The 121,896-nt window shown below is 49.6% G+C and overlaps 1 protein-coding gene across 1 annotated transcript; it reads right to left on the reverse strand.

Annotated features, from left to right (window-relative positions):
- Nucleotides 1–23,550: 23,550 nt before the first annotated feature.
- Nucleotides 23,551–117,979, reverse strand: GALNT16 (polypeptide N-acetylgalactosaminyltransferase 16). Its single transcript, XM_066342561.1, has 15 exons — nucleotides 117,224–117,979; nucleotides 57,613–57,770; nucleotides 55,159–55,257; nucleotides 54,164–54,231; nucleotides 53,544–53,609; nucleotides 50,115–50,236; nucleotides 47,388–47,475; nucleotides 45,637–45,721; nucleotides 45,254–45,357; nucleotides 39,049–39,175; nucleotides 38,066–38,158; nucleotides 35,990–36,073; nucleotides 30,219–30,360; nucleotides 29,507–29,629; nucleotides 23,551–25,750 (listed from the first exon to the last, which is right to left on the reverse strand). The coding sequence occupies exons 1-15, from the start codon at nucleotides 117,398–117,400 to the stop codon at nucleotides 25,613–25,615; spliced, it is 1,674 nt and encodes a 557-aa protein (XP_066198658.1). The 5' UTR covers nucleotides 117,401–117,979; the 3' UTR covers nucleotides 23,551–25,612.
- Nucleotides 117,980–121,896: the final 3,917 nt, after the last annotated feature.

Raw genomic sequence — 121,896 nt, forward strand, 5'->3', positions numbered from 1 at the left:
CTCTGTGCTTCAGGACAGTGCTCTGTCCAACTGAGCTGTCCAGCCAGGGCAGCAAACATTTTCTACAAAAGGTCAATAGTAAATATTTTAGTGTATTTTAATTTTTTTTTTTTTTTTGAGACAGATTGAGAGAGAAGGACAGACAGGAAGAGAGAGAGATGAGAAACATCAATTCTTTGTTGCAGCACCGTAATTCATTGCTTTCTCCTATGTGCCTTGACCAGGGAGTTACAGCAGAATGAGTGACCCCTTGCTCAAGCCAGCGACCTTAGGTTCAAGCTAGTGAGCTGTGCTGAAACCAGATGAGCTTACGCTCAAGCCAGCAAGCAACCTTGTGGTCTCGAGCCCGGGTCCTCTGCATCTCAGTCCGACGCTCTACCCACTGTGCTACCGCCTGGTCAGGCTATTAAAATTTTTTTTTAAGATTTTTTTTTTTTTTTTTTTTTCTGAAGCTGGAAATGGGGAGAGACAGTCAGACTCCCGCATGCACCCGACTGGGATCCACCCGGCACGCCCACCAGGGGCGATGCTCTGCCCCTCCGGGGCATCGCTCTGTTGCGACCAGAGCCACTCTAGTGCCTGGGGCAGAGGCCAAGGAGCCATCCCCAGCGCCCGGGCCATCTTTGCTCCAATGGAGCCTCGGCTGCGGGAGGGGAAGAGAGAGACAGAGAGGAAGGAGAGGGGGAGGGGTGGAGAAGCAGATGGGCGCTTTTCCTGTGTGCCCTGGCCGGGAATCGAACCCGGGACTTCTGCACGCCAGGCCGACGCTCTACCACTGAGCCAACCGGCCAGGGCCTTTTTTTTAAGATTTTACTTACTCATTTTAGAGGGGGGAGAGAGAGAAGAGGGGGAGGATCAGGAAGCATTAGCTCCCATATATGCCTTGACCAGGAAAGCCCAGGGTTTTGAACAGCAACCTCAGTGTTCCCAGTTGACGCTTTATCCATTGTGCCGCCACAGGTCAGGCCAATAGTAAATGTTTTAGATTACAGACCACACTCCATTTTGGTCACAAATTCTTTGCATTTTTTACAACCCTTCAAAGATTTAAAAACCATTCGTAGCCTGCCATCCATTAACACTGGGGAACAAAAATTTTGTTGCATCCACAAAAACACTTATTCTTACCTAATTCGAGTATGCTCATCTCAAATCTGACAGTTTTTCTCTGTAAGCTACAGTTTTTTGGCAATTCAAGATTTTAGGTTTTCATCTTATTGTAAAATTTTCAACATTTGGTTTAACATAATGAAGTAGAATGTCTTCTTGGACATCATCTTTGTGAATGCAGTAAATACACTAAAACATATGATTGTATCAGAATTTGTCCACAATTTCGAAATAGAACATATTAAAACACTTATTTTAATCATAAAATCATAAACTATTAGGCAAAAATTTGTGTTTATAGCTCTTGCGTTAGTGTACTTGTTGAGGACAATCTCGTTTGATGCTCCAGCAGAAGTCTGCTCATCACTAACAGCTCCAAGATTTTCGGGAAACTTATCAAGGTGACTGTTCAGGAAGTGAATCTTAACGCTTATGTTACATCCAATGTCACGGAAAGCCAACAGCATCCTTTAAACCAGAAGTTCATAGTTTTCTGCTTTTTTGTTGCCAAGGAAGTTAACTACCACAAAAGACTGCCATGCTGCTTTCTCCTCCTCATTCATCATCTTGGCAAATTCTTCATCACGTATGAGGGTTCAAATTTGAGGTCCATCAAATACACCTGCTTTTATCTTCTTGAAAGACAAGGCAGGAAAAGCAGAATATGTTGAAAGCATTCACTTTCTATATTCAAAGCCTGAACAAACTGCTTCATTAAGCCAAGTTTGATGTGAAGTGGGGGGAAAATGATGTTGTCTCGATTAACTACAGGTTCGTTCACAATATTTTGCATTCCTACTTCCAGAGCTTCACGTTTCTGTGTCCAGTGTTTGTCCCGAGCTCGGCTGTCCCATAAACACAGAAAGCAAGGATACTTCGTGAAACCTCTCTGTTGTCCTAGCAGGAAATTTACCATTTTAAGATCCACACAAATGATCCAGTTATGCTCCTCATACTTCAGAAAGTCGAGGACAATTTTTATGTCATTCTTACTAAGTCATTCAGTTCGGGTTGGCTAAACTGTTGAGGGCTTAATGACTGCTTGGCATCAGAAGAAGACCCTTCAGATTCTACAACCATTTCCTCCAGCACCTTATCAAAATACACTTAATTACCATGTTCACTTTCTTTGTCCTTAGAAGAAATAAAACCATTGAAAACTGGAACCGGGAGTGTCTCAGAGTGTGGGATAGGTCGTATTGCTGAAGGAATATTAGGATATGCGATCATATGCCGTTTTTTCTTGCTGATGCCCTTTGTATGGATCAGACAGAAATAACAGTCACTGCTGTGGTCCTTAGGTTCATGCCAAACCATGGGAATACCAAAGGCATTCCTTTGCGTTTTCCTCTTGTCCAGTCACTAAGCATTTCCTCACAATTATGACACTCAATATGAGGAGCCCAATTCTTGTCTTGATCACTAAGGGGAACTTGAAAATGGGCAATATATGCATGTGTCACAATGATGAAATATTGCGCCTTTGATGTTGAAGTGTGTAACAACCACGTAAATAACAGAAGGTGTCAGGACTATTCTTACATTTACGCCTACTCGAAGAAGCCATGATTCAATCTTAAAATAAGCAAGTGCTTTTATCAGATAATAATTTTTTACATTTAAAAACTACAATTATGTAAAAGTGATGTTTGTAAAACATTAATTTTTATGTTCAATCCAAGAGTCGTTGCCCTTTAACTCCAATTTAAAAACCAATGCATGCCATTAACTGTAACAAAAAGAAATTAAAATTGCATAAAAACTAGAGCATGCACCAAAAAACGAATTTCAGATTTGGAATCAGTGATGCAGATATATATATAGAAATAGTTCTAAGACCTCATGCAACAGAAAATGAAAAAAAAAATTGTTTCCCAGTGTAGACTAGGCTGGATTTGGTCTGGTGGCTGTAGTTTGCCAAACCCTGCTCTAGAGAATCTGACTCAGCCCATCTGGATTAAGACCTGGGAAAATGAGAATTTTTTTCAAGCTCCCCAGGACTTCCACTTCTATCCATAAGAGTAAGGGACTAGACTTGACTCGAAAATGACAAACCGAGTGAAGGGACTTTGTCAGACATTGGACAACAGGTAGCTGGAGGGGCTGAGAGACTGAAATCATGAGGCCATTTGAGAGATGGACATGTTGGAAGAAGTCACTAGTGATGGTGTAAGGGGCATTTCAGCAATAGAAACGGAAATAATTTCTTAGTGGTTCACTTTCTGTCTCCTTCATTACATTGTTTGATTTATAAGCCTGATGATCTAAGAAAGCTATTTTACCTTCAAAGGTATTAGCAATCCCTTCAGCTACATTTAGAGATCCTATGTCAACTTATCTAGCATACTCCTTTCTATTTGGTAATTATGTGTTTCAACTGGATGTTCAATTTGCAACATACTGCAAAGAGCTTTGTTTAAAAGCTTCTTCTGTGCCAAAGGTAATTTTCTTTCTGCTTTTTAAGAGAGTAGAGAGAAGGCTAATGAGGACAGATTACATCACTTAACTGAGACAGGCCCTGTATCCTTGTCAGCAGATGTTTGAATGTAAGGCCTGTGGACTGTAATTTAAGAGAAATGGGACAAACAGATTATGGTTTCTTCCTTGGAAGCCTGAGGTTGCCATGGTAATGCTAACTCTTAACTTCACCTACAGTCATTTGTTGGGGAGTATCTACTGTTCCAGGACCCCCCAGGCTTGGCCAACTACAGTGTGTCCATAAAGTCATAGTGCACTTTTGACCAGTCACAGGAAAGCAACAAAAGACAATAGAAATGTGAAATTAGGCCCTGGCCGGTTGGCTCAGTGGTAGAGCGTCGGCCTGGCGTGCAGAAGTCCCGGGTTCGATTCCCGGCCAGGGCACACAGGAGAAGTGCCCATCTGCTTCTCCACCCCTCCCCCTCTCCTTCCTCTCTGTCTCTCTCTTCCTCTCCCGCAGCCAGCCGAGGCTCTATTGGAGCAAAGATGGCCCGGGCGCTGGGGATGGCTCCTTGGCCTCTGCCCCAGGAGCTGGAGTGGCTCTGGTCACGACAGAGCAACGCCCCGGAGGGGCAGAGCATCACCCCTGGTGGGCGTGCCTGGTGGATCCCGGTGGGGTGCAAGCGGGAGTCTGTCTGACTGCCTCTCACGTTTCCAGCCTCAGGAAAATACAAAAAAAAAAAAAAAAAGAAAGAAAGAAATGTGAAATCTGCACCAAATAAAAGGAAAACTCTCCCAGTTTCATACCTATTCAGTGCAGTTCCATGTGGGCTCACGCACAGATTTTTTAGGGCTCCTTAGGTAGCTATCCTGTGTAGCCTCTATAGACTCGTCACTGACTGACAGCCTTTTAGTGAGTGTTATGAAAGGATTTGAAGGTATAGGTACTAAAAGGCTATTGAGTGCAAGTGCTCATGTAAACAGAAAAGTGCACAAAATCACTGACTGACGGCCTACCAGAACGGGGTTTCTCCACCAAACTGCCGGTTTCCTTCAACTGCTTATCCCACTGAGTAATGTTATTCCTATGTGGTGGCATTTCGTTATAAACGCGCCGATATTTACGTTGCACTTTGGTCACGGATTCGAATGTAGCGAGCCACAGAACACACTGAACTTTCCTCTGTACCATCCATATCTTGACTAGCATGGCCATGGGCTGCTCCACTGTATACACGGTGTTACGTCATCATCTGCGCATGCGCACATGCTGCCACATCATCCTACAAAAACTGGGTTTTCCTTTTATGTGGTGCAGATTTCACATTTCTATCGTCTTTTGTTGCTTTCCTGTGACCGGTCAAAAGTGCACCATGACCTTACGGGGACACTGTATTTGCCCCTCTAGTCTTTGGGTAGAAGAGTATGGTTGAATCTTTTAGTTCCTGCTCCCGGGTAAACAGTTTGAGGAGCACCAAACAATGCCAGGCCTCTTCTTCCAATGCCACTGCCCTTCCACAGATAACTTTGTCCTTGACGCTATCAGCCCTGATGCCTGTTGTTGGCATAGTTACCCCACTTCCTTCCACCTGTGAAGCAATTCCAGGAAAGATGACCATAATGCTTTTTCCAATTTTTAAGCAAATCCCAACAAGAGGTTGCCATTATGAGAGAGTGCGGGGTTGCTTCATCCCCTCCGCAGTGAGTGTTATGAAAGGATTTGAAGGTATAGGTACTAAAAGGCTATTGAGGGCAAATGCTCATGTAAACAGAAAAGTGCACAAAATCCTGAAGTTCATTTATTAGCATGAAGTCCTGATGCAGCTCTAGGGATTTAAGGGGAGAAGGCCTTGATACCCCACCTGATGGCTTCTCTGAGCCCTGCTCTCAGGATCTATTCAAATGATTAGATTGAGAAATTAATGTCTTGCCTGACCAGGCGGTGGTGCAGTGGATACAGCATCGGCCTGGGATGCTGAGGACCCAGGTTCGAAACCCCGAGGTCACCAGCTCGAGTGTTGGGCCTCTTGCTTGAGCCAGGAGTCACTGGCTTGGCTGGAGCACCCCAGTCAGAAAGCCATCAATGAACAACCAAGGTGCCACAACAAAGAATTGATGCCTCTCATCTCTCTCCCTTCCTGATATGTATATGTTATATCAAGCATCTGTCTGTCCTTCTCTGTCTCTGTCTGTCTCTCTCTCTCTCTTGCTAAAAAAAGGGAAAAAAAAAGATTGTGTCTTTGTGTAAAAGGCTAATCACTACTTAACAACAGTATTTGAGACCGTTGCGACCTGTATGTGAACAGTAACCATTTCTGTAATATTGACAAGTAATTTTGCAGCTGACCAGTGTACATATTTGGATTATACAGTTTTTATAAAAGATTCTGTATCGCTACTTTAACACATCACCCAACATGGAGAATGCTGTCCTGAGCCCATGGATAGTAGGGTCATGAAGGGTCCCCCACATGGACAGCCGCCTCAGCCCACCTGGGCTCTGATCCCTCCACCCGGCCACCCTCTGCATAGACATCTCCCCACACTTGGTCCTCTGACTCACCACTCCAGGCCACTCCTTGCTGCTCCTCATGGGGACACCCTTCCATTCCAGCTCATCCATGAAGATGATTTCACACTGTAAACACCCACATGACTGGCTGCCCTAATAGCAGTTCCGTTCACACCTCACCTTCGGTGTTTAACTTAATCCTCGGGACAAACAGGGCTCAGTCAGTGATAATTATTATTATAAAACAAATGAACTTTAGAGTTTTGTGCACTTTTCTGCATATGTTATACTTTAATAAAATTTACTTCCCAGAAATATCTAATACTGTTATTAAAACAACACTACCAGAAGTCTAAAAAACAATTTCATGTTACCGTGAAGTTACCCTTGCACTTTGGTAGAAGCCTAGGACCCCACGGCAGTCTGTCCATCAGCTGCTCAGAGAAGGACCACTTGTTCACATCCCAACACTTCTCTGTTCTCTAATGGGTTGTCCTTGCAGCACAGGGAAATGCCGGAAGGTTATTAAAAATGGGAAGGTTGCAGTTTTTTTCTTTTAATTTCTCTACTAGGCAACCTCAAGAAATATTTTAAACATACACATATCAGTGTGATCCGAGCACAGTATGGGCACACTCTTGCCTTGCCTTGGTCCCTTGCCTTTTTCATGGCTTCCGTTTGACACCATTTCATCCCTGGCAGAGATGGAGGGTAAAGAAGCTCGTGCAGGGACCACCTCTGCTCTCCAGTGTAAGGTTCCGTCAGGATTAAGGAGTTCTTGTGAGGTGTTTCAGGTTTGATAATGGTATTGTTATTTTTAAAGAGTATGTGCTGAAATGTTTACAGATAAAATGACATATCTGTGATTTGTTTCAAAGTAATCAAGTGGAAGTATGTAGATGAAACAAGATAAATTGATAGTTGTTGAAACTGGGTAATGGGTATTAATCTCTGTACTTTTTTATATGCTTGAAATTTTCCATAATGAAAGTTTGTTATTTTTAAAAGGGGGGAAGGTTGATAATGCAGTATAATCCTTGACTGCTGCATAGCTGTAGTGCTGAAGCCAATGTGATCATTTCAGGAGCGGGCTATGGGCATTTGTCTCTTACCCCTCTGAGTGCTTTGCCATTCATTTACAGCATCTCACGTTCACTACTGCATTTGATCTGAATACTCTGCCCAGCTCCCTCCCCATAACCTGAGCTCAGAAGAGGGAGTGAGGCATTCTCAAAGCAGGACATGTTTTGAGTCACAAAAGAAACCTTTGCTCATACTACTTGGCTACTCAGGCAAGAGGGACTTGGAGGAATTGAAGGACGCTGTGCTGGCTGTAGTGAGGCTGGTGTTAATGCGCCTGGAGCAGCGGGGGACAGTGCAGCTTAGCTGCTGAGGCTGCATTTCTGACACATGCTAATGAGCTCCGCCAGGGGATGTAAACACAGCGCTTCAAACCAAATCCTGGGGGACTCAAACAACCTTTGCTTAACCATCTCCCTACATTGCTTCTGACCGGACACAGCATGCCAAGATAAAAGAGGGCTTTTCCCACCTCTGACAGCTTTATAATGCCAGTTTTTAAAAAGCTGCCATCTATGCCCAGACTCCGTGTGGGCATCCCCAAAGGAGAAAAGCAAATGTGTTTTCTGAATACTCAATTTCAAGCTTCTCAACTCATCTCCATAATCTTCCCCAGTCTGGTTGGGAAGTAAGCTGTCATAGAGGACCCTAGAGAACTGTGCTGGGAGTCAGGAGGACTCATTAGGCTGACACTTGACAGCTGATTTTGTCAGGCTAACTTTAGACTGTTCCTAATCAAGGACCACCAGTCCCTGAGGCAGTTGTGATCATTGCCTATTTGTGGAATTAGGTCTTCCTCTAGCGAGTAAATAGGATTTGAGTGCATGCAGTGGAGTAACTCGGTTAACTGGTTAGGGCTAAGGAGGACAAGGGTAGGGATGGTCCTCGTGTAGATGGGTTAACTCCTCTATTCCCTAAGACCAGCCACTAATCTTGCAAACACATGCCAGTAGTTCAAAACTGAATTCACTACCCAAAGTGATGGACTCTCACCAGTCACCCCATCCAAAGCAGCTCTTCCTGTCCTGAAGAGGGCTGCTAGCCAGCAGGTTGTATTTCTCCCTCTTTCTCCTCTTCCATTTAATGTTGGTCAGCAAGTCTTGCTTTTACTTTTGTTTTCCTGCCTTTATTCATTCACTTATTCATTGCCACAAATATTTATTGAGTACTTTACTATGTGTTAGACATGACATTAACCTCTAGGGATACTAAGTGAGTAAGACAGTCCTACATGATCCCTGCCTTCAGTTTTTTGTTTTTGTTTTTTGTTTTTTTTTTGCATTTTTTTTTCTGAAGCTGGAAACAGGGAGAGACAGTCAGACAGACTCCTGCATGCGCCCGACCGGGATCCACCCGGCACGCCCACCATGGGGCGATGCTCTGCCCACCAGGGGGCCATGCTCTGCCCATCCTGGGCGTCGCCATGTTGCGACCAGAGCCACTCCAGCGCCTGATGCAGAGGCCACAGAGCCATCCCCAGCGCCCGGGCCATCTTTGCTCCAATGGAGCCTTGGCTGCGGGAGGGGAAGAGAGAGACAGAGAGGAAGTCGCGGCGGAGGGGTGGAGAAGCAAATGGGCGCTTCTCCTATGTGCCCTGGCCGGGAATCGAACCCGGGTCCTCCGCACGCTAGGCCGACGCTCTACCGCTGAGCCAACCGGCCTTGCCTTCAGTTTTTTGTTTTTGTTTTTTTTTAAGCAGAGACAGAGAGGGACAGACAGACAGGAAGGGAGAGAGATGAGAAGCATCAATTTTTTGTTGCAGCACCTAGTTGTTCATTGATTGCTTTCTCATATGTGCCTTAATGGGCTGGGGGCAGGGAGGGGGTGCTACAGCAGTGCAAGTGACCCCTTGCTCAAGCCAGCAACCTTGGCCTTCATGCCAGTGACCATGGGGTCATGTCTATGATCCCACCCTCAAGCCCTCGGGGTTTCGAACCTGGGTTCATCTGCGCCCCAGGCCAATGCTTTATCCACCTTACCACCGCCTGGTCAGGCTGCCTTCAGTTCTTACATATTCTCCTGTTTGGGTCCTAATCATCATTCACGGTACTTAGTTCAAGTCCTCATTAGCTACTTCTCACCTGAATTACTGCACTAGTTTCCTGACTGGCCTGCCTCAGGGTAAGACTCTAGATCAGTTAGCCAGTTATCATTCTCTTGTTGCAAGGGACAGAAACCTACCTTGAATTAGCTACGCAACAATAGAGGTGGTGTAGTTTATTGACTATAGGAATGGCCAGAGCACGGGTGAATCTCAAGGTCAAATGGAAGCAGAAACATGGGCAGTCAGGAACGCCTACCATTTCTGGTCTCTGCCTCCCTTCATGTGTCAGTTTCAGGCTTCCCATGGATCAGTGCTTCCACTCAGTGGGGAACATGGCTGTTCACGGAATCTCCAAGCTTCACCATTTTAGAAAGATTACTTATTTTTAGCTGAAGTTCACAAATTCTAAAGAAATGTTCTAGTTGGAAATGTTTCTTTGAGTCACCTGACCTAAGGAAGAGGTGGGGTCTGAATGGTAGGAAGCCTCTAAGATGACTCCCAATGATGCCCACCACCTAGTAGTAGTGCCTGTGTGTTTTCCCATCTCTCCAGAATACATGCTTCGTGGGGTCATGACCTTGTATGGATTGCTTACTGCTATATCCCTGTGCCTAGAACACTGTATAGTAGTAGATGAATACTTATTGCACTGGTTCATTCAGTTAGCCAATAGTTTTTTTTTTCTCTCTAAAGATTTTATTTATTTGAGAGAGAGAGAGAGCAGGGAGGAGGAGGAATCATCAATTCCCATATGTGCCTTGACAAGGCAAGCCCAGGGTTTCGAAACTGGTGACCTCAGCATTCTAGATTGATGCTTTATCCACTGCACCACCACGGGTCAGACTAGCCAATCGTTTTGTAATGTCTGTCGTGTTCCAGACCCAATGCCAGGTGCCCAGACAAAATGGACATGTTTCCAGAGGGTCCTGACTCAGGCAACTTTATCGGCCTGCAGTCTGGCGTTGTACAGCGTCCTGTGCTTAGAAGGGTCCCTCACAGCGATCATCATTTTTGAAATTCTTAGTAGTTTATGAATTAATTTTATTTTGCACTAAACCCCACAAAGTATGTAGTCAACCTTATCCTGACAATAACTCTAGAAACCTCCTCTGCACATTCAGCTTTGAAAACAGTTTAGGAACAAGTCAGTAGCCCCTACACTACTGTTAATAATTTAACAGGCTACCTTATATGTTTAAAGCTATGTAAAGAATAAGTGGTTTACAGAGATAGTATAGTTTAAAAATATAATTCTGGGACAGGACCCTCCGTAGTTCCCCAGATCTGTCTCTTGCTTCAACAGTGTTTGGACAGAACAGACCCAGGGACGCCCCTTCTTCCGGCCACCAGCCACCCTCCAAACTCTTTTCCAGCCAGCACCTTCAGAACCACCTCGGCCACCCTCAGCCTTGGAGACCGGCCAACGCTGTTTTTTTGAACCCAACTCCTTATTGCCAAGCAACTGTGAGCTCCCAAATTCATCAGAATTATTCTACCAAGGTGGAGGCTGCTGTCAACCAGTCAGCCTGCATCTGGGGGCCTCCTACACCTACCTCTCTCTGGCCTTCTATTTGGGCCGCAGCAATGCAGTTTGGAGGGCGTGGCTGCTCCTCTGCGTGTTGGCTGAGTTGTCTGGGGAGAAGCACGAGGGAACCCAGTGGCTCTTAGAGATGCAGGATGAGCACAGCGCTGGCTTGTGCGGAGCCTTCCCGAGAGAGTGCTGAGAAACGCAGGGCGCCATGGAAGCGCTGGTGGAGAAGAACCTGAGCCAGGCCCTTGTGGGTCTGCGTGCCCTGGGTCCTACCCGCACAGACTCCCAGCTCTGTGACTTCTGGGAGAAGCGCTTCCTGGGTGAGCAGGTGGAACTCATCCAGAAGGTGGGCAACACCTGGCTAGCCTCTGCAGGCTGGCAGCCCCCAGGCTGGGCTGGGCGACTGTCTTATTGTGAAGGGCTCACCCTCAAGCACAGCCGGAGCCGTTGGCGCCCAGAGGCCTTTGAGGGGCCCCTCTGCCTCCCCTGGCGTCTGGCTTCTGCCTGAGCCTCTCCCTGCAACCCCTAGGCAGCCTTTTAACCACCCTGGAGCCTTCTGCCATGCATTGGACCAAATGGAAACGATAAAGCTTTTTGCAGGAAAAAACAACAACAAAAGAATATAATTCCGGGAACCAGACACCGTTGGAGTTCAGGCCCTGCCTGATGTGACCTTGAACAAGTCACATAACATCTCCTAACTTTGATTTCCTCTTACAGATGGAGATAGTGATAGTGCCAACCCCACAGTTAGCTTCAGAATTAAATAAAATAATACTTAAAACATCTAGGTCAGGTTCTGGGTGTCCTGAAGAGCAGGTGCGATCACCCAGCTACTGACTCCCTCCTTTGCTCTCCCTTCTTTGGCACCTCCCACTGTCCCATAGACACTCCCCTCCCCGGGTGAATCTGGGTCAGCCTTAGTGGTGGCTAGAGAAAAAACAAGGAATTACAGCTTTCAGGGAATAACATTTTACTTAAAAACTGCTTGAGCTGAAGACTTTGTAGATGTTTGCAATTTGTATGCAAATAAACTAAAGACTTCTATCCTGAGCAGAGACAGGGCCCTAGGCAAAAACTTCAAGGTCAGGGCTTGGAGCACAGAGAAGCCTTCATCAGTTTCTCTTTGTGGTCAGTTTCAACTAAAACCCGTAGATAATCCCAATGCTGCGGTTTTCACTGCCGCCTAAATTTAACAACTTCATTAGTATGGAAGCAGTTTTCTCTCTAGGTAGGTGCATCCCCATCTGTAGTGGCTGCATCATCTCCGCTGAGTGATTTTTGTTTTCGCATTCATTGTCTGTTTAATCAGGCACTGATTGGACATTAGCCTGCAAATACTGGGCCTCCTGTGCCTAAGGAAAAGGAATTCCCACTGGTCAAACCTCACCTGATTCCTGGAAAACCCAAGTCAGTAACCAGATTAGAAGAGAAACTGAGAACAAATTGACATGATTTCCAAACCCTGCGTCCCGTAACCAGACTCGGAACTGGGGGAGAAGAGTGGTTTCACTTCTCTCATCCATTCACTCACCACACTTACTGAGACCGTGCACGAGGCCCTGTAGTGGTTGATGTGGACAAGTCCTTTTCTCATGCAGTATGCAGTCTAATGGGCCCTTGATTCCAAGTAAAGGAGGGGAAGTATGGACACCCGCGGAGCCCGTGAGAAGGCCCCTGACCCAGTGGCTAGAGATGGAGGCAGGGCACCTCAGGGAAGCTTGAGATTGTAATTCTTTTTTTTTTTTTTTTTTAATATTTTTATTTGCCTGACCAGGCGGTGGCGCAGTGGATAGAGTGTCGGACTGGGATGCAGAGGGCCCGGGTTTGAGACTCCAAGGTCGCCAGCTTGAGTGCGGGCTCATCTGGTTTGAGGAAAAGCCCACCAGCTTGAACCCAAGGTCGCTGGCTCCAGCAAGGGGTTACTCGGTCTGCTGAAGGCCCACGGTCAAGGCACATATGAGAAAGCAATCAATGAACAACTAAGGTGTTGCAACGCGCAATGAAAAACTAATGATTGATGCTTCTCATCTCTCTCCGTTCTTGTCTGACTGTCCCTGTCTATCCCTCTCTCTGACTCACTCACTGTCTCTGTAAAAAAATAAATAAATAAAAATTTAAAAAATATATATTTTTATTTTTAAAGATTTTTTATTTATTCATTATAGAGAGGGGGGAGAGAGAGAGAGAGTGAAAGAAGGGGGGAGGAGCAGGAAGCATCAACTCCCATATGTGCCTTGACCAGGCAAGCCCAGGGTTTTGAACCGGCAACCTCAGCGTTTCCAGGTTGACACTTTACCCACTGCGCCACCACAGGTCAGGCCAAGATTGTAATTCTTGCCCGTGGATTATATCCATTTGTCCAGCTCTCAGCCCCATGCCTGACAGGGCTTCTCTGTAAAGTTAATGAGGCTGGTATGCACCTGTGTTGGGCAAACAAGCATATTAGGCTTGCTAACTTGTACTTTGCCTGATTGGTGCATGAGCTGGGGCAGCACCATGTGTGTCTAGTCTGTGTGGGGCTGCAGGTGCTTGCCCTCAGGGCAGCAGGTTGTAGATTGCAGGTTGCCTGCTGCCATTGGGAGGGGCATTGTTTGCCATTGTTTGCCTGAGAGGGGGTTTTCCCCAGCCTGTTTTGCTTGTGAGTGCTGAGAGAGATGGAGAAGCAGCAGTGTGCCCTGCCTGCTTGCTCGTCCTTTGTTGCCAGACTCTAATAAATGGAATGGCCCTCCATTTTCCAGCCCCACAGTTCTTTCCTTTACTGTCGGCCTGAATCCATTGTGAACCTGCATGGCTACAACCACCGGCCTTACGACCTGTCTGGAACACATGCCCACTTTTGGAGTCCTGGGGACCCTGGGCTGGGGTTGGAGCCTCTTCCCAGAGAGGCTGTTTTGCCTCACACCAGATGCATTCATTCATTCACGAGTAGTTGTTGCCCACAGCCTCTGTGTCAAGCTCTAGCGCTCTAGCTGCGAACAAGACAAATACCTCCTCAAAGATTTGGGCATTCCTTTGAGTACCATGTCTCCTTTTCTTTTTCTTTTTCTTTCTTTCTTTTTTTTTTTTTTTTTTTTTGTATTTTTCTGAAGCTGGAAACGGGGAGAGGCAGTCAGACAGACTCCCGCATGCGCCCGACCGGGATCCACCCAGCACGCCCACCAGGGGCGACGCTCTGCCCCTCCGGGGCGTCACTCTGCCCCTCCAGGGCGTCGCTCTGCTGTGACCAGAGCCACTCTAGCGCCTGGGGCAGAGGCCAAGGAGCCATCCCCAGCACCCGGGCCATCTTTGCTCCGATGGAGCCTTTGCTGCGGGAGGGGAAGAGAGAGACAGAGAGGAAGGGGGGGGGGTGGAGAAGCAAATGGGCGCTTCTCCTATGTGCCCTGGCGGGGAATCGAACCCGGGTCCCCCCGCATGCCAGGCCGACGCTCTACCGCTGAGCCAACCGGCCAGGGCCTTGTCTCCTTTTCTTTATTCCAACCCCTTCGCAAATGTCACCTCATTCAAACCTCACAACATCCCTAAGGAGTAGGGAGTATTATCCCGTTTCACCAGGGAGGGGACCAAGGCTCAGAAAGGTCAAGTGACCGACGCACGTTGCCAGCTACTTAGAGGAAGAGCCAGGCTTCTTCTCTGGGTTTGGCTGCACAGCCCCTGCTTTTTCCCCCTGGCCCGGCCGAGTGGGCTCTGGGCTGGGAAGCAGCCTCCCAACCACCGCTTCTGTGTCATTGGTAAATATCTGCGGGCCTTTCAACAACGTGGCTTTGTCCTCCTCCCTCAGAGGATGCTCTCCTGAGCAGCAAGGCCACGCCCTGTGTGGCCTCCACAGACAGGCCACCTGCATAGGGCACCAGCACAGCCCCCATCTCCTCGGTTCTGTGGGGCCGGCCCAGAGAGCCCTAATCCATGTCAGACAAGGGGTGCGGATGAGACCCCAGAAGTCTGCTCCAAAGACCCCAGAAGAAACCATTCTTCCTGCCTCATAACTGCCTCCTCCTGGCCCTCATCCTAGCCCTCCCTGCTAGCCTGAATATTTCCAAAGCCTTATCGGAACATCAAGACCCCAGCTGTGCCTCGGCTGGATAGCTTGGTTGGTTAGAGTGTCGTCCCAATGCACAAAGGTTGTGGGTTCAATCCCCAGTCAGGGTACATACAGGAACACAAGAACAGATCATTGTTTCTCTCTCTCTCTCTCCCTCTCTCCTTTCCTCTCTCTCTAAAACCAATAAATTAAAAACTAAGTAAATAGAAAGGCCCCAGCTGAATCTATTTTCCTTATTTCTCAAAGGTAAAGCAAGTGCCACCAAAAAAGTTTTCATAGTCTGATCAGCCATCTCCAACTCAGGACCAAGTGGATGCCGGGACTCCCCACCTCCTCTTTTTCTGGTTGGCTTCCTTCACGTCCCATGTCTGAGCTGTAAGGCCTTGTCCTGGTGACTGGAGAATGTCCTTAGCAGCTGGAAAACCCCCGGCCTTGGGTCTACCTCTCTGGCCTGCCCCGGGGTCAAAGAAATATTCTCTAACGTCCCCAGACCCCTGCATAAGCTTTCCAGTTCATATGTCTGACCACAGCACTTTCTCATTTGATCTCCCCCCACATCACCCCCATTTTACAGTTGTGGACACAGACTCAAAGCCTAAGTGACTTGCTGAAGGTCACCCTGCTCATAAAGGGCTGGCTGGGAGCAACTTTCCCTCACTGTAAGACCAGAGCTCTCCTTCCCTGTTGTCACACAGTAAAGCAGCCAAGAAATAACGGATGGCACATTTGATTATAATAAATTTAAAATAAGCTCAGCTGCTTGATGAGCCTGCGAAGTCCCCGGTGCCCGGTGAAAACGGGGTGCACCCATCAGGCTCCACGAAGCACCCGCAAGTCCCCGTCTCAGGCTGACAGAGCCACAGTGGCAGGTCTGCAAAAGGAGGTTCCACCTGACCCGGCACAAAGCTAGCATCTGAGGAAAAACAACGCAAAACAGAGGAACAGTGCCAGGAAGACCTTTGGAAACAAGATTCCTGGCTAGGACGTGTGAGAAAACAGACATTGGAGCAAAGCGGCCTCAGCCTGTTAGGCGAGATCATTCAGGGGGGCTCACGTTCCTGAGCTCCGAAGAAAACACCTGGTACCAGGCAGAGTCATCAGCAACTGATCTGTCGCCCACGGTGTCATGTTTTGGGTTCTGCCAAGTCCTGGTACTACCGAGTTCGTGCTCTGTGACTTGGGACCTATTGGCCTCTCAGTCTATTTCTATAACAATAGGGTCAATCCTGGTCCGCCCAACCTCTAAGCCTTCTAAGAATCACTCATGAGCCTGACCTGTGGTGGCGCAGTGGATAAAGCATTGATCTGGAATGCTGAGGTCCCCGGTTCAAAACCCTAGGCTTGCCTCGTCAAGGTACATATGGGAGTTGATGCTTCCTGCTCCTCCCTTCTCTCTCTCTCTCTCTCTCTCTCTCTCCTCTCTAAAATAAATAAAGTCTTTAAAAAGAAATCACTCATGAAAGGATGTGGGGTATTAAGAAGACAAGCCTGGGGCTCCAAAGTGAGACAGTTCTGCGTGGGGCCCATTTCCTTAAGTGCAAGGTGGGGAAATAATACAACAGTGTCAGGGTTGGAGTGAGGAGACAAACCAACGTGCCCAAGGCAGAGAAGGGCAGGAAGGGGCACGGACCCTGTGTCGGACTTCATGATTTGAAATCCTGGCTCTCCCCCAGACTAGTCTGGTAATGTTGGGCATGAGTGTTAACCAACCTGGGTTCAGTTTCCTAGTTTGTGAATGGGGTGACCATGAAAACACCTGATAGAGTTGTAAGGATTAAAGAAGCTAACACGTGTGATCCCCAGTGACTGGTGAACCAGTGATAGTGCTGGCTATGAATGTCATCAGCGGGATGATCCACAGAAAGGAGTGAGCGACATAACGCACCGTAGCGCATGCCCATTCTGAGTGCTGGAGGGGAGCGTGATTCCTTGATTAATGAATCTTCTGGGGTGGAAGCTTTTCTATAATGAAGTCAGCCATACGTGGCCGGTGTTGGGAAAAAACTCATAAATCACACAAAGCAAGGCTGACATGTGGCATCTGGCTCAGCCGCAAACCTCGGCCCAGCCTCGTACCTACTCTCCCCGCCCCGGAGAGATCCAGCGCAGCCCAGAGCATGAAGGCAGCCTGCTCAGTGGAGGCATGGCCTCAGCACACTGCCTCTGCTCTGAGCCTTCTGTGCCGGGAGTAACCCATGTCCTCCAGGCAGGGGATCCGGACCCATCTCAGTCACCAAACTAGTGGCTCTCAAACTGAGAGTGCATCAGAATCCCCTGGGGGCGTTTTAACTCAGATGGCTAAGCCACACCCCCAGAGCCTCCAAGTCAGTTGATCTGGGTGGGGCCCAAGAGTTTGCAATTTTACTAAGTTCCCAAGAAATAGTGATGCTGCCACTCCTGGGACTGCAATTTGAGACCTACATTTCTGGGGGACTGAGTAGAAATCTTGCTATTTGTCCTTGGGCAATTTTCTTCTTCCCACTCCCTCTTCCATAAAGTGCGTATGCCAGAACCTTCCTCATGGGAGGTGTTGAAGGCAATGAGAGAATGCACACGGCATCAAGTTCTGGGTACCCAGGAAATAAATGCTCAATCTACGTCAGCCCTTAGCATCACCAACGCATGGTTTCTGAGGGCTTAGAGACAACAGACAAGCAGGAAGGGTGGGCTTGTGAAGACACTAAACTTTTAAGGAGAAGTGAGTGGGAAAATGAACAAACGTGAATTGAGTGTTTTCTGAATGCAATGCACTAATTACTAAATGCTTTACCATACACACACACACACACACACACTCTCTCTCTCTCTCTCTCTCTCTCTCTCACTCACTCACCCCCAGCTAGAATCTTATTTCATTCAGCAAGCCCACAATTACTGGCAGTCTTGAGAACCAGGTGTGCTGTGGCTGTGGGAAGTGCAAAGCTGGAGCAAACAGGTCACGTTAGCAAGGAGCCACAGTCCAACAGGAAAGAGAAGGAGAATAAGGACTGGAGAAGGCAAGTCCACATCACTGCATAAGAAGGACGGTGTTGACCACGGCTGGAGAGGAACGTTAATGATGTTGAAGAAATAATCTGGAGAGATGCCTTCAAACAGGAGGGAGATCTAGGAAGGTGCCCTATGGAAGCAGCATTTGTTGGAAAAACTGGGTAGCATTCAGCCCATGGAGATGACAAAATAGAGGGCAGAAGGAACAGCAAAAGCACAAACAAGAGAAGGCAGGACACAACTACCAGAAACAGGACACAGGGCAGCCCGGCTGGCCCAGCTGCCTGGTGTCAAGATGTGTGGCCCTGACCACTGGTGGTTAACAGGGCTCCTCTGAGCCCATTCCATGTCCCCTGTGTGGAAGATGCTCAGCACATCATTATGGGTTTGATGTGTTCATGGTGATGCGTGTAAGATGCATGATGCATCCTGGCGAACCTCCAACCACTGCCCAGAGCCTACTAACCTTCCCAACATCCATCAGAACGATAGGGAAGGTCTGCAGGGTGTGAGCACAGGGTGGCAGTAACACACACACACACAGAAGAAAGCCCCCATGCCAGTCTACTGCCCCCAGCCACTTACTGTGACCTGAATTAACTTTTAACAACCCCTACTCTCCCACCGCCATGGAGAACAGGGCTCTGGAGATCAGCATCATCCCGGAGCAAAGGCAGCCCCCTCTTTTTCCACCATGAACAGAGAAACTGCAGCTGCCCAAGAGTCTATGGGGCCTGCGGGTCTCCATACTTCAGTGAGCCACTCGCCAGGCGGGGAGCTGCCTCGAACCCAGACGCCCTGTTAGGGAGGCTCTCAGCAACCACCTCTAGAGATTCTTCCCTCCTGGTTCTGGACCCAAAGCTCCAGACTCCACTGCCAGCCCTGGAAAAGCTGGGGAAATTTCCCCTAACTGGGGGAGTATCTCTGTCACTGCTCTCTTCAGGTGCTGGTTCTGGGTCAGACCTCTGGCCCCCAGGGTACGTGTAATGATCTGGTTTCCACATTCATCTGGCTCCCAGGGTACGTGTAATGAGGAGCACGGGCTGGCCTTCCTTCCCCCTTGGCTTCTTGCAGTGGAGTCGAGTGCCCCCATACTCAGTCCAGGGCCGGGGCCCATCCTCACTCCCCTGCATGGCTTCCCGTCCCTCCTGCTTCAGAGGGATGAAGACTCAGTGTACCCGAATCACCCAGGCCGCTCAGCACACATACGGAAACTCAGCAGGTCTGGGGCTGAGCCCAGGAGCCTAGCAGGTTGTCTGGCTGTATCTTTAGGGACACTTCTTTACTTTGAAAGACAAGTTGTTGAAAGGCAAGCCTAGTTTTCAATAATTGGAGGGGGTCAGAGATAACTTGAGCCGGGAGGAAGGAGAGAACTAGTCTTTCTGGAACACTGCCTGGTCCTTTGTATTCATTCTCCCTACATCAGAATCACTGAATTTTCCAGGCCATGTAGCCCCACCCTTTCTTTTGTCCTCTCCAAACAAAGCAAACTGGGCCCTGGAGGAAATGGTCTCTGGCTCCAGAAGCAGAAAGCACTGTCTGTTTGGGTTTAAATGGCTCCCATAGCTAACTTTGAGAATTCGTCTATGGTTACAGACTTGTCCACATCCTCACGGTGCTGCATGTGCTGGGGTGGCAGCTCAGCACTTCCCAGCCAGTGCTGAGCTGCCAGCTGGGCTAGTACAGCCCTTTGACCTCAGCTGTCCTCACCTGGCCCACCTTTTACCCAGCCAGACCATCATGTAGCCCCCAGAGGCCCCACCTTGCTGCTTCCACAGCTCCTGCCTTCCTGCAGCTTCTATCATGTGGTATTATGGTTGCCTGCTCATTTGTTCATCTCCCCTGCTAGAACATTAGTTCTGAGGGCAAGGACAGAATCTGTTTATGTTTGTGTCACTGCCTCTAGCAAAGTGCCTAGGATGGAACAGGCACTCAGAAAATGGTCATTAACAATAGCAATGACAGGCCCTGGCCAGTGGCTCGGTGGATAGAGTGTCAGCCCGGTGTATGGACTTCCCAGGTTCAATACCTGGTGCACACAGGAGAAGTATCCATCTGTTTCTCTCCCCTTCCTTCTCTCCCTCTTCCCTTCCCGCAGCCAGTAGTTCAGTTGGTTTGAGTGTGGCCTCAGGCACTGAGGATAGCTCGGTGGTTCAAGCATCAGCCTCAGGCACTAATAATAGCTTGATACTTGAGCATTGGCCATGACAGGGTTGTGGGGTGGATCCTGGTGGGGTGCATGTGGGAGTCTGCCTATCTCCCATCTCACCTAAAACAAAGCAAAAACAATAGTAATGACAGTTGTTTTAGACACTGAAAAAGGGTTGGGTACTTTCCAGTCATTAACAAATTAGTCCTCACAAAAACCCTCTAATGTGTTTCAGATGTGAAACAAGTGAGTTAGGTTTGCTCACTTATATTTTGCATTGGCACAGGGCAGCACCATGTGTACGGTCTGTAGCAGGCTGCAGGTGCTTGCCTTCAGGGCCGCAGACCGCACATTGTGAATTGCCTGCCTCCATGGGCAGGGGCGGCTGTTTGCTACTGCTTGCAGGAGAAGGGGTATTTTGGGCTCAGCCTATTTGGCTGGGGAGTGCAGAGGCTGATGGGAGCCTGTGAGTCTGGTGAGTCTGGAGAATGAGTCCGGGGAGTCTGAAATGCTGAGGGGCTTGGGAGCCCTGAGAGAAAGGGAAATGGTCTTCCCTGCCTATTTTTGCTCGTCTGTCTTTACGAGACTTTAATAAATGGGATGGCCCACTGTTTTCTGGCTCCACAGTTCTTTTACCATCTGCCCAAATCCATTGCGAATCTGCATGGCCATGGCAGCGGCCACTGGCCTTACATATCCCCATCTTACAGGTGAGGAAACCAAGGCTGAGAAATGAAATAACTTATTCAAGGGCACACAGCTAGAAAGTGGCAGAGTGGGATGAACCCCGCTGATCAGGCCTCTGGAGTCTCTCTTCCTGGACTCCATGGAGTTGAATTCCACAGCCGAGGGCTGTCCTCAGGTGGCTCTGGGCCTCAATCCATCTGGGATACCCAAGGAGGGGTCCTCTCCCCTCCAAGGCCAGGGGAGAGGACCCCTTCCTGTTCTGCCTTGAGGTTTTTGCAACGTGCCTAGCAGCAAAGACCTCAAGATGGGAGAAGTTGCCTGGATCCCCCTCCTTTCTTCTGGAGGAAACTGACTCAGAGCATCACAGGGGACACACAGAAATACCACAGACGTTGAGAACATTGTCAGGAAGGATCAAGTCCAGCCTTTCCCTTCCAGGTTTCCTTTCCTGTATGCCTGGGGGGAGAGGCCACACCCGTCAGTGCTGGAAGGCACTCCGCAGGCCTAGGAGTGCCAGACCTCTCCAAGGACAGTAATGTTGCCAGGGTTATTTCTCCCAATCGCACACGGGGAGGCTGAGGGGCACAGGGAAGTGCCTTTGTGGAAACCAAAGCCAAGTCACAGAGACCCAGGGACGGAGGAAGCCCCTGCTGCTGGACGAATGGGAGGTTGGCCCCATACAAGTTGGCCTCACCTTCCTGACCCCAGGGAGCTCTGGGAAGCCCACTTTTCTGTTGGGTTATGTAAGGCCCATTGTTACTGGCCAGTCCAAGGGCGTTTGCTGATTCCTCCAGGACTTGGCTTAAGGCTAACAGCTTAAATTTCCAGGGAGGGAGAAAAGGTTGGGGGTGGGAGAGAAAATGGGCCTAGAGAAGTAGCTTTTTTTTCTTTAAGAGAGACAGACAGGAAGGGAGAGAGATGAGAAGCATCAACTCATAGTTGTGGCACTTTAGTTGTTCATTGATTGCTTTCTCATAGGTGCCTTGACGGGGGCGGGGGGGGGGGACTGAGGGGGGATGCTCCAGCTGAGTCAGTGACCCATTGCTCAAGCCAGCAACTTTGGACTCAAGCCAGCTGTTACAGTAATATAATGTTATAGTAATTAAATATATAGAAATATAGAAAAATATGGGAGATATATAGAAATAAGGATATAATATTAAAAGCTATTAAGGCAAGTGAATAAGGCTATGATGTCTGGACAGGAATTAATCTAGTGTGTACAGATATGATAGGCAGTCTGCCTTTTGTGCAGGGCCCAGTTAGAGTGCGTGTGAAGTTATATATAGATAAAAAGTGGCTTGATGTAACAACTCTGTAGGCTAACATAAACAAGAAGCTTTCCTAGGAACACCTTAAAAATGGCTTGATTGACTTTTTGGTAGATTAACATAAAAAGGGCTCCCTGCTAGGAATTCCCAAAAAGGTGGTTTGATGTGATAATCCCATAGGTTAACACCTGTTAGAAGGCTAGGCCAGAAAGGGTACTTAAGCTGAGGGGGCCCCAGCTGCAGTCAGTCATCCAGACTCCAACGTTGAACGTGGACGCCACTCTGTCCAAGGACAACTGAGAGGAACACGCCAACAAGACTCCATTGAGCTGTAACCAGGCACATCATAGGATATGTGAGTAATAAACTGCCTGTGTGATTCTTGCAACTAACTTGTGTGTTGGTCATGTCTTTCCTCCGGTGGCAGTTAGTGTTGGCACTGGTAAGTAGAATCCTCATAGCCACCTCAAGTAGTCTCAAAGAGGCTGCCAGCCCTGCTGTTAAGCAGGAGTGTCCCGCTGTGCAGGGAAGTCGAATTGGGGATGCCTGAACAATATAGAGCTCAGGCTCTACTGGGATACTAGTGACCTCTGGGCTCAAGCCAGCGACCACGGGGTCATGTCTATGATCCCACGCTCAAGCTGATAATCTTGGGGTTTCAAACCTGGTACCTCAGTGTCCCATGTCCACACTCTATCCACTGCGCCCCCGCCTGGTCGGGTGAGAGGTAGCTTTGGGGGAGGGCAAGCGTGTGCACCAGAGCCCTTTAAGGAGGTAGTGAAAATAGACGGAAAGTGGAAAGCTGGCCCGACCTGGCCAGAGGAGAGGCCCAAGGAGGCAGTGGGCAGTGGGCTGTGCTCCTCGGGGGGATGGACAATGGACAGTGACTGCAGCCAGAGTGACCTGGAGTAGATTGTCCCCTCTGCCAAGCTAAGCCCAAGCTGGGCTTGCAGCTATGACGTGAGCTTGGAACTGTCACCAGCCAGCAGCCTGCTCCAGGCCCCTCAGGCCTGGTGCTCACTAGTTCTGGGGAGTCCAGATGAGCCCTGAGATGAGGTGGGGACAGGGACTAAAACGGCTACATTCAGGAGAGGTTTAGTCTCTCACTGGCTTGCTCACTACAGTGCATACGTGCACCAAAGCATCTGTTCCTACCTGGATCAGTTCAGCTTCTGATCACAATGGCAGGGCTTTGCAGTGGTTTCCACGGAAACATGAGGCAGCGCATCTGTTACCGGTCAGACAAGGCTAGGTTGCTGGGGTACTTCTTGGAATTATTTTACTGTTTCTACCCAGGAAGATGGCCCGCCTGCATTTTTACCACGGCCTTCTTGTGTGGTGGAGGTGAAGGGCAATTCAGAGGGGCCGTGGCTGGCACTCAGGGAGAGAGGCTTGGCAAAAGGCGAGCATTTGGAGAAGCACCTTGGTTTCCGTTTCGAAGCCCCAAGTAGTGTCCTTCAATGAGGTCACAGGAGCCTGGCCCAGCAGCAGGGCCACCTGCCGGCTCCCCCCAGAGCAGCCAGCCCATCACCCAGGAGCCCTTAGGGCACCACAGGGCACACAGGCCAAGGAGCAAGCTCTGAGGTGCAGGAGGGGGTTAGACTCGAGCACATTCAGTTTCACTTTTACAGAACAGAGGCCCCAACTTCCCTCAGAGGCAGAGGGGCTGGAGCTGAAGGGTTGGTCTGGATTCAGAAAGGAAGGCGCTGGTGCACGTGTACGTGTGAGAAGTGGTTTTATTCCAGGTGTGTGTTCATAAAGACGAGATCCTCACGGACAGCTACTGGCACATGCTTTGGTCAAGAAGAGGAAAAGCAAAAACAGAATAGGGCTGAGTCCCTCAAATGGTGGCTGACAAGTGGTAAGCCTGGTCTGACTACGGGGAAGAAGGGACCTCCCTAAGGCCCTCTGAGCAGCAGTCCTCATATTCAGGAGAAGCCTTGTTCCCCATCCCTCCCCCAAAGGTACTCACTGCCCACCAGGGTGGACACACACCACAGAACTAGCGGCGTATGAAACATCACAACAGAGGATGGGAGAAGTGTGGCCCCGTGCTGTGAGCACACAGGGCGCATGCTGGGCACATAGCACTGCTGTGGGGACACCAGTGAGAGCAGGAGGTGAGGAAGCCACTGAGACCCCTCCAGGGCGGTGCTGCAGACCAGGGACCCTTGGCTTCTGGCCCCACGGGCTGCACGGAGGGAGCAAGTGACAGCAGTTTAGGCACACCAGGGAGGGAGATGGGGCAGGGCAACTCAGTGGGTAGTAGCTCCAATCCAGAGCAGAGGCTCAGACCCTTTGGGGACCAAGGACCTCTGTAAGAATCTGGGGGAGTCCATGGGCCTTCTCCCCAGGAAAACGCATATATGCACCCACATGCGCTATTTGCGGGACAGTTTCAGGAGATTCCTAGGCCCTATGGAATCCGTGAACTCCCCAGAGGTCTCAGGCTGGTTTGCTTTGGGAGGGGTTCCCCCTAGGGGTCCTGGTACCACCAGTCTTTTGCCCAAGATCACACTGCCTGAGCTAGTGGGGCAGGAGAAGAGGGACAGGGGGGATAACAGAAGTGGTTCCAAGAGCAGGCCATGGGGTCGGGGGAGGCCCGGTGGCTGTGAGAGTAACTGGTACCTCTCTGCACAATCAGGAGCCACCAGCCAGCCTCCTGCCCACTGCAGTGCCTGACCCTCAAGGGCCTCCCTCCGGAGGTGGGGAGAGGATAAGGCTGAGCCTGGCTGATTCACTCCCTGGCGACGTAGAAAATGCCCATGCTCCGGAAAAGAGTTCCCGTGCTGACGGGCCACCCCATTCCATAATGCTGTATTTACAGAGGCAGAAGCTTTTGAGAAGGCAGGTGTCAAAAACTATGAATGAGGATGGGATTGCTTAGTGGTGCATGTGGCTGCCTGTCCTTACAGGCCCTCGTGGTGGGCCCAGGCAAGGGCACAAGGCACCAGCAGGTCATTAAGGCCCAAGGGAGAGGTCTTGTCCTGACACCTGGCCAAACGGAAGTGGGGTCTGTTTAGTAATCTGTGTCCCAGGGCTGCCCCTGAAGATCACCCTGCAGCCTCTTGCTAAGAACGTCGGGGCCAGGGCCCAGTGTCCTGGGGCTGTGTAGCACGGGAGGACTGGGTCCCGGGAGGAGACCCGCTCTTTGGGTGCCACACTGCTTTTCCATCCACTCCTTCTGCCAGTCACCCAGGCTTTGCCCCGGACCCCATCTCTCCCACGCCCAACCCAGCACATCCTGGGACAGGCCACCACGCTTCTCACTTCCTTCTGGCTCTCCACCTTCCCTGCAGACTGCCCCTCTCCTCCTAGCCTCAGTCTCCCCATCCACGCCACCTACGTTCTCTTCTTACGCCCGATCCCACAAGCAGACCCTGTGACACAGTGGGGATCCTGTGTGGGCTCCTGTCCTCGCTCTCCCCAGCCAGCAAGGGAGGGCACCCAGACCACTGTCCAGGCCCCTAGGAAGAAGAGGGGGGGGGGAAAGGGCGAGGGCACCTGCCCAGACTCTGCCCAGCGGCGGTCCCGCAGCCTGACCTTCTTCTCTCCCGGGGCGAGAGCAGGTCAGCAGCCGGGGCATCGGGCACGCTCCCTACCCTGCCCCGTGCCCTCCCTGTACAAGCTTTGGGGAATGGCGTCTCATGGCAGGGGTGTTTGCTGATGATTCTGGCAGAAATGTGAGGAGATGGAAACGGCCCGCTTTACACGCCCCCACCCTAACCCCTCCAGTCCCAAAGTCTCATGCAAAAGGTGCAGGAGGTCCTGGGGCTACCGTCATGTGTGCGGCAACAGCTGCCACTGCTGGGCTGGGGCGTCAGCCTGGCACTTGCTGGCCACCAGCTGCTCGGGCATGGCCTCCAGGCAGAGGCCACTGACAGAATGCTGGATGAAAGAGGCTTTTTTCCTCCACCTCTGGGGGAGAAACAGGGAAGGAGGGAAATGAGAAAACAGTGATTAAGAATAATAAAAATGCTCACATCCTCATTGCACATGTATATAAATGGCCCTGCATATATACCTAGGACACCCCCCCCCCATTTAAACAGTCTGTGTGTCCCTTACATAAGTGGCCCCCCACCGCACACGGGCTTTAAGCCCATGCCTCCCGATGCACTCTTGTTCTGCAGTCTGGCATGAAGTTACTGTCTAGATCAGAGGAGCACAGGCTGAACTGAACCCAGAAATGTATTTTGTTTGGCCTGCACAGTGTTAATTTAAAATTTGGCTTAGTCTCCACATAAAAATCTGCCTTTCTAGCTTCTCTTCAGACATGACTCAGTTTCTTTCATGACATCAGCTAGTTGGGGCTGAGGAGCTAATCTCTGCTGTGAATGGACCCTCATCTCAGGTCGCCTGAGTCCCGTCCAGGCTTCCCCACCTGCTCTCTGCAGGCACTTGAATTTGAGTTCCTGGACCAGGTGACTCTTTTACTTCTTCAGACAAGATTTCGTCTTTCTGCTGCTCTAAGCGTCTGCCCTGGCCTGTGGAACTGTGCGGCTGGTTGCCTACACTTTTAGCGGGAGCTGCCTGCCTTCTCCGTAGAAAGTGAGGCCAGCGGGATGGTGGGGCACTTGAATCCCCTATAAGAGTCATTGGAGGGGCTCCCAGGTCAGTGCTTTCACTTGCTGGTGCCTCCCCTCCCCAGGCTTGCCCAGGGGAAGGAGAGTTGTTCCCATAGAATGTTTTGGAAGTGCTTGGATGATGAGCTATGGTCTGGAAGCTTGGTCTATTTTTGGTTTCTTTCCTGTCTCCCTCCCATGCATCCATCTCCCCTCTCCCTATATCCACACTGTCCTCCCTAAAAAATAGAGAGTGCTCCTGATCATGTGGATGGAGCCTAGAGGGGGAGGGGCCATGTTCTTTTTGGAGCAGCTAGGAGAAGGGAGAGGAGCGGCCGGCAGCTTTGGGCCAAGGGATGCAGGGGGAGGTGGGGTGAGCGGAAAAGGACTCAACTTGGGACATGCACACAGGGTGGAAGGTGGGGACTTTGGAGCCCGAGTTCCCCTTGGGAATGCAGGACTATGAGACGTGGGGCTGAGAACCAGCTTCTCTGGCCCATGTGGCCTCAGCACAGAAGGGTCCCTGGCCTAAGGTCTGGGCGGTAGGTGAGACAGGGCTTTCTGAAACTCATAGCATCCTATCGTCTGTGCTCTTTTAGTCTCTAACTTCCTGAAAGGGCTGGCCATACTTCCCACCTGGGCATTGTTGGACCACGCCCTTCTTTCATCTCTGTGGCCAACATGACTTGCATATTCTTTGGCATGAGTAGGTACTCAATGCAGTTTTGTTTTATGAAGAATAAATGCATGGAAGACCCTGGTCGGTTGGCTTAGTGGTAGAGCGTTGGCCTGGTGTGTGCAAGTGCTGGGTTTGATTCCTGGTCAGGGCACACAGGAGAAGCATCCATCTGCTTCTCCACCCTTCCCCCTCTTGCTTCTCTCTCTCTCTTTCTTCTCCTCCCCTCCTGCAGCCATGGCTCAATTAGAGTAAGTTGGTGCCCGGCACTGAGGATGGCTCCATGGCCTCCACCTCAGGCGCTAAAAAATGGCTTCAGTTGCGACAAAGCAAGGGACACAGATGGGTAGAGCACTGCCCCCTAGTGGGCTTTCTGGGTGGATCTAGGTTGGGGCGCATGCAGGAGATTGTCTCTGCCTCCCCTCCTCTCCCTAAGAAAAAAAAAAAAAAATAATAATAATAATAATAATAATAATAATAAATGCATGGATAATGAATGAATGACCCAATCACTAAGTGTTCCCCAAATCACAAGATTCCCACTTCCTACCAATGCCATCAGGCATAGTCTCCGGGCCTCCTCAACTCCCCTGGCTACTCAGCCCTGGAGGTGGCCAGACAGTCTCGGTTCTTACAGACCCCTTGCAAGGCAGGCAGGGGAGGGAGCTCTTCATTTTGTAATGATACTGAGGTTCACAGGTGAGGGGTATGACCAAGCTGGGACTTGCTGACTCGGTCACACGGGCTCAAGCGCACAGGGGACCTGTCAGATACCTGACACCCAAGTGACCTTGGACATGGGAACAAAGGAGGACCAGGAAGGAAGGCCAAGATTGGAGAAGGTGCTGTTAGTGGGAGAGTTGCTCATCTGCCCTCCTGGAGCAGGGGCTCAGCTCCCTAGAGTGCTGTTCGGGGCCTGGCAGGACTTGCAGGAGCAGAATGAGTGAGGATAAGGGAGATCCTATGAGCCCTATAGGCTGGGTCAGCCTGAAGGGGAAACGGATGCTTCAGCTCCAGAGAAGCGTGTGCACAGTAGCTGTCCTGGGCACCACCTCCGGCTCTAGCCTTAACCAGGGGGCATGGGAGTGGGCCAACGGCTTGGCTCTCCGAGCTCTATGCTCCAGGTGAAGGGGAGCCTCAGGACCCCTCACTGCAGGGCAGGGGCAGGGCCAGGGGGCAGGGAGAAGGGGCTGGGGAGGACCAGCTGTACTCCTCCAATCCGAAAGCGCTTCAGAAATGTCTGGTCGGCCCAGCAAGCAGCCATGGCACATGAGCCTCTGAGACAAGGCAAGGAGGGGACTGAGCTGCTTTTCCAGGACGGAATGACAAACTGCCAGTCATCCCTAAGGAGCTGCTCAGGGCCAAGGGAACAGTGGGAGGAGGACCCTTTTCCAGGACGGAATGACAAACTGCCAGTCATCCCTAAGGAGCTGCTCAGGGCCAAGGGAACAGTGGGAGGAGGACCCTGCAGACCAACTCAGGGAGCCAGGCAGCCCCCTCACCCTCATCCTGCCCCACAGGCTGGCCAGAGTCAGGCACAGGGCGGGCAGCCCAGAAGGGGCAGGCAGAGCCAGAGCTGGAGCAGACCTCTGGCCTTCGTGTCCCAGTCTCTGGACGGAGCTGTGGCCCCCCAGCCAGGCAGGGAGTGACACAGGAGGGAGCCAGGCTGACTCTGTCCCTGGCTGCTGTGCACCCTAAGCAGGTCACTTCATCTCTCTGATCATCAGTTTCTTTCTCAACAGGTGGGCCTGTCCCGTCTCCCAGGATTAACGCAGACAGGGTGAAAGAGTGTTTGACAAACGGTGCCCGTGTAAGGCTGCCGCGACGGCTTGGAAGTCGGTGGATCTGTTTCCCCAGTCAGCCGGCAGGCAGGAAACACTGAGCGTCACTGTGAGCTGCGTTAAGGCAGGGGGCTTGGGGAGTCACACACCGGGGTTTTAATCCCAGCTCCACCGCATCCCAGCAGTGTGGTCTAACACATATCTCTTAAATTTAGGGAGCCTCAGTCTTGTCCCCCGTCATGGGGATAGTACTAGAGCCTACGTCGCCAGGTTGCTGGGGGGCTTAGATGAGACAATCCACAGAAGAGCCCTAGTCCAGGCCCCGTGAAAGCTGACACCAATTGTGGCTGTGGCGGTGTCAGGTGTCAGAGGCCAGGAACACTGTTGACAAAACAAACAGTCCCTGACCTGCCTCAGCTCACAAACCAGCAGGACAGACAGGGAACAAATATTTACCTCAAGAACTTCCTCCTGAATAAAATAGATTTGACTTAGATCATAACTTAAGCCTGACTGATGACAGGTCCTCATTCTGGAGGGTCTACCTGAGTCTGTATGTCTCAGCCTGGGGCCCCCCTGTCGGGCTGCCACCCCCACTGTGTGTGCCCCTGGGGCGCTTGGCCAGCCTACGCCCAGGGGTGAGGAGGCTTACCTGCCGGCCTTCTCTGGGGTTGCACGCCTGTAGGACGACCGGGGACCCAGGGGAGGCGGAGGTGGAGGTGGCAGTCAGGCACTTCCCCTGCTGCTGGATAAGATGGTCACTGAACAGCCATGCCTGCAAGACAGGGGCCAGACAGGCTGAGTCCAGAAACACAGCGACGGATGGACAGATGGGTGGGTGGATAGGTGATAAAGCAAACACACTGTGTATTTTGGTAGAATTTTCTACTAATATGGGTGGGTATACAATTCTTTCAACTTATTCTATATGTTTGAAATTTTTCATAATAAAATACTGTGGGAGCTTGGGCAATGGAAAATATTAAGGGATGTTGGGGGTGTGAAGAAAGATAGGACATGGGACCAGGTCAGCCAGGAAGCTTGTCCGTGACGGGGGCTCCTTGACTTGCTCTAGTTCTGCACACGTGTGCACATACAGGAGTCCTGGATCCCCTGCTGCCCGTCACATAAGCTGCATCCCAGGAGAAACCGGGCGCTGTTCGGGCAGCATTTGTCCCTCTGTAAGGAGAAAGTGGGTGGCGCACAGAGGGCAACAGAGCCTGGAGCAGACCCAAGGAGCAGAGTGGGAGGGGACGGCGGGCAGGGTCCCCGGGAGGAGGGGTTTGTGGAGGGTGTAGACAGAGAGAGGATGAGCATGAGCAGAGGAAAGCCCCTCACCCCACTCTGGGTTCTAAGTGGCTTACCTGGGGTGCTGGGGGGCTCTTGATAGACCCTCTGCAGACCCCCACTCCGAGCAGGAAGTTACCAGCAGTGTCCTGGCCCTGAGACTCTAAGCAATTAGCCCCCTGCTTAATGATGCCGGGGAGCACTTCTTTCTCGGGGATCCTGAGAGAAAAGGCAGGGTCAGGCTTGTTCTCTGCCCTCCTTGGGCTTGCCCATGCTTACGCAGGGGGCAGCCCCGGGCAGCTCCCGGGGCGCCAGGGTCTCCGTGGGAAGGAACAGTGGGGGCAGACCTAGCTAACAAGGGGTGGGGGCGCAGGGATTCCTCTGGGAAGGCAGGCCTGGGCCCCCCTAGGTTCTGAGCAGCACCAGGAGCCACAGGGACAGCCCTGGGTGGAGGTGTGAGAGGACCCTGGGGAGGAGCGCTCAGGCCAGAAACCCGAACTCCCCTGGCCAGAGAGAGGAAAGCCAGGGAGAGGCTGGAGCCCGCATGGGGGCTCAGCAAACAATCTCAAAATGACAGGGAAGGGGTCCCTTTAAAGAGGCAAATTTAAAATACACATATATAAAAATATTCAGTCTCACTAATGATTAAAGAAATGTGTATTAGCCTGACCAGACGGTGGTGCAGTGAATAGAGTGTCAGCCTGGGATGCGGAGGACCCAGGTTTGAAACCCCAAGGTCACTGGTTTGAGTGCGGGCTCGTCCAGCTTGAGTACAGGATCACAGACATGACCCCATGGTGGTGGGCTTGTGTCCAAAGGTCACTGGCTTGAAGCCTAAGGTTGCCTGCTTGAGCAAGGGGTCACTGGCTCAGCTGGAGCCCCCAGGTCAAGGGACATATAAAAAAGCAATTAGCGGCCCTGGCCAGTTGGCTCAGTGGTAGAGCGTCAGCCTGGCGTGCGGGAGTCCCGGGTTCAATTCCCGGCCAGGGCACACAGGAGAAGCGCCCATCTGCTTCTCCACCCCTCCCCCTCTCCTTCCTCTCTGTCTCTCTCTTCCCCTCCCACAGACAAGGCTCCATTGGAGCAAAGTTGGCCCGGGCGCTGAGGATGGCTCCATGGCCTCTGCCTCAGGCGCTGGAATGGCTCTGGTTGCAGCAGAGCGACACCCCAAGATGGGCAGAGCATCGCCCCTTGGTGGGCGTGCCGGGTGGATCCCGGTCGGGTGCATGCGGGAGTCTGTCTGACTGCCTCCCCGTTTCCAACTTCAGAGAAATACAAAACAAAAAAAAGCAATCAATGAACAGCTAAAGTGCCACAGCTTCTAACCTCTCTCCCTTCCTGTCTGTCTGTCTCTCTCTGGCTTAAAAAAAAGAAAAAGGAAAAAAAAATAAGCCTGACCAGGAGGTGGTGCAGTAGATAGAGCCTCGGCTGGGACCCAGAGGACCCAGGTTAAAAACCTCGAGGTTGCCAGGTTGAGCGCGAGCTCATCCAGCTGGAGCACAGGCTCATCAGCTTGAGCCCAAGGTCACTGGCTTTAGCATGGGATCATAGACATGACCCCTTGGTTGCTGGCTTGAGCCCAAAGGTTGCTGACCTGAAGCCGAAGGTCGCTGGCTTAAGCAAGGGGTCACTGGCTCAGCTGGAGCCCCCTCCCATCAAGCCACATATGAGAAAGAAATCAATGAACTAAGGTGCCGTAACAAAGAATTGATGCTTCTCATCTCTCTTTTTTCCTGTCTGTCTGTTCCTCTCTGTCCCTCTGTCTCTAACTAAAAAAAAAAAAATGTATTGGAAAGTACTTGTTTACCATACCTGTACATATTATACATTTATATATGCATTTATATATAAAATATATATTATATATAAAATAACATATTTATACATGTAAATATATATATATAAAGTATATTTATATATATTAATATCCAGTGTTGGCACTAGCTGTGGGATTGGGTTTTCTCATAGCCCACCAGTGAAAGCATATAATTAACCTAACTTTTCTGGAAGGTAATGTGTTATTATTATTATTATTATTATATATCAAAGGCCTTAAAAAAGTGTACACTTTTTGTCTGACCAGGAGGTGGCACAGTGGATAGAGCGCCGGACTGGGATGTGGAGGACCCAGGTTCGAGACCCCAAGGTCACCAGCTTGAGCATGGGCTCATCTGGTTTGAGCAAAAAGCTCACCAGCTTGAGCCCAAGGTCGCTGGCTCAAGCAAGGGGTCACTTGGTCTGCTGAAGGCCCACGGTCAAGGCACATATGAGAAAGCAATCAATGAACAATTAAGGTGTTGCAACGAAAAACTAATGATTGATGCTTCTCATCTCTCCGTTCCTCTCAGTCTGTCCCTGTCTATCCCTCTCTCTGACTCTCTCTGTCTCTGTAAAAAAAAAAAAAAAAAAGTGTACACTTTTGACCTCACCATCCCACGTCAGGGAACTTAATATCTTATGACAATAATCATAGCTGTGTGCAGAGATTTAGTTTAAAAGCTATTCATCTCAGAGTGGTTGCTTATATGAAAACATTGGAAATTCCTGGATATCCAAGAATAGGGGATGGGCAACGTAAATTGTGATTCATCTGCAGGATGGAAAAGCCTTTAACCCTTAAAAGTGACCGTGAAAGATTATCTGGCAATGTGGGAAAATGTTCAGAACATGCTAAGTAAAACAGGTATTTCAAAATACTATATTATGAAAACACTTTATATGTACAGCAGAAATTTGCGAGAACACACACACACACACACACACACACACACACACATTGACAATAAGACACAGCATCATACCCTGTGGGCAAATGATATACTCGGGTTTAGGAGGTTATACGTGCTCTTGGACTGTGGACCCATGAGAGTGATGGGGAACCAGGAGGACTTAGAGTCTGGCCATGTGCCTAACTGGCCTCCTGTTAACTCAGTTGGGAAGAGAACTTGGGCAGGGGTGGGGGCATCAGAACATTCGGACGTTCTCCGAAGTAGACATCCTGCAGGATCTTGGCCAAACCAGGTCTTCTTCCTCAGAGTTGCTGGAAACCCCCAGAACCTCAGAACTGACCCGTTCTCACAGAGCCTCGGGAGCCTCCTTCGTGTCCTCTCCTACACCCCTGGCGGTAGTGCAGGCCAACTATTAGAATCCCATTTGGAAGAAAGTTGGTATCATTTGGTCCAACTGATCTCCTTTCTGACCCTGGTGCCTTGACCTGAGAACTGGGGCAGATCATGAATGCGTAGACTGGGAAAGAGTAATCTGGACATGAATGGGGTGTGTGCTTTCTTTATTAACAGCAATAAATTATTTTTTAAACTTTCACACGAATGATGGCTTACGCTCTTCATTTAACATAGCTGATTTCATCCACTCTCCTGCCTTAGGATCGACTGATCCAAGTTTCTGATGGCTATAAAACACTTCTTCCTCTTGGTCCTCGGGGGATGACTTGGGACACTCTGTATGGGGACTGGGGTGAGCGGAGGAAGAGCAATTCTAGGTCTCACCTCCACTAACACCTCCCCCAGGCTTCCCAGTGCCTGCCCAAGGCCTCGCGTCTATGGCGCCATCCAGATGTTGTATGCACTCTGACAGAATGTAAAGAAATGGCTTTTTCTGGCCCTGGCCGGTTGGCTCAGTGGTAGAGCGTCGGCCTGGCGTGCAGAAGTCCCGCGTTCGATTCCTGGCCCGGGCACACAGGAGAAGCGCCCATCTGCTTCTCCACCCCTCCCCCTCTCCTTCCTCTCTGTCTCTCTCTTCCCCTCCCGCAGCCAAGGCTCCATTGGAGCAAAGATGGCCCGGGCGCTGGGGATGGCTCCTTGGCCTCTGCCCCAGGCGCTAGAGTGGCTCTGGTCGTGACAGAGCGACGCCCCGGAGGGGCAGAGCATCGCCCCCTGGTGGGCAGAGCATCGCCCCTGGTGGGCGTGCCAGGTGGATCCCGGTCAGGCGCATGCGGGAGTCTGTCTGACTGTCTCTCCCCGTTTCCAACTTCAGAAAAATACAAAAAAAAAAAAAAAAAAAGGAATGGCTTTTTCTTCAGAAATGACACGTCTGAATGAAACCATCCCCTTAGAAGTGGTCACCTGAGGAAGTTATTATAGTTTTATAAATTAATGTTCCTCCCTTCACGGCTATCGTCCAGGGAGCTGGGGATTATCTGGGCTGCCAGCTTTCTTCTGAGGGAGCTGCCATTGCTCAGATCGTTGTGGAATTCCTCAGAGATCACACCCAGTGCCAGTTTATTTTGGTGACTTGTTTCAGTCTTGTTCCACTGTATTTGGGACGCAGGATTATATTATCTGGGTTAATCTAGTGTATTCACTGGTCTTGGCTATAATGTAACTATAGCTGTTTTCCAACAGTCAAATCTGCCCTGAAAGACAAAGTCTTGCCTCCCAAGAACATGTGAGCTCTGAGGGGCGGAGTGTTCTGGAAAGCCATGGCAGCATCTTGGGGAGAAAGCAGGCAGCAGCAGGAAAAGCCACTCCCCAAGGGGACAGCGATAGAAGGAAGAATGCCAACTTTAAAGCTATTACTGAGGCTAATTGACTCTGATTCATCTAGAAATATTTATTGAGAGGCCATTTTGGGACAGGCAATAAACACAACAGATAAACACTTCTACCCTCATGGAGTTGACTGTCAAGTGCGGAGAGATGAGCACACATTAACTGGCCAGATGTATGCTAGGTGATGGTAAGGGTGACAGAGGATAAGGAAGCAGGAATTCTAGGGATGAGGGAGGTGGGGGTCTGCACATTCTGAGTGTTCAGATGAGGTCTCTCTGAGAAGGGGACATTTGGGCAAGACCTGAAGGAGGTGAGGAAATGAGCCATGTGGATGTAGCCAAGACACTCAGAAGGATTTGAAATAAGAAAGGGAGACTCCTCTCCACCTGTCCCTGGCCATTATCACTGGTCACCCATGGGCTGTTTAGTGCACACACATGTGCACTGCAGCTCTAGTGCACACGCCATTTGCAGGTTGCTTCTGCATTCGCTAGAGCAAACATTTCCCCACGCTTTTCCACAGTCTTTACCAACACTTTACTAATAGGCGCATAGTATTTGTTTTAGATCGATGCATCATGATTCACGAAACCCAGCCCCCATTGTTGGTTGGTTCTCGATTTTCCCCCCAGCAGCAGAGAAGCCTGCTGTGAACGTGTACTTGTCCACAGACTTTTGCTGCAGTTGCTTCATTTCCTTAGAATAAACTCCCAGGAGGGAGAAAACAGAGTCAAAGGGGCTGACAATTTTGGGGGCCTTTGCTGCATGAAGCAGCGCTGTTTTCCCAAGGGGACAATGTCCGTTTCCAGCTCTGAAGACCTAGTCTTATTAGGAGAAATGATGAAGCAAAGAGACAGACCGGGATGGGCCCAACCAGGATCCACCCAGCATGCCCACCAGGGGGCGATGCTCTGCCCATCTGGGGTGTTGCTCTACTGCAATCAGAGCCATTCTAGCACCTGAGGCGGAGGCCATGAAGCCATCCTCAGCACCAACATTGGCCATCCTGAGGCCAACTTTGCTCCAATGGAGCCTTGGCTGAGGGAGGGGAAGAGAGAGACAAAGAGGAAGGAGAGGGGGAAGAGTGTCTTGGCTGGGAATCAAACCCGGGACTTCCACACACCGGGCTGATGCTCTACCACTGAACCAACCAGCCAGGGCCTTTTTAAGTCCTGGTAATGTCCTCCCAGTTTCCCCAGAGCCTTCACATGGAGATAAACACTGACAGCTAGAAAGATCTGGACAGCTTGGGATGGGGAGATCCCAGGATGAGGGGTCGCTCAAGCGGCTGGCCCACCCAGCCCAGCCCAGGTGCACAGGCAGAGGACTGTACTCACGTGAGCTCAGGGTAGACGTTATCCAAGTACCAGCGGAAGGACTTGCAGTTCATCTTCTTCCGCTGCTCGATCCTTGAGGCCACACTGAAAGAGGAGGCCAGGTTCAGGCTTTGGCCAGTGGCCGTGGGAGGACGTCGCAGGGAGGACAGGCAAAGGCCCCTTCCCAGTGGACCAGGACCAAGGGGCTGGGTCTGAGCCTGCCCTCCAGCATCAGCCGCCGGCCTGAAGTCATTCTCTGCCATGCAAGTGTTCCCCAGGTCTCCTGGCCATTCCTGTCTTCTTCAGGAACAGCGCAGCCTGCCGGGGGCCATGCCTCACCCCCCTCTCACTCCGGGAGCCCTGGGAGAGCACCCCCCCCAGTTAGCACAAGCCCTTATTTCCAGAGAGGGCAGGGCCTTGACGAACTTAGAGTTCTCCTGTGCACTGCAGTGTGGCAGAAAGGGTCTAACAACGAGAGGAGCAGGCTTTAGAGGTCTTTCAGGAATGCTGGCATATCAGACCATCTGATGCATTGGTGGACACCGCAGTTTGTTCTTCTCACCCTCCTTAGCTACACTGACCACACTGGCCACTGACAGAAGCCTCTCACCACCTGAGCCTCAGTTTCTTCTCCAGTAAACTGAAGACATAACTGCCCACCTCAGGAGGTTTTTGCAAGAATCAAATAAATGAAAGGACTTAAGTGCTGAGCACAGGGTGGGTCCTCAGTAAATGTCTGCTCCCTACTAAAAGAAACAGTGACGAAACTCTTTTCTTTTTAGGGGGAAGATGTAAGTAAATAGGAGGAAGATTCATTGATGATCACCAGTAATGTGTTCAAACTTTTCTGACCACAACATTAAGAAATAAATACAGTCTGACCAGGTGATAGTGCAGTGGATAGAGCATTGGACTGGGATGTGGAGGACCCAGGTTCAAACCACGGGGTTGCCAGCTTGAGTGCAGGCTCACCAGCTTGAGCGTGGGGTTGCTGGGTTGGGAGTAGAATCATAGACATGACCCCATGGTCACTGGCTTGAGCCCAAAGGTCGCTGGCTTGAAGCCCAAGGTCACTGACTTGAAGCTCAAAGTCACTGGCTTGAGCCCAAGGTCACTGGCTTGAACAAGGGGTCACTCGCTCTGCTGTAGCCCCCTGGTCAAGGCACATATGAGAAAGCAATCAATGCAGAGGACCCAGGTTTGAGACCCTGAGGTCGCCAGCTTGAGCATGGGCTCATCTGGTTTGAGCAAAAGCCCACCAGCTTGAACCCAAGGTCGCTGGCTCCAGCAAGGGGCTACTCGGTCTGCTGAAGGCTCGCGGTCAAGGCACATATGAGAAAGCAATCAATGAACAACTAAGGTGTTGCAACGTGCAATGAAAAACTAATGATTGATGCTTCTCATCTCTCTCCGTTCCTGTCTGTACTTGTCTATCCCTCTCTCTGACTCACTCTCTGTCTCTGTAAAAAATAAAAATAAATAAATAGAAAAAAAAAAGAAAAAAGAAATAAATAAATAAATACATCTCACACTGCAATCAGGTGTACCCATGCACACATGCAGGTGGACACACATACACCTGAAATAAGAGTTTCACAAAACAATACTACCCTTCACAGCAGTCCACTGTTATTTTTCATTCTGTTCTGTACTAATTTACAGTGTTCTTGTTCCCTATCATTTTTTTAAAATGGTCACAACCAACCTGCACTATGAAAATGCTTAACTAGACTCTAGTCATAACAGTCAGGGACAGGAAAATAGGCCAATAGTGCACAGTCAGATTTGGAACAACAGAGGGTGGAGGCAAAACCCTAAGTGTTTTCTGCAGACGGTTCATCGCTAAGGACTCCCACAGACGTTCCTTTTCCTGCAGGCAGCTTGTGAACGGAAAGTCTTTTTCATAAACAGCCCTCTCTGGTTATTTCTCCCGACAGGGTTGCATCTTCTTCAAGGACCAGTGTCGTGGGTCTGCACTGCATACCTGAGCCGGGGCTCAGTTACTAAGGAGACGGTGAGTACTTACAAGCCCCACTCTGGCTGAACTTGTGCTAAAATCGGTGGCGGGGGGCACACAGGGCTTGTGGAGGGGCCCACCTGCCGAAGGCCTTCCCGATGGCCGAGGGCCGGGCCTCGTAGTAATACTGCTTGTATTCGTCCATCCATACTTCTGCAGTGCGCTTGGTATTCCTAAAAGTAAAGGAAGGGGTAAATGAAAGTCACTAAGGCGGCAACAGAGTTAGGGTCAGGATCAAGCTCTGTGCATTGACGAGAACGTGGGGTGCGAAAAATCCCAGGAGTGTTTGCAAAACAAGACTGATTGGGGTGGTATGAATGAGCATAATCTTTTTGGGTACCAATTTGTCAACCTCCATCAACTTTGTGGGTATGTACACTTTTGGACGCCCCACTTCCGGGAATCTACTCTACTGATAGACTTGCATGTGGGCAATAAACACATGTACAATATTTGTTTAATAAAACGTTGGCAACAACTTAAATGCCCATCAGCAGAGGATAATGAACTCCTTCCACGTGAGGGAGTCCTAGGCAAACTGGAGGGACAATGCCATGGTTGGTCTGCACCAGCAGGGAAGGGTGTCTGTGGTTAGTGTTGAGTGGCAGGAAAAACATAGAGCATGAGCCCATTTATATAAAAACACAAATGCAGGGGGTGTGTGCGTCTCTTATTCGCTACCTAAACTGCATACATGAAACTGTGTTAAAAGGTCAGTGGCTGGGGACATGGATGGGCAGACACTGTCCAAGTCAGAGTCAGGACATGGCATCCAGGCCATGTCCTGTGAGTGGAGCGCAGCTCCCAGTCGGTCATTTGCCTGGTTTTCCAAGACCCTCAAGGACAAAAATAGTCAAGGCAAGAATGCCCCGGTGGCAACACTATCAGCTTCATCCTCCCACCCCTGAAAGTACCTGGAATTCAGAATGGAAGAGCTAGGAGGGGGTAAATGGGAGACCTGAGGTCTAGAGAGGAAGGTGGCTGCCCAGAGTCAGCTGACAAGACTGGGCCTAGAACCTGGTGTCCTGGCTCTGGGCTCAGTGCTCTTGGTTCTGTGACTTACCTGATATAGGTGAGGGCGTTGCCCTCGGGGAAGTTGTAGGGATGCCGTTTCCGGAAGACGTGGCCCACCCGGCTGCAGGGCACTATCTCCAAGCTCCCGCCGCACATCCACACCCTGAAGGAGAGCTCTGCAGGGGACGGCAGTGTCGGGAGGGGGAACAACCCCCTGGCAAGTCCCACCGAGTGAAGGTGGGAAGCGGCTAGCTTTCTTCTCTTTGGTATCTCATTGGGGGAACATGCTGGGGTCAGAGTTCCTGGGCCTGTTTACCCACTAACGCTGACCTCCTGGCCAGCCTGTGTGCACCAGGACACTTCCAGGTGTGGTCCAGGGCCAGGACTGGACACTCGGCATAGCCGGACCCACACACAGGGTTGCCTATGTCACTGGGCTTCCCCAGGTCTGACTGCGAACTGGGGCCTCTGTCCCTTCTCCCAGCCAGAGCTCTGGAACTGGCACAGCAATGGAGCTTTGAAACTAGGGACAGACGTGGGCACATAGTGGAGTCAGAGCTCCACACCCATCCCGTGCCTGTGCACATACCCCCTCCACACACATCACACACACATACCCTCCACACACATCACACACACCTCTCACACACACACCCCCTCCACACACATCACACACACACCTCTCACACACACACCCCTCCACACACATCACACACACCTCTCTCACACACACCCCCTCCACACACATCACACACACACCTCTCACACACACACCCCTTTCACACACATCACACACAAACACACATACCTTCCACACACATCACACACACACCTCTCACACACACACCCCTTTCACACACATCACACACAAACACCCTCTGCACACATCAAACACACATATCTTCCACACACATCACACACACACCTCTCACACACACACCCCTTTCACACACATCACACACACACCTCTCACACACACACCCTCCACACACATCACACACAAACACACATACCTTCCACACACATCACACACAAACACCCTCTGCACACATCAAACACACATACCTTCCACACACATCACACACACACCTCTCACACACACACCCCCTCCACACACATCACACACAAACACCCTCTGCACACACACCACCGCACACACTCTGAACTCCGGGACAGCCGTAGGAAAGCTTTGAAGGGACACCAAGCCCATGAAGGAAAACAGAATCAAATGGCAGCATCATTTCCAGCCTCTGTCCAGAGCCCCATGCAGACATGAGCTAAGGAAGAATACATCTGCTCGTCGGCCAGGTCTGGGCAGCCGCAAGGTTGGAAACCCAGCTGCCAACCAGGCCAGGCTGCTCCAGCTGGCCGGCCCTCGGCCTCCCTCCTGCCCAGGGGTTTCCATTTACAGGCCGCTGCTGGCCCTCTTCCCTTGGATGGCGGCAGGGAAGCTGAACAAGTCTTTGCAGAAGGCTGGTTCTCAGCAGTGCTGGGAGAGGGAAGAGGGGGCCATTCTGCTTCCCAGGAAGGGAGGGACATCACGAGTTACCCACTCTTCTCTCAGCAATTGTCGCTTCTGGCAAGACCTGCCTGGGCAACTGGCTGAACCTCCCGGAGTCTCTCCTGGTTTCCTGCTCTTTCATATAAGCTCCACATATGGACACCCTGTGACATTGATACACTTCCTTCTTGTCTCAGAAAACCCATAACCTTGTTTTTTCGTTTTGTTTTTAATTTCAAAAATGGAACATTCTGTCACGAGTTCTCTCAATCCCTTGGTCCCTCTTCCCAGTCTCCGGGGGGCCATAAGGACACGCGTGGTTTCTGGCCAGGCCCGGAGCTCTCCCCTGGTGCAGCCGGTCAGGGCTTCCCGGTGACCAGCAAAGTGGGGAGTGCAGGCAGCAGGGCAGGGCTAATGCCGACCTGGCCAGCCTGTGTGCACCAGGACACTCCCAGGTGTGGTCCAGGCCAGGACTGGACACTCGGCATAGCCGGACCCACACACAGGGTTGCCTGTGTCACTGGGCTTCCCAGGTCTGACTGCAAACTGGGGCCTCTGTCCCTTCTCCCAGCCAGAGCTCTGGAGCTGGCACAGCAATGGAGATTTGAAACTAGGGACAGATCTGCATCTCGTTCCACTTCTGCCAGGCCGACTTCGTTATGTTAGTTGTCACTTCATCCCACTCAGCCCCTCTTGTCCATACTACTATTAATTGTTGGCACTATTAGCCATAATAACAATAACAACGGTAGTGGCCACCATCCATTTACTGAGCACTTCCTAGGTGCCATCCTTTTTTATAACAGATGTCTAATTCTAATGATGATAATATATATGTATATTTAAAGTATGGATAAGTTTTATTTCATCCATCAATTTAATGAGAGAGAGAGCCCTTTGTGACAGGGAGGGTCAATAGAACCAAACCCAAAATTCCAAAGTCAAAACATTGGGTCATCAGTTCTATATCCTCTTTATGTTAAAAATCCTCCTTTCTTATTATCTTTTTTTTTTTTTGACAGAGACAGAGAGAGTCAGAGAGAGGGATAGATAGGGACAGACAGACAGAAAGGGAGAGGGATGAGAAGCATCAATTCTTCGTTGCGACACTTTATTTGTTCATTGATTGCTTTCTCATATGTGCCTTGACCGTGGGCCTTCAGCAGACCGAGTAACCCCTTGCTCAAGCCAATGACCTTGGGTCCAAGCTGGTGAGCTTTGCTCAAACCAGATGAGCCCGTGCTCAAGCTGGCAACCTCGGGGCCTCGAACCTGGGTCCTTGGCATCCCAGTCTGACGCTCTCTCCAAATAGTTGCAAAATTGCAACATAAAGTTCACATTTTTGTCCAGCGAGCCACACTGTTGAATTAGATTCTTTAGTTAATTCAGAAAATTTTTGCTGAATACTAATTATATGTCACACACTTGTTCTAGAATCCGTTTCATGCTAGTGGGGTGAGACAGGTACTCAGTAAAATAAAAAAAATGAAATACAGGCAGATAAGAAAATGAGTAGAATACACATCCTATCAGATGATAATAAGTATAATGGAGAAAAATGAGGCCAGTAGGGGATGGAACAGGGGGGAGTAGAACTGGGGTGGAGGGCTACACTTTTATATAAGCTGATTAGGGAAGTTTTTGCTGAAAGGAGACATTTGAGCCAAGGCCCAACGGAGGTAAGGAATTGAATCACATGGCTCTAAGGGGAAGAGCACTCAGCAGAGAAATAAGCAAGGACAAAGACCTGGGGGTAAGAGCATGGCTGGCAAGCTCAAGGCTCAGCAAGGGGGCGGCCAGAGTGGAGAGAGGCAGGACAGAGCTGCTGCTGGTGCTTGCTGGGAAAAGTGGACCTCGGGACTTAGGGTTTTGCTCTGAGTGATGCAGGAGCCCGGCCAGGGTCTTTGGCAATAGAATGACATGATCTGATTGTTTTTGAAAGGATCCCAAATGTGACTTCCAAGGTTTTCACATGGGCCACTGACTCAAGGTGGTCTCTGGCTCCCCAAGGGGACACAGGAATGAGTCTCAGTTTGGGCATCGCCTTTCCTTCAACAAAGAAACAAAATGAAAGGTCCAGACCCAGCAGCAGCGATATCTCCCAGCTCAAAACTGTGGCTACCCTGGAAATTCCTTTGAATTTCTTCTAAGAAGCAAAGCCCCCTCCAAAACCACTCCATGGTGCACCTTTCAAGTTCCCGGACCACTGAGCCCTTGCCTCGGGCAGAGCGTGAAGTCAGCTATTTGATCATTCACTTGTTTCTCTGTCAGTCCCCAACCGAAAAAAGAAAAGAAAGGAAAGGCCTCTGAATGCAGGGGAGACCATTGGTTTCTCAGTCCTCCGCGTCTTTACAGGAAACTGGCTTTGCCAAAGTTCTCTTCAGGCTGAGACCGAGGACACAGAGGAGGTCACGTAGGCCTCCACACAGGAAAGGAGGTCAGAATGCAAGGGTCAGTGCACCCCAGATGCCTGTCTGGGAACGGTTCCAAGAATGAGTTACAAAGGGGAGGAAACTCCATGCCTGTTTTCTCTCCGGCTGGTTTGGGGCTGAGATCAGGGCTGATTCAAGCCTCCCTGCTCATCTGAGTCCCAATCAGGGACAGAGAAGACAGACCTCCTCCTATCTCAGAAACACAGAATTTGACTTTGAGCACACCTAACAACACCTAAAGGGCTCTGTTCAAGGTGCTCCATACACTTGTTAGACATGAAGTTGCCTGACTCAAATCTGGTACCCAGTGCCCACCTCAGTTTTCCCACCTGTCAAATGGGTGAGACACCACCAGCCCTATTTGCTTGGAAAGAAACCTGGGTAGGATAAAAAAGGAAGCAGTGGGGAAGAGCTGCAAAGGACCAGGCCCACTGCAAGAGTGAGAACAGCCCTCAAAGTACCTGCCGGGTGCGGAGACCTGCAGGGTCCTTCGACACCCTCCTCCACCCTGCTCCTCGTCTGGGCGCTGCCAGTCAGGCGGTCCCATTAGGCTTCCCATCTGCGGGACACAGGCTCAGCCCACAGGGGCGCCAGCAGGAGACCAGTGGGGCAGAACGAGGGTGGGTGTTTTTCCCCACGGACACCCTCCACCTGGGAGCCGTGGACTGGCGGCCAGGGCTCCCAGACCACAGCTCCTGTTGGGCAGTGCTCCCTCCTCATGTTTCAGACTTAGGGGTGGTAACACCTCCTGGCAGTCACCAACCTCACCCAATACGAAGCTGTTTCTGTGCTTCCCTCTATCTTGCCCACACTGTGTAAAGAGACCCTTTAAAGACCTTTTTTTTTTTTCCCAGAAAGAGGCAGGGAGAGACAAAGAGACAGGAACACTGAGCCGTTCCTGTATGTGCCCTGACCAGGAATCAAACTGGCAACCTCTGCGCTTTGGGACAATGCTCCAACCAACCAAGCTATCTGGCCAGGGCAAATAGGCCCTTTAATTAACCCCCTTGTCTGACCTGTGGTGGCGCAGTGGATAAAGCGTCGACCCGGGACGCTGAGGTCTCTGGTTCAAAACCCCAGACTTGCCTGGTCAAGGCACATGTGGGAGTTGATGCTTCCTGCTCCTCCCCCTGTTCTATCTCTTTCCTCTCTTTTTTTATTTATTTATTTATTTTTTATTTTTCTGAAGCTGGAAACGGGGAGAGACAGACAGACACCCGCATGCGCCCGACTGGGATCCACCTGGCACGCCCACCAGGGGGCGATGCTCTGCCCCTCCGGGGCATCGCTCTGCCGCGACCAGAGCCACTCTAGCGCCTGGGGCAGAGTCCAAGGAGCCATCCCCAGCGCCCGGGCCATCCTTGCTCCAATGGAGCCTTGGCTGCAGGAGGGGAAGAGAGAGACAGAGAGGAAGGGGGGTGGGGTGGAGAAGCAAATGGGCGCCTCTCCTGTGTGCCCTGGCCGGGAATCGAACCCGGGTCCCCAGCATGCCAGACCGACGCTCCACCGCTGAGCCAACCGGCCAGGACCTCTTTCCTCTCTTTCTCTTTCTCCTCTCTCTCTAATAAAAATGAATAAATAAAATCTAAAAATAAATAAAATAAACCCCCTTAAATCACTCATGTCAGATGTTCCACCTGTACCCAGCCTTTAACCTGACCCTCACCAGCAATCCCTGGGAGTTGACTGGCTCTTCCCTTTCCTTTTGGGATTAGAGGGCTCCTACAGCCTCAGAAGTGATGATAATGGCCACCGGCACTGTGCGAAGCATTCTAGCTTACCGTCTCACCTAGTACTCATAACAGCCTCTTGAGGAAACTGAGGCTTAGGGAGGCTTGAACTTGCCCAGGGCAAGCTTGTAGGTGATAGGATTTTTAGCCGGCAACCAGTAACAAGTAACTGAGGGTGCTGGTGAAATGTAAGCGATGGGATCAGATCGCTAGGATTTGCAGCCAGGCTTACTTTTAACCAGTATCCTCTGCTGAGCACACTCCCAGACTTTCTGGTAGAGAAGCAACCAGGGCTTTAAGCTGCAGTCCATGATACAGCCTGTATGTTCTTTCAAGCACACATCCAGCTATGTGGCCTCAGGTGCCCCCTAAACACCTAATTCTCTTTGTTTACTAGCTGTGTGGCTCGGGACAAACTACTCAACCCCTCTGTGCCACAGTTTATTTATTAATAAAATGGATATAATATATATTATTTACCTCAGAGGATCATTGTGAGAATTAAGAACAGGTTCTTACGCATAGGAAGCGCTCAGTCAGAGTTATCCATTATTAATATTGTTGTTGTTGCTATTGTATTTCCCAACTTACCAAAATTCTCTCCTCCCCAGATGTCCATTTGGGCATCATACTTTCCCAACTGGTTAAACCAGGACTTGTCAATCACAAAGATTCCCCCAGCTATGACAGGCGTCCTGGGAGCAAGGAGAGGAGAGAGGTAACACGTGAGCTTAAGAAGCAGGAAGCCCCTCCCCATTGCTCCAAGACCCCAGGCCATTTGCCCCAGAATCCCCTGCTTGCAGAGTCAGCGGGGCAGGATGTCTAGAAAGGAAACTGGTCCGCTCTGTCCCTGGGCCCCAGAACAGTGGCAGCACTTAGACTGGACCCAGCAACTGAGACAGCTCCCCACCACCCTTGAAGGCCCCTGACCCAGGGAAAGAAAGGGTCTCTTCCGAGCTCACAGTGGCCCTGACCTTATGGGCTTGGTGGGGTCTGTCCGGGCAATCTTCTGTTCAAGAGGGATCTGCTCCCATTTGAAATGCAGGCTCCAGTCGAACCCTAAGGGATAGAGCTGGGTGAGGATGGGGCTCAGGGCAGACCCCACTGGTGACTCTTCCCCTCACTCTGCCACCCTTCAGAGTCTCCCTTGATCCCAGCCCAGCTCACAGAGGGCCCTGGGCAACCGTGCAGTCATTCCTTCACTCAGAACGAAACGGGTCTCTGCCTGCCCTTGTAGAGTTTCAATCTACTGGCCAAGACAGAGATGACAAGATAAATCAATGAATGGACAATATGCCAACTAGAGGTGAAAAAGTGCTTAATTAATTAATTAATTAAGGGTGAGATGCCCATGCTAATAAGGGCAGTCAGAAATTTCTCCCTGGTGAGGTGACATTTGAATACAGGTCTGAATGAAGGACTGATCCATGCAGATATTTTGGGAAAGGGAATTCTAATTGGGGGAAAATAGTTAGTGCAAAGGCCCTGAGGTAAATTCCCAAAGTGGAAGTGTCTGGCTCCCTTCACAATCTCACTCAATCCCAAGATCTAATCAGTGGTTATGTCCATTTACTGGAAGTCTGGAGCCCAAATACAATATCTGCTCTGGCCTCTAGCTCCCAGCAATTGATGCCCTAGAGCAGCCTGTTTCTGCAACGATGTACATGTTCTCTATCTGCACTGTCCCGTGTGGTAGACACCGTCACACGTGGCTACTGAGCACTTGAATGTGGCTAGTACAGCTGAGGAGCTGGATTTTAAATTGTATTTAATTTGAATTAATTTAAATAGCCAAATGTTTGTCTACTGTATTAGCACAGCTCTAAAGTCTATAGACCAGAGCTGTCCAGAAGAAACATAATGCAAACCAGAAATGCAAGCCACATATGGAATTAAACATTTTTCTAGTAGCTGTATCAAAGAGTAACAAGAACATATGAAACTAATTTAAATAATACATTTTAAACAAAATGTATCCAAAATGTTATGTCAACTTGTAATCAATATAAAAAGTTACTAATGAGATATTTTAAATTCTTTCATACTAAATCTTTGAGCTTGACCCTTGGTGGCGCAGTAGATAGTAGTAGATAAAGCGTCAACCTGGAACGCTGAGGTTGCTGGTTCAAAACCCCAGGCTTGCATGAATAAGGCACACAAGACAAGCAACAACTATGAGTTGATGTTTCCTGCTCCTCCCCCCTTTTCTCTTTCTCTCTCTCCTTTCTCTAAAGTTAATAAATAAAATCTTTAAAAAAATTCTTTGAAACCTCCTGTGTATTGAATACTTATAACACATCTCAAGTCAGACTCATGTTTCAAGATTGCAATCCCAGACACGGCTATAGCTACCATATTGGACAACACAGGTGCAGAGCATTCCCAGGTCCATGTTAGGAATTCATGCAAGGTTGAGGGTTCCCCCTCCTCCACCCCCAAGACAGCTGTCATATCATGTCCTTCTGCTAGGACATGGCCATGGTCCCTGAGCTGGCAGAATCTGGAAAAGCTGTGTCAATATTTGGGGGGAGCGAAAGACTAGCGTGGCTCTGGCCCTTTGTCCCCATCCCCAGGGTTCTACCCAATCCCTTTTCATTTTCTGGAAATAAGGGTGTCGTGAGACCCTCTGGCACAGCTGGGAAGAAGAACACTGAGCCAGGGCTGTTGCCTGCCCTCACCTGCCTCATTTCTGGTCTAAAGCCCCTCCCTTGGTAGCAGGACCCACCTCCACGCAGGTCAGCAGATGCAGCAAGGTAGGCAAAATTATCCAGACTGATGACATCAATGATGGGGCTCACCACACGGGTGTGGTCCTAGGAGAGAAAACACGAGATGGGGTGAGGCCAAGGACTCTGTGGAAAAGGGCCAGCTTCCTGCTCTGGGACATTAGACCATAGGAAGGGCTCTCCAGGACATTAGACCATATACTCAGCACTTCCTGCAGGACAGTTCAGGCTCCTGGGAGCTGTCCTGTATCATCATTATCATCATCACATCCAAGCTCCTGGAAGGTCCCGCCTGGGTCCCATGGGCACGACGCTCTCCCAGCTTCTTCCTTTCCCATCATGTTGAGCCCTGCTGGGCTCTCAGCTCCTCAGTGCAGCTCTCTGACTGTTTCAGCTGAGATTCCTTCCTCTCTCAAGCCGCTCTCCCAAATACCGTCTAGATAATTCCCGGGAGAGCGAATCATAGGCTGCCTGAGGTAGTTCTAGTTCTTCTGTTGCTGGTTTGTAGCGTTGTTTATTCATTGTCATCCACCTTTGTACATGTTTGGGTTGAGTCTTCCCTACTGAGCCACCAGCAGCTTGAGGGCAAGGACCCTGCATTCCCTGTGCAACCTGAGTGTCACTCCTTTTGTGCCACATCCACTTCAAGGTCACACTCACTACTCCCTCCATCACCTCCAGGAGACAAATCTACCTCCAAACATTGATGGGTAATGTCAATTTTATTTTTTTATTTTTATTTTTTTTAAAGATTTTATTTATTCATTATAGAAAGGGGAGAGAGAGAGAGTGAGAGAGAGAGAGAGAGAGGAGAGAGAGAGCGCGCAGAGGGGAGGAGCAGGAAGCATCAACTCCCGTATGTGCCTTGACCAGGCAAGCCCAGGGTTTTGAACCGGCAACCTCTGCGTTTCCAGGTTGACGCGTTATTCACTGCACCACCACAGGCCAGGCTAATGTCAATTTTATTAAAGTTCTTTTCACCGGGGGTGAATTATGTCATACACCACATGTGAAACTTAACGGCCTTCTATTAGCCCTCTATGGAGGGACATGGGATAGAGCCCCTTCTTTCTCTCCATTCCCTCCACTCTGCAACCTGGAATCCAGCTCTGCTTAGGTCGCATCCGTCTCAGGACGGTACAGCTTGGGAGGCGGAGGATCAGGAGGGACCACCCATGGTTTCTCCGTGGGGGCCTCACCTTATCATTCTTGTAGACTTTCTTGTATTTAGATCTAATTCACATTTTTATAGCAATTTTATTTGATGCACCATAACATTCACTATTTTAAAGTGTGCAATTCAGTGGGTTTAGTCTAGTTGCAAGGTTGTGCAACCACTATCAAATTCCAGAACATTTTCATCACTCAACAAGAAACCCTGTACCCATTAGTAATCACTCCCTCAACTCCTGACAACTGATCTACTTCCTATTTCCATGAATTTGTTTATTCTGGACGTTTCATATAAATGCAATCATATAATATGTGTCCTTTAGTAATGGGCTTCTTTTACTTAGAATAAGGTTTTCAAAGTTGATCTAGGTTGTTATGGCCGAATAACATTCCATGGTATAGATATATCACATGTTGTTTACCCATTCATAGTTGATAGACATTTGGGTTGTTTCCATGTTTTGGCTATTTTGAATAATACGGCTCTGAAAACTTGCATACAAGTTTATGTGTGGAGTATGTTTTCATTTCTCTGGGGATATGTCCAGCAATGGAATTGCTGGGTCATATGGTAACTTTATGTTTAAACTTCTGAGGAACTGCCAGACTGGTTTCCAAAGGGCTGCACCATTTGACATTCCCACCAGCAATGTGTAAGGCTCCGATCTGTCCCCGTCCTCCTCACCAGTGCTTATTACTGTCCATCTTTCTGATTATAGCCATCCCGTTAGGTATTTCCCTAACGACGTAAGAATGTTGAGCATCTTTTCATGTGCTTGTTGGCCACTGTGCATCTTTCTTGAAGAAATGGTCATTCAAATCCTGTGCTCATTTTAAAATTGGGGTATTTGTCGTTTTATAGTTGAGTTGTAATCACCTCATCCTCTCCTCCATCTGTCCAAATCCTCTCCATTCTAGAGAACAGCAGGCGCCTGGGAGGGGCCCCTATGCCCTCACCTCTCCTTGAGCACACTGTCCTCTCCTCCCTCCTTGGGCTTCCCAGCCCGGCCCGAACCACCCCACCCCCACTCTAGCACCGGACCCTGCCTCCCCCAGGAGGAAAACGGCCACTCCCATTCATAGTAATGTCTTTACAGCTCACCCAGGCTTCATCCAATTTAATTCTCACAACAATCCAGTGCAACAAATATTATAATTATCCCCATTTTCTTTTTCTTTTTTTTTTAAATTTTATTTATTCATTTTAGAGAGGAGAGACAGAGAGGAGAGAGAGACAGAGAGAGAGAAGGGGGGAGGAGCTGGAAGCATCAACTCCCATATGTGCCTTGACCAGGCAAGCCCAGGGTTTTGAACCGGCGACCTCAGCATTTCCAGGTCGATGCTTTATCCACTGCGCCACCACAGGTCAGGCATAATTATCCCCATTTTCAAGACAAGAAAGCTCAATGAGGTAAAGCCTCTCATGAGGTAGCAGACCATTTAGACTCCTACTCTGCCTACCCAACTTCAAAGACGGTTTGTATGGCCTCATGCCAAGAATATGGCGGGCATGTCCTGAGAGGCAGAGCTCCCCCAGGGACAGACAGACTCACCTCCTTCACCCGCTGCAGCATGGGCTGCAGCCACTCGATGTTCACTTCACAGTGGCTGTCCAGGAAGGTGAGGACGGCAGCTGAGGCCACATCTGCCCCGCGAACCCGGGACCGGATCAGCCCTGCAGCGGAAGCGGGCGTGTTGGTGCTGAGCCAGTTGGCTTCCCAGCTGTTCCCACAGGGCCTTCGGGTTCCTCTGAGTTACTGTGATTGGACTGTACTTTGTATTTGCTTATTTCCTCCCTCTCTTTCTGTCTCTCATCCATTCATCAACCATCATTACTCCAAGGTCTTTCTCAGGAAGCCCTCTGTGTGCCAGACACTATTCTGGGCTCTGCCTACCCAACTAGAGAACAGTCAGAGTTCAGTAAATGGAAACTGTAGTGAAATGTGGTTTGGCACCAAAGGAGAACCAGAAACCCAAAGCCGTGCCCCCTGCCCTCTGGGAGCCTCAGGGCAGTCCCCTCCGGTCGCACGGTCATGTGTGACATGGAGAGAAGCTTCTGGATGAGGACAGGCTGGAGTTACCAGGCTAGCCCCTCCACTTACCTTGAGCATGTTATCTAACCTCTCTGAGCCTCGGTTTTCTTTCTCTCTCTCTCCCTTTCTTTCTTTCTTTCTTTCTTTCTTTCTTTCTTTCTTTCTTTCTTTCTTTCTTTCTTTCTTTCTTTCTTAAGACTTATTTATTGATTTTAGAGAGAAAGGAAGGGGAAGAGAAAGAGAGATAGAAACATCGATCTGTTCCTGTCTGTGCCCTCACCGGGGATCGAACCCAGCAACCTCTGCATAACCGGACAAGACTCCAACCAAGCTATCCGGCCAGGTCTTGGTTTTCTTACCTTGAGATTCAGAGGGAGAACAATCCCTGCCTGTCGGGGAGAGTGCCTGGTGCCCAGGAGGCCTAGGAATGCTAGATCCTGCCCTGCTCCACCCCCATCCCTCCACAGGCTCGCCTGCAGCTCCCCGACAGTCAAGCAATGGTCTGGCTTTTGGCCGCTGCCGGGTCAGGGCTAGGGAATTACCTGGGCAGGACAGAGGAGGTACAGCTGGCCCTGCTTCTGCAGAGCAGCCAGTGGTTCCCTGTGAGCTGTGGGGACAGAAGGGCCTCCCTTTAAGGATTCGGAATACAAGTCGCTTCTTGGAAAGATGTCCCTGGCCACACCTCTGCCTCAATCCACCTCACTATCCATCCATCTTTCCTAAAGTCCATCTGTCTCACCCTTTTACTCCATAGGTAGCTATAAATCACCTAATTTAAAATTCCTTAATATTTACATCTATGTTAGGGAAAACCCCAGGGAATAGCATATTCCCAGAACTAAAGGCACCTACAACCCTATACAGTAAGTCCTCACTTAACGCTGTAGATAGGTTCTGTGACTTTAAGTAAAATGACATATACCACATTTCCCCACGTATAAGACGCACCTTTTTTGGAAAAATTTGGGATCTAAAAACTGGGTGCATCTTATACAGTGGTTGTTAAGTCATTTAAGAAGTGTGGCATTTCAAATGCCATAGATGGAACTGAGGATGAGGCAATATATGAAGACAGTGATTCGTCATCAGACACAGATGAGGACAAGCTAATGGATGGGAGTTTTTGACAGTGATGAGGAGTTGTATGAATTTTATGATGAATAAAAATTTGAGTTCAATAACTTTATGTAGTACATTCTTTTTTCAAATTTCGGGCCCCCAAATTAAGGTGGGGAAGTGCAGTAACAAAGCCTGTTGTTTTTTTTTACCATAGGCTAATTAATATAAGCAAGAATTAAGTTCCTACAGCATCACTCAACATTATAATGAAGCCACATTATTTGAGGACCTGCCATACTTAAGAGATTTCCCTCTGGCCTCTTCTGTTCCAGTATAAGGTCCCCTTAGCCTGATCTGTCTTTCTTATACACCTACCATCCATCTCCCTCTCTGTCTCTGTATCTCTCTCATGCGCTATGTGCATGCAAATGCACACCCACCCACGTGTGTGCGCCTTTGGTGGCTTCATACTCTCTGCCTTATCAAATCTAAATGTCTTTCTCTGGCTTAAGGTCCTCTGTCATCTACCCTCGCTCCTCCCACTCCTCCTGCCAGCCAGGCCCGGACTCTCCTGGGAAGAGAGAGTAAGTAGAAGTAGGTGAAGAGGCTGGGCTCTGGGGTGAGCCCCTCCCCAGGTTGGAATCCTGGCTCCTCTATTCATTCCCACCATGGGGAAATTAATGAACCTCCTTAAACTCCAGTTTCTTTATCTACCAAATGGGGGCAATGGACAATTAGGGGGACTGACCTTGAGAAAGCAGAAAAAGGGAGTGCCGACTATGGGAGGGAGGCTATTAGCATTCCCTGTGTACGCAGGTCTGACCACCTGACCAAGCCTCTGCCTGCAGGGTCCCTGATCCTGGAGTGCCCTCTGTTGCTCTGCTGTCTTGCAGCCCCTCACCCAATTCAAGCCCATTCCCTGATCACTCCCCTCTCCTCCAGCACCCTCTCCTCCAGCACCCGCTCCTCCAATCTCCATTCCACCACATAATTATTATGTAACCAGCCTGTTGCTGTGGTGGATGGATTCTGACTCCTCGACTACATCACGGCTCTCTGAGGGCAGGGACCCAGTCTCACACTTCTTTTGTGTCTCCTACAGTGCCAAGCACAATCCTACGCTGCAGCTGACGCCCCAAACACCTCTTAGCTGGAAGTGAGGTTACAGCTGCTTTATACTGCCCTTTAATTGTCCCAAAGCATTTCCATAGAGCCTATCTCAGTTAATCCTTACAATAACTGTGCAGAGCAGAAAGAGAACTATTATTATCCCCACTTCTCCGTAGAACAACTTTCCTACAGTCGTGCTGAGCTAAGGGCTGACCTGGGATAACCGGAGGGTCTTTCTTTTTTTTTTTTTTGTATTTTTCTGAAGCTGGAAACGGGGAGAGACAGTCAGACAGACTCCCGCATGCGCCCGACGGGGATCCACCCGGCACGCCCACCAGGGGCGACGCTCTGCCCACCAGGGGACGATGCTCTGCCCATCCGGGACATCGCTCTGTCACGACCAGAGCCACTCTAGTGCCTGGGGCAGAGGCCAAGGAGCCATCCCCAGCGCCCAGGCCATCTTTGCTCCAATGGAGCCTTGGCTGCGGGAGGGGAAGAGAGAGACAGAGAGGAAGGAGGGGGGGTGGAGAAGCAAATGGGCGCTTCTCCTATGTGCCCTGGCTGGGAATCGAACCCGGGTCCCCCGCACGCCAGGCCAACGCTCTACCACTGACCCAACCAGCCAGGGCCCGGAGGGTCTTTCTATAGACTTTGGTTCTTACCACAGGGATGCAGCAGGGCCCTGCTGGTTTGTATGACATGGCAGCAAAAGGAAGTGGGGAGGTGCAGAGGACTAGGCCAAAATGAGTCTGAGGTAGCACGCAGGGTCCGAGAACTTACCTTCCCGCCGGTCGTTGCGCAGGCACTTGACCTTGGGGATCCTGGTCAGGAGCAGACAGTCTTCAGCTGAGAGTGGAGAGAAGGAAGCTTATTCAGGTATGGGCATAAAACCACAAGTGGTTTGGCCATGACTGGAACTGCCCTGGTGCTGTCCCCATCCTAGGCCCAGAGGAAGGGCTGGAATGCGGAGGCGTAGAGGAGCATGATCACTTCTAGTGGCCAAAGGATTGCCCTGTGTCCCCCACTCCCAGGCCAGACAAGGACTGCCTGTAGTCTTGACATTACCCCTAGGGGCACCAGAGAGCACGATCACCAATCTAACGTCCGTGGAGGTAGACTGAAGGGATGATTTTCTCCCCGGTTGTAATAAGGAAGGGTGCTGCTGATGTTTCAAAAAAATTTTAATTTCTCTCATTGGTGTCCCATCAAAGCAACATCACGGTTTCCCCTGCTTTGGCACCAAGAACCAGCATGAGGGAGGGCATCTAGAAAAGACTGATGATTCCAGTAGGGGGTAGAGGCCGGCCTGTGATGGCCAGGACAACCTCAAGAGTGCTTGCCCCAGCATTCTGGGGACATGGAGGTTTGGAGGAGTGCAGCAGAAGAAGGTGAGTACTTACGATCTGAACTGAAGTCATCCACTAAAATGATCTCCTGGATCAGGTTGGCAGGAGTTCGGTTCAGGACACTGGAGCAGTGATGGGGACAGAGGAGCCCAGATTTAGGGGCCACCTTCCGTTTACCTGTCCCTGTCATGGGGCTCCCACACCACCCAGCTCGGGCACCAGCACACTGCTGCTTGCAAATCCTCGGGCCCTGAGCGATGGCTGGGGAGCACTGTGTTCTTCAAGCTCTTCCAAGGACCGGGATGAGCCCACTCACTGGACTCTCGGGCATTTGGGGTCCACCCCAGATGGCGGGTGGGGACTTCCCTAGTTTAATTGTCAACGGAGGATTTATAGCTGTTCTGGCTGCCTGCAGGGGGCCACCCCAGCTGGACAGAGCTGTCTAGCTGGAAAGGTAGTCAGGCTCATTTGGGCCTCCTGAGTCAGGAGGGCTGCTCGTGGGAAGCCCCCCGACTCTCCCCACCCCCACCCCCACCCCACATCTTCCTCTCCTCCCTGGGAAAGGAAACCCAAGCTTCTTTCATGCCTGGTATACCTCGAGCACACCTTTCCAAATCCTCTTCTCATCCAAGTTCACTAAGGAAACATGAATAGGAGTGAAACTTGACCACAGGACCAAGCTTAGGAGGATGGAAGAGGCACCTCTCTCTGAATCGCTGACAGGCTCCGACTGAGTCGGCATCACCCACCTGAGGCCTCACACCATCCCTTTCTTGCTTCCTGACCCCTGCACTTCCGCTTTCCTGCCAGGGACCTGACCTTGTGTTAGACTGTGCATCTCACTAACAACAGGACTTCTGGGGTCTTCCTGACCCTGATTCTCCAGCCCCAGCTTTGCAGAAGGCAGCACCCACCCCCAGTGTCTGGGGGTTTCACCCCCTCTGGCCACAGGACCCAGTCTCAATACCCTCCCCTGCCAAGGGCTCAGCAGGTCCCCCTGGGCCTTGGGGAGCAGCACCATCGAGATGAGGGTCCCGAGGCGAGCTTACCTCTTGACCGTGCGCAGGAGGGTAGACCGGGCTTCATTGTGGAAGGTGATGATGACGCTGGTGGCCGGCAGGTCCGTGGAGTAGGACACAGATGGACAACTGAGAAGGGAGCAGAGAGGTCAGGGGGCAGCTGTGGGAGAGTCCTCGGGGCAGGTTTTAAGACTTCTCTTTTCCCAGCCTGCTGCCCCCGGGTATCTCTGTGGGTCAGAGAAATAAAGCCTGAGGCCAGGATGCAGGTCTTGCTCCTTCACGCCCACGCTTGACCCATTGAGCCACCAGCTCAGAGTCCTTGGAGGGTCACCAGTGGGGAGGGACCTTCCCAGGACAAGAAATTTTTCACTGGACACCTTCAGCCTGGGATCGCCATGGTCCCTACTAAAGTGTTAATGAGGGCTCTGACCACGTGCGGGCAGCGTAGGGGCCCAGTGTACAGGCCCAGCGTACCGGCTCCAGGCCCCTACCCATAGACAAAACGCCCAGCTGGAGGCAGCAGTCAAGAGACCACGGCGTGGGGGAAGGGGACAGCCTCCCAGCCTCCGGTTTGTCTCTGACACCCCGCAGCCTCCTTCTCCCCGGCTCCCCCACGACGTTTGGTCGGATCTGGAGGGGAATCACCCGCATCCTGCTGTCCTGTGAATTCCTCCCTCTCACTGCCTGACACTAACAGCTGGCTGGTGACACCAGGCGGGGCAGCAGCCGCTCTGGGACTCTGGGAGGAAACTGTAGCCTCTGAGAAGACACCCAGGGCAGCGCACACCAGCCCACCCTCCGCAGCAGCTCTGGGCTCGCCATCTCCAGACACCACATTTTTAACCGTGGGTCCCCGCCCACCCCCCCACCCCCGCCTCAGGAAAGGGAATGACAACACCCCACTCCCACCAGCCTCCATCCGTCTCTCTGCAAAGGTGAGATGCACACTCCCGGGCAGGCGGGAGGGTGGGCGGTGGGAAGGCGGCCGCCCGAGCTGGCTTTCGTGGCGATCTTCTTTATCAGAATTGCTCTGACTATTCCAGCAGTGGCCATTTTTTCATTATAGCGTTCATTCCACTGACTGCAGCTTACAGCCGAATTCCCAAGCCTATTTCTTGCCCTGCAGAGCAGACAGGGTCAGACAGGCAGGAGGTCCACCAGCCTGGGGCCCCCGTGAGAGAAATCCTGAGAGGTGGCAGAATAATTGTCCTTGGGAAGGGATGTGGTGGTGGGGCGGAGTAAGAGGGGCAGGGAGTTCACCTCTGTCCCCTGAGAGGTCAGGCTTCCCAGTGTCCATCCTCCCAGAGCAATGCTGATTTGTGGCAGCTGGGGAGGGGGGCTCAGCCTAGTGAGATGGGAAGTGTTAGGAGAAGCAGCCCCTTCCTGGGTGCCCAGCGCCCAGCTGCCCAGCACGGACCTCTAGGGCTCCAGGTCTCTGTCCTTGAACCGCAGCCATCTGGTGCCCATGAAGGGCATCTGGAGGGCGATCCCCATTCTCCACCTGAGGTGGTCAGTCTGCCACCCCCCATCTGGACGGTGGGCTTGACCCCTCCCCCAGCCCTCCAGTCTGCCCCACCCTGCATTTCTCTGGGACTTATGTCCATGACGACGGGGATTTATCCAGTGCTCCCCGGAGTCAAGAACCTCAGAAGGGGGTTGTCTCATGTCTGCATTTTGAGTTTGGGGCTATGGAGCTGTAGGTCTGTTTTGCGTGGTTTTAGGTCTCCCCTCAGGGGGCGCCGCTCGGTTAAAGGCTGAACCAGAAACCAGCCTAGAGTCCAGCAGAGGCGGCGACCTGGAGGGCCAAGGGGGACTGTGGCTGACCCCAGAACACCTGGCTCCCCCATGGGAGGTCCTGCCATCCAAGCCAGCACCTCCTCTGCTCCTCCTGCACCCAGGCTCACACATGCACGCACGGACACACACCCTAGATCCGCCTCGGGCAACTGAGAGGGCCGCGCAGCAGCTCTGGGGCAGGAGGGAAGGCCTGACTCACCAGCCCACCACTGCCTCGGACTTGAAGAGTCTCACTATAAAACGGTGTGTCCACCAAGAGGAAGTCCCCCTTTCAGGGTCTCAGGGAACCTGAGGAGGCTCCTGGTGGGGACGGGTGGGCGGCCTCTCAATGGGCGGTTCTTTACCACCAGCAGGGCACCAAGAACACCTGGCTGGCCCACCCCCTCAGACCTCCCTGTGGTCCCCTGGCAGGTCATTCTCACTGGGACTTCAGACTGAGGCGCTGAGGGACCTCCCTGGTCCCAGCTGGGAAGGTCCTTGGCCGTCTCAGGACCTCAGGAGGTCAACTGAAATAAACAGGAGTCAGGTAGACAACTGAGGGTGAGTGTGAATGTCTCGGGAAGTAAGTAGACTGAGTTTGAGGAAATCCTCATTTCTTAAATCCATGTGACTGAAAATAAAACAAGCTAACCAGGGTTGGCCCTTTCCTCCACCTTTCTTTCTCCATCAGCACAGTGGGGGCCGCACCTGTAGTGGCGGGTGTCCCGGATGGGTCGGTCTGAGCTCAGCTTGTCGCTCTCCAGCTGGTTGAAGGCGTGCTGCCTGTAGGGGTCCTCTCCAGGCTTCAGCTGCTTGGCCGCCAGGTACGCCTTCTCATCAAAGCCTCTTGAGGGTGTTCCGGTCACCTGAGACAGAGGTCAGCATCAGAGGGGCCCCTGGAGAAAGCAGCCACTGTGTGATAAGCACTTACTACCAGGCGGGAGCCAACCGCAAGATGTCTTTTGTACCTGACCCCAACTCCCTGAGCAGATCATTATTTTTCCCCACTGTACAGATACGGAGACTCGGGCTCAAGAAGCCAAAACAGCCTGACCGAGTGGTGGCGCAGTGGGCAGAGCTCAGACTGGGACGCTGAGGACCCAGGTTCGAAACCCCAAGGTCACTGGCTTGAGTGCGGGCTCACCAGCTTGAGCGCGGGGTTGCTGGCTTGAGTGTGGGATCACAGACATGACCCCATGGTCACTGGCTTGAGCCCAAGATTACTGGCTTGAGCAAGGGGTCACTGGCTTGGCTACAGCCCCCCAGTCAAGGCACATATGAGAAAGTAATCAGAAAACAACTAAGGTGCCACAATGAATTGATGCTTCTCATTTCTTTCCCTTCCTGTCTGTCCCCTATCTGTCCCCTACCTCTGTCTTTGTCTCTCTCACTAAAACAAAAACAAAACAGTGTCTGTGTGTGGGGACAGGGAATATAGGAACTCTATAGAAACTCTTTGAACTTTCTGCTTAATTTTATAAAGTTAAAAAAGTGTTTTGTTTTTTTTAAAAAAGGTAGTCTATTTTGCTAAAAGACCAAGGTCAGAGCTACTAAGTCACCGGTTCTGGATTCAAACTGGTCGTTCTAACTATGAAACCCATCCTCTCTACCCCTTTATGTCCTGGATATGGAGAGGGTGACTGGAGCACACCAGACCCCCAAGATGTGATGTCCTGAGGAAATCGCCAAGGAGGTTGGAGGTTGCCAAGCTACCAGCAGATTGACAGGCTCTTAGGGGTAAACTTGGACCTGACATTGGGCTAGGTATGATCAGTGAAGCACCAGGGCTTAGACAAACTGCTACAGAGAGCTGCCTCTGAGGACAGGCAGGCCCTTGCAGGCTTATGCCAGAACAGCTAGAAGTCAAGTGCACAGACAGTGATGCATCTTCTCAGGGACTTCTGCTTGCTGCTGCAATAGCCTCATGTCAGACCTCCTGGGTCTGCCGGTGCTAAGTGCTGGGAGTGATCAATGACAGATGCCATGGCCCAGCCTCCCTCCTCTTAGCCACACCCTACTTTGTGCTCCCAAAGCCCCCCATAAAAGAGACCGGGGAAAAACACATCTGAGATGAATGGGTCCTGACATCTCATTATTTGAACCAAACTGCTGGTTGGATGTTTTCCAGAATGCCGTGAAACATCAGCTGTGAGTGCCTCCCAACTCCAACCTCTTTCACCTGACCATCAGTCTGGGCTGGAGCTGTGGGCACACACAGGCAACAGGAAGACAGATGAAAATTGCCCATGCACAAAACCCCTGAAGGAGAACTCTGTCACAGGCCTGGTCCCTGGACAAATGATCCCAGGAAGGCAGCTGCATATGGGACAGAAAACTGATATGTTGGGTGGGGCTAGGGAACATCCACCAGCAGCCCAGGGCCTCCACGTTCCCTTGACAGCCCAGCTCCCAACCTCACTGGACAGGAATGCAGAAGGCTCCAGGGAGCACTGATCTCCTTAAAGGGTGCCGCTTGAGTGTACTCGCCTCCAGTTGCATCCTGTCCGAGGAGCCAGTCCCTGTGCTCCCTGAGGTCAGAGCCAGTAAGGGAGATTCCCTCGTGTGGCCACTGGGCCCAGCCAGCCCCATGCTACACACAGGTGCTCAGGGTGGTGACAATGGCTACAGCTATCGCACTGTGATCTTCTGAACTGGTGCCATGCCAAGGGCTGGACAGATGTAACAGAGTCCCTGTGGTCTCAATATCCATTTCAGGAGAGACTGAAGGAGGGAAGGGAGGAGGGAGGGAGAGTGTTCTGACATGAACCCTGGATTGCTAGAAGGACCTGTCCAGCTTTGAGAATGACAGAGAGCCTTTGTGTCCTTCCCACCCTGGAAAAGAATGGGTGCAAACTCTGCCCCTCTCTCTTCCCGTGCAGGGTCAGGGAGGTAGAGAGCAGCCCCCAGTTGATGGTTCAGGAGCTAAAGGAAAAGGAAAACTGCAGAGGCTCCCAAAGGAAGAATATGCCGCATAATTATCCTTCAAGCCGGCTGTGGGAAACTAAGTGTATTTATTTAGGACTTATGGTCACTCTGTGGGCTCAGAGGTTTTCTCATCTTATACTCACCCATCGCCTAATAAACACTGACAGAGAGCCACCCATCTACCAGGCACTGGGGCAAGCATCTGGGAGTTCCAAGGATCAGCGGAGCATTCATCCATTTGCTCACACATGCTTGAATTCACTCACTCATTCATTCATCCACCCATTCATTCAACAAAGCTCTGCTGAGCACCAGCCACGTGTCAGGCAGTGGAAGGAAGGCTTCTGAAACTTCTCCTATCCCCAGCCTTCCTGCGCCTCCTTCAAGGCTTCCCCGGGGCCAGAGAATGCTGGGGAAGAGGTCTGCTCAGGCCAAGGCTTTCCTGAGCAACTCCTCTCAGGGCCTTAAAAGTGAGCTAGACAGCCTCAGAGATGCTATCAGGAAACTACTGCTGCTCCTGCCCACAGCCCCACAGCCCCCAGTGGTCCCACCCTCCCCCAGGTCTAGACCTTCACCTGAGAGACAGCTTGTGAAGCAGGGTGCCATGGAAACACCAGGCCTACCCCCTCCCAGCTCTGCTTTCACGGTGGCCCAGAGGTGCGCAGGGTTTGGAGCTGGAACATGACTTCCCCTCTGTCAGCCAAGTAGAGGGAATTCTGAGGAAGAGCGTGCGGTGACCTCTGCGGGGCCATCACCTCCTCTCCAGCCTGCGCCGTTCTGCCTCACGCCAGTCACCACCCAGCGCTCTCCTTCCTCGATGTCTAGCCCCAGTTCACACTCCCACACCACAGCCCATTCCCTCCCAGCTCTCCAACTCGCCTTTCCCTTTGGCCCTGTTCTTTGACCTGGAGACTTCCAGACCTTTGACTGTCCCATGGGTACCTCTCACTCAACGCCTCAAAATGAATTCCTCATTGATCTCCAAAGCAGCCGTTTCTCCTGCACTGCCTGTGGCAGACATGGGCAGTCCCATCCTCTGGGTCCTCCACGCCACAAGCCCAGGGGTCCCTGGTGCCCTCCCCACGCTCCACAGCCTGGCTTAGATCCCTGACCTGAGTATCCACAGATGGTGTCCTATGGACATCCCACAGTATTATTACTGAAAGTGTAGTATGTGCAGACACTATGCAAAAGGCTATGGCCTGGCCTGTGGTAGCACAGTGGATAGATCATCAACCTGGAATGCTAAGGTCACCGGTTTGAAACCCTGGGCTTGCCTGGTTAAGGCACATACAACAAGCAACAAGTAAGCAACAAACAACTAAAATGAAGCAACTATGAGAATTGATACTTCTTGCCGCCCCCCTCTGTAGAATCAATAAGATAAAATCTTTAAAAAAAAGAGGCTATACAGACAGAAATAAGTACAAAGCAATATGGCTCCCAGAAGAAGAATCTAGGAAACTAGCCCCTTTTTCTCCCCCATCTCATGCAAGGCAGACCATGAAGGGTCACGAAGAACCCCTCCCCTTACCTTAGAGCACAGGTCGCTGGGTAACCCCGCCCCAACCCCAGCTGGGGCAGGAGCCCCAAAACAGCGCAGGCACTGTGGACTGCGTACCGGTGTGTGCTGCTCCCTTCTTCCCTGCCCCGAAGGGGAAGTGTGTTGCTGCTATCCTCTTTTCCCATCCACGACGACGCTTACTTAGCATACCGGCATGCGAGGGGTAAGTGAATCCTTTGGCTCTAAGCTATGGGACCAGGAGAAGCTATATCTGGGTCAGCCGGAGAGGACTGAGATCCTGGGCTTGGAGCCACGGATGCGACTTGCACTATTGCCCTTTCTGGAGGGGCAAGCGCACTCCAGGCTGTTTGTGGAGTTCTTATACCACATGGCTCTGACATCTGTATTCACTTCTCTTTCTTTTCCACTAGATGGTGGGCTCCTCATTTTTGAGGTCCCGGCACTTGGCATTGAGAAGGTATTGAGGAGGCATTTGCTGAATAAAGGAGTGGATAAGTGAGTTAGTGAATGAATGAATGAATGAATGAATACCTAAACACTGTCTCTGCTCTCAACTTACTGATCATCCACTGAGGAGAAGATAGCAAACAAATGGGAGCCTCTGCCACATCATGTGACTTTCATCATGTGACTGTCCCTCAGGTCCAAGCCCTGGAGCTCACAGTGGCCCAGGAGACCAGGAGTGGGTACCCTGCCACCTGACAGGACTCGGCTGGTACCACTGCCCCCTCCCTGGCTGTCCTCCAGCCACACTCGCCCTCCTTATATTTCTTGGGCCAGCTGACACCCTTCCTCTTAGTCCTTTTGTTCCTTCTGCCTTCTTTCTGGAAGGTTCTTCTCCCAGATGTCTGCATGGCTCCCGCCCACAGCCCCAGCAATGTCCTGCTCAAGTGCGGCCTCCGCTGTGAGCCTTCCCTACTACCACCTGTAAAACTGGGACTCCAAGCCCACTCTCCAATGCCCTATCCGCCCACCCTGCATTGTTTTTCCGTACAGTGTTTTGTGCCAGTCTATGTGTATTTTCCTTATTTATTTTACCTTTTTGACTGTTTCTTTCCACAAGAGTATAAGCTTCACCGGGGACAGAGATTGTCTATATTGTTTAATGCTGGATTCCAAAGACCAGATGGTGCTTGAGTGATCACTGGACTAAAAAACAATGGCAAGTAAGCCTGACCTGTGGTAGATAAAGCGTCGACCTGGAACACTGAGGTCGCCAATTCCAAACCCTGGGCTTACCTGGTCAAGGCACATATGGAAATTGATGCTTCCTGCTCCCCCCCCCCCCTTCTCTCTTTCTCTCTTCTCTCTCTAAAATGAATAAATAAAAATATTTTAAAAAATGGCAAATGAAAACATGAATGATGATCCATCATGACCTCAAGCAGCTTCCTCTCCTGCTCCTCACACACATTCTTGGCTAATACACGCTAGGAACTGAGGTGGACCAAGGAGGTGCCAAGCTACTTTTTGCCTGCCTTAAGGATCTTTTTGCCATCTCACATGCTCCTGGCAGGGCTGTCAATCACTCTCTCCTGTCCCATCAATGCCTCAATCACTACCACACAGGGGTGGGCACAAAACCCAGGCTAGGCTGATCTTATCACTGCACCCCCAAAGGGATTTGTTCGGGTATGGTCATGTGACTCACTCTGAGCCAATCAGAATCTTCCCTGAGATTTCCCTGTAAGGTGAGCTCTTTTTATTTTTTTAGTGAGAGACAGACAGAGACATACAGACGGGAAGAGAAAGAGATAAGAAGCATCAACTCATAGTTGTGGCACTTCAGTTGTTCATTGATTGCTTTCTTCTATGTGCCTCAACTGGGGGGCTCCAGCTGAGGCAATGATCCCTTGCTCAGGCTAGCAACCTTGGGCTTCAAGCCAATGATGTTTGGGCTCAAGTCAGCGACCATGGAGTCATGTCTATGATTCTATGCTTAAGCTAATGAGTCCGCACTGGCAACCTGGGGGTTTTGAACCTGGGTCCTCAGTATACCAGGTCAACACACTATCCACTGCACCAATGCCTGGTCAGACTATAAGGTGAGCTCTTTTTATCAGCACTGCTGAGTTTGACAGGTGAGAGTCTTCTTGCTGATCACATTGAAAGCTTGTCTGTACAGAATGGTGACTACCGTTAACAATAATGTATTGTACAGCATGGGCAAAAGTAGGTATCAGTTGTATTGTGATTTTCTTTGTGTGTGACTGAGAGAGAGAGAGACAGAGAGAGAGACAGAGAGAAGGACAGATAGGGACAGACAGACAGGAAGGGAGAGAGATGAGAAGCATCAATTCTTTGTTGTGGCACCCTGGTTGCTCATTGATTGCTTTCTCATATGTGCCTTGACCAGGGGACTACAGCAGAGCGAGTAACCCCTTGCTCAAGCCAGTGACCTTAGGCTTCAAGCCAGCGACCTTTGGGCTCAAACCAGAGACCTCAGGGTTTCAAACCTGGGTCCTCTGCATCCCAGTCCAACACTCTATCCATTGCGCCACCACCTGATCAGGCTATTTTGAAGTTCTTTTAAGTTAATAAAGCTATTGTAATAATCATAGCTTGCATGTCTTTTTCCATGCTAACAACTGTAAGTCTACATACTTTTGCCCACCCCTGTATATGTGCAAGTTGCTAAGAGAGATCTTAAAAGTTCTCATCACAAAAAAAAATGTCATTATATGTGGTGATGTTAATAGATTTATTGTGGTGATCATTATGCAATATATATAAATATAAAATCATTATGTTGTATAGTTGAAACTAGTATGTTATGGTCCATTATATTGCACTTAAAAAATAAAAAATACTGTCTTGATGAAACCAAGAAGAAACAATAAGATCCAAGACATAGAAAGAATTCTTTTTTTTTTTTTGTATTTTTCTGAAGCTGGAAACGGGGAGAAACAGTCAGACAGACTCCCGCATGCTCCCGACCCGGATCCACCCGGCACGCCCACCAGGGGCGGGACGCTCTGCCCACCAGGGGGCGATGCTCTGCCCCTCCGGGGACGTCGCTCTGCCGCGACCAGAGCCACTCTAGCGCCTGGGGCAGAGGCCAAGGAGCCATCCCCAGAGCCCGGGTCATCTTTGCTCCAGTGGAGCCTTGGCTGCGGGAGGGGAAGAGAGAGACAGAGAGGAAGGGGGGGGGGTGGAGAAGCAAATGGGCGCTTCTCCTATGTGCCCTGGCCGGGAATCGAACCCGGGTCCCCTGCATGCCAGGCCGACGCTCTACCGCTGAGCCAACCGGCCAGGGCCAGAAAGAATTCTAATGATATTGTTTGGGATCCCTGGAGTCAGTCATACCTGTTCCAAAATTACTTTGGGATTTTTAAAAATCTATCTATCTATCTTTCTATCATCTATCTATCTATCATCTATCTTTTTCTTAAACTAGTTTCAGTTGAGTGTTTTTCTCTAATGACCAAAAGTCAGAAATGTCAGTCCTTGGTCCCTTCAATGAATAGAAAACCATTCTCAAAAAGTAAAAAACAGCCCTGGCCAGGTAGCTCAGTTAGAGCATTGTCCTGATATGCCAAGGTTGTGGGTTTGATCTATGGTCAGGGAACATACAAGACTCAACCAATGAGTGCATAAATAAGTGGAACAACAAATTGATGTTTCTCTCTCTCTCTCTCTCTCTCTCTCTTTCCCCCTTCTTCTCTCTCTCTAAAGATCAATTTAAAAAAAGAGTAACAAAATGAGCCACTGATCATAATGACATGGAGCAGGTGGCAACCATTCATTCCAAGATGCCAGGCTGGTCTCTGCCATCTGGTCCAGTGACTTGAGCCTGGAGATGGGTGGGACATTCCCAACCAGCAAGTCTGTGGTCAGGCTTTGGAGTGAGGAAGAGTGGAGGTTTCCATCTGAACCATGGCTTAAGAGGCCCTAGGTTTGCCACAGCCAGGAAGAAGGTTGGGGAGACGATGAGTGACAGCCTGATGAACCCCCCACAGCCCTCTAGTCCCTTGCTGAGCATTCTTGGCTGACATTTAGGCAGCTGCCCCCCCACCTTTGTTCTTGTGGGAAATGTCATATCTAGCACTTCATGTCCAATAAGGTCAATGCATCTGAAGTTATTTAAAGCGAAATAATGACTCTGCTCTATAAAATGGGAAGAATTATTCCTCATCTTAGAGTTTTATTTTCAGTCCATCACTTCAATTAAACTTTGAAACTTGCCTGACTTGCTTCACTTTTTTTCTAGCTAGATTTGCATATTTCTTTCTAACTTCTAAATTTAGAAAACAAACAGCAAAGGGGAAGGTCTAAAATAAGAAAGAAAAATATTTTCCATGTCATGTTCATCAAAAACCATTCAACACAAATCCCCGAGCCTTGTAAACTTTCTTTTAAAGCATACACATACCCCTACAATTTTAGATTTAAACAACTCAGACTCTTTTTAAATAACTGTTGTCCAATTTCCTTTTACTGCCAGTAAAACAGGTACCTGCCGGGTTTGCCTTTCGATACATTTCAATGGAACTGCAAATAAAAAGGCTTGGTCCTATTTTATGGATGCCTCCTGACTCTTTTCCTGACTCTGCTTTAAGCCCAAACACCTGGCGAACAAAATGTGATTCCCTACCACTCCCCGGAGAACAAAATCTCATCTAATGCTATGTCCCAAGTTGAAAGGCTGCCATTCATTACAAGAGCTGGGAAACTAAGAACATGATTCACATCTCTCTGAGCACGGTCTCAGGTTCCGCCTCTCCCAAATGAAAAGGCAGGTCCCCCAGGCCTCCCCATGAGTCACTGGGTTCTGGGGAAGTGGCCAACTCCACTTGGCCTGCCAGTGTTGCTCCTCTCCACATGCTGGGGGTGGCACAGGGCCGGAAACCTCAGCTTGAGGACAGGGGAAACTCACGTGGGGTATCAAGGGTCCCTGAGCGACCTGCTCCAGACGTGTTCCCATCATCCTCTTCACATTGCTCCAAGGTAGTTATTATAGGGGTTACCAGCCTGGGCTTTGAAATCTGACTGCCTGGGGATAGAGAGCTAATGATTCCTACTCTCTTCCCTTTTCTGAGCACGCTTCTTCACCTGGAAAAATGGGGATTCTCGGAAGGATTAAAGGAGATACTATAGATAGGTGTTTGGCACAGTATCTGGTACATAAATTGCAATTAATAATTAGTATTAGCTCGCCTGCCTTTTACCAGTGGTTCTCAACTTTGGCAGCATGTGAGAATCATCCAGGAAGATTTTTAAAATCCTGACGTCTAAGCCTTTCCCAAGACCGATTAAACCAGACTATCTGTAGTTGTCACGAAAGCACCAGGAGTTGCTAAAGTTCTCCGGGAGGTGCCAGTGTGCTAGCAAGGCTGCGCTGCTGCTGTATGCAGGTGCAGGAGGGTGAGCTAGTCATGGGCTGGTGAAAGCACAGGACCAACAACTAGGAGGGTCTCCTCTGGTCCCCTGCCCAAGGACCCTCCCGAATCTGGTGTTTGGCCTCTATTTGTACTGAGTGGGAGCTTCACCAATAGTGAGGCCAACTGTACCTCGGCTAGAGTTTCCATGGCTACTGTGGAAACCCCCACCTTGCCCCACCTATGTCCACAGGCCCAGCGAGGTTCTCGTTCAATTACATTATCAGGAGCACAGGGTAGGGGCTACCTGGGAAGCCCACCTTGGGCTTCCGGTTACATTTCCCACAATGACTTGACTTTTCTAGGAGCACTAACATATGGTCTCACCAGGAAAGAGGGGGGTATATTGTCCATTCCCTTAGGAATCTCAGTCAAATAGGGCCCTCCATGCAAGGCTAGGACAAAGCATCAGGCCCACCGCTCCAGATGATCTCTACTCAAGCTCCCCAGGCCTCATTTCCCACACTCTTCCCGGCCCAGGGACCATGTAAGGACAGAGGGCTTCTAAAGTTGGTCCTTACTAAGGTTATGCGGCGTGACAGCTCAGTTTCCACCTGCTTACCCAGCTGGGGAGAGCACTCTTTATCTGCGAAGGGTACCAGAACCTTGCTTTGCCCTCCCAACCCCACCTCTGCAGAGCATGAGGAAAGACGGGGCCTTTTCTACAGAAACGAGCTAACGCTGACTGCCTGCTGAGGGTCTCCTATGAGCTAGGCGCCATGTGAGGTGCTTATTTCTAACTCCAAGCAGCCCTGCCAAATCTACTGCTCACAAACATTAGGGGATATTTTACTGCTTCATATTCATTTTGAAATAGCCCCTAACTTTTGTGAGCAGTATAGATGCTCTTCTTCGCATTTTACAGAGGTGAAAAGTGAGGCCCAGAGAGGTAAAATGACATGCCCAAGGTCACACAGTGTTGAGTGGCTGTGCTGGGACTAGAATTGAGGCTGTCTGGCTGCAGAGCTTAAGCACAAAGCTACCTGTATGTGCCTTCAGGCGACTCATGGGCCCAGATGTGCTTGGCACCACCCCCTTCCAATTCTGAGTCCCTCGGCTCCAAAGGAAATTGGACTCTGGCACCTGGAACACAACCAGGTCCTGACAAGTGCAGCTTGGAGGCTGCCTCCCTCCTCGGCTCAGGGTTCAGATCATCAGGTCATGGCTCAGCTGGGGACTTGTCCAGTGCTGTCATCTCTTGGCCTGACGCGGGCATGGAAACACTTCTCTGCTTATGGCTAGGAAGACTATGGAAAAAATGAAAAGTACAAGAGTCCGTATTACTCAGACCTAAAAAGCACACAACCAAATTTCATTGGGTCTGCCCGGGGCCCTCCTTGGTCTTCCCAGCCAGGGACACCCTCAGGGTCCTGATGACCTTTGTTGTAATCATAGCAAAGGGGGAGACAAAGCTAATTCCTGTTGAAGTTCTTGTCCGTTTGATGGTACCAACCCCCAAACAACACTACCACGATCTGCAGCTGCGAGAAAGGAAACCAGTGGAACAAACTGCCGAGGCAGGGCAACCACAGGGCCCCCAGGCCCCAGCCACACCATCCGGCCAACACATGGTGCAGGTCACAACCCCCCCCCCCCCCACTCTGCTCTAGTCACTCAACTGTAACGTGTCAATGTTTGTGTGTTAGCATTGCACTTCAGGTGTTTCATTTCAGAATCTATTGAACTTGAACCTGTCAGATATTAACTGGAAAAATAAAAAGAATACTAGGCCATGTAACACACAGAACACATACAGTGTGATTATTTCAAGGGTAGCAACAGCCTCCTGTCTCACCTTTGGAGGTCAGGACCAGCTGGGCCAGGACCAAATTCAACCCATTAGAACTCAGCAAGACCTTCATCATGGGCTGGGAACCTCAGTTTATAACACTTTTCAGAACAAAGAGCCAAATTAGAGTAGCAGCGGATGCAGTACATTATTGGCATTGTGGGTCAAATGCAGAAGTACATTACCTATGGTTCACGACTAACAATCAAACAGGTTCAACCCACCAATAGGAGAGAGCAGAACAGAGGCAGACTTTTAAAATCAGATTAAGTGGCCCTGACTGGTTGGCTCAGCAGTAGAGCGTTGGCCTGGCATGTGGAGGTCCTGGGTTCAATTCCCGGTCAGGGCACACAGGAGAAGCACCTATCTGCTTTTCCACCCTTCCCCCTCTTTTTCCTCTCTATCTCTCTCTTCCTTTCCTGCAACCAAGGCTCCATTGGAGCAAAGCTGGCCCGGACGCTGAGGATGGGTCCATGGCCTCCACCTCAGGTGCTAGAATGGCTCTGGCTGAAATGGAGCAAAGCCCCAGATGGGCAGAGCATCGCCCCCTTGTGGGCTTGATGAATGGATACTGGTCAGGCTCATGCGGGACTCTGTCTGACTGCCTCCCCACTTCTAACTTCGGAAAAATACAAAAAAAATCAGATTAAGCAAAAAGAAAAAAGAAGAGGGCTGGGGGGATTGGGAAAAGGCAGCCTGCCTTATATGTAACTTTCTTTGAGGGCCACTTCTGGGGCAGGCACAACCTGACTCTGCCCGTGGACTGCACCTTTCCCTACAGCCAAGTATTTTATCTGGTACAATACAAAAATTGGCCATAACCCCTGGCCGGTTGGCTCAGTGGTAGAGCATTGGCCCAGCATATGGATGTCCAGGGTTTGATTCCCAGTTAGGGCACATAGAAGAAATGCTCATCTGCTTCTCTACTCCTCCCCCTCTCACTCTCTCACTTCTCTCTCTCTCTCTCTCTTCCCTGCCCCTCCTGCAGTCATGGTTCAATTGGAGCAATTTGCCCTGGGCACACTGAGGATGGCTCCATGGCCTCTGCCTCAGGCACTAAGAAGAGCTTAGTTGCTGAGCAACGGAGTATCGGCCCAGATGGGCAGAGCATCACCCCCTAGTGGGCTTGCTGGGTGAATCCTGGTCAGGATGCATGCAGGAGTCTATCTCTGCCTCCTCTCCTCTCATTAAAAAACCAATAAAGCCCTGGCCGGTTGGCTCAGTGGTAGAGCATCCACCTGGCGTGCAAGGGGTCCCTGGTTTGATTCCCAGCCAGGGCACACAGGAGAAGCGTCCATCTGCTTCTCCACCCCTCCCCCTCTCCTTCTTCTCTCTCTCTCTCTCTTTTCCCCTCCTGCAGCGAGGCTCCACTGGAGCAAAAGATGGCCCGGGCGCTGGGGATGGCTCCTTGGCCTCTGCCCCAGGCGCTAGAGTGGCTATGGTCGCGACAGAGCGACGCCCGGAGGGGCAGAGCATCGCCCCTGGTGGGCAGAGCGTTGCCCCCTGGTGGGCGTGCCGGGTGGATCCCGGTCGGGCGCATGCGGGAGTCTGTCTGACTGTCTCTCCCCGTTTCCAGCTTCGGAAAAATACAAAAAAAAACAAAACCAAAAAAAACCCAAAAACAAACTAGCATAAAATCTGGAAGCAGAAATAATGCTAATACCTTTAATGGCTAGAACCTAACTTCTGGGATATGCTAAAGATGCAGTTTTATTCAATGAGAAATCAGAGGCACAAATCATCTAATCATGCCGTATCACAGATGCACGTGCTGGGATGAATGAAAATGTGGCGTTATGCATCACACTCATTGCGGCTTTTGCACAGTACACTGAACCATAATTGTTAATGAGTAACAACATAATGACTATGTCATGTTTGTAATATAATCTAAATAAACAACTTATTATATATGTTCTTCATATATAAAGAATATTTTATGTTCTTCCTATATCCTCAGTGATGTAAAGACATAAATCCCCCCTGACTTAATCTACAAACTCAATGCGATTCTGATTAAATAATAATCGTGTTGGGGGTAGGAGAGGATTCCACTGGAAGAATTTAAATACAAGCAAACAATGAGGGGAAAATCTGAAAAAAAATTTAAAAATAGTGAACTAGACTTACCAGACACTAAGACATATTAAAGACTGCAGACTTTATATGACAAGCTACTACTGGTACATGGCCAAATAGATCAATAAAAAAAAAAACAAAGAGGTCAGAAACAGACCCAAGTACAAATGCAGGTTGGCATAAGATATAGTTGCACTTCAAACAGCAAGGCAATAGGAGAAATGTGAATGATGTTTTACAAGAAGTGACTAGACAGTGAAACAAATAAAGCTGAATCCATTTCTTAGACCAAAATAAATTCTAGGTGGCTCAAAAATTTCAATTTAAAAAAGCTAAAAGGCATAAAGAAAAAATTGGTTACTTTTTGTTTTTGCTTTATTTACAACCTTAGACATAAAATGCAAATGTCACATAAAAAACCTACATATAAAAACTTAAAAAAAATTTTTAAGGCTAAAAACACCCAAATTCAAAATAAAAACATCACACTGGGAAAAAAACATTAGCTAAATATGAGCCAACAAAAGTCTAACTTCTTTAATATGCACAGACTCTTACAAATCAACAGGAAAAGGAGCAATAATTCAAAACCACTGTGAACATAAAGAATATGAACAAGTAGTTCATAAAAATATGAAATACAAAAGATCAATAATAAATGAAAAAGTGTTCAACCTTGTTTATTATTAAATAAATACAAATTAAAACAAGATACAATTTCTTGCTAATTTATCTGGCGAATTCAAGAATAATTATTAGTATAATGCTCAGTGTTTTTAAAATTTAAAGAAATAAGAGTTCTTATGTTGGTAGATTATAAACTGGTATGACCAAGGCTGTCTGACAATATCAGCATTTTATTTATTATATTTTTATTTGAATTAATTGGGATGATATTGGTTCACAAGACCATGCAGTTTTCACATGTACAACTCAATATAACACCATCAACACATTGCATTGTACACCCTCCACCCCAAGCAAAGTGCTTTCCACCCCCCCTCTCCCACCCCCTTGCTCTGCCCACCTCCATCTTGCCCCACCCCCTTTCCCTCTGGCTACTGCCACCCTGTCGTCTGTGTTATATATCTTTTGTTGCTAATCCCTTCACCTTCTTTCATCTGGTCTCCTCACCCAACATCAACACTTGAAATACTACTTTTTGACTCAGTATAAGTTGCATTTTTCGGTAAATATATACCTGATTTTCCTGAAACAGTCCCAGTATAGACCTTATACGATCCCCTTACATTTCTAGGTATTAACTCTACAATTAAGATCACATGAGTACATGAAATGTATAAGTATATTTATTACGGTAGTATTTATAAAAAGTGCTGGAAATAACTTAAATGCCTATCAGTAGAGGTCTAGTTAAATAAATTATAGTTTATCCTTACTTTAGAATTCTAAACAAATATTAAATGGAGTAAATTATGTATGCATAGCATTATTCATTTTGTATAAATAGTTCATAAATACATGCATATGTAAATGCATAGCCATATCTGGAAGAATACACGGGAAGTTGCTAAACAGTAATCACCTCCAGAAAGTGGCAAGGGAGTGAGCAGGGAGACTGAAGAATTTTACCTTTGATTTTGTATAGCTCTGATTTTTTTATACATAAGCATTCATCTTTAATAACAGAATTATTTTTTAAAGAATAGATAGGCCCTGGCTGGTCAGCACAGTCAGTTAAAGTGTTGTCCTAAAATGACTGGGTTTGATCCCCAGTCAGGGTACATAGGGAAGTGTACCAATGAATGCACAACTGAGTGGAACAACAAATAAATGCTTCTCTTTCCCCCTCCTCTCTCTTCCTGCCTTTCTCTGTATCTAAAAATCAATCAAGCAATAAAAAATTAAGCCCTGGCCGGATTGCTTCGCTGGTTGAAGTGTTGTCCCAAAGCACAGAGGCTGACATTGATCCCCGGTCAGGGCACATACAGGAACAGCTTGATGTTCCTGTTTCTCTGTCTCTCTCTCTGCCTCACTCTAAAACAAAACAAAACGCCCCCAGATAAACCTTAATTCTCTACCTAAGATAAAGAAGTTGAGCCTGACCAGGTGCTGGCACAGTGGATAGAGTATCAGCCTGGGATGCTCAGGACCCAGGTTCGAAACCCCAAGGTTACCAGCTTGAGCACGGGCTCACCAGCTTAAGTGCAGGGTCACTGGCTTGAGCGTGGGGTCATACCTATGATTGCTGGCTTGAGCCCAAGGTTGCTGGCTTGAGCAAGGGGTTACTGGGTCAGCTGGAGCCCTCCGTCAAGGCACATGCTAAAGCAATCAATGAACAAGTACAGTGCTGTGACTATGAGTTGATGCTTCTCATCTCTCTCCCTTCCTGTCCCTGTCTGTCCTCTCTCTCTCTCCTCTCTCTCTCTCTCTCTCTCTCTTTCTGGTTAAAAACATGAAGTTGAGCCATTTATTGTTGTCATCAATATCATCTTCAGAGTGAATCTCAGGGAGAAATAAATTGATGAAAAGTAAGCCCTTCCTTCACTGTAACATTGGGGGCAGAAGTATCAGCCAGGAACAGGTTACTTATGATGAAGAGGAAGGAAGGGAAGTTGTAGGGGAAAAAAATAATTTTTCCTCTACCCTTGTGAGTTCTTAACTGAGACTTCTGTAATAAGAGACCAATTAACAAAAGAAAAACGGTTTTTTGACACGTATAGCTCATGTGACATACCAGGAAAAATGACTACCTCCCCGAGTGGCTTAGAATTCAGAATTAAATATCATCTTAATAGGGAAAGGGGAGAAGAATGCAGACCTCTTAGGGGAGAGTAAATGGTTTTTCTGAAAGATGGATGGGCTCTCAGAAGCCTAGATGAGAAGTACGATAGTTTGTGACAAGGTGTCGGGGTGTGGTGCCAACTTCTAGACTCCTCTCCTGTGATGAGAGTCAGTCCTCCCTGTTTGATGAAACTGTGGAGGGCATTTACAACAGTGAGTTCCTTTCGAAGGATCTGCCTTTAGGCAGATAAGGGGAGTTCAGAGAAAGCCTCTCCCTACATTTGCTGTTTTTCAAGTGCCTAGAGCTCAAAATCATCAATATTTCAAAATGACATATTACAGGGTGGCGTGTTCTGTTTCCCTTCAATGGGGAGGAAGGAGAGGAGCACTGTTCAGGGGCTGAGCCCCCGTGAAGAGGAAGGGAGCGCTGTTGCAAGTGAATTCCCGTTCAGGGGATGCGTGGACACTCAACCTGATTTCTCCAATGTCTCCCTAAAGCACAGGTCTAACAATTGAAGATAGGGTGGGCATTGCGACTAAGAAGAAATCCTGGTCATGGGCCATTAACCTTGGTTACCAACCACAGAAGAACACTCAGCAGAGGTTGGTGCTCAGGCATATGGGTGATTGGTGTCATTTCCTTTTACATTTTGATCATGTTAAGGTTGTTTTTTTGTTTTTTTTTTAACATTTTATACAGTCCCTGGTGTTGAGTGCTTAATCCACTAACTTACTTGAGGAGAGTAGGCAGGCCAAGCAGTGCTGAAAAGGACTGTGAGGCTAGCCCACAAATCAGTCTGCAGCACCTAAGCTAACCTCTGAGCACAGCAGTTTCCACAGCTGGAAAAGGAAGGAATGATCCTTACCACCCAGGGGTATCGAGCATATTAAATGAAATCATAGCCTCTCGCTCATGGGAGCCCTCGCTAAATGATTGCATAAAAGGAGGGAGTTGAGCAAGATGATCTCTGAGGCCTCTTCTACCTTGACTATTAAGTGATCTGTAACATTATTCATTGACTCCATCAGTCTTCAGTATGCATTTATTGCAGATCATGGAGGAACTCCGAGAGCTTCTTCCTATGTGACCTACCACTGTGCTTGACACACAGAAGTTGTTCAGGGGTGTGTGTCACATCAAGAAGAGATGTATACAGCCTGACGGGGCTGTGGCGCAGTGGATAGAGCGTTGGGCTGGGAAGCAGGGGACCCAGGTTCAAGACCCCGAGGTTGCCAGCTTGAACACGGGTTCATCTGGTTTGAGCAAAGCTCACCAGCTTGAGCCCAAGGTCGCTGGCTCAAGTGAGGGGTCACTCAGTCTGCTGTAGCCGCCCCCCATCAAGGCACATATGAGAAGGCAATCAACGAACAACTAAGGTGCCGCAATGAAGAATTGATGCTTCTCATCTCTCTCCCTTACTGTCTGTCTCTCTCTCTGACTCTCTCTGTCTCTGTCACAAAATACATAAATAAATAAAATTAAAATACTTTAAGAAACAATAAAAAAAAAAGATGTATACAGCCTGATCAGTGGTGCACAGGGGATAGAGCATCCACCGGAAATGCTGAGGTCCCAGGTTTGAAACTCCACGGTCGTGGCTTGAACATGAGCTTGGTGGCTTGAACAAGGGCTCCCTAGCTTTAGTGCAAGGTCACTGGATTGAGTGTGGGATCATTGACATGATCCCATGGTCGCTGGCTTGAAGCCCAAGGTTGCTGATTTGAGCAAGGTCACTGGTTTGGCTGGAGCCCCCTGGTCAAGGCACATATGAGAAAGCAATCAACGAACAACTAAGGAGCTACAAGGAAGAATTGATGCTTCTCATCCTCTCCCTTCCTGTCTGTCTCTCTCTCTCTGCCCCCCCCCCCTCCCAAATAAATTAAAAAGGTACTTTCTGCCTCTGGGATCTTGAAATTTGGACAGGAGGTAAGAACACAAATGGGATCTCTAGAATGGGGGAGCTGTAGGAAGTGGGGTAACCTGGGAGGGTTACCCACTGGTGGCTCTTACCAAGTGCATAAGCTAGGCAGATGGGCATATTAGCTTTGGGTCTGGGAGGGACAGAAATGGATGTTTCACTGTGGTTGAAGAGTTGTTTGTGGGGAATGACATTATTGTGGGTTAATGGTACATAGTGTTTTTTCTTCCTGGACTAATATCTTTTAATATTACATTAAATTTTTTTAAGCCACTAGAATAGTTATTAGATTTGTACCCTTTTGGAAAACAGCCTGGCAGTATACTTCTAGTGCTATATCTTTGGCATGTGGCCTTTTTTGTTTTATTCTGCCCATTACCTTCCCCTTACCATGACAGGCTGCCAACTGGGCCTCAAATCTCCCATATACCCAGAAGAGTTAAATTTAACTTTGGAAGGAGGGAATGACATGTATAAATCTTGCCTTCTCATTTAGGATTCCTATTTTAATCGTATAACTAATTATAGACAATTATTAGGCACAAATATGTTCATGACAGTCTTATTTATAAGACTGGAAATTTGAAAACAGTCTAAATGTCAACAGTAGGGGAACAAAGAAGTAAATTATGTTCCATCAACTGAAAAGAATACTTGGCAACCATCACAATAATTGAAACAGGCTGTGGGGAAATAAGTATACTCTTATGTGTTATTAGACAGAGTATAACCTGGTATAAATCTTCTAGAAGTAAATTTACCAGTATGCATCTAGAGTCTGAAAAAGACGTGTATCTATGATTCAATTTTAGAAATCTGTCCTAAGGAAATGATTAAAAATGAGTTCCATATAGCAAAAGACTGTGGAAGAAACCCCCCCCTAGATTTCCAGTAACAGAGAATTGGGTCAATAAATTATGGTACACCCCTTCAACAGAATACATTGCAATTACTTTAAAAGATGTAGAAATGTATTCTGTTAAATGGCATACACGGTTCAGTGAAGAAAAAAAAAAAGGCTACAAATTAATATGTGCATTGTGGTTCCATTTTTGTTTATCTGGATGTTCCAATTTGTCTTGAGTAATTATTACCTGTGAAATCAAGAAAAAATATATGAACCCCAGTAGCTGTGAGAAGTCTGTAGCCGCACAGAAAAATGCTTGGTCTATACTGGTAGGAAAGAGCAGGATGAAAATTGCACGTGCTCTGTGATTGCAGATATGTAAAAATTATGGACTGTGACAAGGAGGGCAGACTGAAAAATAAAAACAGCGGTTTGTTAGGATGGAGAGGTTATGGGTGATTTTCCATCCTTTCGGTTATTACTATGTTGATGTCATTTTTATTTTTTAAGTGGAAAAAAGAAACCCTTTGAGACTGTTTGCTCTGTAGCCTCTCCCTTCCTTGGAATGGTTGTCTTTGTGGAACACGGGCTGCTTACTAAAAAGAATGCCATACATGGGGCTGGCTCTTTACAGCTCACTTTTACTTCTCCTAGATGAGACCTGTCACCGTGACCTCTCCTCCTTGGACAGTCCCACACATTTCAGCCCTGGCTTATCAGCCCTGACCCTTGACTCCAAGCACCCCGATGCTGTTGGACTAACCGCCCCCCTTTGGCCATCCTGAACGCCATGAATCAAACCTGCCAGCCTTGAAGCTTAATATGCCAGGGTCTCACCAGGGCAGCAATACGAGCCAACGTAAACCACTAATAATGAACTGATGCATATTTAACCTCTCCCAAAACAGGCACTCACATACACAGCTCTTGAAAGTATATTCCTTTGTGGAAAATAAATGAGTAAAAACAAAAACAAAAAGTTTTTTAAATGTTTACAACCTTTGGTCTAACAATTATAATTTCAGGGTGTTGTAAAATAAGTACTGTATATGAAGATGTGGGTACAAAGCTATACCACTCCATTTTGTTTACACCAGTAAAATATTGGAAACAATCTAAATTTTTAAAAATTTATTTTAGAGAGAGAGGAGGGGAAAGAGAGAAAAACATCAATTTGTTGTTCCACCTATTTATACATTCATTGGTTGATTCTTGTGTGTGCCCTCACTGGGGATCGAACTCGCAATCTTAGTGTTATCAGGACAATATTCTAACCAACTGAGTTTTACCTGGCCAGGGTGAAAACAATCTAATTGTCCAACAATAGAATCTTGGTTACATAAACTATGGTACATCATAAGGTTGCCAAGTAAAATAGAAGATACACAGTTAAATTAGAATTTCAAATAAATAATTTTTTTAAGTGAAAGGAGGGGAGATAGTGAGACAGACTCTCACACGTGGCCCAACTGGGATCCGCCCGTTAATTCCCATCTGTGGCCAATGCTTGAATCAACTGAGCTATTTTTAACACCTGAGGCTGGCACACTTGGAACAACCAAGTTACCCTCAGCATCTGAGGCTGAAGCTCGAACCAATCAAGCCACTGGCTGTGAGAGTGCAAGAGGGAGAGAAGGGGGAGAGGGAGGTGGGGAGAAGCAGATAGCCACTTCTCATATGTGCCCTGACTAGGGATTGAACTCTGGACATCCATATGCAGGGATAATGCTCTATCCACTGAGCAAACCGACCAGTGCCCAAATAATTTTGGGGGGGATATATTTCCCAAATATTGCATAGGATATACTTTTTTTTTTTTTTTTTTACAGAGACAGAGAGAGAGTCAGAGCGAGGGATAGACAGGGACTGACAGACAGGAACAGAGAGGGATGAGAAGCATCAATCATTAGTTTTTCGTTGCGATACCTTAGTTGTTCATTGATTGTTTTCTCACATGTGCCTTGACTGTGGGGCTACAGCAGACTAAGTAACCCCTTGCTCGAGCCAGCGACCTTGGATCCAAGCTGGTGAGCTTTTGCTCAAACCAGATAAACCCACGCTCAAGCTGGCGACCTCAGGGTATCGAACCTGGGTCCTCTGCATCCCAGTCCGATGCTCTATCCACTGTGCCACCGCCTGGTCAGGCAAATATACTTATTCTAAAAAAAACTCTTGGCCCTGGCCAGTTTGCTCAGCGGTAGAGCACTGGCCTGGCATGTGGAAGTCCCGGGTTCAATTCCTAGTCAGGGCACACAGGAGAAGCACCCATCTGCTTCTCCACTCTTCCTTCTCTCCTTTCTCTCTGTCTCTCTCTTCCCCTCCCGCAGCCAGGGCTCCATTGGAGCAAAGTTGGCCCCTGGCACTGAGGACAGCTCCTTGGGCTCCCCCTTAGGTGCTAGAATGGCTCCTGCCACAATGGAGCAACACCCCAGATGGGCAGAGCATCGCCCCCTGGTGGGCATACTGGGTAGATTCCAGTCAGGTGCATGCGGGAGTCTGTCTGCCTCCCCACTTCTCACTTCGGAAAAATACAAAATATATATAAATAAATAAACTGTTCACTGCTTATCTAAAATTCAAATTGGAATACAATTATACTAAAAATTATTCATTGCTTATCAAAAATTCTATTTTACCTGGATGTCTTATATTTTTATTTGGTAAATCTGGTCGCTTTATACATCCATATAATAGAATATTATGTAACCATTAAAACTCATGTTTTAAGAGCAGTGGCTTTCAAGTTGTGTTTCTACTCTTTCTGTGCTTTTTAGCTAAAGCTTCTCATCTTTCATCTATTTTATACTTTTGACTTCTACATAAGATTTCATTGAAATCACATAAAACTGTAAAAAGTTTTAGACAACCACAGGAGACCATGCTCATAACATAATAAGTAGAAAAAAATCATGTTAAAAGTCAGTATGATTCTAGGTTTGCACACATGTGTATGGAGAGAGAATGAGACAGACAGACACACAGACTGATATCAGACACTCTGAAAAAAACTTTTATTTATTTATTTATTTATTTATTGTATTTTTCTGAAGCTGGAAACAGGGAGAGACAGTCAGACAGACTCCCGCATGCGCCCAACAGGGATCCACCCGGCACGCCCACCAGGGGGCGACGCTCTGCCCACCAGGGGGCGATGCTCTGCCCCTCCGGGACGTCGCTCTGTTGCGACCAGAGCCACTCTAGTGCCTGAGGCAGAGGCCAAGGAGCCATCCCCAGCGCCCAGGCCATCTTTGCTCCAATGGAGCCTCCCTGGGGGAGGGGAAGAGAGAGACAGAGAGGAAGGAGAGGGGGAGGGGTGGAGAAGCAGATGGGCGCTTCTCCTGTGTGCCCTGGCCGGGAATCGAACCCGGGATTTCTGCACGCCAGGCCAACGCTCTACCACTGAGCCAACCGGCCAGGGCCAAAACTTTTATTTATTTTTTTAACAGCTTTTATCTTTGGGTGTTGGTGATTTTTAGAAGATTCTAGAAGATTTTTTCAGATTTTCTACCATGAATTAAATGCATTTACATTTTGAGCCCTCACTGGGTGGTTCAGTGGGTAGAGTGTCATCCTGGCACCCCGAGGTCTCAGCTTCGACCCCTGGTCAGGGCAAGTATGAGAAGCATTCAATGAGTGCACAACTAAGTGGAATAAAAAGTTGATGCTTCTCTCTTTATCTCTCCCTTCCTCCTACCTCTCAAATTAGTGGAAAATATTTTTAAATGATTTTAAAAATAAATACTTTTTCATTTTGAAAAAAATTACTATTAGAAATATCTTCCCTCTCAGATGACATTAATGCCTTAACAACCTTAAACCTCTGTATCTGGGATTGTTTTTCTTTTTTAGGTGAGAGGAGGGGAACTAGTGAGGCAGACTTCTGCATGCACCCTGACCAGGATCCAAGTACCAAGCTATTTTTAGCACCTGAGGCTGATGCATTCAGACCAACCGAGCTATCCTTAGCACCTGGGGCCGACACCTGAACCAATCAAACCACTGGCTGTGAGAAGGGAAGAAGGAGAGAAGGGGGAGAGGAGGTGGGGAGAAGCAGATGGTCACTTCTCTTGTGTCCCTGACTGGGAATTGAATCCAGGATGTCCATATGGCAGGCCGATGCTCTATCCTTGAGCCACCAGCCAAGGCCCCAATGTATCTCTGATTCTTAAATTTGGGAGTTATGAACTCTTTGCAATCTCATTCAATCTCTGTGTCCTAGTCTCAGACACAAAATTTTGCATTCAGTTTCCCCTCCCATCCCTTCTTGTTAAGAACCCCTCCCTAGATTCTAGAATACCATTCCCTTGCTCTGCCTGCTTTTGAAGTAGCTACTTACTCTGTCCTTGTGGCAGTGGTTCTTAACCTTTTTGGGGGGCAGGCAGTAGCCACACTCCTGCTTTGAGACCCAGTTAAAAGCATCATGCAGCATAACGAGGCGGTGGCACAGCGGATAGAGCGTTGGACTGGGATGCAGAGGACCCAGGTTCGAGGCCCCGAGGCCGCCAGCTTGAGCGCGGGATCATCTGGTTTGAGCAAAGCTCACCAGCTTGAACTCAAGTTCGCTGGCTCGAGCAAGGGGTTACTTGGTCTGCTGAAGGCCTGCGGTCAAGGCACATATGAGAAAGCAATCAATGAACAACTAAGGTGTCGCAACGAAAAACTGATGATTGATGCTGCTCATCTCTCTCTGTTCCTGTCTGTCTGTCCTTATCTATCCCTCTCTCTGACTCTCTCTCTGTCCCTGTAAAAAAATAAAAAATAAATAAATTTTAAAAAGCATCATGCATAAACCCACGCACTGCTGCAAGCAGTTTTGGAGGTTCACATATTCCTTGAGGTCTATTCTTGAGCGCTAGGTTCAGAACCCCTGGTGCATTCCCCAGCCTTTGGCACTCACAGGAGCCCTGACTTGGCTAATTCCTTTTAGGGACAAACTTGTTAAACATAGATTTTGAAAAAAGGGGGGCCAAGCCAGGGACAGAATTTAGCTCAGCACACCCAGGGCACTGCCACACAGCAAGCACTTCTAAAGTTGTGTGTGTGTGTCTGTGTGTGTGTGTGTGAGAGAGAGAGAGAGAGAGAGAGAGAGAGAAGATTATGCCAGGAAATAATTTCTTGCACACCAAGTACTGCTGAACAGCATTAGAGTTGGGTGGGTTCCACAAACGGGAAAAAGAACCAGAAGGGAAATTCAAAGTTGGTACCTCTTACTTTGCAGGATCTGTGCCTCGGGATGGCTGAATAGGGCAGGGAGCAGATGTGAGGGTGAGATACTGTGTCAACTCCAAGCTGGCATGTACAGGGTATTGTTTGCAGCATGCCAACCAACACCAAGTTATCTCTGATCCATGATATGTTTTAAACCAAAACATAATCACCAAACCCTATGAACATAATGTGAATTTGCATCTCTTTTCTAAGGGGACCCCACAACAATATTCTGCAGAGGGAAAGTTCTAAGCTCAGGCTAAAGCTGTATTTATCTTTTTCACCCCACTGCTTTGTGCTCACAGGATCACAAAGCCAGTGAGTGCCTGAAAGAGCCCCACTCAGTGGCAGGAGCAGGGGCTTCCAAACTCATGGGGTACTAACGTGGATACCCACCAGCAGGAGCAACTCTCACTTTCTTTCTTTGCTTTCCTCTTAACAAAATAGTTTGTTACATTTTATTTGGAAGAACAAACATCTGAAAAGAGCCCTGCCTCTCTCCACTCCCCCGGGCCCCCCCACACCCCAAAGAGAAAGCAAAAATCAATGGAAGAGACTTGCCTTGCTAATTATTAAAACTAATTCTAAAGCCACTATATGCAAATACAGTATAATACTGGCTGAGCATAAGGCAAAAAGATCAGCAGGACACAATATATAATCTAGAAATAATACATGCAAGAACTCAGGATACAACAAATTGGCACTCGAACTCAGCAAGGAAGAGTTTAGCCTAAGTAGTATTGGCATAACTGGCTACTGAAATAGAATAAAATAAAATCAGGCCCTAACGTCATGACAGATACTAAAGCAAATCCCGGATTAATTTAAAATATAAATATAAAAATCAATAAAAATGCTATAATAAACCTTAGCAGAATAACAAACAGTGAGGAAGACCCTTAAGGAGGGCAGGAAGCCCAGGGCATTATAAAATAAGGTAGATAGACTGGGTTATCCAAAAATTAAGAATTTTCCTATGGCAGAAATACTATTAACAAATTCAAAAGACAAATAATATCCTATGATTTAGTAACTCAATATTTATACCATGTTTGGTAGAAAAAAAAGGTTCATCTCTAAAATATGCTAAGACATCCTCAAACTGATATCAAAAAGACAAATGATCCAAACAACACATGGGCAAAGGATACGGACTGTTCATTAAGGAGGGGATGCAAACTGCCAACGAACACACCAAACAACTGATAGGTAGAAAATCGAAAATCAAAAGTAAGATGTTGTTTTCATCTGTCAGGTGGGTAAAAATGAAAAAAAAAATGCTAACACCCGCGGCTGGTAGACATGCAGGAAACGCGGCCAGCCAAGGTGTCACTCCCACCACCTTGGAGAAAATATATAATTTGGCAAGGTATGTTTAAATTTAAGATATACAGACAGAGTTTTAACCCATAATCCTGGTTTGGAAGCTTTACACAACAGGACTAAATGCAGGAGTATGTAAAGCCCCACATAAGAGTGTTTGTTATAGCATTGTGTATGTTGGCAAAGACTTGAACCACCCTGTGGCCCATTAGTGGAGAATGGTTAAATAAACGGTGGTAGGACCATTCTCCAGGAGGGGGTTGATCTAAGCACACTGTCTTGGAGAGGTGTCACAAATATTTAAGGGAAAAAGTGAGTTGAGGAACTGTTTATAAGGCATAGTTCCGTTTTATGTAGAAAGGGAGAGAGAGCTAGCTACGTATGTATGCAAGCATGTCTATCATTGCAGGAAAAATAGCGGAAGATCATATGGCCTAATGCTTAGCTCAGGGAGATGGGGTTGGAGTAGGGTGGGGAGAAGGGGCAGGTAAAGAGTTTTCACTTCTTCTTTATAAATTATTTCCCTGTACTATTTCACCTGTTCAAACAGGCATGTGCTCTTTTGTGATTTTTAAAAATCTAATAATCTTTTTAAAAGAACGTGGGCTTTAACTGGTTCTGCCTCTCATATTAGCTGGCCTTCTCAAAGGTGGGCCGATGCCCTTGTCCTCTGCCACTGGGCAGTTCAGGGACTCCACAATGAGCCAGTGCCCCACCTTGACCTCCAACTCCCACCACCCACCAAGAAGAGCCCAGTCTGCAGACCTTCTCCTGTTGGCCCCAAACTGACTGCAAGCCTTTCAAAACCCAGAAGGTCTCATCTAAAGCCAACCCACCCCACCCTCCCTCCAGCCCCATAGTGGATGCTGGGAAAATTCTGCAGATGCTTCCAGTGGCTATTCCCCCAATCAACGTGTAAAGCCTCTCCCACAGGCTTCCAGCGTCCTGCAGAGCTCTGGGCAGGTAAAAACAAGAACAGTTGTCCCAGAGATCAGAGACTGTCACCCTGTTCCCTGGGGAAACAGCAGCTCTTGAAGGTGGTCCTGGCATCAATAGCAACACCAACTGCTGCAACCCCAGGGACAACAAGGGTGGGAATGGCTCTACTCCAGTCCCGAATCTGGTCAGGGTTTCTGGTTCTGGGTCTGCATGCTTGTATGAATATGCGGTTGCCCTTGCGCGTGTGCCTGGGCCTGCTTGTAGGTAGCATGGGTGTGCTCATGTATGCCCATGGGCATGTTTGTGTATGTTGGGATGTACACGTGTATGCATGTGCAGGTGTGCTTGTGTGTCTGTGGCACACACACATATGTACTTTAAATATAAAAGCTCTTCATGAAGGCAGGGGGTTTACCCCAAAGGCTGGAGATTTGCTTGTTTTGGCACTTATTTTTTTGGGTAAATTTCTGAATTATTCTGGCAAACAGCAGCACCATAAGAAATGTCCCTCCTTGAAAGCGGCCACTAGGGGGCTGAGGAAAGAGAGGTCTGGCTCTCTGGGTCCTCATGCCTTCATTGCCTCTGGGGCTGTTTTTCATCAGACCCTGAACCATGGCCACATTTGTTCCACCTTCCACCACCCCGACCCCAGCCGGACCGCCGCTCACTGAAGCTGGAGGCCCTCCGCAGGCAGCCCCGGGGTCACCTGGGGATAAGGGAGGAAGGGAAAGAAGGATGGAGGGTGGAGGTAATTCCTCCAGGCCCGGGTGGTGGCAAGGGAAAAATCTGCATACCTGCCCTCATTCTCAGTCCCCAAATCTATTAGATAAAGGGATGGGTTTGTGCTTCTCAAAGACAAGCCTGTGAACCTCAAGGATACGAGGTAATCCATCCAGGGATACGCACAGACATGAGATCATCACTGTACCTCTGCCTTTTGTTCAAAGATTGGGGAGATAGGACATTATTTTTCCATTAAGCAAGAGTCAGGTTCAAACTTCTAATGCATCTTTAAACAAAACAAGAGACCTTCCCCCCTAGCTTTGTGGGGCCTCAGCCACCTGCCCCAGACCTCCGGAGGAATGTGTTCCCTCTCCTCAGTAGGGTGGGAGGGGGCTCTGGGGACTGGCTGGAGGGGCCCTGCAGGGTACAATCTAGGGACCAGTGGTGAGGGTAAGTGCAAAGCTGCAGACTCTGGCAAGGCCCTCAAGGGACCTGGCCCAAGAACTGACTCAACATGCTTTCTAGGAGCTCTACAAAGCAGAAGCGAGGCTAGGGCTCTGGGAGGCAGCCAGACTGAGATGAGTCCCACCCAACACCTTCCAGTGGACAAGTGGGGTAACTTCACCGAGGCTCATCCCCTGCACCTGCAAAATGGGCACAATGGCAGAACCTCCTCCATGAGGGCTTTATGGGAATTCGATGAGCTAATTCCTGCGGAGCACAGTGCCTGGCCCGACCCCAGCTCCCAGCCCTGGTGGCTGAAGCCTTTGCCGCAAGAGCATCACAGTTCACTTCTCCCTCTGTGTCCCTCCCTCCCTCACAGGGTTCATCCCCAGGCACACCCAGAGTACCTGCTGCCTTCGAGTCTGGCTCAGAGCCTGTTCCCAGGGACCTCGGGGTCTAGGTGAGATCCCTTCAGGAGCGACCAAGCTCTGAGCCCTGGGCCCTCGAAAGGGTAAGCGTCAGGGAGGAGGATAGCCCAGCACAGAGCAGGGGAGGGAACAGCTGGCCACATGTGGTTTCTCAGAAACCAACAGACAAGAAAAGAGAGAGCGAACGATAGTGTCAAAAGCAGTTCATAGAAAAGAAGGATGAGGACTAGGAGGGGACTAGAGGATCCAGTGCCATGGAGGTCATTGGTGACCTTGACAAGAGCATTTAAGAGAAAGGGGAGGGAAAAACCCTGCTTGGAGTAGGTCAAGGGAGAATGGAGGGGGAGAGGCAGTACAGCGAGCGCTAACAGCTCTCTCCAGGACTCTTGCCATTTTAACTGTTAACTGGAGCTCAGAGACCCAGAAATGGCATGCTGCCTCCCCAGGGCCAACACATGCTCCGAAATGGGTCCCTGGGGGTGGACACCTCCTCTGTCCACCTCAGTCTCGACCGCACACAGATGTTTTTTAATGCTCTGTCCAGATTTTCCCGTTGTTTTCAGAGGGAGGGCTGCTCTGATCCATCCCAGCTGGAAGCAGAAGTGCACAGCCGTGGCCCTGGGTGATGTCTAGAGCTGAGCCCCCGCATCTCCGACACAGGATGCAGCTCTCTCATTCCCGGAGACAGACCTCTGCAGGACAGAAGCCTCCAGCCTTCCCAGGCACACTCCAGCCTGTACCCCCGTGCCACGGAACATACCCAATAAAACCTCTACCAGATCTTCCCACTGGGGCCCAAAATTTGGCTTATTAATTTGTCTTCTGCCACAAGGACCACTTGTTCACAACAGCTGTTGCCATGGCAACCAAGCAGCCAGCCTGCTGTTCTAGCTAACAGCCATGAGCCTCCTGCTGGCTACTTGGCTTGGCTAAACCCTGGGGAGGTATCCCCAACGTGTGTGAGAGGCTGGAACATGGTGGGGGGGGGTGTGGGAAGCGGGAAAGGGAACAGGAGGGCATTCAGGAAGTGAAGAGCTCAGTGTTTTTGCAGTTGTTTCATAATCCCACAATAGGTAGTTCCACGACAACAGGTTGGGGCTGGGGGAGCCCTACTCGTGCCAGAGGGGTCCTCACATCCCCTTGTGATGTTAGCCACTTCTCCACAAACACATCCCTCACCCCCTCCATGTCCTTCCTGCAAGCAGATGGAGGGAGGGGCCCCTCAGGGCAGAGAGGGGGCCACACACAGCCAGAAAATGCTGTGAATGCAGGTGAAGGGCCCGAGACACCCCACACCAAGACAGAGTGGGTCCTCTGGAGTGAGCCTTGGTGGGCCCCAAGGTTGCTCTTCAGGGGCTGTAACCCCAAGGCCTCCTGACTCTTCCCCAGAAAGGGGCTATTCCTTTGAATAGTCCTGAGTGTCTTTAACCAGAAGTATATTTCAGTGAGCAGGGGTTTGAAATCACACAGATGAGAGTACAAGCCTTGGCTCCTTCACTTGCTCCCTGTTTAACATTAGGCAAACTGTGTAACCTCTCTAAGCCGCAGTTTCTTTAGCTGTAAAATGGGGAGAGCATAGTACCAATGTTAACAAATTATTTCAAGGAATAACTGAGATGGAGTAAATTATGCAACACACAGTGTCCGGCACACCACAGGCTCGCAGTAAGTGGGGAGTATTATTATTATTGTTGCCATTACCATCACCACCAATGATGATTATGTTGATTAACGGACCTAAAGGCCAAAGACGTAAGTGAGAGACTTAAAAGAACTGAGACTGATGAAAGCAAACCTCAGTGTAGTATATACATTTAGTAGCATTTTTGTTTAAAAAGTGGTTAACAATGCAAAACAAGGCACTACTGTTATTTTTATTTTTTATTTTTCCCAACTTTTTGGGCTGAACAGGTATTACTTCTGTAATTAGAAAAAAGAATTAAAGGTTAGAGATGAGCATTAAAAATGAGCTACAGACTAAAAAATCATTGAAGGGCCTGACCAGGTGGTGGCACAGTGGATAGAGCGTCGGACTGGGATGAGGAGGATCCAGGTTCGAGACCCCGAGGTCGCCAGCTTGAGCACGGGCTCATCTGGTTTGAGCAAAAAAGCTCACCAGCTTGGACCCAAGGTTGCTGGCTTGAGCAAGGGGTTACTCGGTCTGCTGTAGCCCCACAGGCAAAGCACATATGAGAAAGCAATCAATGAACAACTAAGGTGTCGCAACAAAAAAACGGATAATTGATGTTTCTCATCTCTCTTCGTTCCTGTCTGTCTGTCCCTGTCTATCCCTCTCTCTGACTCTCTCTCTGTCTCTGTAAAAAAGAAACAATAATAAAATAAAAATAAAAATCACTGAAGGGCATATTTTAAATGCATGAATTGTGTGGTATGTGAATTATATTTCCAAAGGGCTGTTAACATAAAAAAGCCTTAAAAATGACTCAAGATGTTCAATAATTCTTTATATAAAAATGTATAAATTAAAGCAAAATAAGAAGAGAAAGAAAACGAGGCAACAACGGAAAAACCACCATTATGTAAAATTTTAAAAGTCGATTGACTCACTGTTGGCGAGGTGCTGGAAACCAAATACTTGAATATACTGGTAGTGGCGGGGTGTAAATCGGTACAACTGCCAGAGAGGGGCAATCAGTGAAAATTATAAACGCTACCAAGGCATATACCTTCTGACCCAGCAACTCCTTTCTAGGAAATTTATCCTACAGCTGTCTGTTGTAAGTGAGAAATGATGTATGTACAAGTTTATGGACCATAGCGTTGCCTATAATAGTAAAAACTGGGAACAGCCCAAATGCCCACCACCAGTAAGTGTGTGGCCTGGGTGAATAAGTTATGGTTCATCTTCACAATGGAACAATATGAAGCTGGAAAAGTAGAAATAAATAAAAGAGTAAGGAAAGTATTGACCTTCTGCTATGGAAAGATTTCCAAGCAATACGACTGATTAAGTAAAAAAAAAATCAAGGAACAAAACAGTATATATATAATCGATATGCTTACTTTTTAAGAAAAATTGGGCAAAGACTATAGATTCCTATTTTCTCACATATGCATTTTGGAAGAATACATAAAAAGACTACTTGAATGGCACTGAGTGAAACGGAGCAGATGGGGGGATAGAAGTTTCCAGAGTGAAACTTTCGCTGTGTATCTTTTTAACTGTTTGGTCTTAGAATCTTATGAATTAAAAATTAAGTTAAAATTCATATTTTTAAGGGAAGAAGTTAAAGAGTGAAATCATATGATGTCTGGGAGGGGTCTAGATGAAACAAAATGGTGGGTGTCCATGTTGAAACTGGTTGATGGGTCTGTGGGGATTCGTTGTATGTTTGAAATTTTTCTTCTGTTTCCCTTTTAATGAGAGGAGGGGAGATAGTGAGACAGACTTCCACATGTGCCTCCAATGGGATCCACCTGGCAACCCCATCGGGGGCCAATGCTTGAGTAATGAGTTATGTTTAGTACCTGAGGCTCATGTTCAGCCTGATCAAGCTATCCTTAGCACTCGGAGCTGACGTCCAGACCAACCGAGCCACTAGCTGCAGGAAGGAAAGAGAGAGAGAGAAGGAGAGAGGGGGAGAGAGAGAGAGAGAGAGAGAGAGAGAGAGAGAGAGGAGAGGGAAGGGGAGGGAAGCAGATGGTTGCTTCTCCTGTGTGCCCTGAGTGGGAACTGAACCCGGACATTCATTGGCAACACTCTATCCACTGAGTCAACCGGCCAGGGCCAAAATTTTTTATAAAAAGTTATTAAATATTTAGAAGGTCTTCATAATAATCTAATGGTGGAAACAATCTAAATGTCTATCAACTGGTAAACGAATAAACCAAATGAAGTTTCTCCCTAAACTGTTTATCAATAAATAGGAACAAACTACCGATACAAACTAGAACATGAATGGACATCAAACACATCACATGAATTAAAGCAGCCAGACACATGACCACATCATACTGCATGGTTCCATTTATATAAAATGTCCAAAAAAGGCAAATCCATAGAAACAGAAAGTAGATTAGTGGTTGCCTAGGGCCAGGGGTGGGAAGGGGAAGTGACTAAATGCACAAGGGCGTCTTTTGGGGATAATAGAAACGTTCTAAATTTGATTTATGGTGATAGCTCCACAACTATAAATTTAGTAAGTCACTGAATTGTATGCTTGAAATGAGTGAATTTTTGTGGTGTGTCAATTATGCTCAATAAAGTAGTTTAAAAAATAAAAGTAAGGGCCTGACCTGTGGTGGCGCAGTGGATAAAACGTCAACCTGGAAATGCTGAGGTCGCTGGTTCGAAACCCTGGGCTTGCCTGGTCAAGGCACATATGGGAGTTGATGCTTCCAGCTCCTCCCCCCCCCTCTCTCTGTCTCTCTCTCTCCCTCTCTCTCCTCTCTAAAATGAATAAATAAAAAAATTTTAAAAAAGATGTTCTTTTAAAAAAAATAAAAATAAAAGTAAGGGTATTGGTGCTACTAAGAGATAGTAGTGGTTAACTGCATGGGTCCTAGCATTAGACTCATTGGCTTAAAATGTTAGCTTTCTCTGTTTAGCTAGGGAAGCTACATTACCTCCCAACGTCCTTACCTTTAAAGTAGGTCTCTAATAACTAATGCTTCCTATATTGCCAGGCATTGTTCCAAGCTCTTTACATATATTAACCATTCTCTACAGTAATCACTTTACATCATTTTACAAATGAGGAAACTGGGCAGAGAGGTTAAGGGACTTGACAATGGTCACACAGGTCATACAGCTAGCAAGCAGGGGAGCATGCAGTCTGATTTTAAAGACCAAGTGCTTAACCACCACACGGCACTACCTCACAATGACACCACCTAACTAAGGTTATCATGAGAATTAAATAAAAGCAATTCATACAAAGCACTTGATACATTAAGTACACAATAAATGCCAGCCAGGGAGGAAACCACTATCTAATTGACTCAAATGGCTTGGGTTGTCCAACTGTATTTTGAAATGTTCAGAGAGAACAAAAAGCCAAGCCCATTTAAGCAACAGTCTGTCCAAAAGGAAAGTGCCAAACCTCCAGAGCAGCCATGAAGAAAAATCCCTTTTATATCTGGTTTAGACTATAAGGAATGAAGAGAGGAGAGAGAAGGCGGTGCAATTCCTAATGTGTACTTAACTGCTTGTTTCTTCGCAAGACAGTGGGACAGTGTGCTGAGGCGTATACAGCCCAGGCTTAGGGGCAAGACAGAATGGGGTTTGACCCCAGCTCCTCTACCAATTTGGCTATCCCATCAATGACGAGAGACTTAACTCTTGTGAAGTCTCAGCTTCTTCGTCTGTAAAATGTGTTGGGAAAAAAAAGTACCAGCTTGAGGGGTATAAGGACTACACAATGTAATGTGTGGAGTGATCAGGTTCACAGCATATAGTTAGGGCTTAATAATAAATGGATGTGATTCAGTGTCACCCCAATAAATTCATTAAAAAGATAAATGGATGTGATTGTCTTCTATCTAATTTTCTTGTCGCCTACAGACACATTTTTCATTGCTGATCATTAAGGAAGCAACTGTTCTAAGTTGAGGACGATTAACCAAACATCATGTGCTCTCAGCACTGTGATCCAACTTGCCACACTGGGACAAGCTGCCCGGTGGCCAACCCTGTCCTCACTCTGGAGGGACTACAAGAACTGCAGCCACTGTCCCCAGGAGGCATCTGCCAGCCTCTCCACAGGGCACCTGCAAATCAAACGGGGGACGGGAAGAGCAAAGGCTGAGGAGCTGTAGGTAGATCCGTGAGTTTGACAGAAGAAATGTTATTATGGGGAGGATGGAGTAATCCTCCATTTCCCCGGAGCGCAGAGAAAGAACAGTGGGGTCTAGGTTGGGGCGGGAGGCTGGCGGGTTAGGCCTAAAGGACTTCCTGCGGGCCATAAGCCCAGTGAAGGGTGTGGGGAAGGGTGGGGGGGGAGCCCTGCTTTGGGACTTTAGGGGGTGGAGGGTGAGTTGAGGAGCAGTCAGATCGGCTCCCCTGGGCTCGGGCTGCTGCTCCCACTCCAGCCCTGCCGGCCTTGACTTTGGCCTTCTCTCCCAGGAGGAACAGGGCCCAGCGCAGGCCATACCATTAGGAGGTGACTCACCTTTTCCCCTCTGTTCCAGGCCAGAAATCATGATGGGAAACAGAGGTCTGGCGTATGGGCTAAGAGACAACCCAGGTGGGAGTTCAACTCTGCCATTTACTAGCTGTGTAGTGTTGGACAAGTTACTTAATCTCTCTGTGCCCCAGTACCTGTCCCACAGGGATGCTGGGAGAAGAAAACGAGATCATTATTGCAAAATGCTTAGCACGGTGCTGGGTACAGAGTCAATGCTCCATAATTGCAGCTATTAAACTAATGTTAAGGCTGAGACAAAGCCATCCACAAGTCCCCTTTCCCACGCCAGGTTCCTATCATTTTTTTAAATTCTTTTTAAAAATATTTTTAATTGATTGACATTTTAGAGAGAGAGAGAGACAGGAACATCAATCTGCTCCTGTATGTGCCCTGACTGGGAACCGAACCAGCAACCTCTGTGCTTCGGGACGTTGCTCTAGCTAACCAAGCTATCCAGCTCGGGCCCAGGCTCCTATCTTAAAGAGGGACGCAGCAGGACAGCATCTGGTCTGTGCTCAGGAGGAGCATCCAAACCCCTTCTCAAGTTAGCAGTGCCCATGGGGCCACACCCATAAAGGACTTGGGGCCCCCACTGCACCAATGACTGTGGTTGCTTCAGCTTTGTGGCAACTTGACATGCACTATCTCATTAGATAAGTCTGTGTGTATTATCATAATAGCTGTTTCAGAGATTTTAAATGAAGAGATTCAAGAGGATTCCACCGTTGAAAAGAGGGACTGAAACCCAGGGTGTCAGACAGCTCCTGTTCCGTCGTTCTGGGTCTTCCTGGCAGAGGTGAGGCTTTGTCTGCCTGCCACACTGGCTTCTCCTGCCCGAGCCTCTGTGTCCAGCGGTCAGGCCAGGATCCAAGCCAGGGCTTGGTGTATGTCTGTAGAAGGTGCACCCGCTTCCACTGCTCTGGCCAAGAACAGGAGAGGTGGGGGTGGGTCCTCGCCTCACAGGGTTATATCCTCACCAACCCAGCTATCTGCACAGCTAATCTGTCTGGGGTCACCCAGTATAGTGACATGGGGAAGTCAGAGTCCAGACCCGCCAGACTTTGGAGACAAACCTCAAAGACTTCTATGTAAAATTTAAAAAGATTAAGTCTTACTGCCTGACCAAGTGGTTGCATAGTGGATAGAGCATTGGCCTGGGACACAGAGTACCCAGGTTCAAAACCCCAAGGTCGCTGGGTTGAGCACGGGCTCATCTGGCTTGAGTGCGGGATCTCCGGCTTAAGCGTGGGATCATAGACATGACCCCATGGTCACTGGCTTAAGCCTAGATGTCTCTGGCTTGACCCCAGAGTCTCTGGCTTGAGCAAGGGGTTACTGGCTCAGCTAGAGCCCCCCGGTTAAGGAATGTATGAGGAAGCAATCAATGAACAACTAAAGTGCCACAATGAAGAATTGATGCTTCTCATCTCCCTCCCTTCCTGCCAGTCTGTCCCTATCTGTTCCTCTTTCTGTCCCTCTCACTAAAATAAATAAATAAATAAATAAATAAATAAATAGTCTTACCAAAATAACAAAGATAAGTCTTTCCAAAAAGAATCTTCCTAATCCCTTATGGCAAAAAACCATTGAAATGGAAAATTTTAATGTGAAAGAAGGTCCTCAGTGGGTCTGGAAGCCTCTATCCCCTCTCTCTTGCTCTGTGGGCAGCAGTAACCTCTGAGAATCACAGGTGTTTAGGGAGCTCTGCGCATTATGTGAGCAGCAGGGAGCCTCCTGAGATGACCTTTGCTACTCCTAACACAGCTTAACTGTCCTCAGTATGGAACTAGGATGGATGGTTTTGCATTTAATTCTTTCCAGACTGGGCTAAAACAGCATTTTTATTCTTCACCCTCATTTTCAAGGGCTAGTAATTTTCTAAGACCATTACCATTGGGGCTGAGATTTTTGTTCCCAACCCAGAGGTGAAGTGTACAGAGAATTTTCTCCAGCAGGTCTGAGTGCTGGAAGGTGCTCTTGGGAGTCACATCCTTAATATGAATCCTTCGATCACTCTTCCCCACAGCATCTTGGGGTCAATGAGAGCCTTGCTATTTTTATAACCTTTCATTTGCTTCTGTTAGTTTAAAGTCATCAACAGCGAAACCAAAGGGCCAAGACCACGCCCAAGTCTTGTCTCAGCTCCTCTGGGGAGGCACTCAGGACGGATGATGGTGGAGTCCGCCCTGCAGAGCTGTTCCCAGGGCAGGTGGCCTGGGTTCAATTTTGATGTCTTGGAACAGTTTTCTGTTTCCCTGCCTTCCTGTTTTCCTGCAAGGCAATCCAAGATGTCAGTTTCCTGAGGCAAAGAGTGCTTCACCTGGGATGAATTCGGTAGAATAACTGCTTCCCAGGAACCTTGCAAAGATCAGGCAAGATGGTTTGGGACAAAATGCAAACTTACGAGCATCTATGAACATGAGCTCTGATGATCAATGTGCACATCTGGGTATGTAACAGTAACTATCACTTTAAAAAAAATTTTTTTTCTTTTCTTTCTTTTTTTTTAAAATTTTTTGTATTTTACTTAAGTTGGAAACGAGGAGGCAGTCAGACAGACTCCTGCATGCGCCCGACCGGGATCCACCCCACATGCCCACCAGGGGGTGATGCTCTGCCCCTCTGGGGCGTGGCTCTGCAGCAACCAGAGCCATTCTAGCGCCTGAGGCAGAGGCCACAGAGCCATCCTTTGCCCAATGGAGCCTCGGCTTCGGGATGGGAAGAGAGAGACAGAGAGGAAGGAGAGGGGGAGGGGTGGAGAAGCAGATGGGCGCTTCTCCTGTGTGCCCTGGCCGGGAATCGAACCCGGGACTCCCGCACGCCAGGCTGACGCTCTACCACTGAGCCAACTGGCCAGGGCCAGTAACTATCACTTTTAAGAATTGCTTTTAAGAATCTTACACAGTAGATTGTTGACATTGACCAAGAGGCACATGTTTGTTAAGTTAATTAATAGAAATGGCCCAGAACAATTTCTATATGGGGCATAAATGACAGCCTTTTATTTTGGGAAGCCCAGCATCAATTTCTCCTTCCAAAGAGCAAGCTGGTTTCCTTTTAGGGAACTGTCTCTTATCTCTGAGGGCAACTTCACTGGGGGAGGGGGTGAAATCCAAGGGACTGCCCTCCCAATAATATCACCGCGGAAGCCAGTAGGATCCTTGCATGCCCCTTTGAAGGCATCCCACTTTTTCCAACAAAGGGTAACCACAGGACCAACAAGGGCCTCCCAGGCCTTAGGCTTGAGACTGGCAGCAGAGAACTATAGAGTCTAAGTCTTCTAGCAAAGTGAAGCTTTCAGAGGTTTTGACCATCTGAAGCAGCTGGTTCCCAGCCTCCCAGGTACACTAGCAATACAGTCCCCTAAGACTTAAGTTTGTCATACTAACTTAAAACCAGAAACTCCACAATGACGGTCCCATCAAAGCAATTTCCACACAGGCTCAGCCATTCTCAACCTCTCCCAAGCCTCCAGCACCTCAGCATCCTTTGCTGGCCCCAGAGGAAAAACAGTTAAAGATATCTAACTAGCCCTGGCCGGTTGGCTCAGTGGTGGAGCGTCGGCCTGGCGTGCAGAAGTCCCGGGTTCGATTCCCGGCCAGGGCACACAGGAGAAGCGCCCATCTGCTTCTCCACCCCTCCCCCTCTCCTTCCTCTCTGTCTCTCTCTTCCCCTCCCGCAGCCAAGGCTCCATTGGAGCAAAGATGGCCCGGGCGCTGGGGATGGCTCCTTGGCCTCTGCCCCAGGCGCTAGAGTGGCTCTGGTTGCAACAGAGCGACGCCCCGGAGGGGCAGAGCATTGCCCCCTAGTGGGCAGAGCGTCGCCCCTGGTGGGCATGCCGGGTGGATCCTGGTCGGGCGCATGCGGGAGTCTGTCTGTCTCTCCCCGTTTCTGGCTTCAGAAAAATACAGAAGAAAAAAAAAAAAAAGATATCTAACCATTGCTGACCTGAGCTATTTTCTCTCTTTTTTTTTTTCCGACAGAGAGAGAGAGAGAGAGAGAGAGCGCTACAGGAGAGAGATGAAAAGCACTTTTAGTTGTTCATTGAATGCCTCTCATACCTGCCTTGATGGGGGGCGGGATGCTCCAGCCCAGCCAATGACCCCTTGCTCAAGCCAGTGACCATGGGGTCGTGTCTATGATCCCAGTTCAAGCCAGCAACCCCGCACTACAGCTAGTGAGCCTGCACTCAGGCTGGATGAGCCCGCACTTAAGCCGGAGACCTTGGAGTTTCAAACCTGGGTACTCAGTGTTCCAGGCTGACATTCAATCTACTGCGTCACCACCTGGTCAGGCTGACCTGGGCTTTTTTATTTATTTTTTTTTATTTTAGATTTTTATTCATTTAGAGAAAGGGCACAGAGAGAGAGAAAGAGAGAGACAGAGAGAGAGGAGGGGGGGAGGAGCAGAAAGCATCAATTCCCTTATGTGCCTTGACCAGGGAAGCCTGGGGTTTCGAACCAGCATTTTAAGCATCCCAAGTCAATGCTTTACCCACTGTGCCACCGCAGGTCAGGCTTGACCTGGGCTTTTTATTCAGGAAAAAAAACATATCAACATCAGACCCAAACATGAACATCGGTCTCAATATGCATGCTCTCATTCTCTGGGTGCTGACTTTCTCAGACCCTGCAGTGATTTTTTAAGTTTTTTTGTTGTTGTTGAGTTTGGTTTTTTTTTTTAATTTTTGTATTTTTTGTATTTTTCTGAAGCTGGAAACGGGGAGAGACAGTCAGACAGACTCCCGCATGCGCCCGACTGGGACCCACCTGGCATGCCCACCAGGGGGCGATGCTCCGCCCATCCTGGGGCGTTGCTCTGCCGCAACCAGAGCCATTCTAGCGCCTGAGGCAGAGGCCACAGAGCCATCCTCAGCGCCTGGGCAAACTTTGCTCCAGTGGAGCCTTGGCTGTGGGAGGGGAAGAGAGAGACAGAGAGGAAGGAGAGGGGGAGGGGTGGAGAAGCAGATGGGCGCTTCTCCTGTGTGCCCTGGCCGGGAATCAAACCCAGGACTCCCGCACACCAGGCCGACGCTCCACCACTGAGCCAACCGGCCAGGGCCGAGTTTGGTTTTTTTTTAAAGATTTTATTTATTGATTTTAGAGAGAGGAGAGAGAGAAAAAAAGGGGGGGGAGGAGCAGGAAGCATCAACTCACAGCAGCTGCTTCTCACATGTGCCTTGATTGGGCAAGCCTGGGGTTTTGAACCAGAGACCTCAGCATTCCAGGTCGATGCTTTATCCACTACACCACCACAGGTCAGGCGAATGTTTAAGTTTCTCATGCTACAGAGACTGACTAATTTCTCTCGTAACGCCTTCTGGGTTGATAGAAACCTACTGAGACCTCTAATCCCTGAGGATATACCCTGCAAAGGTCCCCTGAATCTCATTGTCTCCAAGTGATTCCAGGTGGTTAACTAGCAAGGTTTGGGGCCACAGCTCACCCACCAGGCTAGGTGCTCACACAGTACAGAAGGAACGAGGGAGTGCTGGCCCTGTGAGGCCTTAGACACACAGATGCTGGAGTTACTGGCAGGAGTGTTGTGGTCTCCTGGGCCCAACATGTTGGCGTGGGTTGGGTTTGGTAGCCCCTCCATTTAATTCATTCACCACCAATTGCATCAGAGGCTTCTTAGCAGCTGGCTCTCAACTCATTCTGACTGTATAATGGTTTGCCCTAATGCAGAACAAATGTCCTGCGGCTTTCTAAAGGGCAGCATGGTACAGCGGGAAGAGCTGTGGCTGGAGGCCTGGATCCCAGCCCTCCTCTGCCCAAACAAGAAACCAGCTGTTTGACTTTAAAACAGTGACTTGACCCTCTCTCTGTCATTTCCTCTTCTGTAAGTTAGGCACTAGGTGGCCTTCCAGGTCATTTCCTCAGATTCGACGGGCCCTTCTTTCAGTCCCTGCTGGTAAGCAGGGTGTGGGGACTAGAGAGAGGCAGTGGCAGATACCTTTGCTAGTTTGCTTCAGACTTGCAGGATCACTGATTCCAAGAAACATTTTGGTTGCTTAGCACCACAGTCTTCAGGAGACTTTTGGGACAATTCAGAGTTCCTGGTGCTATGGAGGGTCCTTGAGTTCTCAGAATTAGTCACTCAAATCCTAGATGAGGATTAAGTGGAGTATATTCTCCTGGACTTGGGCTCTACAGCTAGGATTTTCAGCTAGGGTATCTAATTAGAGGCAGTTGCATTATCTCAGATCTGAACACAAGAGGCACGATGGTCCAGGAGAAAGAACTGTGCGGGTAGGGAAGGTGAGACCTGTGTTGGCTCAGCTGCCAAGCAGAATGCTGTTCACCTTCAGACAAGTCACTTAACCTCTCTGAGCCATTTTCCTCAACAGCAAAATGAAAGAACTGAACTTGACTTCTATTCTAAAAAGGAAGCACTGTGTGCCGCTTAGTTCTCACTGTTCACTGAAAGAAAGCTTACCCATCAGTCAGGAGAGAGAGGCTTATTTTCTGCATTGAATTCTACAATCTGCTCATCCTTGCATTTGGACAAGGAACATTTACTAAAGCATTTGCGGGAGGCCTGCTGAGCCGGACCTGCCACAGCAACCAGCCCCAAGGCCCCGGCGGCGACGGTGATTTAATCTTGGGGATTCTCGCACAGCGGAGAGATGACAATGATGCCGACGGTGATCATACAAAGATGCTGAAAGGGGCTCGATTCAAGTGATGGTGTGACAGCAGAGTTGTGATTCTACAGTGACTTTCCAACAGTGAGCAAAATCACAAATCACTGCCAGGTGAGCCACTTCCTGGTGACCTGGCTTGACGTGGGGGCTTGGTCTGGAGAACCAGGAGCGGGGATGACTCACAAATCCTGGAGACTCTGTCATTGATTAACCACTTCACCCCTGCTCTTGATGGGAGTTAGATAGTGGCCAAGACGTGCTGGGCCTCCTGTAGCAGGCCGGAGGCCCTCGTGTCCTGCGCTTTGACTGAGGACAGAGCAAATCATACTGAGATGGCAGGCAGTGACTCCCTCTCATTTTTCAGTAAAACTTTTACATTTTATTATAAAGATTTTCAAATGTGCTGAAACGTTTAAAGAATCGGCAACACCCATTTAGCCACCACCTGGATTCTGCCACTAGCATTTTGCTACGTTTGCTTTATCATATATCTATCCCTCTATCTGCTCTTTCATCCGTCAGCCAATCAGTCTATCTTCATGTCTTTGGTGTATTTCAAGGGAAGCTGTAGAGCTCAGTATGATTCACCCCTAAACACTTCTACATGTATATCATTAACTAGAGTTCAAATTTTATTTAAGGTTTTGTGGAGGGAGGGGGATGTAAAATGTACAAATCTTAAGAGTATACTTTTAGATGAATTTTGATAAATGCATATATCTGTGTAATCTAAATCCCTACCAAGAAATAGAGCATTAATATCACTCCAGAGAGTTCCCTTGTCCCTCCCTTCTTAAGAGACTCTGCCCCTGCCCACCCACACACACATCCCCTGCTGTCCTATTCTGTGTGTTCTGTGCCCCATGATTCTGATCACTTTGCTGCAGCTGTTTAATCAGGGCAAACATCTGATCCAAAAGTGGCCCATCCAGGTATTGGCTAGTGACCTTAACCTCTGTGGCCAGGTTCAGCGGCACGAGCAGGGCCAACCAGAGGCTCTCTCGGGAGGTGGGAAATGAAGAGAGTGCCAGGCTGGGCAAGAACCCTGAGCTGAAGCCCACGAAGCAGATCTGGGGCTGGATCACCATGGTCACAGGCCACGTGCAAAAGTTCAGAGAAGCTAGAGCTAGTGAGGAACATGGGTTGCTTAGCAGGGACACACAGAGCCTCTGAGTGAGGGACATGGGTTGCTTACCAGGGACACACAGAGCCTCTGGGTGAGGGACATGGCCCCTGAGGGGGGCCAGGAGAGAAGGCCTCAGCTTCCTGCAGGTCCAGGCCTCCAATGTCTGCGGTAACCTGGATGGGCCACTTCTCTGGGCACCTACAACAGTCCCCTAAAATGCAAATGCAGATGATGGTACACAGGACATTTGATTTGAAAATGAAAGAATCGTTCTTAAATGAGAGCTATCCCACTTCCAGGTGGGACAGGCTATAGGCATGACCTAAATGTCCCTGGAAAAAAAAAAAAAAAATGACATCAACATAATGAAGCCAAGCCTAGCATGGCGCGTTTTAACACATCATCTCATCAGGTCCCCACAACCGTCTTCTCCAAGTTGCAGGCACTCTCCTTCCACTGTCCCCATTTTGCAGTTGAGGAAACAGACACGGAACAGAGACGGAAATCGCCCAGGTTCACAGTAAGCGGTGGAACCAGAGCTCACTGTATTAGGGGATTGAGTCCCAGTGTTTTGCTGGCTGAGGGGCTTATATGCAGAGCAGGTGTTCAGTGTCACTTGCAGGGTGGGGCAGCAAGTTTTCTGCTCTAGAGCACTTGTCACGAGTGAGCAGCCAACGTTTAAAACGTCTCCTTACTCTGGCTCCTGCCATCACCCTCCTTGACACACGCCAGGCAGGGTGAATCTGCCGATGCCGGGCTGGGGGTTCCTCCCTTCTACCCGTCTGGGTGCCGTGGCATCTGCCAGAACAACCCCATGCTCCAACGCCGCTCCCGAGACACCTCTGTTCCTCCGTCCTTGTGGACGGTGATGGCTAGAGCCCCTTGAGGTGGGATGGTGGCAGGACAGCCCACTGCTGGCACCGAGGCAGCAGCTCCGCCCTGTTCCCTGTGGCTGCAGAGTGGGTGGTCTCCTGTGAGGAACCCCAGCAGGCGTTTGGGTGGGAGACAAGGAAGAGGTCGGGGTCTCATGGCCCCTGCAGCCTCTGAGAAGGTAGGATGATTCGAGTCCCAGAAAACGGTCAAAGAGATGGTATAGCAGGGCAGATGTGAGTGCCCAGAGGCAGGAATCCAATTTTCCAAAGCAGGAGGGGCATGGCTGAGCTGAACGGCTCTTCTTAGCACGTCCTCCCTGGTATTAATCCACGCCTCTGCCATCCTCCATTACCCCACCTGACTGAAGGCGCCTGGAGGACAGGGACCAGCCAGGATGTCTAGTTCACCTGTGACTCCCTGGCACCCTGATCTGGATGTACTGTAGTAGGTGCTTAAGGAATATATCTTAAATGAATGAGGCCACAGCACAGGGAAGCTGAGAAATCAGAGGGATAATAACATAATTAAGGTGACACTAAGTGCCAGGCACCATCCTAAGAGCACCACTTTTACTAAATAATCAAACCCTTATAACTGCCCTGTGATATAGGTACTGAGGTACAGAAAGGTGAAATAACTTGCCCAAGGTCACACAGCTGGTAAGTAGTGGAGCTATATTTGAACCCGGCATTTAGACTTCTGTGATGACCACCATCCTATATTTTCTACACTGGAAAAGCTTCCTGGCCATGTTACACCTGCCTGAGCCATAAATCAGGACCTGTAGGAGGTCAAGTGCGAAAATGGCAAACACACTGACATCCTGGCGACCAAGACATGGGTGATACAGCGGCCACACCAATAATGGTCATCCTGCCTCCAATTCAGTCAACATTTACTGCAACATTAGGTGCCAGGCACTGCCTGGCCAACAAGACAGACATGTTCTTTACTCTCAAGGAACCAAGGGAATGGCATGAGCATTTCATCATTTGCGATGTGCCTGCTCTGTGCCATACCCCATGTGCCTTTGCTATGACCTCCATGACTAGTTATCCCCATGGTACAGATGAGGCAACACAGGCTCTGAGAACTCAGGGAGGTCAGGTCACCTGTCCCACAGTCACCTCACATATTTACAAGTGTCTCCAGGGCAGACTCTGCTCTCGTGGCCCAGAAGTGAATAGCGCACACAGTCCTTCCTCCCCCAGGCTGTGCATTCTAGCGGAGGTGGGTTGGAGAGTAGTAAGGAACACGTAAACAAGACCATTTCCGGGAGTGATAAGCGTGAGGAAGGCTGGAGAGAGGGACGGAGAGAGGAGCCCGCCACGGTCAGCTCTGGCGGGGCGGTGGGGAGTTTGGGGCAGAAGGCACAACCTGTGCACAAGCTGAGGCAGGACAGCTTGATGTGCTGATGGAAAGACAGGAGGGCAGTGTGGCTGGAGCACAGTGAGCAAAGGGAACACTATGAATCAGAAAAGTGGAGGTACACACCCAGGTCTGGCTGACTCCAGGCCTGTGTGCTCCAGCACACAGCGCGGAGCCCAAGCAGCAGTGTGCAAGGAGCTGCACAAGTCTGCCTTTAGAAGACAAGAGTGGCCCTGGGCTCCAAGCCCCTCTGAAGGGCAGGGAACTGCACCACGCAGCTTGAGTTGTCTGCACGTAAAGAAAAACCCCCAGCTAGCGCAGACAGAATCTTTGTCGAGTCTGGTGTCTCTCAGAGGTCCTTTCGGGCAAACCCCATCAGGTGACTTATGAAAATGAATAGTCCGAACACTTGGTCTTTGAAGTGCTCTGGGTATGCGTGTGCTCACCAGCAGGAAGTAATTTCAGAATGAATATCATTTCTCTAATAATCATCATGATGTCCTGGGGTTTAGACAGGCCCTGGGGACAGTCTCAGCTCTGACCCAGCACCCCCATGCTCAGGCAGAGGACTCTGACTACAGTGACAGGGGACTGGATTGGGCTGCCCAGACCTGTGAAATATCAGGACTCAGAAATGCCACAGGCCCGTGTCCTGGAGTAGAGAAAGCGATATCAATGTGTTTGAGCAAGCCACTTCTCCCCAAGTCACCTGGGCATGCGGAGCCCTGGAGGATGAAGGGCTGGGCTGGCGTCATGACCACGTCGCCCTGCTGGAACAAAGAAGACAGTCTCCCGCTGCTGAGCTCACAGAGCATCAGAAAGTGGGGAGGGAAGACCGAGAACTGGGGGTGGGTTTTGGAATTGCCCCACTTTCTCTCTCATCCTTTCCCTCTCTCCTGTCCCAGGGATTCAGCTGGGGGCTTTGAGGGAGAACTCACAAACCTCACAGGTATGGAGCTGACATGGACTTCCCCTCTGCATATATGAGCTCCGAGAATCCAGAATCGCTTTATAGCCCTCCAGGGAAATGAAAACAGTGCCGTGTGGGGACAGGCTCTGTGGAAGGCTGGGGTGAGCAGGAATCTTGCCTTCAGTCCTCCACTACCCGCCATCTTCGTGTGGTTGAGACCCAGCAACCTTGAGACATCAGCTCTTTCTTTCTTTTTAAAATGTTTTTAGATTTCAGCCCTGGCCGGTTGGCTCAGTGGTAGAGCGTCAGCCTGGCATGCAGAAGTCCCGGGTTCAATTCCCAGCCAGGGCACACAGGAGAAGTGCCCATCTGCTTCTCCACCCCTCCCCCTCTCCTTCCTCTCTGTCTCTCTCTTCCCCTCCCGCAGCCAAGGCTCCATTGGAGCAAAGTTGGCCCGGGCGCTGAGGATGGCTCTGTGGCCTCTGCCTCAGGTGCTAGAATGGCTTTGGTTGCAACAGAGCAACGCTCCAGATGGGCAGAGCATCACCCCCTGGTGGGCATGCCAGGTGGATCCCAGTCCGGCGCATGCGGGAGTCTGTCTGACTGCCTCCCCGTTTCCAACTTCAGAAAAATACAAAAAATACAAAAAAAATGTTTTTAGATTTAAGATCTATATATATTTTTAATTCCAAAAAATACAAAGACTAAGAATTACCTGCACTGCAACCAGAATTCACAGCTTGGTAACATTTCATCAAATTGGCTTCAAGCCTCTCTCCCTTAAGAAAAACAACTGAAATAAAACATTACAAATAAAGTCAAGCTCTCCCTTCTTTCTCCAGCGACACTCACTGACAGACACTCACTGTCCTACGTGTGCTGTGCCTCCTCTTTGGTCCATTGTGATACTTTGGGATATACATATGCACACATGCTGGAGGCTGTTCAATTTGCTCCTGAAATCTGGGTGTCACTGTGATCCACTGATCTCTCCTTGGCATTCAGGAACAACAGACATAGTTGTTTAGTATTATTTTAATTTGCATAAATGTATTACACTAAATTATCTGCAATCGGGTTTATTTCTCCCCTTTCACATCATGTTTTTAAGCTCCATTCATGCAGATATATATATATATGTAGTTCATTTATTTTACTATGGCAAGATATTCCAGCTCAGGTGGGCAGGCCTGAATCCTTTGCATGTAACTCTCTGTGGAGCTCAGGTGACAGCTACCCCTGACCTCAGAGGTTCTACTAATTTGGAGAGCCTAAACCTACTGCAGAGACTCTGCCCTGACCACATCTTTCTAGTCCATCAAACCCTCCAAACCCCACCCCAGCCCCTGGATCTTCCCCTAGCTCCCGTCGCCACCCCCCTCCTTGGTCTAACCTGTGAATACTTCTAGATCTTTTTAGGGTTTCCACCCTGAATTCAAGAAATAAGGAAATTATCATCCTGTATAAAGTCTGTTTTCCCTCGCAAGCCATGCCATCAGGTGGCGGGCATCCTGAGAAGTTGGCTTCCCTACAGACTTTGGTGCCAGATAACTTACGTGGTTGAACCCTGGCTCTGTTGGCAGGTAACCTGCCGTCCCTGAGTCAGACCCCTTATCTGCAAAGTGGGGCTGGTAATTCTCAGGTCATAAGCCAGCTGTGACAGTTTCAAGGAAAACTGGATGAAACACAACAGGCAGGCTCCTGGCACATACCAGGCAATCCAAAAGTGCCCTGCCACGCTGGCTGGATAGCTTAGGTGGTCAGAGCATGGTCTGAAGGGCAGGGGTTGCCAGTTTGGTCCCTGGTCAGGGCACATACAGGAGCAGATCGATGTTCCTGTCTCTCTCTCTCTTTCCCTTCCTCTCTCGTTAAAATCAATAAATTAAAAAAAAAAATTTTTAATAAAGGGCTTCTGCCTTTGTCCGTCGTCTGTCTCATCTCAAACTCAAGAGTCACAGTGGTCCCTCACAATGTAATCAGACCACATCACTCCTTTCCTAATGTGACTTCCCAGGTTAGGTTAAGAAGGTTTTGCGGCCCTGGCTGGTTGGCTCAGCGGTAGAGCGTCGGCCTGGCGTGCGGGGGACCCAGGTTCGATTCCCGGCCAGGGCACATAGGAGAAGCGCCCACTTGATTCTCCACCCCCTACCCCTCCTTCCTCTCTGTCTCTCTCTTCCCCTCCCGCAGCCAAGGTTCCATTGGAGCAAAGATGGCCCGGGCGCTGGGGATGGCTCCTTGGCCTCTGCCCTAGGCGCTAGAGTGGCTCTGGTCGCGGCAGAGCTACGCCCCGGAGGGGCAGAGCATTGCCCCCTGGTGGGCGTGCCGGGTGGATCCCGGTCGGGCGCATGCGGGAATCTGTCTGACTGTCTCTCCCTGTTTCCAGCTTTGGAAAAATACAAAAAAAAAAAAAAAAAGAAGGTTTTGCAATATCTGTCTTGGTCTCCTGGAGTGCTTGCTCTGGGGGAGCCAGCCACCACAAATGAAGACACGCAAGCAGGCCTGTGGAGAGGTCCATGTGGAGAAGAACTGAGGCCTCCTGCCACCAGCCAGCACCAGCTCTCCAGCCACGTGAGACGGCCACCTTCCATCCTGTCTGTGACTGCAGCCCCAGCTGACACCTGACTGCAACCTCACTGAGAAACCTGAGCCAGGACCACGCAGCCAAGCCACTCTCGAATACCTGACCCACAGGCACAATGAGAGAGACTAAATCACGATTGTTGTTTTAATCTATTAAATTTTAGGGTGATTCGTTATGCAGCATTAAATAACTAATGTACAAGTTAACAAATAATGACAAGTTGTAGTGTTATTACTAACTTGTTTACTAACACTAGTATAGCACCTACTACGTGCTAGGCACTATAACTTCTTTATGTGAATTAATTCACTTCATCTTCAAAGCAACTATCTGAAATGGGAACTACTAGTATCCCCATTTTACAGGTAAGAAAACTGAGGCACAGAATGTTTAAGTAACTTGCTAGTAAGTGGCAGAGCTGGAACATGAACCCTGACACTCTGGTTCCAGTTGCTTTGCCCATAACTACTATCTCATGCTGCATCCTTGAACAAAGCCATAACCAGAAACATGGCACCAAGAAGCAGGAAATGTCCTCAAATTCACAGAGACCAATTTTAAGGAAGGGAAAAAGAAGAAAAGTAAAGAAAAAAAGCCAACCCTCATCTCTTTCCCCAGATCCTCCAGGTTTCTATCCTTCTTCTTGGATTTCAGCTCTAACCATCTCCTGTGCTGCCAGCAGGCTGGTCTCAGACCAGAGCCAACTCACCTCCACCAAGTAAGTAAAATATGTTACAACAAGTTTACACCATGTTTTAAAGCTCTTGTCATGTCTCCTTAGTTAGGGTTCCAATCCATGGAGATGACCAATTTCCCCTCTGCATATCTGCTGATTCAATGCAAGCCTTATCCCTGTTTCTTCAAATTGGCCAATGTCTTAAAACATGTCAGGTCTTTTGTGGTGGCGCAGTGGATAAAGCGTTGACCTGGAACGCTGACGTTGCCAGTTCGAAACTCTAGGTTGTCTGGTCAAGGCACATATCAAGGCACATACGGGAGTTGATGCTTCCTGCTCCTCCCCCCTTCTCCTTTTCTCTCTCTCTCCTCTCTAAAATGAAAAAATAAAATCTTAAAAAGAAAAGTATCAGGTCGTTAAGGTGGAGCAAAATCACTTCAAGAAGACAGCTTCATCAATGCAGGATTAGCAAATACAAAGCACATGTTCTATAGTCCTCTTCTATGCCCTTTACAGACATAGCTAATCAATCGCCTCTTTCTCACCCAGGCTGGATACAGCTTCAGAATCCTTCTTGCCACTGTGTTCCCTCCTGCCACTTCCACAGGTTCTGAGAGCTGAGGCCTATTTATTATTCTCACTCTAACAGGACAAAGATGAAACACCAAAAGCAACAGACTGGAACTAATGTCTTTCCTTTCCCAGGGAGTGAAAGGCTCCCTGCCCCCACTGCTCTTACCCCACCTCCAAACCCCACTGTCAGCACAGCCAGATCTCAGAAGGGATTTTAGTAAGAGAAGATACCGCAAAAACACACTGAGCTGGGTTTTAATGGCGGGCAGAGGACAAGGGCCCATGCTGAGAGGTGTCCCATGCTCACAGGTGATGGTGAATTAGGAACTCAGCAGCAGATGGACCAGGAAGAACTATACTAAAGTCAAGATAAAGCAGGAACGTGGACACATTCTTTATATATAACCTTCCACTGATGACCTCTGAGCACTTTAGAGAGGTGGCATGAACACTGTAAGGACTAGAGCTGCCCAGTGGAAATATAATGCAAGCCATATTGAGAATTAAAACTTTTCTACTGCCCTGGCCGGTTGGCTCAGCGGTAGAGCGTTGGCCTGGCGTGCAGGGGACCTGGGTTCGATTCCCAGCCAGGGCACATAGGAGAAGCGCCCATTTGCTTCTCCACCCCCCCCCCCTTCCTCTCTGTCTCTCTCTTCCCCTCCTGCAGCCAAGGCTCCATTGGAGCAAAGATGGCCCGGGCGCTGGGGATGGCTCCTTGGCCTCTGCCCCAGGCGCTAGAGTGGCTCTGGTCGCGGCAGAGCGACGCCCTGGAGGGGCAGAGCATCGCCCCCTGGTGGGCAGAGCATCGCCCCTTGGTGGGCAGAGCATCGCCCCTGGTGGGCGTGCTGGGTGGATCCCGGTCGGGCGCATGTGGGAGTCTGTCTGACTGTCTCTCCCGTTTCCAGCTTCAGAAAAATACAAAAAAAAAAAAAAAATTTCTACTAGCCATATTAAAAAAGTAAAAATAAATAGGTAATATTAATTGTAATAATACATTTTATTTAGCCCAATAGGTTTCAATTATCATTTCAACATATAATAAATATTTTTTTAAAAAATATTTGAAATCCAGTGTGTATTTTACACTTAGAGCTCATTTCAATTTAGATACTAAGTTTTCACCAGAGATACTTGGTCTGTATTGAGATGTCATAAAATTCTTCAGTATGTAGAGTCCACATACTGAAGTTCTTCTAAACATTCCTAAAAGTTTTCCAATAACTGAAATGAGTGTCTGTGTCTAAATTGAATCAAATTAAATAAAGTTAAAAATACAGTTCCTCCTGTTGTAGTAGCCACATTTTAAGCGCTCAACAGCCAGGTGTGGGTGGTGGCCGCTGTGTGGGCTGCCGCGGGTCAGGGCCAGGCCAGGCCGGGCCGTCCCTACCCATGAGCAGACGCTAGGCTGCCCTCAGAGCCCCCTTGACTACGCTCAGGGAAGCGATGACCTGGCTGCTCTGGACTCTCCTGCTTAGGCCTCTCACCTTACAGCGGGTTTCACTCTCTGACTGGGCCCTTTCTTTTTTTTATTTATTTTTAAATTTTTCTTAAGTGAGAAGCCGGGAGGCAGAGAGACAGACTCCCGCATGCATCCTGGCTGGGATCCACCCAGCAAGCCCACTATGGGGCGATGCTCTGCCCGTCTCGGGCTGCTGCTCCATTACTTGGCAATTGCGCTATTTTGGCTCCTGAGGCAAAGTCATGGAGCCATCCTCAGCACCCGGGGCCAACTTGCTGCAATTGAGCCATGGCTATGGGTGAGGAAGAGAGAGATAGAGAGAGAGAAGAGAGAGGGGAAGGGGTGGAGAAGCAGATGGCCACCTCTCCTGTGTGCCCTGACCAGCAATCGAACCCAGCACATCCACATGCCGGGCCAACACTCTACCACTGAGCCGACTGGGCGGGGCTTGACCAGGCCCTTCCTTACTCTCTCTGCTTGGCTTCCCCACAGCTTCGCACCAACACTGGCTTGCAGATCTCTCAGGCTCCAAGATCTACAGTTCTCAGGCCAGCCCATGCCCACCTGGCTCCAAGCCCCCAACTCCAGGACCCTGCTTGATTTGAAGGGCTGTCTAGGTGATACTATTTTCTCTACTATGCAAAAAATAAATAAATAAATAAAATAAAACAATGACAAAACAGGGGTTGGCAACCTTGGACTGCATCCAAGAGGAGCCACTTCCTTTTGGTGTTTAGAAAGAAAGTCCTCACCATTTCATGCCCCCAAGATGGCACCAAGACTGTACTAAAACATTAGCATGGCAGCCTCTGCTGTCTACCTGGTGAATCCCTTTTGGCTTTCTGTTCCAAAAGCTCCTCCATCGTCCTCCGTGGCCCTTCAGTGTGTACGCTGTGTCCCTTGGTTCCCTTTCTTCCTCTGGTCTTGGTTGGTGAACTATTTCAGGGCTGTGGCTCAGCCCTGACTCTTCACTCCTTCAAGGCACCAACGCCCCAGCAGACATTACTCATCAATCACACATTTTCTCTCCTGAGCCACTGGCTGGGCTCTACCTCAAACCCTGGGAGAATGCTCCAGCCTCCCACTCTCCTCCCAAAAGCCTCATCTCGGGGAAGGATTTTACGGGGAGGGGGAAAGATGGCTTCCAAGCAAAGCATCTGGTCACAGACTTGTGAGGCATTAGAAGCTAACCTCCCGGAACTGACCGCGAACTGAGCACCTTTGGAAGGCGACATGGGTCGCCTCTGGCTGTGGCATCCCAAGACCAGATTCCGTGGAAATGAAAGACTTTGAAATGTCAGAAGCCCTCCCCAACAGTTCATTTACAGAAGCTAGAAATCAGGGCTGCTGTGAGGAGATAAGAGATGAGCCTGAACTCTGAAAAGCACATTGGAAAGGGCATGACTGACAGGAGTCTGGAATTGAGCGTGTGACCTGAACCTCTAAAACAGAGTGTCCGCAGCGTTCCGGGGACACATGAAGCCTCATCACACCAGTCCCCAGAGCACGGGGGAAGCCGCATGAATGTCCGCAGACACAGCCCCAGAGAGGCCTGGCCGAGCCATCTTCCTGAACACAGCCCCTCGCATCCACCGCCCGGCTGAGAGAAAGCTGTGTGGAGTCTGGATCCTCCAGGCCTCGGTGTCCACCCAGACACAGTGTCTGAGGGAAGGCCTGGACACTACAGCCTTCAAGGGTCTGCTTGTGCAGAAGGGGGCCATGTGGCAGGAAAGGGCAAGAATGTCCTGTCACCTCACGACCAGAAAACATCCTTCAGAGTCCCAACCGCACCTGAAAAGGACACGCTGAACCAGACCAGAAACAAAGGGCGACTTGATCAGGTACCGCTGTAGGGAGGAATCCTCCATCCCACACAAATCTCTCCCTCTAGGACAGGGCCGTCCCTCTCTAGCCCTACTCCAGTATTTCAGCAGGAGTGCCATTAACTTATGTCTTTTTTTTTTTTCTTTAAGAGAGAGAGAGACAGACAGACAGGAAGGGAGAGAGATAAGAAGCATCAACTCATATAGTTGTCTACCTAGTGTACTTTAGTTGTTCATTGATTGCTTTCTCATATGTGCCTTGACCAGCGGGCTCCAGCCAAGTCAGTGACCCCTTGCTCAAGCCAGTGACCTTGGGCTTGACCCAGTGACCTGGGGCTTCAAGCCAGCGACTATAGGATCATGTCTATAATCCCACACTCAGGCCGGCGACCCCATGCTCAAGCTGGATGACCCCAGGCTCAAGCTGGCGACCTCAGGGTTTCAAACCTGGGTCCTCAGCATCACAGGTCAGCATTCTCTACACTGCACCACCACCCGGTCAGGCGACTGTTGTCTTTTAAATCTCTTCAGGCACCAGCACCCTCCAGGCCGCCTCACCGGCTCCACAGACACACACACACAAGTACCTCACTGATCTCACATTATAAAGAAATGAAGTGTTCCAGCCACAGAACATTTTTCAAAGAACTTAGGTTTACCTGTTTAAGAACCAACACTTACTAATGTATTTGATCATACTGCTGGAAAATTTTCTGAACTGAATGACATAGCTCCCTGATGTACCACGCTGGAACACTGAATGTAATTTATCACTTCCTGATGACTCAGGGACATGTTTCTAAGCCTGCCTTTACCACAGCCTGTGATGCCTATTGATCTGGCCTTTCACACGGGCCACTTTTACCCTGGCTTATACTGTCCCGGCTGAGCACACCAAGCACTCACCCTGCAGAAATGGTGCCCTGGGTTTTGGCTGTCTGGAACACTCTCTCCCTAGAAGTCTGTATGGCTCACTCTTTGCACGCAAGCTACAGCTCAAACACCATCTTATCAGAGATGCCTTTCTTGGACATCTTTCTCCCATCTTCCTGTCCCCTTTTGCTGTTTTATTTTATTTTCCTTCATAAACACACAGCTCAGAGATACAGGATGGAACCCGTGACAGCAAATCAGGCCCTTTCGATCTGAACGTTTAGCAAAAGGAATTGTGGGCGTCTGTGCTTCTCCCTCCCCGCTCTCTTTCCCATGCGCGGCACCTAGACAAATTAAATACAAAATCGTGGTATTGCCATGACAAGCCATGGGCTAAGCCCTGGAAGGCAGGACAGACTACCTGTGAACTCTCTCCAGGTTACTAATAATGAGGGAAATTAAGGAAGTGGAATATGGGACTGTCGAACTCTAGGGACCTCAGGGGGGCAGGAGCAGGAAAGATGCTAACTACAAGCGCTTCCTACTTTGCGCTGCTCCAAAGAAACAGGGAGGGAACAGCACAGCACCGGGTCAGGTAGAGCTTACTGTAGTCAGTCACCCTCCTCCTCGGCTTCCCTGTGTCAGGCTAGCCCTGCATCCCAGGGTGACAGGTCTCCTGCGCTGCAATCATTAGGCCGTCTTTCAAACTCTGTTACGGAGCTGCCTGACATCTCAGGAGCCAGCCAAGACAAGGAGCGTTTTTTTCTCCTCCTCCTACCGTTGTTGGAAGGAAGCGGAGCTGCCTGACATCTCAGGAGCCAGCCAAGACAAGGAGCGTTTTTTTCTCCTCCTCCTACCGTTGTTGGAAGGAAGCGCCGACCTGCTACAGGGCGTAGGAAGAGAAACCCTGGTCGGCCTCTGGACCATGCAATGAGAAGTTTTTCCTTTTCGTGAAAAGAAATCTCTCTCCCTGCAACGTTTACCCACTCACTGGCTTCAGTTCTGTTCCTCGGAAGCCTACAGGAATAATTCAAATAAGTCACCTGTGTTTTCTGTTGGCTCAATGCTAAGCATTGATGGGGGATTCAGAAAGGTGAGACATGGTTACGAAGTACACACTTAAATTGAGGCATCGAGAATGATTTTATTCGTCTTCAAATGGTTTTCAAAATTATTATTTTCATTGGCTTTATCGTTATAACATCAACAGATGCTTATTATAGAAAACATTGGGGAAAAACCAAAAGATGGAAGGGGAATGACCCATAATCCTACTTTATTACTGCTAACATTTTGTTCTATATAGTTTTACATTTTTTCCTCAAAAATGTTTATGGGGTGAATACAAAGCAAAGTGCTGCTCTAGGTGCTCCAGGAGAATGTGCGATACATCAGGCTTGAATCTTGCCCTGAAGATGCTTCGGGGAAAATGAGACACACACACGCATGGCCCTAGAGGCAAAAACACTTGTGGCCAGGTCATGGGTGAGTCACTGAATCTTCCTAAGCCTCACTTTACACATATGTTAACTGGTCCTGATAACAGCAGGTCCTGATAACCCTTCTCATTAGTTATTGAGGGGATTCAAAGTTTGTAACACAACTAACACTGTGTCTAAGTGTCCAGTGAATCAGCCACCAGAAATGTAAAGCAGAGATAACAACGATTATGGAGGCTGGATAGGTACAAAGACCCTAAGTGCTCCGAGAGAGGCTAAGCCACTTGAAACTATTTCCAGAGTGGGCTGTACACCATCTACAACCACACCAAGCAGTGTCCCATTTAGGGAACCGAACTGCTGCCCAAGTGTAACCGTCACTGACCCGCGTCTGACAGCTCTGCTCCCTGCTCTGTTCCAGAGGTTCTGGGTCGCCTGCTCAGCCTCCTTCTGTCTTTGCCCTGCTGTTCACCAGGAAGGTGTCCTGGTCTCAAGAAGCAGACGGGATAAATCTTCCGCCTTCTAACTGTAATGAACTGCTCGGCCCCAGGCTCACCTCTAACCCTAGGGCGGTTTCCTCCATTACAGCTAAACAGTCCCCCAGGGAGTTTGGCCCAGCTGTGCCTATGCATGGCCCTCCACATGGACTTAAATGGCACTTCCAGAGCTCCACTCACAGAGGCAACAAACAGCCACCAGAGAAGAAAGCCGGGTCCAAAGCCTCAGGGCCGCCAGGGATAAGTGCTGTATGGCACAGAAACAAGGGACCAGAATAAGCATCACTCTACAACGAATCCTGTGCCCCTGGGCTTCAGGCTTCCCAGGGAGGTGCCTCTCAGGATGTCAGGGTCCTTACCAGTCTTGGGGCCTCTGTGCTTTCCCTGTCCTACAGGTAGGTATCAACATACCTACAGGTAGGTATGACCCTGGATGGAACCCCAGTGACAGGAAATCAGGCCCTTTCAATCTGAACATTTAGCAAAAGAAATTGTGGGTGTTTGTGCTTCTCCCTCCCCGCTCTCTTTCCCATGTGTGGCACCAATCATTTCCTGTCATTTAAGCAGATCATATTCCCACAGTTCCTAAATGCACACATTGTAAATAAAATAGAAACCCAGACAGATCTGACGGAAGCCTGTGCTCTCAGAGAACAGCGCCAGAGAGCCATCACCTGTGTTCTTTTCTGCTGGGGGAGGGGGGCACGAGGCCTCAAGGGTTACCTCGGGACCTTCTCCTGGCAGGGCGTGTCCCTCCACAAGCCATACTCCTCACAGTACCCTTCCGGAGAACTCCCTTAAAGCCATGGCTTTACTTCTAGGAATGAATAAGCTTATCTAAGGATCAACAAATCTCAGAGATCATTTAATCCAAATTGAACACATAGAATAACCAAGGTCCAGAGGTATTAAGTATTTTGCCCAAGGTCAGTCAGCAGTATCCCAAATGTAGAATAAGAAACACCAAGTTTGCCTGGTGCAGTGGATCGAGGGGTGACCTGGCACCCTGAGGTCGTCGGTTCAAAGCCCTGGGTTTGCCCCGTCAAGGCACATACAACAAGCAAGCAATGAACAACTAAAGTGAAGCAACTATGAGTTGATACTTCTTGCCACCCTCCTGTAAAATCAATAGAGAAAATCTTAAAAAAATTAATACCAAGGAAGAAATATTATGAAGTAATTAAAATAAAATAAAAAAAGAAACTACATTTTAGAAAAAAATATTGCCTAAAACTTCCCTGGTTCCAAATAGGAGATGTTGCAAATGAGTACACCTATCCTTAAAATACTCATAATAGATGGTCTTTTAAAAATATGTCTGTACGGGGGGTCCTCGGGTTACAACACAGTTCTGTTCCTACGACAGTGACGTAACCCGAATTTTGGTGTAAATCAAAACACATCCTAGCCTAAGTCACTTACCTATCCTATCACAGTTGTAAAATCATAATCTAAAACATAAAAACACAGCTAAGCCACAGAAAAGGGAAAAGGACATAAATATACTGTACACTGTACTATAGTAACAGAAAAAGGTGACAAAAAATGAGTGTAAAAAAAGTATGGCACTAATGGTTTAAGCCGAAACACTCAACGTCTCAATTTTTTAAAGTTTTTATGGGAATGAGCGTCATAAATTTAAAACGTCATATGTCGAGACTTATGTAACCCCGGGAGCCCCTATAAAGTAAAATTCCTTGTAATTTCCACCTTAGCCTCTCACCCACGCGTGTTAGAGCGTTCATATCTGGAAAACGTGGCTCCCAAGCCCATCACACACAGGCCTGAAGACTGAAGGCCAGCTGCACTGGCGCTCCCCTCTGCTGTCACTGCCGTCTGGCACCAGCGCGCATCAGTGTAGATTTACGTGGATGTCCCAACCCACTGCCTTGCCCATACGGTACAGCATGGAAACAAACCAAACCAGCCACTTGGTAAGCAGCCATTGAGGGATGCAGTCAGTATCTCCTTCTAGTTTTACCGAGTCCATGACCAATTTTTCACATCAGAATTTGTGATACATGGGCTGACAGCGGGACAGAATATTAAAAATCAGGACCACCCTGAGAAATTTCGGGCTTTATGGTTGCCATGCCAACTCCTCACAACACCAAACAAGTGCCTCAAGTCCAGAAGCAACTTGGCTGGCTTAGAATAGCCCAGACACTGTGAGGCAGAGCTGCCTCTGGGCCTAGGCTGCCATGCAGACCTTCCCTTTTCCAGCTCGGCTCCGACTCCCCCGGGGAGTGATGATGACGACGCCTGTCTGAGTTTTCTCATCCTCTGTCAGCAGGGCTGGCCACATCATTCTCTGAGAATCTAAAAATCCCCATGCAGCATCCTGACCCAACTAAAAAGAGACGTGCTTGGGAATGGTAAGACCAGCGAGAGGTTAACCACAAATCTCAGGGCGAAAGCCAATCCTCGGCTGCACCTGCTCCTTTTAAGTTGAACAAAGCGTTCTCCTCCTGGAGAAGCTGAATGTGCATTCCCCTTCTCCTCCCCTTAGGTAAGTCAGGTTGGAGCTGGGAATAATTGAAATATGAGAGGGGTATGAAGCTAGGGCCATTGACTGCTCCCAGAGATGGGCAGAAATCTTACTTCACTCATCTAACCAGTACTTAAGTCTTGCTGTGTGCATCAGTGTAGGGATGCAAGAAGCTTCCTGCATAGTCCCGGAATGAGAGCTTACATTCAATGAGGAGACAGGGCAGATGACTGAGAATGCCACTGAAGTGAAACGCGTCAGAAAAGATAGGCATACAACAGGAGGCTGTGACAAAGGTGGAGTGTGCCTGGGGACCAATGACTAAGAAACAGACAGCCAGGGTTAAAGCTTAAGAACAGGGAGGGAGCTGGCTATGTGCCTACACGGCCAAAGGAGGTCTGTCACTCACTCCCCAGGAGGTCTGTCACTCACTCTGCCATTCTCCCTCTCTTCCTGCATCTCCACTCTGGCTCCTTCACACTTTAAACTTGGCTTTCAGATCTCAGCCCCTCTTCTAATCTGCAGCCAGTCAAACACCACGGGAATCAGGACACGGTATGAGGATGCTCACTGGAACCAGTCCCATGACCTCTAATTTCCACCCCTGAAAATGAGTGCTGCCTGCCTCCAGCAGTACCCCCCCACACACACACACCATCCCAGGGGCTCTCAGTCTGAGCAGCCTTTCGAGCCTATCTCCAAAAAGCCCTAGAGGAGCAGGGGAGAAGGTCCAAGAGCAAGGTCAGGGTTCTGAAGAGAAGGCAAACGTGATGAGACCCAGCCTGGGGTTCTGAGCAGCAGTTTTCCTGTCTCTTCCCTTCCATTGTTCCTCCTCTCTCCCCCCCTCCTCCTCTTCCAGCTCAGACCCTCCTCCCATCACCTCACACAGAGGACAGAATATCTGGCCAGTCTGCCTGTCCCCAGCTGCTCTGAGCCCACCGAGCCTGAGATGTGGGCTGGCCCTCTGAAGATGTAAGAAGGGGACAGCTTGGATGAGTCCATGGTGTGGAAGCTCCCTGGGGACCTGGGGCCACTACTGGTTTGGCCAGTTCCACTCCAGTCTGCCAGTCCACCCAGATCCCAACATTCTGGGATCTTCACAAGAGGTCTTTCCTCATCAGTCTTTCTGTCCAAACATCCACAGTGCTTTGGAACCAGGACCCAGTGACAGGGGCTCTCAGCCCAAAAAGGGACATTCTACCTAGTCAGGCTCACCCGCAGGGGTCTGGGAATTGGGGAAGAGGGCCTTGGGAAAACCAGCAAACCCCAAGGTCTCCTCAGGCGAAGCTGGGAAATATGGTGCCTTTGCAGGGGATTTTTTTACATGCTCTGGAGTGGGTTAACAAGACACAGAACCTGGAGCAAGATGGGAATATGAGAACCCATTCACACTGACACCCTCCACAACCACCACCACAACCATTTTCTCAGCTGCCTCCACACAAGCCCTCCTGACCCTGCAGCTACCCAGAAACTCCTCACTCCTCCCTCCCCAGGTCCACATCTCTTCAAGTCAGAATGGCCGCCCTGCTCCATTCCCCATGCTCTGCTCCACACTTGGCTCTTCCTGCTTCTGGTCCTCGTCAGGCCAGGCTGCATCCGCCCAGCACTTGATCCCAAGGGTCGCCAAGATTCTCGTCCAGCCTGAAGAACTCAGCCTGCCAGAGCGCGCCTCTCCACGGGTCCCAGAGCCTCCGGCCTCAACAGGTGCCCCTGCCACAGAGCCGTCACCCCGCGTCCCGGCGGAGGCTGGCACGCCCCCTGCAGGGCGGCGGGGACTCCGCACGCCCCAGCCCAGGTCGCAGGAGCGCCTAGGGCCCCCACAGCTCCACCGAGGCCCTAGCCGTGCTCTGCCGCTTTTGTTTCTTCGCTAGCTTAACCTCCCGAGGCTGACCTCATGAAAAGGAATCTCTGAACCCGGGTGCAGGCACTGCCTGCTCACCTGTCGTGGTGGGGTGAGGAGTGCGTACAGAACTAAACCTTTCACCGACCCAGAGAACCCCAGGAATTCTCCGTGCCAAAGAAACAGGTTCAAGTTGACCCGAGCTAAGAAGGGGACGAAAAGCCGGGCGCAGCAGATAACGACCCTGATTCACCTAAGCCCCCATCCCACGTCCTTGGCCCTCAGGAGGTTAAAGAGGGGGTGCGCATGGCCACCTACGCGCTCAGCCGCGCGCGGTTCCCACTACCCGCTCGCTGCGCGCAAGGTCCAGCCGCCCTACCAGGAGGACGAGGCACCGGCAACCCCCGGCCCCGGCCCAGCGGTGCAGTGCCAAGAGAGCCGCCACGTTCCCAGTCTCGCGCGCACGCGGGGCCCACCAAACTTGCAGCACTTTCTCCCAACCCCCACCCGCTGTCACCCTCCTTTCATCCGTGCGCCTTGGCCTCGCTGGCCCTCCGGAGGTTGCCATAACAACACGCAGGAATGCTCCAACATACGCGAAGCCGGCAGGGCGCGGCGGGCACGCAGCCCCTAGCCCGGCCCCGCGCCCTCTGCAGCCGCGCGGGGCTAGGACGCGCGCCGCGGCTCCCCAGCCGGCTGCCCGGGCGCACGAGGAGGACTCACAATGAGCGGGATGGTGCGGTCTTCGCGGAGCTGCTCTGGCCTCCCGCCGGCCCTCTGCGCGCTTCGGCCGCCTGAGGACGCTGCGTGGGCTCGGTTGTCCTGCCATAAGTAGTAGAAAGTGCCCAGGATCCAGGCTACGGTCAGGATGGCGATGGCATTGGCGCGGATCTTCCTCATGGTGGGCGGGCGGGCGCCCCGAGTGGGGGCCCGGGCCAGCGAGCTCAGAGGGCCGGGGCGGGGGCGCTCGAAGCCCCAGCTGTTTGTTTTCGCTCGCGCCCGGCTGCTCAGTCCTGCAGAGCAGAAAAAGGAGAGAGGTGGGGGTGGGGGGTGATAGGGAGAGACAGGCGCGCTGAGCAATCCTCACGGTCCTAATGCCCTTCAGCCCCGCGCGCGCACGTCCTCCGGGCGTCCATTCATTCGCGCGCAGAGCCCGCCCCGCGCTCCAGCCCCCGCCGGCCGTCCCGGCAGCTGCGCTCGGCGAGAAAAGTGCGACGGCTGGGAAGCGGCGCTAGGGAAAGGTCCGGAGAGGCAGACGCCCGTGGCGGAATGGCGACGGGCCAGAGCCAGTCTCTGCACCCAACGCCCAGCGACAGAGAGCCCGGCGGCTGCCCCCGCGCGGCCTTGGTCGGTCCCGCTACCTCCACCCATCCCCGGGCGGAGCGGCCCTGAGTCACCCGCTGAAGATGCGCGACCCCAGCCCGGGCCCGCGCCACGTAGCTGCGGTCTGGGCTGCGCTTAAACTGCGCTTGGACGCGGGGTTTAAGGTGTGTTCGTCGAGTCCTTGATAAGGGGCAGATGGGTGGGAGTCAAGTCTCTAATTAGCACCGGAATCCTCTGCAACCTAGGATTCCAAGCCACCTGAGGGCCCGCTCGGAGGAGGAATTGGAAGCTGGTGCACTTGACATTCGAAGAGAGGGAAGGGGAGCGCTGCTGCTTCACAGCTAGTGAAAGGAGAATGGGGGTACAACCACCTCACATCTGTCATTGGCCTGGGGCTCCCAGCTTTCATGATGCTTCCCTCCATCCTGCTTCACTGCCCTCTGGACAACCCTGAGGTATCATCATCACCATTTAATCAGGAAGAAGAGAGGCCAGAGATGCTAGAAGCTGCACCAGGGCCATGCAACTAATTAGTGGGCAGAGCCCAGTCTAGAAGCCATCTCTCCATCTGACACTTTGGACAAAAATACAAAACACAATGGTGAGAGGCACAGACACAGAAATCATTGAGATTCTGCCCCAGCTTGGACTGCTTTGAGAATCCCCTGTGAACTTCTCTCACTTCAGCGGAAGACAAAATGGGCTAAACTGGTTCTAGGAGGCCAGCACAGGTTGGAGGGCACAGAGCAGACACTAAATGAATAGATGTTAAATAAACCAAGTGGGGATCACATGGAATAAATAATGTTTTGTGGCCCTGGCCCGTTGGCTCAGTGGTAGAGTGTCTGCCTGGCATGTGTATGTTCTCGATTCAATTCCTGGTCAGGGCACACAGGAGAAGCGCCCACCTGCTTCTCCACCCTCCCCTTCATATCTCTCTCTCTCTCTGTCTCTGTCTCTTTCTCTCTCTCTTCACCTTCTGCAGCCATGGCTTGATTGGAGTGAGTTGGCCCTGGGGGCTGAGGATCACTCCATGGCCTCTGTCTCAGGTGTTAAGAAGAGCTCGGTTGCAACAACACAGATGGGCAGAGCATCTCCCCTAGTGGGCTTGCCAGGTGGATCCTGGTTAGGGCACATCGGGAGTCTGTCTCTCTGCCTCCCCACCTCACACTGAATAAAAATAATATTAATAATAATACTGTATTGCAAGGTTAGGGAAGGCTACTTACAGAAGGTGAATAAATCTTTGAACAAATTTGTAAAAGGCAGAGGAGGAGGGCAGGGCATGAGTATCCAGAGGAAAGGTTTTGGGGAGGGAGATAATTGATGTGTTCCAGGAAAAGAACAAACTGGAGTTACTGGGTTCCAGGATACTGGGAAGGTCTTGGTGAAAGTTGAGGTTGGCTAGGCTGGGCAAGTCTGGACTCGGGTGGCCCTTGAATGCCAGGGAGTTTGCTTCCTGCTGAAGCTGCTGGACAGTGGCTGATCTGAAGGTCCACACAAAGGGTCCTGCCCTCTAAATGAAGCCACCTCGGGAATCAGGCAAATGTTGGGATTACAGCTCATGCTTCATCCAGCCACCCCCCTCATCGCCATTCATTTCCTGATTTCTCCAGCACTCAGGGCTGAACTACACAGCAATATATGCAGGAACCATGGGGTAGACCCAGTGGTCACGTCCTCTGTGGAAGGCCAGGGAGACCTTGCTCCTTAGAAATCAAGCCTCACAGGCATAAGGGAACTGCCTTCCTGGTCTCCCCACTTCCGTACTGGCTTTCAGGCCAGCCAGGTTGCCATAGGCTGCTCCCCTCATCCCAGCCTGGTCTATGCATAACTAGTTAGTTGCCTTTGGTCTTGAGAGAATCAGGTGAGATGTGGGATCCAAACTCATCACATTAACCCAATATGGTGGGCTCCAAACTCAGCCCTAGGCATGGCGGATGAGGCTGGACCATGCCAAACTGAAATCAGGCAGGTGGGGTTTCTGATGACACCAGAGGGAGGGCTCTATGGAAGAGGGAGGGAAGGAGGAGTTTCTACAAGTCCCACCCTTTATTCCCCAGGGCTCAGTGGTGAGGCTGCTACACATCTGCACCAGACAGTCACTCCCTGGTACCTCTGTCCCAAAGAGAAGTCTTCCCCACTGCCCTCCTCAACCCCCACCAGAAAACTCCATAGGAGCAGTGGCCTCTTTGGATGGTGTTAGACCTCACAGCTAGCCCTTCGTTAGATGGATACAATAAACTTCCCTGGGGTGGAGCTAAGGGGACAGGTTAATTGCCATGCTCATTTGACCATAGAAATCTGACACCGAGGTTGAGTGATGGGCCTCAAGCTATAGGCACACCGGAAGAGATGGGAACTAGCAGCTGCTACCTCAGCTACAGCCCCTGGTCTTTCTTCCAGAGTCTAATCCCAAATAGGCACAGAGCTGAGCCCCAGTGTCCCTTGGATGGAATTCCGTGTTTAGAGATGACAGGGAGCATTGTTTCCTCTCTGGTCCTAGGAATGGATTCCAGCAGAACTGTAAAATCAAAGCGACACCTAAGAGACAGTGTTGCCTAACATTCGTTAAACTTTGAAAACAACAAGAGTGATAATAATAGCTACAGTTCACTGAGTACATAGCAGGTGCCAGCTGCTGTGCCGGCATCTCACACACATTGTCTCTAACACACCCACAACCCCCAGGCAAGGGCTTGGAGGCTCTGTGAGGCTCTGGATTGGCAAGAGTCCTATAGCAGGTAAGTGGTGGGGCTGGCCCAGTCCATTTTCCATGCCAGTGTCTGGGCATTAGTGCAGGGCTCTGAGGCCACTGGGCAGCCTGCAGAGTGGTTAGAAGTCCTGTATGAAGGGACCTCACTTCCCCTTCTGGCCTTCATTTTCTCTTCTGTAAAAGGAGAGATGACCTTTAAGGTCCCTCCAACTGTGCGATTTTGGACGTCCAGTTCCTTGGGCATGTTCTCCCTTGTGGCACTGCTCTTGGGCATGGTCCCCTTCTTTTTTAACACTGCTTAAGCCAGTATTCAGGTAAGCTGGGCAAAGTGCCATGTGCCTTTGGCGCTCACAGAGGCCCCGGGGGACTCTCTGCCCCTGCATTTGACGTGAGGATTTGGGAGGCGGGTGGATAACAGGAGAAAAGGTATATCTCAGTGTAAGTCTCTAGCTCTAGAGTTTGACAACCTGAATTCACACACTGGTTGTCACATATTAGGAGAGTGACTTGGGCAAATTCTTAACCTCTCTTAGTCTCAGTTTCCTTAACTGTAAAGTGGGGTGCGACAGCCCTTAACTTGCAGCATTGCTGGGAAAGGCAGGATGAAAGCAGGGGTCCCCAAACTTTTTACACAGGGGGCCAATTCACTGTCCCTCAGACCATTGGAGGGCCGCCACATACAGTGCTCCTCTCACTGACCACCAATGAAAGAGGTGCCCCTTCTGGAAGTGCAGCGGGGGCCAGATAAATGGCCTCAGGGGGCCGCATGTGGCCCGCGGGCCGGGCCGTAGTTTGGGGACACCTGAAATAAAGCATGTGAAGTCCAGGGCCTGGTAACCAGCCCGGGTCCGGGAGACCCGCGCTCACAGGCGCTGCTCTGGCTGCTGGGGGAGGGGAGGGGGGACTCCCGACGGGCCTGCCCAGGGCGCACACACAGGGTTGCTGACCAGTGCCGAGGAAGAGGACAGAGCCCAGGGCGCACACGCAGGGTTGCTGACCAGTGCCGAGGAAGAGGACAGAGCCCAGGGCGCACACGCAGGGTTGCTGACCAGTGCCGAGGAAGAGGACAGAGCCCAGGGCGCACACGCAGGGTTGCTGACCAGTGCCGAGGAAGAGGACAGAGCCCAGGGCGCACACGCAGGGTTGCTGACCAGTGCCGAGGAAGAGGACAGACCCCAGGTAGGCCTCTCTAGCCACACCCAAGGCCCAACAAGGACAGCTTCCTGCCCTGCAGTGTGGCTGCCTTTCCAGAGCTTCTGTTGAGTAGACCAGAGGCAGGCCGGGAGGGCTGGGAGTCAGAGTGCAGGGCCCCAGCCTCTGCTGGTGTCTATTTAAAAAAAATTTTTTCCCCGTTGAT

Source organism: Saccopteryx leptura, chromosome 6 (genome assembly GCF_036850995.1).
Source record: "Saccopteryx leptura isolate mSacLep1 chromosome 6, mSacLep1_pri_phased_curated, whole genome shotgun sequence".
In the NCBI taxonomy this organism is placed as follows: Eukaryota; Metazoa; Chordata; class Mammalia; order Chiroptera; family Emballonuridae; genus Saccopteryx; species Saccopteryx leptura.

Bases quoted from the DNA above. Each gene is read 5' to 3' on its own strand.
- GALNT16 (XM_066342561.1), bottom strand. From the start codon at position 117,400: ATGAGGAAGATCCGCGCCAATGCCATCGCCATCCTGACCGTAGCCTGG. The intron at 47,476-50,114 runs GTGAGTCTGTCT...TTTCTCTCCTAG, and splicing joins TGCTGCAGCGGGTGAAGGAG to GACCACACCCGTGTGGTGAG. The intron at 29,630-30,218 runs GTAAGCCACTTA...CCTGTCTTGCAG, and splicing joins AGAGCCCCCCAGCACCCCAG to GCATGGCTGTTCAGTGACCA.